General features: G+C 38.1%; 1 long non-coding RNA gene across 5 annotated transcripts; it reads left to right on the plus strand.

The window, feature by feature from the left end:
* Positions 1–48,439: 48,439 nt before the first annotated feature.
* LOC141579342 (uncharacterized) lies at positions 48,440–110,592 on the plus strand. 5 transcript variants are annotated; one of them, XR_012510527.1, is made up of 6 exons: positions 60,499–62,465; positions 62,748–62,824; positions 65,569–65,727; positions 90,420–90,476; positions 91,713–91,784; positions 103,352–110,592. It is a non-coding gene; the product is annotated as an uncharacterized LOC141579342 (long non-coding RNA). The 5 variants fall into 5 exon arrangements; XR_012510525.1 differs by having other exon boundaries at positions 60,499–62,824; XR_012510526.1 differs by lacking the exon at positions 65,569–65,727.
* Positions 110,593–144,179: the final 33,587 nt, after the last annotated feature.

Genomic DNA, 144,179 nt, shown 5'->3' on the forward strand with positions numbered 1-144,179 from the left:
GGAACCCTACTCCAAAATGACACCTGCACCCCAATGTTCATAGCACCACTATTTACAATAGCCAAGACATGGAAGCAGCCTAAATGTCCATCAACAGATGACTGGATAAAGATGTGGTATATTTATACCATGGAATACTATTCAGCCATAAAAACTGACAAAATAATGCCATTTGCAGCAACATGGATGCTCCTGGAGAATGTCATTCTAAGTGAAGTAAGCCAGAAAGAGAAAGAAAAATACCATATGAGATCGTTCATATGTGGAATCTAAAAAAAAAACAAAAACAAACAAAATAAAAACATAAATACAAACCAGAAACAGACTCATAGACAGAATACAAACTTGTGGTTGCCAAGGGGGCAGGGGGTGGGAAGGGATAGACTGGGATTTCAAAATGTAGGATAGATAAACAAGATTACACTGTATAGCACAGGGAAATATATACAAGATCTTATGGTAGCTCACAGAGAAAAAAATGTGACAATGAATATATATATGTTTATGTATAATTGAAAAATTGTGCTCTACACTGGAATTTGACACAACATTGTAAAATGATTATAAATCAATAAAAAATGTTTAAAAAGAAAAAAAGAAAAATGAAGCCCAGCTGTGGCCCAGAGACTCAGTTCAGTGTCTCTAATTATGGAGACGACAGCGGCAACACTGCTCTTCCCTTACAAAGCCAGACTGCACAAAAGGTACTCAGTTTTCCAAAACAACAACGAATGGTTCTATGCAAAATAGCAATATGGTGGTTAGCCTGTAAAGAAAAGTAAGGAAACAGTATGGGTTTACGACTGAGGGTGAGGGAGATGCAAACAACAGGGAAGGAGTCCACAGGCGGCTTCTCATGTACTGACAGTGTAACTTGCTTAGCCTGGAAGTTGATTCCTTAGGTCTTCATTTTGTTATTATTCTTCAAACCATAATACTCTTCCTCGTGTAGTATATACGGCTCACAATTTAATAAAAAGAGAACAAAAGTAGGAAAAAAGGCTAAGGTATTAAAGAATAACTGGCTAATAAACCCCATTTTAATACAGCAAGTTAGTGCTTTTTTAAAATGACTGAAAAGCTACAATGAATGGAAACCTGCAGCACTTTCATAATAAAGGGGCAAGGATGTCTGCAGCAGAGAGCTGGAAAAACAGTGATAAATATCATCAGTCAAAAAATAAAAAATAAAATGTAAAAAGAGTAGGCATCTTGACAAAGTATTTATGCAAGTTAATGTTATAGATATGACTGTTAATTGTTTAAATCAACACATAAAATTAATTTGAAAAGATATCCATTACTTAACGAAACAATTTGGTGTTGCACTGGGTACAATCTCAGTAATTCAAAAAATCAGGTTTTCCAAAACAAGTAATCTCAGAGGCATCATGATTACCAGGAATTATAGAGATGGAACACTGGACTAAAATTTATTTGTGTTATAGTGTGACAACGCAACATGAGATTGTAAAAAGCAAAGTATAAAACACCTACACTTTAATTAAGCTTTGGATTTCCACATATTCTTAATTAATCAAGAGCTGACAACAGGTCAATGGTGTTCATTTCCAAACTGATCTCTACCTATCCTTATGGTCACTGGGTCCCCCAACATGCAGGGTCAGAAATGTCTTTCAGAGGAGCCCAAAAGAGAGATCTGGGTTGGAGATAACCATGTGGAAGCCCTCAACAAACAAATAAAAGATAATGCCTACAAGTGAAACCCAGTACTGAACAGGCAGGTAGACGAAGAAGCAGGCAAAAGGCTGAGCCCCTGCGTCAGTGATGCTGGAGCAGAGCAAGGTGAGAAGAAGGTTTTAGAAGCCAAAAGAGGAAAGAGGTTCAAGAAAGGAAGAAGTAACAGCTATTAATTGTAGCTGGAACTTAGTACTGCTAGCCAGTAGTAAATTAAATCTTTTTTTCTCACATAAAATATGCCAGGCAGCATGTTAAGCACTTGACATGAAAAATTTCACTTAATTCTCCCAACAATGCTATGCAATGGGTGCTGTCATCACCCCATTTTTTAGACTCAAGAGACTCAGAAAAGTTAGTTAAGGAGCTCAAATCTAGAAAGCTGATCAATAAAGAAGGTGGTTCTAACACCAAAGTCCACCTACGTTTTCAGCTCTTGCAAAATCTAAAAAGAGACACAAGTTCAAACTATGAGGACATATTCATATACAGTTTATAGAGTATAAAATATTCTTTATAAAAGTTGACTTTTTCAAGGCAAGCCGTGAGTTTTCTCACCCCCAAACCTCACAAAGACAAGAAACAAGGCTTAATTTTACAAATAAGTCCAAAACAAGTTTCGAGAAAAATGGTTGAAAACTTCAAATTAAATGTAGGCCAATTTAGCCTTAGGGTTTTAAATGATCAACTTGGAGGGCCGGTTTCTTTAAATCAATTATGATCAATATAAACCAGATGGCTGGCCTGTCAAACTGGATAGAGCTGTCTGCATGATAAGGCCACTGCATCTGTCACTGGGAGATGGGAAAAAGTGTCACATCCAGAAACTCCCTAACCTCACAGCCCATATATCTGAGAAGAGTCCATCAAGGATTAAGATGTGCAGTGAGGGGATTAGACAGGGCTACAGCATTTGGCAGGGTTTGTCTGTCAAATTATTGTTTGCATTTTTATTTGGGGAGTAAAGAAAGGAAACAAAATCAAAAGCTCTCCACAGCCTAAATATCATCTAAGGGGTTTATCAAGGTATGTGATTTTATTCCTTCATCTTTAAACCACTCTTTACTCCATCTTACTACAAACAGTGCAATCTTAACGGGTGCCATACTTTGTCTGCTATCAGGAAGGATATTACCATAATTAAATGTTATTTCTGTGAGGATATGTGTGTTGCAGGTTGAGACAAGATCATATATAGTATTATATTGCAATTTGCAAAATCATCTCACTCCTACTGCTTCAGAAACTCACTCTGGAATAGCAATGACTGGAAAGCTGCAGCACTTTCATAATAAAGGGGCAATGATGTCTGCAGCAGAGAGCTCTGAAAAGAGTGATAAACATCATCTATCAAAAATAAAACGTAAAAAGAGTAGGTAGGTTGACATTCCCCACAAACACTATATTTACTCACACAAATCTGCAGCCGCAGCCCGTCATGTAAATTTCTATTTCACAATTTCCTCGCTGGGGATGCCTACCTTTGGGGAAAAACAATCTTAAAAAATAAAAGAGTAACACTGCACTCATGTAGAGGTAATGTCCTTGCAGGAGCATTTTTCAGGATCTCTCTCTTTAGTTAAGTCATAGATTAAAATAAAGCCTTAGGTAAGAAGCACTGTCTTGGCTGTTAATACACATTCTTAGCAAGAATTATTTCAACCCTCACTTATTTGTTGTGGACATTTTTCACTGGAAAAATGGCATGGCCGCCAACAATAACTATTTAATTATTTAATTATTCCATGCTGAGAACATAGAGGGATAGAAATACAGATATGGGGATTCAGATTGCTTGGCTGTTTCACAACCACAATTAAATCAGGTGACCTCTGAGGAGTCTGGTCATGCACTGCTATGGGAGGTAAAAGGGTTTTTATCTGGATTTTTATCTTCTAGCTTGTAGAAGAAATTAGCCAAATTTAGCTTGAATTTGTATAGCTTCGCTACACTAAATGGATTAACCAATGGCTCATTCTTTCTGCTTTCAGAATGTAACAAATGAACACAAATTGAGAAGCAAAATATTCACATTACAGACATTCTTCATAAAATGGACAAATTCAACGTATGAAAAGTCACTGTGTTGAAATTTACTGAGCATAAAATAATGTATTATATTTGACCTGAATCCTCACTGTTTTAAATTTTCACCTTCACCATGCAACCTGTTCCCATTAACTCATTTGATAGTGCAAAACATCATTTCCCCCCATGGATTACAAGTAGGAAGCAAAACAAGACAAAGTAGGTACAGACAACCTTTGCCTATAATGCTCAATATACAATATAAAAACTAGGATTTGATACCCTGACAAGTTACAGAAACTTACAAAGATGATATATGTATGTGCGTGTTTGGAAAAAAAACAGAATGGTTCTATTCAGAATCTTATAAATAAACTCTGGGACTTACAAACACAGCTATGACCATGGGGTCAAAACTGACAACAATAATATAACAACAAAACGGCTAGAATGTATACCACACGGCTCCATACCAGACACTATCCTTGAAGATTCAGATATGCTGCCTTGTTTGTTCCTGCAGCAGTCCCAGGAGGCAGGTAACACATTAGCCCCACTGTAATGAGAAGGAAGCAGGGCTGACAGGGAGGTTAAACCCACGCAGCTACTTCCTCTGTGCTAGGGCAGGAATTCAGTACCAAGCCAAGTGCCTCCAGAGTCAAGCTCTTCATCGCTATTCCCTGGGAAAAGTTTATCAACAACTTCATTTCACAGTTAAGATCTTATTTGATTTTCACAGTGACAGTCCACTGAGAAAACATGATAACTTTTTTTCTAATTATGAGCAAAATTTTCCTGGAATTTACACACAGACATTTTGAGAAGTGTATGTTAATAGACCCATACTAGTCAGAAACGGATGTTAACTCCGGAGACAGCAGCGTATCATCTCCTTGGCTTCGATATTTTAAAAGAGCATCCAGGCAATGAGAACAGCACGTGCAAAGGCACAGAGCTGTGGTGAGACACAGCCCCCGGGGAGACAAAGCTGGGGCTCGTGGGAAGACAGCAGTGCAGGGAGAAACACACAGGAACCAGAAGACAGGTAAAGGGCTGGTGGTCTTTGTGGCAAGCATGGCAGTATCAGTATTGTTTTAAAGGGAAGAATTTTGTCCATGTTGTGGGCAGCCTAAACAAAGGGAAAACATTTAGAGCTGTTACTTATCCCAGCTGATGGCAATAGGAAAGGAGAGAAGGGTCTCTTTGAGAGGACAGTTCTGAGGAAAACATAACGTTGTGATCAACAGGCTGTGGATACTAAGAAAAGCACTGATATTACTCTAAACTTCAAACTTGAGATACAGATGGTGGTGTCCTCATTAACCAAGGCAGGAAATGCCCCTGAGTAGCAGAAGTTTAGGGAGACAGAGGGAAGAGAGGGTTTTTTTAAATGTCTTTTTTACAAATTTAAAATCTAGGGAAGCTCCTTTTTCCCACCCAAAGAGTTCATAAATATAAACAGCAGAGCAAGTTATTTTAAAATATCACTGATGAATAGGTAAAACATGATATCCATAGACATTACTCCAACTTCTAACAGGCTGTGCAATCTTTAGACAGTCATATAACCAAGGTTAGTAAGTCTGTCTCACCATCCAGAATTTATGGGTTAATTCCTACACTTAACAAGGAAAGATAAAATGTATACAGTTCAACAGGGGAAAAAAAACTACTCCCAAATTATACTCCTGGATCTGTCCCCATGTTTTCCACTGGAGCTGATGTAGTTTCTCTGTCCCCCTGGCCCTTGGTGCTTTGGCCATATGTACTACTGTTACTCTCTACCTCTTTTTGCACAAATGTGTTTGAGTGATAGCAGGTTTCATGCTCTTACAAGAGGAAAGGTCACTGCTCAACATTAACTCATAAGAAATAATGATCTGGAACTTTAGCAAGTGATTAGGTTGTAGACCGAGAGATAAAGCAACACATGAAACCACAGGACCAAGAAGTGGCCACATGGGGAAAGGAGATGGCCCCACATCACTGCCTGCACATGATAAATGTTTACCAAATAAAGCATATGCAGTAATCTGAATTGGGCAGCATGATCTGTGAATGAGGTGATCCAAATAGGTGAACTTTACAAACATTTGCTCTTATTGTCAACATTAGGTTAAAATTTTAATGACTTCAGTAGTTTTGCCAATATATTATCTGTCTTCTTTAATAAAGCATATAAAACATAATCCTTTTCATAAATGTATAATTTCTAACATTTATTTTCTTACTATAACATAACGTTCTGATACCCTTACAAGTTATCATTGGCTCGGAGTTACTCAGCACCACCCTAAACATCCCCACACTATGATAATTCCTTCCCTCTCTTCCATATGTGATACCCCTGTCATTTCTCACAGCTCCATCTAGCACTATCCATCACCTCCGTCCAAACTCCTATCTTTAATCTGGACTGTAATTGAATAACATATAACAAGGCTTGTTAAAATCATATATAATGTAAAAGCAGTGATTCAAGATAGAAGAGAATAAAGGTCTTCCTTATGCAATAATAACTATTTTGAATGCTGAGAGAAGAAGGAGGTGTTTTCTTTCTCCCAGGTCTTTGGAATATATCTGACTCTAAGTAAATGGGATGAAATTTTACTAAAAACCTACCTTTTCAGAACTCACCTAAGTATGATACAGAAATGGGCTCTTCCAGTGAACAGTCTATACCAAAACTTACTCTTCGGTCTGCTCTGGCTGTATCAAACCATCAAAGCATCTGATGACTTATGAGATGCTTGAACTGATATTTCTGATTCAAACTGGAAGTTTGGATGAAGGATTTGTAATGGAACTTTGGTGCCAGTTCAGTCTGGTCATTCCATGTACAGACAGTTTCAGACTGATCTACTATAGCAAATCCAATGTTCCATAAATCACAGAGGCTACACCATAGCTGAGAAAGGATGATCAAATGTAGTATTTGCAAGCTAACACAAGAATAAGTCTCTTAACCTTGCAAGAGATAAACTGAAACTGAAAAGCCTGAACACTGCAAAAGCCCTGCCTCATGAAGATAGGATTCATAAAATTCTTCCTGTAATTCCCCTTTTCTTTAGTTCATTAAGTAATATCCTAGGAAAATCAAATTTCTTCATTAATTATAACTATTTTATCAGTGTGGGCACGTCCTTATAAATACATATTAATTAGAAATAAAGGAAACTATATTCTATAGTGAAAACAGCACACTACACCAGAAGTAATATTTTTAATTTTCTTTTTTGAGAACAAAAACCATAAGCATCATTAAAATCTGATCATTATAATAACACAATGGACTGAGCTCTAGACTTAAAGACTAAAAACTCAAGAGTTTTAGCTCTCAAGTAATGTCAAGGATGGATAAGTAGGTAGGTAGATGGACAGATATATATATTTAAATATTCTCTTGGAACACAGTATGCAAAAGCTACTAATTATCTGAATCTCAATTAAATTCCCAGTGTTTTCTTGGCTAATCTTTAAATATAAAAATTTTAGTCATTAGGCAACTAAAGGCCAAATTAAGTTCTATGTTCAATCAAGAAGAGCAAACTAAGCAGCTGCCTCTTTGTTCGCCATTACTGTCAATGAGTCGGGACTTTGTTTCATAATTACAGTCTTAATGGGATGTCAGGACATTATGTAACACACAGAACATCAGTCAACCAGAAAGTAACAGGGACTTGTTAAATGTGAACTGTTGAGACTCAGGATCAAGTGTGCCGTGTTAGAAGGAGGAGGGACACCGATGAAGAACTACTCACTGCACACCTGCTGTGCACCCTTCCTTTGGTAAGATCACCCAATTTCACAGACACATCTGTCAGACACCAGCTTTTTAATTAGAGATGTTACTCTTTAACTCACAAACCTGCCCACACGCATTATAAATTTTAGCACAGAAGGAAGTTTGAGATGAATGCAAAAGATTTTAGGAAATGTTCTAGATTTAAATAAGCAGTTATTACTATTTCTTCATGTTTTAAGTCCCTAAATAGCATGTATTAGAGGAAATCTGAGTTTTATCCTGCCAAATGTCCCAATCACATCTGGCTTTGAAAACAAAAGTAACACCATGAGTTGTATCCAGAAACCAACAGGAAGTCAGTGCAAACTGGAACTAAAGGTAATGTGTTTCATATAGATAGAGGATTTTAAATGCTTATAATATATTTCATAGGAGGAACTATATTCAGTGCATCAACTAAATGGTGGCCAATAAGAAACTTTCATCTACACTAATTACTATTTCTAATTTTTAAATTCTGTTCATTAGGAATCTTTAAATGGCTTCTTTATACTTTGATTATGTAATTGCTGGCATACGAGAGAAAGCATTTGGCTTGCAAACAATGTTGGATTTATTGCTTTGGTTCATTTAAAAAGCTGTAGCACTTGGGTTACTTTCAGTGGAGCAATGAGACAAGATCTAAAGTTCTGCTTCAGCTAAGAATGTATATCCTGCCTTAATTAGTACCTGCAAAAAGACTTCAGGAGACATAGCTATATGTTTATTTCTTTTTTCTAAGTAAATCTCACCAGGCAAAATTAGGTAATTCTATAGAAGACTGCTAACACAATGGCTCATGAATGGAGAAAAAAAAGAAAGGCTTTAATCTTTAATTCATCTTATAGACAACTCAATAACATTTTTCTGTAACATCTACCACAAAATTGCAACAGCTGCATTGTTCAAGCTCTAAGCCAGTAGCTCTCATATTCAGCTGCAAATTGCAGCCATGTGAGGACTTCCAAAAACCTGATGGCCCGGGTTCGACCCTCAGAGTCTCTGACGGGGATGTGCACTTGGTGCTCCATTTGTGGTGTTGTGATGTGGAGATACACTGACCCACCTCACAGCAGTCTCATCGTACGATGTCAACTTGAACAGAAGCCAAGGTGGGCCCCTTAGCAACCAAGGAGACCAGAACTTCCTGCTCATTTATGACTTACATACACCCATAAAATGGAGTTCCATGAGCATATGCTTGAACTTCTATGAGGCAATCCAAACAAGAAGTGGATACTTGCAAGGCTGAGAGCAAAAGTTCACAGAGCACAAGGCGTGGAGATGATAGACCTGTTGATGGTGGCTATTTGCAATCCGGGGCCCCAGGGTGAATGCTACACAGGAGTAAGTGCCAAACAGAAGCAAATTTGTCTGTGGGATCAAGGGATAGACAGGGAGAATCCACTACTCTCCTAGTCTTCTAGAGTTCTAAGAATGCCCCAAGATACGAGAAAGAATACACTTCCCCAAGGCCTAAAGGAAGCTTGCTGCTTCATGAAAATCTGGGAGACTGACCCAAAATTGCAGGGAACAAGAGTCCCTGCACATCCCGAGCTGTGAGGCAGGAGAAGGGGTGCCCAGAGAATGCCCCAATCAGGGAGGCAAGCTCGGCAGTGCCTGTCCTCACCAGCCACGCCAGGTAGTGGAGTGTCTGAGCAGGTAGGGCTTCATGCATGTGTTCACGCTGAATTGCTTTCCTGACAGAAAGTTAAAAGGAGGTGATTGGATAGCATCCTATACAGTAAATTCTTAACATAAAATAAAGTCTCTAAAGAAATACCAAAGAAAAGGAAAGACGATGTTTAAAATGATGTGTAGAACACATGAGTGACTGGCAATCACAAGCACTCCATACATACTGCTAAATTAATGAATAAATTTATTCTATGTCAGATATGATGCCTAGGCCAAATCCCATACATCCTCTCCAGGAGTAACAAAACGATCCTGAAAGAGCAATTAAAAAATGCAAGTTCTGGGAATTCATTTTTCTTTTGCTAACTGGTATTAGTGATAAGGACTATGAATTTTAAATATGCCTATCTCCTATAAAACAATTTAATAATCCATTATTCATACTAAATTACCTGGATGCAAAGTAAAGACCCTAAGAGCTATAAGATTAAACAGTTACAAGACACACTATACTAGTTGTAAAAATTAAGATGAATTTCTTTTCACTTAATTGATACCTATGCCTAAACATCAAGAAAAATAATTCCAGCTTGAAGGCAAGTGACAATATGTCACTTCTGTGCATTGTCTCAGCAAAAGCAAAAATAAACAAAGGACCAGTAAGCACAAGGGGGTAAAAAAGCTCATCCTGATAATTAGTTATCCAAACGTATTAGCTTTTGACTACTTTAGGTATAATTGGTAAAATGATTTCTTTATGACAGGACTCATTTAGTGACACCACAACTTCACATTAATGTAGCATTTTACAACTAACTTTAACTAGTAATTAGCTGGCATGAATCTTGCTGCATTATCATATATGCTTTGTGACCAGATTTTAATAGGACTATCTCATCTGCATTCACACAATGTTGTTAAACTAATTATTCTTATAAGATGCCTTAAGATAAATCTACTTTATTTTTCATACTAGAAGCTTTCCCTGGACTACAAATATGTGGGGGGAAATAACATTTCAATAAAAACAAACTAGGTAGCTAATCACATCTTGAGTTACATTTCAGTCGATATGCATCTTTTGTTTTTAATAATAATTAGTTTCTGGAAGCCAAGTGCTCACTGCTTGATGAATAATAAAGAAGACACAATGTTCAAAATCATAAGATTCCAAACTATAAACAAAGTAGCAAATATATATATATCTGACATACAGTAATAAAAAGAGAATTTTATAGTAATCATTTTTCAGTGGGGCAGCATTTATTAAAGTAAAAAAAAATCACACCAAACTTTCAGTGATAAACTCAATTATTTATAGTCAAAAGTTACTTCTAAAAGAAAATATTCCAAATGAAGTGTGTGGATTGCTTATGCTGTCTTACAGGTGATAAAAGCATTCCACTGTGTAGACAATTATACTCGTTTCCCACGGGACCACCACCCCGGAACTCCCTGTCCCACCCGGCCTTTAAATGTACTCTAAGAACCCTGATTTTGTTCTCTCTGGCTCAGTGTCTGTGTTCCTCCGGAGAGGCAGCTGCATCTCCAAACACGACGCACCCTCAAGCAGCAAGTTATAACTGCCCTTACTACCCACGGTGGTCTTAACCCCAGGGACTGCTTTAGGAATGAGCCTGTAATGCAATTCTCGTCATTGAAAGGGCTTGTTGGATCTACAAGAGGCTTCCGGGAAGGCCTTACACACACACACACACACACACACACACACACACACACACACACACAAAAGCACTAAATGGGGGAATTTACCCTTTATCTGGTCATTATCCATGAGAGTCATCCTGAAAACATGGGGAGAAGCAGCCTATGAGGACACGCCCAATCTGGGAGGGGAGAACAAAAAACAGAAGGAACGTAGGTTTTTTTTTTTTTAATGATGCTGTTGAAGTCCCCAGTTAACAATCCCTAGAAACTCCCTGCTTCAGGGCTTACCTGTAGCTGAAAGCACCTGAACTGATGACCACGGTAACAGACCTCAAAAATCACTTTGTGATCACAGAACACTTATGAAGTTCAATTACACATTATGCCACAAACTAAGGCTCAACTCGAAAGAACATAAATTATAGAGATCACATTCTCTTAACATAATGTAATAAAACCTGAAATTCATGACAAAAATATAATACAAAAAAAGTTAAATAAGGAAAAAAAATTTTAATTCCCCTCAAGTAATAAATCATTTTTCAAATAAATAAGAAGCTAAAGAAACAATTGCAAAATCTTTAGAAAATAATATAAGAACATCACATACCAAAGAAGAAAGAAAAGAAGAGATAGGAGAAAAAAGAAATATGACCAGAATATAACCAGATATATAGTAGAAGAAAAGAAAATAGCAATAAGCAAAATAAAGATAAAAATAGATGAATCTGGAAGAGACCTGGAAAACTAATCCAAGAGAGTCTCTTTGAAGCGGCCAGAGAGACCAGCCTCCAGCCAGCCTAATAAAGAACTAGAGAACACACAATATGCAACATAGGAGTAAGAAAAACGTGTCACTTCAGAAACAGACACTATAAAAATTGTAAAGAACATTACATTCAGGAAACAATACTAAGTCTGAATACCTTACTATTTTCTCATGATCATGCCCTTAAGAAGCCTTTCCTAACCAATAACCTGCCCTTGAAATTAAATGCTAAGGAGTAAGACTTTGTTGGGTAGGACTGAGCTTTGTAAGATACTATTACAATCTCTAAGTTGTTTATTTGGTTTTTTTTCTGTCTACCCTCCTGACCTAAGCCAGTTTTCACAGTATTGTTCTTGCTAAGAATGCATGCATTAATACAAATGTATATTAGAAAGATAAAGATTTTCAAGGCAGATTCAAGAGGGAGAATACCAGAAATGTTAAAAAAAAAAAAAACTGGGTAAAACTGTACAAATTTTCAACAAATTACTACCAAAAAGGTTAACAGACACAGATAATGTTACAGAAAGATAATATCTAAATTTCAGTCTTATAACCTTTATGCTGATCAGGAGTTGGCAAATTCTGGCCCACTACATGTTTTTGTAAATAAAGTTTTATTGGAACACAGCCACATTCTCACTTACATATCATCTAAGACTACTTTCACACTTCAAGTGCTGAGTTGAGTAGTTGTGACAAACCATCTGGCTACAAAGCCTAAAACATTTATTACCTGGCCCTTAACAAGACAAAATTCCCAAACCCTGTTCTAGACCATAAAAGATAGGTAATACAACATTTGCAAAGCACATATAACCTTTGTGCATTTAATACAATAGTTTTAATGTGTATATGAGATAAAAACAAGGAGAAATTAATAGAGAATAAGACAGTTACAAAATGCAGAGAATAATGTACATTCTTATCGAACACATGTGAATGTTCACAAAAATAACCAACCAAATATTAGTATAAAAGAATATATTCACATATGCAAAAAATAGAAATCACACATATCTTTTTAAATGAATGTAATGAGATAAAATTAAAACATGGTTACAAAAATACTATCTATCTACTGAACTTTAAAACCTTACTTACAAATGTGCTTGGGGTAAATTTTAAAAAATGAAAAGAAAAATTTCCATGCCCTTTATACATGAATAAAAATTAGAGTTTATAAAATAAAGACTGGGAAATAGCCAAAGCAGGGTCAGAAGAATACCATAATATAAAGTACATTTATTTAGAAAACACAAGAGATTTTAGGTTCTTATTCAGAAAACAAGAAAAAAAAACTCATAAATAAATCCAAAGAGGAAGGTAGAATAAATTACTGAAGATAAAGGATGAAATTAATTAGAAAACAAAAGAAAAATATCAGGACACTTGAAACCCAGGTTCTTTGGAATGATGAACAAAAATGGCAAAGTTTTAGCAAGCCTGACTAAGAAAAAAGAGAGAACATCCAAATAAGCCACACTAGGAATCCAAAAGGAAACAACTTCAGGGTAAAAGACATTTCTTTTTTAATTTCTCTCCATATAACTTTAATTTTAAAACCTAGACAGAATAGGTAAAATATCAGAAAAATACACTAAAACTTACATAAGAACAAAAAGAAAACATGAACACACCAATAATCATAGAAAAAACTAAAATGATAGTTAATGATTTAACTCTAAAAAATGAAAAAGCAGTAAGCTCAGATGGTTTTTGAAAAAATTTTCCAAATCTTATGCAATAAATTCCCATGTTATATAAAATATCTTAGGACAAAGAAAAAGATTTTATAAAAAGCTAACATATTTTAAGAGGCCAATATAATTGAATTCATAAACATGATAAATAAGAGAACAGAAACTTAAATGGAAATAGCATTTATGAACATAGATGCAACATTTTAAAATAAAGTATTATGTTAAATTACAAAAGTTAACCAAGGGTTGTGACCAAGTGGGATTTATCCAAGGTATATAAATATGTTTCAATAATAAAAAGGAAAAGAAAAAAAAAAAGTCCCAATGAATTTACTGTATTAAAGGAGAAAAAATCATACAATTATCAAATAGAGGCTGAAATATCATGTAATGATATTCAACTCCAATTCCTAACACAAATGCTTAGCAAATTTTAATAAAGGGTATATATCAGAAATTTAGAGAAAAATTTATATGTAATGGTAAAATATTAGAAATCTCCATTAAAAGGAAGAATAAAACAAGAAGCTCTATTCTACCTGCTAAAATCCCACATCCCAATATCCAATTTGGGTACCACAATATGATAAACAAAAATTTAGAACTATAAATATTGGAAAGGAAAAGATAAGATTATCATAATTCATAAACAGTATGATTATTCACTGAGAAAATCAGAGGTAATCAAAAGAAAAACAGTAAGAAATTCTGGCAAGTGGACTACATGCAAGGTCAACACAAAAATCAATAGCTTTCTTCCACCTCCAAAATAGCCAATTTAACAATCTAATAGAAAAAAGCAACATAAACACCAAAGTGGGTATAGAACTAAAAGAAATGTGCAAGATCTTTATGAAGACTACTATAAAACTTTACTAAAGAACATAAATGAAGCCTGAATAAATGAAAATACACACTCTGTCCAAGAATGGTGAGACTTAATACTGTGAAAGTGCCAGTTTTTAACAGATTTGTTGATAAATGTAATCCCCATCCCTATCAAAATTCAAACATGAATTTTCAGGAACTTGACAAGCTAATTCTAAAGCTTACATAAAATTTTAAAATACATGAAAAAATATTTTAAAGAACATTATTAAAAAGAACAATGTAGGAGTTTGAGCTATATGAAATAATACATAAATAAAATAGCATTATATTAATTAGTGTGACATTAATACAGGAAGAAACAAATCAATTAACAGAAGAGAATTAAAAAGACTCAAAATCATCAGCATCATCATTCCATCATCACCATCATCACAGCTAAGATTTCCTTGGCTCTTCTTATGTGCCAGGCATGGTTCTAAGTTTATTACATAGATTAGTTCATTTAATTCTTACAACAATTCTTGTGAGTGGGTATATTTTTATTATTCCCACTTTACAGCTGAGAAAACTTAGACTCAGAGAGGTTAAGTAACTTGTCTAAGGTCCCAAAGATAGTGCTTGGCAGATCAGGATTCAAATTCAGTATATCCAACCACAGTAACCACCGAATTAGTCTGGTATGGTGCCACATAATTTATGAAGGTTGAGGATTTAAAAGGTAGTTTCCAAGCAGTAGAAATGCTGAGGACCTTCCACGACCTCTCTAGATGGGCCCTTCTGCACACTGCTCTGTGCCCAAGAGGCTGACCTGCTGGAACTACAACTGTGGGCTCCTATGACTTCCAGTTGGTTTCAGTGAATTGGGGATGAGGGTAAAGAATTAGGTCAAGGTATTTGTTCTGACCCCTGAACCCTGTCTGTCCTCCACACACAGAACTGCCCCCTTTCTATAGTGTTCCCCAGAGCTCACCAAATCCCCTGCCAGAATGTCCCAGCCCCTGTCAGATGGCCCTCTGTGCTCAGCTCACTCATGTCTGCTTTCTACTTCCACTGACCTTATCCCTTAAGGCCTGGTGGCAGAAAAAGCAGTTGTTAGTTGCTCCAGGATATGGCAGAATTCCTTTTAGTTTCCCTAAACTGCCAAACATTTGTGAAAATTTTTTTAAACTCTTTAAAAACTATTCCAGTTTACTTGCACAATCCGTTTTCTGCCAGAATCCTGGCTGACACACTGAGAAAGAATCAGCTATCAAATCAGCTCTCCTTTGGGGGAAACAAATGGTTAAAGCCTACCTCATATCAGTCACAAAAGCTATTATAGACAAACTGAAGATCAACATGTTCAAAAGAAACTATATAAATATCAATAGAAGGTATAGGAAGATGTTTTATAAGCCTGGGAAAGAATTCCTTTTAAAAAAGACATAAAACTCAAAACACAAAAAAGAAAAAATGAATTGAATGACATCAAAATTTAAATTTCTGTGTGACCAAAAAAAAAAAAAAAAAGCAACCGATTTGGCATGCAAAACCTATAACAAAAGAAAGGACTAATAGTTAAGGCATGTAAAGAATGTCAAAATATCTACTAAAAAAGATAAGCCACACAGTAGCAGAGTGAAAGGACACAGTCTACTAGACACATTGTAAACCTATAGCAATAAAGGAGATGCTGGTATTTTAAAAAAACAGGGTTCCCTTCACAGTAACATGACAGACCAGACACCCTAAATAACGTACTTACTGACAACTATTAAAAATGTTACGTGAAATTTTTTTTGAAAGTATTCTAAAATGTATTTCTGATCAGGCAAGAAAGTAAGAAGCTGGCCGGGAAAAAACTAAAAGCTGGGCTCTGGGAGGGCAGGGAGTTCTCCCATCTCTCTGAACTCTTCTGATTTGATGGCTGCATGAGGCATCAGAGATGGCAACAAAGCCGATGGTCTCCACAAGCCAGGAACCTCAGAGAGGCTTCTGAATAAATTTAGAATCCGAAGTCTTCACCCCCAGTGTAAAGGTGAATGAGAAAGAAGCCCCTTGTAGGAGAGGAGGGCGAGATGCAAGTCTGGCTGACTGGGTTGGAAGGCAAACCCTCCTGGAGAGGTTCTAACCAGCAGGGGGCCTCACGCAGGTTTGCAGCCCAGATTACCGCTGCACTTGCAGGAAGCACACAGCCACCTCCAGCTAACAGTTTTTACATGTAGCCTTCAGGTGGCTGCACCCCCAGCAACTGGCAAAAGCAAATACAAACCCTCTCTGGAGGAAAATCAGCTTCAACACAGGATTGAAAGCATTCCTAAAGGCAGCAACAGAAAGCCAGGGGAAGGACCAGCAAGCACCTGACAGCAGATACAATGTGCACCATCAGTAAACAGAGAGCACAGAGAGACGCAGACCCTCACCAGCAGTGACCAGAGACGTGGAGATGGAGACAGCAAAGCAACGCCACCTCACCCCATTTACTGGCAAAATTTATAAACCTCATCATATCCGGCACTGGCACAGATGTGGGAAGACCAAACCCTCACATGTTGCTGACTCATCCATTATTCAACGAAGTATTTACTGAGCTCCTGTATGTACCTGGTGTTATTTTAGTGAAAACACAAAGTCTATTTTGAAGCTTACATTATAGTGACCAGAGCCAAACAATAAACAAATAATTATATACAAAGGGGAGAGGAAGGGGCAGAGAGTTAAGGGATAAAAAGAAATATAAATCACAGTAAGTACACAGAACAGAGGTCTGCAAACTTTTTCTGTAAAAGGCCAGACAGGAAATATTTCAGGCGGCTAGGGCCAAATGGCCTCAGTCCAGACTACTGGCACCCCTCGTCTGACTGCTCTTCACTTTCCTGCACCTCACGGACACTGTGTTTTCCACAGTGGGAAGGTCTGTGGCAACCCAGCATCGAGCACGCCTATCAGCACCAATTTCCCAACAGCATTTGCTCACTTTGTGTCTCTGTGTCACATTTTGGTAATTCTCACAATATTTCAAAGCATTCATTATTATTATATTGTTATCCTGATCTGTGGTCAGCGATCCTTGCTGTTACTCTTCCAATTGTTTTGGGGTGCCGTAACGGTGCTTGTATAAGGTGATGAAGTTAATCTACAAATGTGCATTGTGTTCTGACTGCTCCAGTCATTGGCGTTGCCCCATCTCGCTCCCTCTCCTCGAGCTTCCCTAGCCTCCAAGACAGGCAGTATTGAAATCAGGCTAACTGATAACCCTACGATGGCCTCTAAGCATTAAGATGAAAGAAGAGTGGCATGTCTTTCACTTTAAATCAAAAGCTAGAAATGATTAAACTTAGTGAGGAAGGCATGTCAAAAGCCAAGACAGAATGACAGTTGGCCTCTTTTACATCAAGTAGTTAGCCAAGTTATGAATATAAAGTAAAAGTTCTTAAAGAAAATTAAAAGTGCTACTCCAGCGAACACACAAATGATAAGAAAGCTACACAGTCTTATTGCTGACATGGAGAAAGTCTTAGTGTGTGGATAAAAGGTCAAACCAGCCACAACATTCCTTTAGGCCAAAACCTAATTCAGAGTGAGGCCCCAGCTCTTCAGTTCTATGAAGGCTGAGAGAGGTGAGGAAGCTGCAGAAGAGAACTCAGAAGCTGGCAGAGGCTTGTTCATGAGGAGAGAAGCCATCTTCATCACATTGAAGCACAGGTGCAGCAGCTGGTGCTGATGCAGAAGTGCAGCAAGTTCTCCAGAAGTTCAGCTCGATCATCCACAAAGGTGCCACATCAGACAACAGCGATTTTCAACGTAGGTGAAACAGCCTTACACTGAAAGAAGGTGCCATCCAGGACTTCCATAGCAAGAGAGGAGAAGCCAGTACCTGCCTTCAAAACTCCAAAGGACAGGCTGACTCTCTTGTTAGGGGCTAAAGCAGCTGGTGACTTTAAGTTGAAGCCAAAGCTCATTTACCATTCCAAAAATCCTAGGGCCCTTAAGAATGATGCTAGAGGGGAGGGTAGAGCTCAGTGGTAGAGTGCATGCTTAGCATGCATGAGGTCCTGGGTTCAATCCCCAGTCCCGTCATTAAAAAATAATAAATAAATAAATAAATAAATAAATAAATAAATAAATAAAACAAACAAACAAACATGATTATCTCCCCCCTAAAAAAAACAAAACAAACAAACAAGAATGATGCTAAATCTACTCTGTCTATGCTCTATGAGTGAAGCAACAAAGCCTGGACAACAGCACATCTGTTTACAACATGTTTACTGAATATTTTAAGTCCACTGTTGAGACCTACTGCTCAGAAAAAAAAGATTCCTTTCAAAATGTTACTGCTCACTGATGATGCTTCTGGTCACCCAAGAGCTCTGATAGAGATGGACAATGAGATTAATGTCATTGCATGCCTGATAATGCAACATCCATTTGGCAGGATTGTATTTAACTAAGGTATTAAACTAAAGGATTGTTTTCAACTAAAAACAGAGTTACCATATGATCCAGCAATCCTACTCATGGATATATATCTGGGGAGAATTCTAATTTGAAAAGACACATGCACCCCAATGTTCACAGCATTATTTACAATAGCCAAGACATGGAGGCAACTTAAACGTCCACTGACAGATGAATGGATAAAGGAGAAGTGGTGTATATATATAATAGAATACAACTCAGTCATAAAAAAGGATGAAATAACACCATTTGTAGCAGTATGGATGGACATAGAGATTATCATACTAAGTGAAGTAAGTCAGACAGAGAAAGACAAATATCATATAATACTACTTATATGTGGATTCTAAAAAAATGACACAAATGAACTAATTTACAAAATAGAAACAGACTCACAGACATAGAGAACAAACTAATGGCAAACTAATGGTTACCAAAGGGGAAAGGGGGAGAGAGATAAATCAGAAGTTTGGAATTAGCAGATACAAACTACTATATATGAACAAGGCCCTAGTGTAGCACAAGGAACTATATCCAGTAACTTATAATAACCTATAATGAAAAAGCATATGCATATAGCTAAATAATTATGCTGTATACCAGAAACTGACACAGCATTGTAAATCAACTACATTTCAATAAAAATTTAAAACAAAAATCATTCTGACTTGAAAGCCAAAGTCCTTCCACTATCCTTCATCACATATCCTGTGGTAGCTAGGAATATATACAAATTTGGGAAAACAGCCTAGGAAAAATAAATGAAGACACTACAATGGTCTAAAGTGATCACCTGGTTCCTATCACATACTCTAAACATTACCATATATATTAGCACCTTATTTGGGGAGCTAGGGCTCTGTTTAGGAAGAAGAAGCTAGAAGCAGAACTAAGGTAACTAGAAATATAAAATGAAAGAAAGTAATAATTCAAGATATATTAGCTGAATCTAGGGGGGAAATGTAGTAATGAATAAACACATGGAAGCACACAGTAGAATTCAAAAGGCTTTTGCAGAGTCGTTGAGGACTACCAACACCCCACTTCACCCTGGAGACCCATCTAGAGAAGGGTGGTCCTTAGGGTTTAAGAACTTCACAAAGCTATCCTTCAAACCAGCCTAGATGTGTGTTTATGCTGTCTAACTTCCAATAGTACATACAATACAAATCTACAAGGATTATTAAAGACATAAATTTATAAAGCATTTTTTAAATGCACAAGCCAAGTAATTATAATAAGTATTTAAACACAATTTCACTCCTCATTTTCTACATTTTCTAAATGATTCCCTGCTTTGGGGAAGGACCTGGGATGGAGCCAGCTTTCTGACGGGCAGTGGGGAAGGCCTGGAGTGGCACATTTGGAGTTAAGGTCTTGCTTCACTTACTTCAGCAGATTGTTTCACTGATTTGTAGATACGCTTTCTCAGCATAGATCAGCCAATCTTGGCCTACCTCACAGGTTTCTGAGATGCTCAAGTAAACTGGTGTACACGAATGTAAAGGTCGGCCATTTTCACCCATCAGTGACGCTCATGAGCTCCTCTTCCCTAAGTGTTGCCAACAACTCGAACGCGCACGTCAGCCCATGTCCTGATGCTGGCTCCATTAGCCAGCTGTGTAACTCAGGCACGTCACCGGCTTCAATTTCTTCCAATGTAAATTGAGTAATTTACGCTAAAATTCTAAACTGTTCCTTCAAAATATCCTTACAAATTAACTTTATCATGTACTGTTTTCTAACTTACCAACCTTGTCCCTGTAATTACATAGTAAATCTCTTCAGGCAGGAAAAAAATATTAATTTTAAAGCTAAAAATGGAATTTTGTAGATATCAAAAAACAAGAGACACAAAATAATATTTACAATCCTTTTTGCCAAGAAAAAGTAGTGGAGGGAAGTATGAGTTTACTAACCCAAAACACGATGGAGAAGGAGACGTGGACAAAGGACAGAAAAGCACTTGTGTTCGCTGGAAGCTGAAGTGCAAAAAGAAGGATATAAAGACCACAAAAGTGAAAAATGGAAAAATGTTCAAGACGACACGTATGCTTCAAGTAAAAGTGACTGTGGCTATGGATAATTTGAAGAGCTTGATTTTTTTTAAGAGAAAAAAAGCCTCTTCTGCAAGTCAAATACTTCAATATTTGTTTCAGCGAAACCTCATATTTCAATTGAAATTTAAAGTCCCAGAGAATGTTTCAAACTAGTATCATCAGGCAAGTCTCATGTTAAAAACAGAAAGCCAAATGGACTATAAAAAGTTGAACCATAATACAAAACTCATTTTGTTCTCGCCTAGTAAAAGTTGTATTTTATCTATTCCTTTGCAATGTTACTTGTCCTTCACTTGAACACAAACTACGTTGGCCTGTGTAAGTTGACAACATTTCTTATCTTGACTGACTTTAAACATCTCAGACAAACTGAAAACAAAGTGTAAGTAAGTAAAATTGAATTTCATCTGAATTAAAGAATCTAAACTGAGTGCTCATATTGCTGACTTTATTAATGACTCCTTAATTAGAAAGGTTCTAAGTTCCTATAGTTTGAGGATTAACACATATTAAAAATAATAGTGTGAAATAACCCAATTTACAATATCAGGAGATGATAATGATTCTTGCAGCAAGAAATAAGTTCTAATAAAAATAATCTAAATTCCCAATATCACATACTGACAATCACAGCTTTATATCACACTAAAATTGCATACTTATCTCCTCATTAGCAACTAATCTCACTTATTCTCCTTGCCAAACCAATTAGAAGAAAATTTTCAGACTCAAAGGAATTAACAGGACACTTGGACTTCTCTCAGTCTTCTCGTGACCCAAGTAATTAGCAAGCACTTGTATATGAAATCCAAATTGTTTTTCTAAACTAATTAATGAAATGAAGGACATCAAAATGTTATCAACTAATAGCAACTAAAGTCCCGTATACCAATAGTCCTCAAGCAAATGGAATAATTGCCAGATGTTGACAGGTTCTTCTTGGTCGACTCTGAGACTAATTTGGGGTGTAAATAAGGAGGAGGAAAGACAGGCAGCTGCTTATCAAACACAGCAAATTGTTTAGGTGATAAAGGAATAATTTATAGGCCATGCCTATAAACAGCTATTTAAGCAGCTTCTGGATTGTCCCAACTCTTTAGGCACATGATACAAGGTGAACAAATTATTCAGAAATTATTCAGAAAAGCAGAAATTTGCATTTATATGGTATTTTCTTCCAAGCCGCTCAAAATTGAAGAATATAAAGCTAAGCCACTTCTTAAAATTTCATAAAAAGCCTGAAATTTCTGAAAAGAATTTTGGAAAGCTTGATTCTCCTGTCAATTCCTTATTTTCTGTGTCCTTTCAACCATTTATTTCAGAAATCAGACTGTAACCCTTCATTAGATTTTCATATTGTTTCCTCTCCTTTCACATCCCCAGACTCAACATAAAGTGTCAACTGTACCCAGTTATCACCGTCTCCCCAAGATTTTATAAGTGACTGAATGAAAGCCTCAAAGCAGGCTTTCTGAGGACATATTTTATGTTATAAATTAACAGTTCATTAGCTGTCCCTAGCTCTAAATTTTTAAAAGGCTAAATTCATAGTAAATCAGAAATTAAATTTAGTTTGATTACAGATTTTATATTTCTTTACTAAAACTGAGGCCCTTCAAGAGATCTCCAAACAGCTGTGTGCAGTGTTCTCAGGACAGTTCTCTGGCTCTGAGGCCCACAGCACATCTGACCCTGTACCTGCTAGGTTTGCTCCTAGCAGCAGTGATCGCACAAACCCGGAGATGGCACTGCAGAAGCACTCTGTACATATTTGTTTAAAGGAGGGAGGAGGGTTGGCATGTAGATTTTTGAAATTTTTAAACTCTAGCTTCAGAAAAGCCTTCCAAAGATGTCAGGCACCAGCAAGGCCAAGGTCACGTGGATGTGAGCAGTGCGACATACGGCAGAATGACTGAAAGGCAGCTGCTTCCACCCATCAGTACAATTGTATGAACTTTGTGCCTGAAGTGAAATTAGAAATATTTCCTCACACCAAGTCAAAATCTCTGAAATCCCTAGCCAACGATTAAGCCATTGATCAGCACAGCTGTTTCCCTACGTCTTATTTCAGAGAAGCTTCACCTGATCTGGAATCTCAGGAAGCACCTTCAATTTCCCTGGGAAAATGCCTGACAGATTTCTTTTTAACCTCCCATTAGATAAAGCTCTCTGCAGATCAAAGGGGCCTCACTCAGGCAGATGTGTTTTGCTGTCAATGGCTAAAAGGGAAAAACAGACTTCAAGCAAAATTCTCAGAGAATCCTTAAATAATCAGGCACTAAATGGAGAATACAAAGTCTGCAGGGACATCAGCGGGAGAGGAGAAGCGCAGCACTCACACACATGCACACTCCCCCTGGGAAACGACCTAGATATCAGCCCTACCAGGAACACTAAACCACAGCTATGTGGGCAAGCTCTCTACAAACATTCTAAAACACTGAAGAAGCACACATAACCTAATGCTGTCTGCTTCAAGTCTTAATGTCCAAAGAATTTCTGATGGGATCACCTAACTGACACAAAATTCCAAATTTAAAATCAACCTGTACATAATCAAATGATCAGAAAAATCAATCTTTAAACCTAACAACACATTGTTAATACGTTTTTGATAACTCCATGTAATTAGAGAAAAGTCCAAAGTGTGTAAACAGCCCCCAGAATTCTGTAAACCAGTTTCTGCTTCTATCCTTCCAGAAAACGGATCATTGGGAATGAAAAAATCATATTTCACTAGCAGTAAAAGGAAATATACTCCTCTTGGACAACATGAATATCACACGAGGTAAGGATAAAAAATGTTAAACATATATATGAACTTGTTCACAACTTGAACAAATGATTCTCTGCTTTTATTTTCCCTTCAAAAATACTGAGATAACTATTCATTTCTTGGGTATATATATACCATTATAAATGGCTGCAGCAAAGAACTGCTTACAATCTTCATTAAAGAAACATAACAGCAATGACAATGTCACCTACATATGACAATCAGAAAGCTGGAAAGTCTAAAAATTACATAAAAGCAAGAGCTCTAATCAACTTGTGATGCAGTTTCAGATGTCTCTAAGTATCATTCCAGTAAATAAACTAATAAAGTCTAAGCTAACTAAGGAAAAGTAACTAAGGTTCCATTTGGAGAATAAATTTTAATTAAACACTGTCTAATTTAAGACATTTTACCATTAAGTGTTTCTTCAGTCACATCTCAATTTATAAATATAAAAAAGTAGAAAGAAATCACTAACAAAGAAATTGATTATAAGACAAATTCTTAAAGGTTTCAAAAAAATTTGTTTCTAAGGAATCTTGATTGCTGTGAAACATAAACTATGATTTACATTGTATTTTAGTAAGATAACAATTTTAAAAGAACTTACTACGATAAAGCATTACCTAAAAGCAAATAAACTCTCTTAAGTAAAGGAACATCTAAGCCCATTTCTCCAAAAGCCAGTTGTAGTGTTGTTTCACCACGTACAGTCTTTATATAAACCGAACGTATAATGGGCAACAACTCTCACATGCCCATGAGTGTGGCTCTTAAATTTATAAGTAAAAATATTTTCTTTTTTAAGGGAATATAAGTGGTGTTTAGCTTCAACTCAGATGTTGCTCAATATACAGAACTTTACTGTGTTTTTAATTATTAACAATTTTAAAAGCATTTTTCTACTGTAAAAGTAATATGTGCTTATTATAGAAAAATTTTACAGATTTTTTACTAATTTTTACTGACTTTATTAAAAATACACGCTCTTGGCAGGGAGGGTATAGCTCAGCAGTGGAGTGTATGCTTAGTATGCACGAGATCCTGGGTTCAATCTCCAGTGCCTCCATTAAGTAATAAATAACCCTAAGTAAATAAATAAATAAACCTAACTACACCACCACCATCCCCACCCTGCAAAAATAAATAAATAAATATATGCTCTCCATGAAGCAAAGTATAAAGAAGTAAAAAGTATCCCAAATTCTAGCACCCAGGTGTAACCACATTTATCAACATTTTATGTCTTTCCTTAAAGTCATATTTACTAACTACATATATGTTTTCACATCCTTGATCATGTAAGTACAGAGACAGGGGAAGACAGGGAACAACAAAGACAAAGATATTTAAAAGCATATTTATCGAGGGAACTAGAAAAAAGATACTAACAAAAAAGAATTTGATGGCACATAATGTTTACCGTGGATGATGTGTAAATATTTCCAACTTTAAAAACTCAATGCCTCCAGTCATTTCACATCGGTTTAAAGACACAGTAAATCAGTCAAAATCCTAACCTATGAAAGTTCCCTCTATGTTGTTCAATTCAACTGTGCTATGGAGATGGGGTGGGGCAATACTTTGTGTAATCCTCTTGACAGATTATCATAATCATTTGGATAGTTCTGCCATTACCAACAAATGCTACAACAGAAAGGAGCCAGTTATTATTTTACATGATAAGCAAGAATGACAAGAAATTTCATATGAACTGTAGACTGGAACATGGCTCAAAAAGCAAATATACTCATTCTGAGATAAGATCAGATGAAGAAGGGTACACCTGCCAGAGACAGCACATGGCTGAGCTCACAGCCCCGGCTACAGAATCCAACTGACAAGATAACCCAACTCAGTTCTTGAGGTTAGGACACCAACTCGATCAGAATCCTGTCTGTGAAAGAATAGTGTTCCCCTTGTCCTCCGGGTAAGCCCCTAGAATTTATCCAGTATCAGAGAGAAAGCACAATAATTTTACTCATAGTTGAATTTGCAAGTGTTATTAAAACGTTGGAAAAGTTATGGTAACCTCCAGAGAATGCCATCCATTGTCACAAGTGACAAACTTGACATGAGGGCCTCTGCTTCATCCCAGAAGCAGAACTGCATCACAAATCAAAAAGGGCACTACAGAGTTTGTCCTTAGAATTCTACTAACCACTGTGAAGTGGAGGCATGATTCCAGTTTGCCTTGGGGAGCTCTCCAGTTGTGCCTCACTTACAGCATTGTCTCCACCACACTCAAAATTTCTGACTTAGTTTCTGTAAGAGTTTGTGCCCTTCCTTTCAGAAGTCTTCCTCTACTGTACCTTCAGTTAGTAATATTGTTAGCCTTAGCGACACAAAGTACATTATTTTAAAAATACTCAAAACTATAGTTCAGTGTCAAATTCTAAAGGAAAAAAAATTGTATAAATGCATATTCTCTCCAGATAAGGATTAATTTAATATACAGTATAAAGTTACAACTTATTTTGTAAAAATATACCAAAAAACTGAACTGACAAATAAGTAAATTATAAAGCTGAGATACATTTCAGCCCAGGTACTTTATGTATACAGCCAAAGATGGGAAAATGGTCCTGACCTTATGGGTGCCTGGAGTGGGATAAAGGAAGAACTCTGGGGCCCATGTACCTGGAATGTGTCTAAGTTCAGGTTCCAAAGTCACCACTAAATCATTCTCCTCATATAGCCCATTATGGAGGAAACATGTTGAAGGCAACCAGAAACTAATGCAGAGAAATATATGGAAAGACCATCACTACAAGAACGATTAGCAGGGGTGGGAGGGGCACTTTTTTTTTTAATGAGCCCAGAAGGGCACCTCACAAGGCTAAGCCCTGTCCCATCATTTTTTCCCTTAAAGACAGAAAAAGTAATTTAAATCCACACAGAAAACTCACTTACTTTAGAAAACCAGAAATTACAAACACTTCTCTAATAATCATCATAATCATTTGATGATTTTTGGTACTCATCACAGGCTGGCACTAAACTATGTACTTTCATTTATATTACTATGTTATGTACAGTAAGTACCTCCAGTTAACAGATGAAGAAGAAAGACTTTTAGAAAAACTGACCTCTGTAAAATCTTGCTCACAGTCACATAACAAGCTTAAGCGTCAGGACGCAACCGCGGTCTATCTGACATCAGTCATTCATTTCATTCATTCACTCATTCAGAAATATGTTAGTCCCAACTATGTGATAAGCATTCTGCAGCACCAAGTTTAAAATGATGGGAAATAAAAAAAAGAGAGAGAGACATTAATCATATTATCACAGAATTAAAGTTATATGTATGTAAAGGACTGTGAGGGACAAGGGAAGCCTACAAGTCCTCACGTAGTCTCCATGGAAGTCAAAGGCAGCCTCCCTGAGGACAGGACACATGTGCGGACATCCAAAGGGTGACAGAGTTAGTAAGAAACAAGGGCAAAGCCCCACAGCAGGAGGGAGCAGGGCTTTCACTGTTTAGAGGAAAGGAAGGGGGAGGGCAGGGAGGCGGGGTCCGGACGACATAGTCCATGGTGAGGGGTTTGGTCTTTATCCAGTCGGCAATGGGAAGGCGCTGAAGGATAAGCGGATGGGGTGACATGATGTTATTTTTGTTTTTCAAAAATCCCTTTGGCAATGAGCAATGGACAGACTGGAAGGGGACCAGAATAGGTGAGACTAGATCAGTTAGAAAACTACTGCAGTTGTCCCAGAAAGAGACCATGACAGCGTGGATCAGGGTGGCAGCAGCAGAAACAGAGAGAAAGGAACACAGAGAAAGGAACACTTTAGGGAGATGTTTGGGAGGAAAAATAATGCTATGTGGGTATAATGTGAATGAGGCATCGAGGATGACACCTATGTTTACGGAGTGTTTGACTGGATAGTGGATTCAAAATCTGTATCATTGGAGTCCCAGAAGGAAAGGTGAAAGCTAGTGGGGCAAAAGGAATACCCAAAGAAATGATAGTAAAATATTTCCTAAATTTAGTGAAAAACAAAGTCTACAGATTCAAGAAGCTGAATGAATCCCAAACAGGATAAACCCAAATAAACCCATACCAAGGCAAATTAATGAAAACTTAAAAAAAAAAAAATTACTGAAATCAGTGAGAGAGAAATAGCTCTTTACTTACAGAGGAATAACAGTTCAATGACAGCAAATTTCTCAGCAGAAACCATGGAGGCCAGAAGGAAATGACACATTTCTTAACTGCTGAAAGAAAAAAACTGTCAACTATAACTTCTATATCAACAAAGTTATCCTTGAGAAATGGAGGAAAAAATTAAAACATTCTGAAACAAAGGAACAGAGAACAAAAGAATTCATGACCAGCAAACCTTTCATTAAAGAATGTCAATTGTTCCCCCAAACTGATTCACTGATCTAACACGATTTCTATCAAAATCCCAGCACAAACAGAGACATTGTCAACACAGACAAGAAGACTCAAAAATTTACATGAAAAGGCAAAGAACCTAGAATAGCTACAACAATTTAACACTGAGGAACAAAATGAACCACTTGACCCAATATTAAGGCCTACTGTGCAACTAGAATAATCAAGACTGTGTAGTATTGGCAGAGAAGCAGACACATATGTAGATGGAACAAAACAGAGAACTCAGAAATATATACATATAATTATCCACCCAACTTATTTTTGACCAAGTTACAAACACAACTCAATGAAAAAATAGCCTTTTCAACACATAGAGCTGGAGCAACTGGGCTACTATGGGGGGTGTGGGGGCTGGAAAAAGTCAACCTAAGTCTTACATTTTATGCAAAAAATTAATTCAAAATGAGTCACAAACTTAAATGTAAAGCTTAAAACTGTAAGTTTTAGATAAAAAACAGGAGAAAATCTTCTGGAACTAATGATAGGCAAAAAGTTCTTCGACTTGACTCTAAAATAACAACCCATAAAGGAAAAATTGGTAAGTTGGGCTTTATCAAAATTAAAAACTTTTGCTCTGTAAAGACCCTGTTAAGAAGATGAAAAGATAAGCTACAGGCTGGAAGAAGATATTTGCTACCCACATATCCAACCAAAAACAAGTATCTGAACATATAAAGAACTCTCGAAGCTCAACAGAAAAAAATCTAATCATCAAATGGGCAAACAACATGAACAGACATCAAAAGACATTCAACATCAACAATCGCGAGACCAAAGTGAAATCATACTGAGATATCACTACATACCTATCAGAATGTCTAAATTAAAAAGCAATTATACCAAACACTGGCAATGACACAGAGAATCTGTGCCATTCCTACATAGCAGGTGGCATACTAAAATGGTACAGCCACTCTGTGAAATAGTCTGACAGGTTCTTATAACTAAACATGCAATTACTATAAACTGAGAAACTGCACACCTATGATTTATCCAGAGAAATTAAAAATTATGTTCACACAAAGCCCTGCAAATAAATGCTCACAGTAGCTTTACTGGCAACAGCCAAAAACTACAAACAACCCAGACGCCCTCCAATGGGCCAATGGCTAACACACCCCAGCAGAGCTGTGTCATGGAATACTCCTCGGCAACAAAAAGGAATGAACCATCGATGAACACACAACTTAGCTGACTTCCAAGAGGATTATGCTAACTGAAAAAGAAAATCCTAAAAGATTACATAAACTTTTAAATGACAACCTACAGAAATGGAAAACAAATTTGTCATTGCCACGGATCAGGGACTGGGGATCAGACAGCTATGAGAGCACAATGCAGTGACCCCCTTTAGTACCAGAACTAGTCTGCATCTCAACTGGAGAAACACAAACCTACACCTGTGATAAAGTTGCACAGAATTAAATGCATGGATGCACACACACACACACACACATAAATGACTACAAGTAAATCTGGGGAAACTTGAGAAATCTAAATATATTTATTAACACCAATAAAAGTTCATGTTAAAGGGGAAGTTTAAAAGAAAAAAACAACAAAATGTAACAACAAAAGAAATGACAAAGATGAAAGTCTAGAAATTGAATGGTTTTTTATGACTTGGCTGTAGAATAAAACCTGACAAAGATCATCTCAGGTTTTTCTTGAAATCCAAAAGCATCATTCGTGCCAATAACTAATCACTGTGTATAAACAAAATCAGTAAAAGCTAAGTATGAGAGCCAGAGGAGATAATTTATTGCTACTTAATTAGTAGCTTCTTCCTTGCTATCTCCCTGAAACCCTCCCACATGACACAACTTCAGATAGTTGCCCCCATTCACCAACCTCTTCCCTCAGTTTTGTCTTAAAGATCCCCACCAACCTCTGTATGATTACTCCCTAATTTCCCCACACTGACCACTCTCTTGTGGATATGCCCATTTGTCAGTATCCTTCTGAACATATCATACCCAGGACTAAATGCTGATGTTATCTGACCAGCACAAAGTCTAGTTACTTTCCTGGAACTGAATATTATCCTTACATCCAACATCTTAAGATTATTAAACCTAAGTTCTAAATTACACTAATGCAGCTGGTATAAAACTAGAGAAAGAAAATCAACTAATTCACTGCTAAATTAAAATGTATAACCACTCTGTACCCAACATGTATATAAAAGAATATGCATTCTCAGTAACAGATTTAAATAAAAATGGAGTATTAAGCAATAATTTACTACACATTAAATTATAATGTCTGGTACTTGCTTCACAATGAATGGGCAGAAGGGAACAGGTGGGATGTAGAAGAAACAAGATTAACAATGAGCTAAAATTACTGAGGTGAAAAACTGGGTGACAGGTACATATTCCAATGCTGCATATGTTTACATTTTTTGTGATAAAAAGTTAAAGCAATAAAAAATAAATGAAAGATAAAATGGGAACAAAGAAACTATCAGTTTGCGTATTTTGACTTGCAATAATTTTAAAAGACCAACAAAGCAGCAGCTGGTGAGAAGTTGTGGAAATGAGGACTCAGTCAAAGTATAAATTAACACTACATTTCTCAAGGGCAGCCTGGCGATACGGAACAAAATGGACATAATCTGGGATGCAGCAATCCTCCTCCAAGGTATCTACTCTAACTAAGGTGATTATCAGACAAGCAGGAAAAGACATGTAAATAACCATATTCATCACGTCATGATTTAAGGTGGAGAAGAACTTGAACAACTTCAATGTCTATTAATCTGAGAGTTAAGGAAAATCTGACTCACAGTGGAAGAGGATCCATTAAAAATAACGGTCCATGTCTATATTTATAGATTTGAAAAGCAACAGATTGTTGAGGCTAAGATTAAAAATAGCATACAATTTGATCCCACTTCTACATATGTTAACAATGGTTAATCTGTTGGAAGGAATACTTCTGTTGATGTTTACTTTCTTTTCTTTCCCAATTTAATTTTTACATTCTTTGTAGTTTTCTACACTCAACCTTTTTTTTTTAAAGAACAAGTAGCATTTTTACAAATCCTAAGCCATAGGAGGAGGTTTAGGGGGTGGTGGCTAACCATCTTATTGGTGTTACATTAAGAGACATTTAACAAGTCATATATAAATACCTAAGTATATAATTGTCTTTTTCTTTGGTGGGCTTTTTCTCCCAAAGAGAATGTATATGGATACAACCAAGTGTGATGGTCTTTTTCAGGTCTCTCAAAGGGAATACATTTGACTCAGGCAGTCTAGTCATGATTTCTAAAAGCCTGCAACTTTTATTATAACCACCATCTATAAGCTCTTCCTGCTCACAAAAAAATCAGTTGAATGAAATTGCAGAATTTCAAGGGGTCTAAGGATTATGTAGTTTTTTTTTTAAGCACTGGTTCTAGTGCTTTCAAAGATATATAAAACTACTATTCAGATACTAATAATTTTACACAAAAAGCTGGTTTATTTTGTTGATTTGCACTTTAATACCTTAAGACAGTTCTATTATGGAAATAGTTACTGTTATATTCTTCCTTCTACAATTAAAATCATTATGATCGCCGGGAACCAGGATTACATAAAAACAGCTTCTCCACATGATTTAAATAAAAAGAATTTTAAGTGTAATGTCTGAATTCTCAAATTAAAATGTATCCAAATTTTTCTTCTTTTGAAGTTAGTATTCTTTGAATATTAATGAAAATAAAAAGTAAAATTACTTATGTCATGTATAAATATATGCAATAATCAGTGACATTAAGAGAAATACAAAGTAATAGGTTAAGATTACACATATAAAGGTTGTGATATTATATATAAGAATGGGACTGCTAAAATATAAGTAATAAGAAAAAATAAGCCATTGATCCTCAGATCGTGAATCTTTTGAGTATCAGTGCTTATGATATGGTCTTTTACTTAAAGTTGTCAAATTTCTACATTAGAATAACACATCAGAATCTGTGTTTCAAGACGGACCTGTGAGACTCAAGTATCACCAAAATGTGGTGAGGAAGACAAGAAGCTGTACTTCACAGTGGGTCTAGAGTTCTTTTTGTAATGGTGACAATAAATGCAATTCTAAGGACACATAATGAATAGGTATTCCATTAGCAAATTCTACCTCATTATATGGGGCTTGAATATAGTTTCCTAGAGCTTATTCTCTGTTAAAAGAGAAAAGTTCAACATGGAAAGCATGCTGTATGCTAAAACAGAAAAACTAAGCATGGAAAAAGGACTTCCTTTCGAATGTTGGACCACAAGAACTTTCAAATATATAGATTCTGCAATCTCGCCCTTTACTTTTTTGCTGTGCACAGGTTTAACAAAATTAAAGAGAAAAAACTAAAATCTCTGGTCTTAAAGATATAAAACCAACCACCACTTCAAACTGACCCCATTAGGATGACTTTCTTAAAGAACAGTTTTCCAGTTTCTGTTTTATTTTAACAGCAAAAGTTAAGAACCTACTCTTGTTTTGAGTGCAAAGCTCATTTTTATAACTAGAAGTTAGCTATACAGTGAGAGTTTATTTCCTGTTACTGAGCAGATAAGGAATCTAGCCTCACAACACCTTTGCTCACAAGGTCCCATCCTCTGTAAGAAACAAACTTTCAGGAGCTACTTCTTAACTACTCTTACCCCATGCTCCAAACAGGTTAAAGATCATCTTTTATACCTACTTCTTAAAATATTTTTTAAAAAGGACTAAGTAGACAAAAAGTTCATCAAATGAATGGGCAAACAAAGCACTGCTTTCAAAGGGCCATACAGTAGTCAGGCTTCTGGAATACTGGTATGTGTTCTAATGTTTTGATTTGGGTATCAATTACATGTGTGTGTTCCATTTGTGAAAATTTATCAAGTTATATAGTATTTGTATACATTTCTGTACATCTATTTCAATAAGAAGTGTACTTTTAAAAAACAACATTCTGCTTATAATAAAAAAAAAAGTCTACTAAATGGTTTCAAATGCTAAGATAAAGGACAGGAATGCCAAGAAAAATAATCTGAGCCTGAATCTGCAATGTGAGAAAGAGAAACATGAATCACATCTCCATAGAAAAATATATACTACACTTCACTATGGGGAACAACAGTCCATTTAAACTCATTTCTCTCAAGCTTATCTTCACATTATGAGATACATCACATGACTAAAATCCTCATCACATATGCAGCAATATGAGACCAAAGGGCTTGAACAAATGGAAATAGGTCATATAAACCCTGAAATTAAAAGGCAGGGAAAGATATTCTACTGGATAAAGCCAACATGGAAAAGAGGCCTCAGTCCTACAACAGCAAGGAACTGAACCTGATCAACAGTGAATGAACTTGGAAGTCGATTTTCCTCTAGATACTCCAGGTATATTATGAGCCACCGAAATGCTGGCCCACGTTAACCATATTTTTTCTTCCTATCTTTTACAGCAAGCTCTAAAAATTCAACAAGTACAGGCATAAAAGGTGATAAAGAAAAAATTACACAACGCATTCATTCATTTAACAGGTATTTACTGGGTTCCTATTATACAGTGGGCACTGTGCCAGGTGCAGGGACTAGAATAATGAATAAAATAATCCTATATTTTGAAGTTCTCAGACTGGTGAAAGAGACTGACATAGTAAAGTACAATGAGGAAGGTACAAAGATAGGGAGATGCACAGGATACTGTGGAAATCAAGACAATTCTTCACATGGTGGACACCAAAAACAGACAAGCTGCAAAGATGTGGTGATACCTGAGCTGAGATTCAAGGAATAAGCTCAAGTTTACCTGGCCAAAGATGGGATGAAAGAAGGGGGCTAGGGGCAGCTTTCAGAGCTAAAGGGACCTGCAAAACAGAGGCAAGGAGGTGAAAACAACATAGCGTGCTAGGGAGAAGGGAGCACAATTCAATATTCTGAGAATGCCAGGTGAAACCAAGAAGAGGTTACACAGCAGAGGAAACAAGGCTCAGATTATGAAGATCCCCAAAGGTCTCAGTAAGAGCCATTATAAGCAGAGATTCATGGTGAGACTTCTGTTTTGGAAGCTATGTGGAGGCTGGATTTGACCAAGAATTGGGGAGAAAAATCAGTTAGAATGATGAAGACAGATTTTAGAAATATTTAGAGAAGTAAAATCCAAAGGATTTCAAAACTAATTGGATGCAGCAGGGGAGGAGGAAGAGTCAGGAAGGAAGAGGCAGATTCAAGATGAATCTCAGGATTCTAGCTGAAGTGACTCAGTGGATGATGGTGACACCAAGAGATGGAAAATACTAGCTAAAACAGGCTAGGTTACAGAAGAATAAGAGAATAGGCTGGAAAGGTGTTTAGTTACGTCTAGAGGCAGGTGAAGAGCTTCTAATCCTAGGCTCAACTTGGTAAGCTTTGGAAAGCCAAATAAAATTTCTAAGACTAAGAAGTAATCCCCAAGGTATTCTTTGAAAAGGCTGTTAGTCATTAAATTAAAATTGCCCAGACAGTAGGTGGAGTCCACATTCAGGTTGAGGCAGTAGAAAAACAGGGAATGTATATGAAATATCTTCCTGTGGAAACAATAGTTTTATTTCTGTATATGGTGTGAGAAAATGTTCTAATCTCATTCTCTTACACGTAGCAATTCAGTTTTCCCAGCACCACTTATTGAAGAGACTTTTCTCCATTGTACATTTTTGCCTTCTTTGCCATAGATTAACCTGGCCATAAGTATGAGAGTTTATTTCTGAGCTCTCTATTCTGTTCTATTGAACTATGTGTCTGTTTTTGTGCCAGTGCCATGCTGTTTTGATTACTGTAGCTTTGCAGTATAGTCTGAAGTCAGGAAGCATGATACCTCCAGCTTTGTTCTTTTTCTCAAGACTGCTTAAGCTATTCGGGGTCTTTTGTTGGTCCATATAAATTTTAGGATTTGTTCTAGTTCTGTGAAAAAATGTCATGGGTATTTTGATAGGGATTGCATTAAATCTGTAGATGCTTTGAGTAATATGAATATTTTAAAAATATTAATTCTTCCAAGCCAATATCATTGGTATCTTTCTTTGTATCATCTTCAGTTTCCTTCATCAATGAGTTCTATTCTTCAGAATGTAGGACTTCCACCTTCTTGGTTAAGTTTACTCCTAGGTATTTTATTCCTTTTGATTCAATTTTAAATGGGATTGTTTTCTTGTGTTCTCTGATAAGTTCATTCTTAGTGTATATAAACAGCAACAGATTTCTGTATATAAACTTTGTATGCTATAACTTTACCAAATTCATTTATTAGTTTTAAGAGTTGTTTGGTTGAATATTTATGGTCTTCTACACACAGGATGTCATCTGCAAATAGTGACAGTTTTACCTCTTCCCTTCCATCTATTTGGCCATATTTTATTTTTCTTGTCTAATTGCTGTGGCTAGGACTTAAAATACTATGTTAAATAGAAGTGGCAAGAGTAGGCATCCTTGTCTTATTCCTGATTTTAGAGAAAATACCTTCAGCTTTTCCCCATTGAAAATATGAATGATGTTATCTGTGAGTTTGTCATAAAGGGCCTTTATTATGGTGAGATATGTTCCCTCTATACCACTATGATGAGAATGTTTCATCTTGAATGGATGTTAAATTTTGTCAAATGCTTTTCTACTAAGATGATATGTAATTTCTCTATCTATTAAGATGATATGTAATTTTTATCCTTCCTTTTGTTAATGTGGTATATCACATTGATTTGCAAATATTGAACTATCTTTGCAACCCTGGAACAATCCTACTTGATCATGGTGTGTGATCCTTTTTATATATTGTTAAATTCTGTTTGCTAACATTTTATTGAGGATGTTTGCATCTATATTCACAAACACTGGCCTGTAATTTTCTTTTGTATATTGTCTTTTGTCTAATTTTGGTATCATGGTAATGGTGGCCTCATAGAATCAATTTGGGAGTGTTCCACCCTCTTTAACTTTTTGGAATAGTTTGAGAGGGACAGATATTAGCTCCTCTTTATATGTTTGGTAGAATTCCCCTGTGAAGCCACCCAATCCTGGACTTTTGTTTGCTAGGATTTTTTTTTAAATTACAAATTCATTATCACTGCTTGTAATCAGTCTGTTCAGACTGTCTATTACTTCCTGATTCAGTCTTGAAAGACTATCTGTTTCTAGAAATTTATTCATTTCTTCTACGTTGTCCAATTTGTTGGCATATAATTGTTCATAGTATTCCGATTTTTTTGTATCACTGTGGTACCAGTTGTTACTTCTCTCAATTTTTTTTATTTTGCTTATAGGTAGGCAAAGTAAGATCTGAGTCACATTTTTAAAAGGAAGTCAGAAAAAGATGGAAAATACATTCATTTATGAATTTATTTCCAAAATACATGTTTACTATAGGTCAGAGATGGTACTAGATGATGCAATGTCAACTCTGGCTTGAGGGATTACTGTATTTGAGGTTCTGGTAGGATGAATCAGACCCAAACCTCAGATCAGAGGCTAGAATTTGGAGATACAGATGAAGTCATCTGTTTAGAAATGACAGCTGGCAAAGAGTAGATAAGATTATAAGGAAGAAAAGGCCAAAGATGAAACCCTGGGGGAACGTCTACACTTAGGAGATTAAGGAAAGGGAGGAAACAGCATAAAACTTTACACATTAATTCCCTCAAAATGATCAGCTATAATTGATTGAGCATGATGCAAGTTCAAAGTTCTGAGAAAGACACACTCTCCAGAATCAAGGAATCTATATAATACAATAAGAGTTTATGTGTACATAACTATAATACTAAATGGAACTTATAGGTATGCTATGAAAGTTGGGGCTACTATTCTAGATTGGGTAAATTAGGGAAGATTCCATCAAGGAGAATGTATCTGAGTTGATCCTTCAAAGAGGGAAAGCACAGACAAGAAGGTAATGTAATAAAAGGAAATGATAAGCAGTAACAATGGCAAACTTTTATAATATTTTAGTCAATTTTTGCTACTCTCATTTCATAAAGGAAAATAATAATCAAAAAGTTGAATGTAGGTAAGAGTATGTTATGGCAAAGAAGAGGGACACTATTCCTAAGTTTGGTGCAGATCCTCTTGATGTTTTCTATGATCAAGAATCAAAATCCAAAGTGGATATTCACTTAAATGTTTATATTTTAGTTGAAGAGGATATACCCATGTATACAAAACATAACAATGATCTCCTGTAAAACACTCAGAGGTACCTGTAACAGGGGCAGCCACTTATCTGGGTAAGCCATAACCCCAACACTCTACAGCAGTTCTCACAGGAATAAAGAAGTGATGAAATGTAATTGAAGCACTAAAGAAAAAACTCAGGTAAGTATAAGTCATTTTCGCTTTCAAAGATATCATATTTAAGACTCTGGGCCTTTGCTGCAGAAATCCCACTTTGAAAAATCTACCACACAGATACACCAGTACAAGTGTAAAATTACCCACATGTAAGATTATGCAATATGGACTATTTGGAATAGTAAAAGACTGGAAATGGGACCTAAGCAATCTGGACACGGGTTGACTAAACTATGGTATATCCATACAATGAGGTATTATGCAAAGACAGTGGGTAGCAGGGGAAGGAGAAAAGAGAGAATCCCTATGTACTAATATTGAGAGATTTCCAGATTACATTGTTAGGTCGAAAAAATTCAAGTTACAGAAAATATTGTAAGTAATATGCCATCTTTTATATATGACTGGGGTAAATAAAAATATGTGTGTATATTCACTTGTATTTGCAAAAAAAAACACAGGAAGTATAGGCAAGAAACCAACAACAGAAGGAGAGAAAATTACAAATCATATTAGTATTCAGAATATAAAAAGAATATAAAAAGAATTTTCACAATCCAACAAAAAGACAATACAATTCAAAGATGGACAAAGAACTTGAAACATTTCTCCAGAAATAATATACAAATGCCTAACGATCATATGACATGATGCTCAACATCATTAATCATTAGGGAAATGCAAATCAAAATGACCAAGACATACCACTCACACCTACTAGGATTACAAAGGAGAAAAAAAGCACTGGCAAGGATATGGAAACACTGGAATTCTCATACATTGCTGGTAGGACTAAAATGGTTCAGTCACTGTGGAAAACAATTTGACAATTTTTCAAAAAGTTAAACATATAATTATCACATAATCCAGCAATTCTGCCCCTAGAAATATACCCAAAAGAAATAAAACCAAGTACTCAAATGCACATACGTGCATTTCATGGCTGCATTATTCACAACAGCCAAAAGGTGGAAACAATGCAAATGCTCATCACTGGAAGAATGGATAAACAAATTGTGGCAGACACATACAATAGATTATTATTTAGCCATAAAAAGAAATGAAGTACTTATGCATGCAACAACATGGATCAACTCTGACAACACTGTTAAGTGAAATTAGCCAGACACAAAAATTCTCATACTGTATGATTCCATTCATATGAAATACCCAGAATACACACATGTATACAGACAGAATGTGGATTTGTGGTTGCCCAGGGGGAAGGGCCGGGGGTAGGGGGCTCCAGTAGCTACTGCTAATGGGTACAGGTTCCCTTTGGGTGATGAGAATGTTCTGGAACTAGACAGAGGTGGTGACTGAATAACACTGTGAATGTACCAAATGTCACTGAACGATTCACTTTTAAATGGTTAATTTTATATCATGTGAATATCACCTCAATTTTTAAAAGTATTTTTAAAGGAAATAAGCTAATAAAAATGGCTACCTGCGACAGGGGAGGGGGCAAACAGACTGAAGGGAAGTGTGTAAGTAAGACTTCTCTGTAGACACTCCTACATGGTTTGACCTTTGAATCTAATAAATATGTTCACAAAGCAGTCAAAAACAACTCCACATTAGTTTTATTAAATCTAAGCTTTAAAAAATAACTTCTCTTTTGTTACAACATGACTAGTGTTTCTTTGCAAAGTACTTTCTTTACAGTACCTTTAAGTGTGTTTTATTTTTTTTTTTTAAGAGTGTGGCTTTTTTGAGTTCTTACAACAGCATGACAGGTTCTGATACCCTCACCTGATTTACATTTTTGGGTTGAGACTCCAGAGCCAGGGGTAGCAGGACAGGCCAAACTCACTGCCCACAGCCTAACCAGCAGGACCCCATCATTGGCACTGCAACAAATCAACTCAAACTTAATGACCTAGGAAAACCACAGATGACTTTCTAATTCATTTTGACTTTGACTTTGAGGCTTCTAAGCAATCTGTCAAAAAAAAAATTCTATAGCATCATCTTTCTTCTGGATTTTTTAAGATTTTCAAATTTCAGAAAAAAATTATTTTCATGTATGATAAATACACTTAATAGTTTTCATTCCAAAAGCCTTTCTTTAGTAGATAAGCTCTGATAGATCTTCAAGTTTTAGCACAGTAAGATATCCCTATATCCTATTATGTTAGCAAAAGTTACATTTCAGAAGAAAAATACAGAACTTGTGATCCTCTCTGTCAAAGTCTACAGGCTACATTCACTTGTCCTCGAGTGCAGGGTTTATAAAGTAAGACTGTTTAGCTTTAGCCACACTGTTCCTTCGGTACCAAGGTACTAATTTCTCTAATCCTGAGATTTATCAAAACCATTATTTTAAACTTTTGTTTGTCAAGCATAACCCTATATATAAAGCCTGGTCTTATTCTATAAGCAGCAAAAGATATATGAAAGGTCTTACTTGATTTCTTAATAAAGATGAGTAGTTGAACAAGTTTCATACCTCAAGCAGGACTTATTCTGGGATAGCTGTAATTATTATTTAAAACAGAGAAATTGCTTAAAATACAGGATATTTTTACTAACATCTACAAAGGCCATGAACTGGCATCATAGATTTGGTTTGATTTCTGATGACTTATTTGTAAAGAATAAAAATTAGTCAAAATGCTTCCCCTATCTTTAAGGTTTTCATACACCAACCAAGAAAAAAAAATTAATGTTAAACAAGGCCAGTTTTTTTTTTTAGAAGGACCTCTGACACTGAAATACACAATTCCAAATGCTAAGCAGTAATTTACAGGAACATGTGTTCTTATTCTGTATAATATAAAAATCTATTTTTTTAACTTGTAGCTTTCTCCATAGTGTTCAAGGTATTGTATGTAAAGAAGAACAAGGGATAGAAAAAAAAAAAAACAACAACACTGTAACTGTAGAGGAGGGCAAAGATGTCTAGAAATTAGAATGTCTAACTCTTTCAGTACATAAATGCATGTGAGAGGGTTAGGGAGAGAGGGGAAATTGTGTATGAAGCAGAAGCATCTGGTGCTTCTTAAACCCACACATCAAAATAGAATAGGGCAAGGAGAAATAAATCTAGAAGAATCATTTCAAAAGGCAAAAGAATTATGATTCTGCCACACCATACCCTCCACCACTCCAGGGCAATTCTAAAATAAAATTCATTTTCTCACTTTCTCAGAAAGCTTTGGTACAGAGTTGACTCATCATCTCTTTAAATGTTCAAATTTTCAGAAAAGTAAATAAAAAAAGAAAGACTGCTAAGAATGGGTTAGATCTAGGCAAATGGAAGAGGATATCAGGTTTTTAACATAGAGGAACAGTAACAAAAGTTAAATCCTTGAAGAGAACATTTGAAATGTATTTCAAGTGCTACATGTCTAGGTATTCCCTTCAATGATTATAGTTCTACTTCAGAAAAGCTATTTGAGTTGGCAATAAACAGACCAAGGACATGCAGACCATCACCAGGTACCTTGGGAGTGGATAACAGATCCTTCTTCATCACCACAGCAGATGACAGAAACTCAAAAGGGATAAAAACATTAAGATTATCAAACAGTTCACATATGTATCATCCAAGTAGTGAAAACATATCAAGGCCAAGAGGCCAGAAAACACACTCCTGAAGAGAGGATAAAAGAAACCTCTAAAATGTAAGCCAGCTTGCTTAGGCCACACCAGCCAGTGGATACAGAGGAAATCACACTGATGTGAATTAATACCTTAAACTGGTCAGCTAAGTCCTCAGATGTTCTTCTGGGCACTCAATCACTTTAAAAGGCCGTACACAAGTGTTCCTGGGTGCACTAATCCTGACTTCTCCAAGCATGACAGTGGCAGACCCCTGGCAAGAGAGACTCATGCCTCCCCTGTGGAAAAGGGTGGGGGCTTCCTGCAGCCAGACTGTTTACACCCTGAAGCAGAACATTAAAATAGCTTAGTAATGTAGCTCATCTAGTTGATACACACCAAATTTTTTTTTTCCTTTTTAAAAACACATCACACTCTGTATTATTCCCTGTTAGGATCCATGGCCTCTGACTTACCCCTGAGAGTTTTAGTTAGCAGTGGGTCATTGTACCCACCCCCACCCATGCACACACACACACTCCCTGTCACGACTGGCCCTGGGGACCTGCCTCCTCACACTGCCTCCAGACAGGCCCACAGTTGAAGTGCTGCGGAGGCATCTCAGGCCCACATCTATTACTCTGCCAGCTGCCACCTGTGTCCATATCTCAGTTCTACCCCAGCTGAAATCCCAATCACAAAAAGATTCATCCTGTCTAGTGACCTCAATAAATCTGATTGCCAATATTAAATTCACTCCAGAGAAACCATCAAGAGAAATAATCCTTCTCTGTTGAGGTTTTATGCTAAACAACAATTGATGGCACCTAAAGCAACAGCAGGAAGGGTATGATAGGTCAGTAAAGTCATCAGCAAGCCAAGAAACCTCAAAAGTAAAAGAAATACATAACATTATTCATAGGGGAGAAGGTGGGGAGGGAAAAGGCAGAGAATATAAAAAACAGATTGGAAGAAAAGGACAATCAATGAAAGTCAAAAGGTCAAGAAACATGTAATGCCTTTTGTGTATTTTATTTTAGTTGAAGAAAGAGAAACACATTAGGGGTCATTTGATCTGAAAAATTAATGAGCACAATAATATTTATGATTTATTAAAGCGAGACACTGTGCTAAATGTTTTGCATATGTTAACTCTTCTAATCCTTATAAAAAACCTTGTGCAGAGATATTAACTTTTCATTGTATAAATGAGCAACTGAAACAGACAGGTTATGTAATTTGCCCAAGGTCACACAGCTTATAAATGGCAGAGCCAGTATTTGAACTCAGCTCTAAAAGTCATGACACCATCATGTTATAATGTCAATATACTACATCCAATGGCTGAAAAGCACATTTTCTATGTAGGTATTTTAAAATGAAATATATCTGTATTTGCTTATATGAAATGATCTCTAAGATACATTATTAAATGAAAAAAGACAACTATTCTGAGACCGGTCTCCCAAGTATGTAACAGTATGCTACTATTTGTATAAAGCCAGAGTGGGAGTAAAGACAGGCATATATCTCTACACATAAAATATCACTGAACAAATATTCAGACTGGGAACTGTAACAACCTCAAGCAGAGGAGACCAGAGGACTGAGGAACAGAAAAGTAGATCATTTTCACAACATATACTTTGGTAGGATACAACTTTTTAACCCATGTGTGCAATTTTTCATGAGGAATAAGCACTACAAAATAAAATATAACTGTAAAGTAAAAACCTGTCATGAAAGGATACATTAAGCCTCCTTGCTTACCAAAGATGAATAAAGTAGAAGCTTAAGAACCACAAAGGCACACTTATTTTAATACACCATCTTTTCTAGATGTCTCCACCTGTAAAAGGCACCTTTTGACACTGTTCACATCCTAAACATAGACCACATGTGCTGTCGCACAAAGAAAGGACAAATTCTGCTGAACATGGGAAGAGAGACTGCAGGTAGGTAACCCTAACGAGATAGGGAAGTACAATGGCCATTCAAAAACAGTAAGCCAAGAGAGACAGGAACAGGCAGGCATGAGCCCACTCCTGGCGGGCCCGGAGAAGCATGGCTGTAGAATGCAGCAAAGCCTTGGAAAGAGGGATAGAAGATACAGGCACATAAGCACCTAAAGCAAGGTAAGGGAATGGAATTCTCACTTTCCACTTAGTCTGGGAAGATGAAAACAAAATCAGAATAGGCAAAGACCAATTCCATTTACTGTAATTCCAAGAATAACACGTCCATTCAGAATCAATATATGTTCCTTTGCTTGTCTTGCAATATTTACCTTTAGAATCTGTACAATTTTTAACTTAAGAGCAATTCAACATTATTGACAGTGCTTAGTAAGCCCTCCCATTTAAAAGGTTTGAATATTGTTTGCTCAAAGAAAAGCAACTACAGCTAGCTTAAGCAAAAGGTGGCATACCAGAAAACAGACTTGAGGAAAAGCTGAACATGCAAACCTGGGGACAGACAAAAAGCAGAGCAGCTCTGAGGTGGCAAGATTTGAAGAACTCCATGAAAAAAAGTCAAGATGACACAACAGAGAAATGGCTCCTGGGCCCTTCTGTATACCAGGGCCATTCTCACAAAATGGTGCCTTTTATTGCCTACTACATTACTGCATTCATATGTAACACTCTTCTAATTTGCATTTATATTTAATATAAATTTATTGATAATCCATAATTTATGAAAAGATTTAAAATTTAAATCACTAATTTTCATTTACAAATGGCATGCTTCAAAGTTTTCATACAGAGTACCGTAGAAAACTTGAATTTATTAAATGTATTCAATATCAGAGTTGTTATTGGGAGAATTTGACACTAAAATCATAAAACAAAGATTAAATGGCACTAATCAAAAATCGATGGTACAAATGTGTTTATCAATCTATCTTTCAAAGGAGTTTTTGTTCTTACAATGAGCCTGTAATTTAAGATACGGCATGCCTTTTTCAAGTAGATGAACAAAATAAGACCCAAAAACAGTAATTTAAGTTTTCTCAAATAGGAGAAAAAAAAAACAAACAAACTCTCAGGTCTCCATTAATGCAACCTCAGCCTGAACCACTAAACCACGGTAAATAATTGCCTTCATAATTTTTAAACAGTTATAAATACTTATTGTTTGAAACTTAGAAAGGGCATAAAAAAAGAAAAATTTCCTATAACACAGATAAAAGCTCTTTAAGCAGGACAGTCTACTTCCATACTCACCATATATACTATAAAACAGTAATTTCTTACCCATTTCTGACTTAAAATTATACCCCTATTACTTTTTAAATCTATTACACTTTTCTGTAAGATTTTATATCATTTCTTATTTCAAATGCAATCTAAGCGCAGTATAGAAAATATGAAGTTAGAGAAAAATCAAAGAAAATAAAGTCACTAAGAGACAGCTGCTGCCAGTATCTTGGCACACTGCTTTGGCCCAGACCCTTTTCTACCCACATATGTATGATGACCCTAAGTCAGAAACTTCCCACCACGTGTGCTCATGTCACACACAAAGGGCAGCAAAGCCTAAGAACAGGGGATCTGGAATCAGCTAGCACTGCATTCAAAGCCCAGGTGCACCACTTAAGTGGGTGACCTTAACTTCTCTGCACCTCAGTTTCCTCATCTGTAAAATAGAGCTGCACAGAAACACAGTAACACACTGCCTGGTGCATGAGAAGCACTCAACAACGACAAGCTACTGCACTGTTACACATCATGTATAACCTCATTTTTTACCTAATATATTCTGAACATCTTTCCATGTCAATTAGATTCAGTTCTACAATATTTTTTTAATACCAACATAGTACAACAGTTTACTCATGTGCCACATCAGCCACTAGAAAAGATGTCAGGAAAATTCAGATCCTCACCATTTTGGTCAGGGTTGCCTGACACTATCACACATAGGGCAGAGGATTCCAACCAACCCAGATTGTCCCCGAAAAGAGGGGAATGAGAGTCAAAGCAGGTTAAGACTGCCAACATTTCCTCCACTAAGTGATCTGGAAGAAGTCACAGGGCAAAAGGGGTTTGGTTGTTTTGGGTTTTTAAAATATATTTTATTGCCAATAATATTTGTGATGAAATTCAGTTTATTGACCTCAAGAAAGAGCACGTTATAAAGCAAAAAAACTTGTGTTTAAAAAAAAACTCATAAGTTACCTCATTTTCAGCTATTAAAATACTAAACTATGAATTTTAAGTTGCTACAAAGGATCAATCTACATAGAAACATACTCCTATTTATGTTCCACACTTGTGATCCCACAGAGAACAGCAAAGTTAAAGATGTAGATGACCACTGGCTTTCTGACTATAATACAGTGATACTAGATTTAAGTAATTTTCAAAGGTCAGGAGTTGGCCAAAACCAACCAGCCAACCATATCAAGGTGACACAAAATGGCAAATGTCTACATTCTCGTCTGACATATATCCTCAATCATTGAGTGTCTTCATACCTGAACCATAGTCCTACCTCAATATGCATGCTTCACTTAAAATGTTGTTAAATGTACTTTACCCTTGTGCATTTGATCTAGCTCTCTGAGAGCTAAGACCCAAGTCCCATTTTTCCACAGCTAAGACCCCAATTTGGAATGTAAAGGAGATGATTTTGGAATGTGTTGTCTGAACATGAAGGTCTTGGTGTTTGGTCCTACCCAGTGAGAATCCTGTCATTACCTACACACTGAGTTCCTAACTCCTGATGCTCAGTCTCTTGCTACCTGAATCCTTCATATTCCCAAGTACTAAGCTGAATCTCCAGACTCGAACACGACCTGCTTGCTTGTATCCCCACTAAATTGCTATTTAAGCTGATCTCCTAGATTCTCTTCTGTCTTAGCACTTGCCTGTTTATACTTCACTCCTTTCTTCAGCTTTCAGTTTCTTTCTTCTTGAAGTACATCTTTTAGTAGTTCCTTCTGCAAATCTCTTCGAGTGATCAACTTCATCCTTATCTACAAAGCTTTCATTTCAATTTTACTCTTGAATATTGTTTCATATGGATATAGAATGCCAGGTTGGAGTTTGTTTCTCCTCCAAAGCACTCTGAAGATATATTCGATCATCTTCTGTTACCAAAATGTTTTCCAGTCTAGACAATGGCTTTCCTCAAGTCGCTTCTTTCTTGGTTCTTGTGTTTCATCTACAACATGTCTAGGTATGGATTTATCTTTATTTATCCTCCCCAGGGTTTGCTTTGCTTCTTAGACCTGAGAACTCAAGCCTTGCATTTATTATGGAAATCTCTCAGCCACTGTATCTTTGGATAGTATCTCTCTCACTCTATTTCCTCTTTCTGGAAGCTCACAGAAGGTAATATTGAACTTTCTCAAACTACAGTTCATGAGTTTTAACCACTCATTTTCCATCTCTTTATCCATCAGTACTGTATTCCAAGCAACTTCCTCAGAACTCCTCAATGACTAATAGTTTTCAATTATATCTAGTCAGCTGTTTAACCTGTCCATCAAGGTTGAGGTTTCTAGGAATTCTATTTGGCTCTTTTCCAAATCTCTGTGTTGCTTTTCCTAATCCGTGACATTCTTTTATTGCAGTCTTACCCTCTTTGTTTCTAGTAATTTCAACCCAATGGTTTCCATCCCGTGTCCCAGGAGCCCCACCTGGAGTACCAATTCTCCTATATACAACATCTGCCAAATCTCCTTTGGAGTGATTTGTTTCCTTGTGTGGCTGGCAATATTTAATTGCAGGGTTATATTTAGCATGAGTTGTCTCTTCAAGAGTCCTAGGTTGTTCACCTGCTCTGCAGGACAGTTTCACACTTAATTTCTGAGGGCTCCATTGGTCCCTGTAGTTCTGGACCAGATTTTGTGCTAACTTCTCAGTTTGAGGGTTAGCTGCCCTGTAAGCAATGTTAAATTTTAACCTATATTGTGAAGTACAGCTTTTCTCTTTTTTTATTCCTAATTATGTACAACTCCAGGAAGAGAGCATTTTTTTTGCACTTCCTCAGCCCAGTGCACAAGGTTTTTCTAGTCTTTGCACAGATAAGACACCCTTTGAGGTTTTACACAGTAGGACCTCAACTCCATCTTCCTTCTTTATGCAGACCTAAAGCCATGTTCCTTCATGAGACCTTCAGGACCAAGCTCTTGGGGCCTACGCCCAGTTCTGAAACCACCACAGGCCTTGAGCTCCCAATTATACTTTCACTTTGAATTCTCTCTTCACTTCTGGCACTTGGGACCTCCTGGTTTATCAGACTCAGGAATTTCTTTGCCCTTGCTAGATTTTTGTCCACAGTTTTGATGTGTCCACAGCAAGGGTAGAAGTAGAAGTCCTCTGTATCAGCTCTGGCAGCAGTGTTGCTAGAAGCCTCCAGTAGTCACAAAATATGAAACTGTGAAATGATCACTTCAGAGAATTGTGATGATTACTTACCATCTTGCCAGATGACAACAGCCTGTTTTTTTTCAGTCTTGAGAACAGTTTTCAAATTGGAAAAACTAAATACTCCCAAGGCATTTTAAGGTCATTTTGTCACTACACACTTCAAATGTCTTCATAGTTCTTTTCTTGCTTGAGAATTTTAACAGTATGAGAAAAACACACCTGTTGACTCCATTTTCTCCCTACCCATTCATTCTGTAATCAGCTTCAATCTGCTTTATAGTCCTACAACTTTAGTCCAATTATACTCAAGAAGATTAACATTTCCCACCTAATCAACAAATCCAGTGGCCTTTTCTTGGTCCTTGTATTAAATTCACTCCCACCAACCCAACCTCTTCCTTCTTCAATTCATGCCATGTTAATATTACTATACTGTAGTCATGACAACTGTTCACACTGTTTGCACTTCCCATTCCTTCCTACAGTGGCTCATTAATACCTAGTATTATGAGAAAAGGCAAAATGAATGAGGCATGATTCCTGTTCACAGAAGTGTAAAAAACAATACCACCACCTAGCACTTACTGGATGCATACCGTGTACTTGGTAAGGTACTGAACACCTTATCTGTGATCATGTCAATTGATCTTCACAGTAGCTGTGTGAAGTAGGTACAATTATGAAGTAGGTACAATTGTACAATTATACTTCAGGGATGAGAAATAACACTGAAAGGTTAAGTAGCCAACCCAAGGGAAGCATAGCAAGCTTTTATGAGTCAGCTTTATTTGATGCCAAGCCCATCCTCTTAAACAACATGCTATAGTGCCTATACAAATATTTAAACCAAAAGCCAAAAACTCTCCTCTGATTGCAAAACTCGTATCTAAACACCATCTTAACAGCTCTGCCTGGATGCCTCAAAGGTACCTCCCATTAATACATTCAAAACCAAAATCACAATCATACTGCCCAAACTGAGGTGGTCTAACCTCAGTGAATGACTGCCCTAATCAACCCATCATGCAAGTCAGAAACCTGGACATCGCCTTAGACATATTCTCACTCACCCTCAATATCCAACCGAGTTCTGTCCCTGTGTGCCTACTTCTGCCCTCTCTATCTCCAACACTACCACCCTGGCCCAAGCTACTTCTTCCTCTTACCCCAACTGCTGATACAGTCGAACTCATCTACAGTCATTCATTCTGGTTTCTTCCAAACTATTTGAAATTTTGCAACCAAAATGCATTTTTCTTCTCAAGATTATGCTTTTAAAATACAAACCTGACCATTCTACAAATTTCACAAGCAATAGGAATGCAAAGACTGGTGATAGCCGAGATTCAGACACAAAGAGAAAGGTGATCTCAGTGAGAATCAAGTAGGACATTAAAAAAAGAGAGAGAGAGAGAGAGAAAATCCATCCAGATGTAAAACAAAGAAGAAGAAGGAGGAGGAGGAAGAGGACCTGAGCATAGAAATGGAAGCAAACAGATGATGACAAAGAGGACAGCACCTTAGGGGTTCCCAATATTTGGCTCTCGTTATTCCTGACCTGGGGCTGACTCCTTAGTTTGCCGAGTTTCAAGGTATTATTCTTGTGTGATATCCCAAGATGTCGCCAATGAAATCCCCTTTTTCTTAAGCAGCTCAGGCTGAGTTTCTAGTTTGCAACCAAGAGAGTCTTATCTAAGAAAGAAAAAACCCTCAGAAGAGCCAAGACAACACACTTAGAAAAAGGGGACATGCCTACAAGGTGAAAAATAAAACAAATTCCTCATAAGGTAAAAACACCTTTGGCCAGAAACTATATAAATATGTTCAATGTTTGTAAACTCGTGTGTCTCCTCCTTTTAAAGGTGTTACATAAAATGCTGGAGGGAAAGAGCCATGTTTTCTTTTATGTTCTGCAAATCATCACAGCTATAGTAGAGCTAAATGCTAAATTTAAAAAAATTAGTAGTAAAAGCATGACTGTACAAAAACATAAATCACAAAGTTGCATCCTTGGAAACCCACTCCCTCTGGGAACAGTTTATTCATGCACTTGTGTAAATAAAGTGTCATTTTTCTAGTAATACTTTACCACTACTCTATTTCCTGGTTGTGATTTGCATTGTAAGGTATTATAAACTCATCCTGCTCATAGCTAAGAATTTTATATATTGCAGAAGTACTCTGAAAAGCACTATACCATGGAAGGGAAAAAAACAGCTATGGAAACTAGGGATTACATCGTATATAAACACCTTTTCTGTTGCCATCTGTGATGGATGGATGGATGGATTGAAGGGTGAGTGGGTGGATGGGTGGGTGGATGGGTGGTTCTAAAGACAGATAGACATTAAAAAAGGATTGGGAAAAATGCAGCAAAATGTTAATGCTGGTCATAGGTGAGTTTTTCATTAAAAATTCTAAGAATTCTAGGCTGAATATGTTTCACATTAAATTAAATAACAAGTAAACTAAACCAAGTTATGTTTTAATGTGGAGGTGGTATTAGCAGCCCTCGCCTCCGACATGAGGCATGAACAGCATTTGTCCAACTCACACTGGGAGACGCTGGGAATTTTCAGTCATGCTGCATCTTGCTACAGCTGCATCCTTTCTCTTTCCTCTACCTTCTTTTCCTCTCAAAAACCATCACAACTGAGTCAGCCTCCCGGACCAGTTGGCATCATTCTGGGACCAACAGTGGCACCAAAGAACATTTGGTGGAAGGACCAAGAATCACAAAATTTGAGAGCTGGAAGGGGCCTCAGAAACCATCTCATCCAAGACAGTTACTCTCCGTCATCAGCTGGAAGAGCAAGAAGTGAGCGACGGAACATCCCGCTTTACCATAATCAGCCATTAAGAGCCTCTCAACCATGAGGTTGTCTGAATCATTTTCAAAGCTGTTTGTGTTTTCAGGTGTACTGTTTCCATAAATCTGCTACCCTGTGTGGGAAGCAAGGATGGGGAGGACGTGGTTTAACAGCAACACACAAAAGAGAAGGCTCCTGGCTGCTCTCAGGCTGCCTGTGAACTCTGCAGGGGGTCAGCTCCATGTGCTGGTGGTCCTGGGCTGCTGTGGGGTCAACACAGTGTGCAGAGAACAGGACGAGCTGGCCTGCGCAGGGCCAGCCTGGCCATGGTTGAAGCAATGTGTTCAGTTCCTGGTGGTGCAGATGGAGCTGAGGCTGCTGTGAGCCACGTGGTACCTGGGGATGACCGGGTTGCACTCTCTGGGATCCAGTGGGTTGATGTCACAGTTCTCATAGTCAAAGGTTCTGTTCCATAAGTGCTTTGCCAGCTGAAATGTTATCTTCCATTGTGCGAGTGTGACTTCTCTTCTGTGCCAGACGTAAACTTCGCTCCCAAAATCAAACACCAGTACCTGGGAAAACGGCCCTGGAACACCTGTTAACATCCAGGACAGGCTTTAGTGGAATCAGAGTCCCTAGGGACAGGGAGTTGAGTGGGTGATGGCGCCAATCCTAAGGGAGCATTTAATACCAACACAGAAAGTTCTGGCTGCCCGGCACTGCCCACCAAGCCAGCCTCTGCCCTGTGGTGTGATTTCTGTCTTGTTGTCCTAAATGCCCAAGTTAATGTCGCCCCCTTTGAACACTCAAGCCACCTCAGAATTCAGACTCATAAGAGTTATTTAAGCACATCTTCCTCCTTCCCCTCCCTCCCATCCCGCCTTCCTTCTTTTCTCTCTCCCTCCCTCTCTCCTTTGTCATTCATTCACTTAGATTATAAGGCCACTTCATACGGCCTCAAGGACCGAGTGATGCCTTCTCTCTCCAATTCCAAGTCCATACTGGACACACTGAGTAGGCCACCTCTTCTCCAGCTGGCTGTGCCTGTCTTAGGTTGTCCTCCTCTGAGGATCTTACCCGTCATTGGCTAGCCAGCCATCCATGCTGGACACATTGAGTAGGCCATCTCTGGTCCAGCCAGCTGTGCCTGTCTTAGGTTGTCCTCCTCTGAGGATCTTACCTGTCATTGGCTAGCCAGCCATCCATGCTGGACACATTCAGCAGGCCATCTCTTGTCCAGCCGGCTGTGCCTGTCTTAGGTTGTCCTCCTCTGAGGATCTTACCCATCGTTGGCTATCCAGCTGTCCATGCAGGACACATTGAGTACACCATCTCTTGTCCAGCCAGCTGTGCCTGTCTTAGGTTGTCCTCCTCTGAGGATCTTACCCGTCATTGGCTATCCAGCCGTCCATACTGGACACATTGAGTAGGCCATCTCTTGTCCAGCTGGCTGTGCCTGTCTTAGGTTGTCCTCCTCTGAGGATCTTACCTGTCATTGGCTATGGGGACGTCCATACTGGACACACTGAGTAGGCCACCTCTTCTCCAGCTGGCTGTGCCTGTCTTAGGTTGTCCTCCTCTGAGGATCTTACCTGACATTGGCTATCCAGCCGTCCATGCTGGACACATTGAGTAGGCATCTCTTATCCAGCCAGCTACCTGACATATCCCACAGCTTGTTTATCAGTTCAGCCCATGGCTGCTTCTCTACAGCCTTCAGGCAGGGCCTACAGTTTCCTGATAGCCAGTTGTTCCCTAATATCAACAACCACCCATCACTTATACTTTTCTTGCCTTTTGCCTTTTGCATTTATACCTCAGGACACCGGCTCAACTCACCTTCCAGAAATTGAACTTGCCTGTCCTCCACTCTGATACCTCAAAGAGACCTCAGCTTTGTCTCAAGACTCAGCTGTCTCTACCATCTGACATCTCTTGATCTAGCCAGGGATAAAAATCCCAACTGTGACATTTAGAAATGGGATAAAGGTGGGAAGGATGATAAAGCTGGAGAAAGGAATTAACATTTGTTTTTCCCCCACTATGTGCCTGGCTCTGGGCCTGGCCCTGACACATCAGATCTTTCAATTCTACTTCTGAAGAACACCAGGGAGGCTGGAGATGATAATTCCACTATCTGTGACTTTGGGTTAGGAAATAACTCTCTCCATCCAGATCCCAAGTGTTTTCATTCATGAAAACTAATCCACTTCCTTGAATTACTGATTTTCAGTTGCAGGTCTGAGAATTGATGAATATCTGTAATGAAAATTTGACCCATCTACAACAAAATAAGAAAAATAAGGGCAACAAAATGCATTTATCCATAGGCTAAAATAGTCTATGTAAAGGGTTATCCTTTGTTCTGAGACCACAGTGGAACAATATGTTAAGATGGAGTAAAGTGATTCCTTACTGGAAAAATTGCATACAGCCAAAATTATCCTTCAAAATTTCTTATGAAGTTACAAAAATGTAGTCCAAGCCAATGACAGCCTAATTTTCCTACAGCATGGAATAGATTGCTAACCTTATGGTTGAGTGTATCTGATGAAATAATTGGGCTTCCTTTAAGTGTCATGATGTTTTTAAAAACAAACCTCTTAAAGACCTGAATGGCACATAGCTGAGGGCCATGGGACTGTAGACTCAGGGGAACAGAAGATTCACTGTACACCCAGGCCTGCTAGGAGAAGGGAAGATCCACACCTTCCATGCCTTCATCAGTCCAGAGTACATGCTCAGTAAGTGGAACCAAAACAGCTGACAGACTGTCCCACACTCTTTAAGGTGTGTACTTTTGAACGTATATGGTTGAAGAGAAGTCACAAAAGTTAAATGGCTGTATGACACTTTGTCCTTCCATTGTTGTCTTTTAGTTTTTGGTGGGGGAAAAAAAAAAACAAAAAAATCTTCCTTTCATGACATGAGGTTGAGATCAAATAAAACTTTTAGTAAAAAAGGAATTGGAAAAATAAAACATTGGCAGTCTTGTATCAGTCTCCAAACCCTTTTAAAGGATACTTGTTTGTGAAATTCAGATCTCTGAATCTGCAAGTTTTAAACTTAATATTAGAATAGTAAACAGCTGCCATAGGAAACAGAGGAGGGGAAAGTTGCAGCCAATATCCTAAGGTCAAACCTGGATTCCTAAAGAAACGATCCATCTAAAGACTTTTTTTTCAAAAGTGCTGAATTTAAACACCATTACTTTTAACCTATTTTTCTAACTTTCCATGGTTCCTTCTCATAGCATAGTTGAAAATTTAGCAAAAGAATACATTTACCATGTCAAAATCTAGTTCTCACCCCACTCAGATAAACCTACTGCACTCCACCTCAAACTCCACATCTAGCCCCTCAGCCAAAACCTCAGAGTCATTCTTGTATGTTCCTTCTCCTTCACCCACTTCCAATCCAACAGAGAATCTTGCCCATTCTCTCCTTAAACTGGATCCAGATTCCAACACCTGCTCACCATCTCCAACCCACCAGGGATTGTGCAGATTATCACAACAGCTTCCTCAATGGCCTTGCTGGTTCAACCCTTGTCTACTGTCAGCACAGCAGCCTCAGCACTTCTACTAATGCTTAAGTTAGATCAACATTTATCTGCTCAAAACCTAAAAGTGGCTCCACATCATTCAGAATCCCAAGTTCTTACTCTGGCCAACAAGAGGGACTTGACCCATGTATCTCACTTACTTCTCTGACCTCATCTCTTGCTGTTACTGTTTTATGAACTTGGGACAGTGTCTGGCAGAAGGCAGCTGTTAGACAATGGGTATTGGGCTCTGTTATCACTAGCGTTATTTCCATTACTGCTACTGCTACTCCCAGCACTGTTTTGTCACCCACCACTTGCTCCCCTCCAGCCACACCACCTTTCTTGCTGCCCCCAAACACACAAAGTGGAGTTCTGCCTTTACACTCTGCACTTACTCTTCCCCTTGACAAGAACACCCTTTACCCCAGATATCATCCAGACCTTTCCAGGCTATCTGCAGGACTTCCTCACTCACCACCTTCAGCTCAAATACTTACTCACTCAGTACGTCCTTCTCTGACCACTCTATTTTAAAATTGCAACTGCTCCCTCTAACCATGACACCCCATCCCCTTTCCTTGTTTAATTGTTTTCCTTACAGCAACTACCACCTTCTAGTATAATATATAATATCTATTTTTTGTTGTTTATACTTTGTCTCTATATATTTTAACATAAGTTCCAAGAGGGTAGTGATTTTGTACATTTTGTTTACTTCTGTATACTGGCTAGTAGATAATAAATATTTGTTGAACAAATAACATTCAATTATTATATTCAGATCATCAAAAACCACTAAGAATTTACTGAATTTAATATCCATTCATGATATTTTTAAAACTCCTTAGAAAACTAGAAATATTAGAGTATTCTCTCAATCAGACAAAGGTAGCTTTAAAAAAATTCTACAGGTAAGGTAACATTTAATAGTGAAATATTACATTCCTTCCCCCAATGCTAAGAATTTAACAAGGATATCCACTCTCACCATTTCTATTCAATATGGCAGTGGAGGTCTGAGCTAATGAAATAAGGCAAAAAGAAAAAAAGGCATTAATATAATCAAAGATGAAGTTAAACTGTTTTATTCAAAGATGATGACTGTCCGTGTAGAAAATCCAAAAGAATCTATAAAATGTTAGGACTAGTGAGTGAATTTAACAGTATCACAGGGTATAAAGTCAACACCCCAATATTCATTTTACTTTTAAAGACTAACAAACACTTGAAATATAAAATTTTAAAATATTTATATCCTCAAAAAATTAAACACAGGATTACCATATGATTCAGTAATTCCACCTCACATATGTAAACAAAAGGATTGGAAATAGAGACTTGAACAGGTATCTGTACACCAATCTTCATGGCAGCATTATTCATAATAAACAAAAGATGAAAATAATGTCCATCTATACATGACTGGATAAGCAAAATGTGGTATTATATATAGTAGAGTATTATTATACAGTCTGAGAAAGGAATGAAATTATGACACGTGCTACATCATGGACAGGTGTTAAAGGCACTGTGCTAAGTGAAATAAAGCAGAAGGAAAAATATTGTATGATTCCATGTATATGAGGTGCATAAAACAGTCAAATCATACAGACAGAAAGTAGAATGGTAGTTTCCAGGGCTAAGCAAGGGAATGGAGAACTATTATTTAATGGATACAGAGTTTAAATGTAGGATGATAAAAAAGTTCTGGAGCTGGAGAGCAGTGACGGTTGCACAACAATGTGGATGTACTTAATGCCACTGAACTATACATTCAAAAATGGTTAGAATGGTGTATTTTGCATTATATATAGTATCACAATAAAAATATAATTTATAAAATCATCAAATGCCTAGGAATAAAATTAATAAAAGATGTGCAAATCCTCCACCCTAAAAACTAAAAACATGGCTGAGAGAATTTTCTAAAGGCATGCATAAATGGAGAGAATTACATTTATGATTAGAAAGACTCTATTATTAAGATGTCAAGTCTGCCCAAGTTGATCTATAGATTCAATGCCATCTCCATCAAAACCCCTTGATATTTGCCTTTGAGTTTGCATTTTCCATGGAGCTGCTTTTTCAATAAACAGGCTGATTATAAAATTTACACAAAAAGCAAAAGATCTAAAAAGCCAAAACAATGTTGAAGAAGGAGGAAGAGGAGGAGGAGGAGGATGAAAAGGAGTAAGAAGATGAAAAAGGAGAAGAATTTACACTACCATGTTTTGAAACATACTCTAAAGCTATAGTAATTAAGAGCAAGTAGTACTGGCATAAGAATAGACAAGAAGGCCAATGGGGACAGAATAGAAAGTCCAAAAATACACCCAGACAATATGACCATCTGATTTTCAACAAAGACACCAATGAAATTCAGCAGGGGAAAGAAAACTCTTTTCCATATAGTATGGGAGCTACTGAGTGCCTTTATTACTCCACACTGTACACACTCCCCCAAAATTAATTCTCAATGGACATGGATCTAATACTTAAATGCGATGGCTAAAACAATAAAGCTTTTTGGAGGAAACCCTAGAATGATGTATTTGGGAACTGTGGCAAAGATTTCTTAGTTAAGATGCAAAAAGCACTAATTATAAAGTGGAAAAAATATGATAATAGACTTCATCAAAAGGCAAAACTTTTATTCATCAGAAACACCATTAAGAGAGTGAAAAGGCAATCTATCGACTAGTAGAAAACAATCATATTACATATATTTAACAAAGGATCTGTATTAAAAATACATAAAGAATTACTACAAATCAACAGTAAAAAGATAATCATAAAAAGAGAAGAATGAAAAATACTCAACATCATTAGTTATCAAGGGAAATAAATTAAACCACAGTGAGATATTAAGAGATCCTCCCAAAAGGACAAAATCTAAAAGACTGGTGATGCCAAGTGTTGGTGAGGACACAGGCAAGTGGGAACTTTGGTACACTACTTGTAAAATGGCATCCTGTGTTTGGAAAACTGGTTAGCAGTTGCTAACAAAACTGAACTTACACTTAAATTAAGCAGTCTCACTCATATGACAAAGAGAAGTTAGTCTATATGTCCACAAAAAAAGTGTACAGAAATGTTCACAGCAGCTTTATTCACAAACAAAAAATGGTAAGTGCACCAATGACCATCAACAGCAGAATGAATATGATACAAAGGAACAAGCTATTACTGCACACAGAAGAACCTCAAACACATTCTGCTAAATGAAAGAAGCCAGCATCAAAGGTTGCATATGTATGATTTATATGACATTCTGGGAAAGGTAGAACACTAGGGATGGAGAACAGATCACTGGTTGCCAGGATCTTTTGTGGGGAGGAGCATTTGGATTCTAACGGGAGATTTGGGGGCTGTATCCTGACCATGGTGGTGGTTACAGGAATCTATTATGTGTTAAAACTCACAGAAATGTATACGTAGAAAAACAATGAATTCAACTGTATGTAAATTTAAGACTATTTACATCTAGTGAAAGGAACCAGACACATTTCTATGCAAGAAAGCATAGTGTACAAGTCCTTTTACCTAATGCTGAAAAACAGACCAAACCTACCTATGGGGAAAGAACTCAAAAGAGTGGTTAAATTGGGGTCGTGATATGAATGAGAAAGGGAACTTTCCATGGTGAAGGAAAGGTTCTAAATTTTTACCTGTGTGGCAGTCACATGGCTATTGATGTCATTGAGCTTTATACTTAGATTTGTTCACATTACCCCAGGAAATTGTTGCAAAAATTTTTTCATCTTGACAGGCATGTGATTATGAAGAGAATGCTCAAAACTTCTTATTTTCCCACAACTGAATTTCAACTGATACACTTAAGTCCTTAAGTTTTTGAGCATTAAGCCTTCTTTCTGGCAGGAAATTAGGTACCTAAAGGAGCTGCTTAATTCTGTCGAATATTAAGTCAGAAGCCAAAGCCACAGGCTCCAGATCTCTAACTTCTTCACTTATTACTAAAAACAGCCTTAGGGGCCAGGGAGCCTGGACTTTCCCTGCACTTTATTGAGACTTTCCTCCATCTTAGCTGAATTAACTCAAAATCTATATGTGACTCAGTCAAACTGTTATGAATCCAATAAGAAGACGTTTCCATTCTGGGTTAGAGGCACAAGAAAAATGCTATAATATTTAAAAAAAAAAAACCCTCACATCTCCCATAAAAGGTGTATTAATTCCTCTTTGAGTTTTACCAAACAAAAGATGTTTAAATCTCGACTTAAAAGGACGTCAAAGCAACACTTCATTGTCAGTATGCAAAATCTAGAAAATAATGCAGCAAGAAAGCACTAGCCTTCGGATTAGCTATAATATAGACTACTTTCTTTCACCCTCTCAATTCATAGCCCCCATGGGAGTTTATTAATGTAAGGCTAAGTTCACGTTAATTAAGCTTAACTGCCCTTGACCACTTAAACAGCTAATCCATAAAAAACGCAGCTGCTTTTGGACAGATAGATTTATCTATCCGAAATCTATGTATTCATACATAGGTATCTCTATGTACTTGTGTATATAGAGATATGTAATTACTGAAAATTTTTTTCTTTATTTTAACATTTCCATTGCTTCAGCCAGACTGCATTAGCATCATGCACCATTCATGGATAAATGGTAAAGCACTGCCATTCACGTGTGCTGTCCTTCCCATGTGGAAGAAAACTGAAATAAAGCTGCAGCATCAACCATGTGAGTTTGAACCTCCCCTTGAGCAGTGGGTAGTTTTCACACATCTTCTGAAGCCAAGTCCCTGGACTCCCAAGCCTTAAACTGCTAAGCAAAGTCAAGTGGAGTGTCCGTGCCAACGATGAGAGAGCCTGACACAAAGAAGTATCAGCTGTTCATCACTGTTTCATGTCCACCTGGACCTCCCATTTAGCTTTATCATTTTTCCTGCAGCCACCTCAAGCCAACCACTCAGATCGAATCACTATGGCAACTCGTGAATGCCTTCCGCTCCATAAGATGACTGCTTCTCCCCAGGTGCTTTGTTTACCAGACTGTTTAACAAACAGCAGGCAACTGGGAATGAGCCTGGGAAGACGTGGCTGGGATGAGGGGCCTGCGGTGACCCCTTCGCACACCCACCCACGGTGGCATTGCACACTGCGGCCCCCAGGCACCTCACCTGAGGCCGTGGATGGGATGCTGAGGCCCTGGCAGTGCTCTGTGTGGCAACAATTCACTGTAAAGAGGCAGCACCGCGTTGATCCCCGAGGAAAGTAAGTGCTAAACGTTTGAGTCACAGTGAGGACAGGACCGCTTTGTTGAATAACCTTAGACTACTTGTCTGGGCTTCGACTCCCACAGTCCTGTGAAAATGTCCCAAAGATGCAAAGATAAGTCACCTTCAGGACATGTTCCCTTGTATGTGGGAGACAGTGAAAGTCTCCCTCCTTTTCATTCATGACAGCAGCCCTTTCAGGTCCTTAAACAAGGGAATGAGATTTTTTTTTAAGCCCAGTAGGAAAGGAAAGAGGAGAAGGAATTCTGATATAGTGCACATGACCTGGAACAGCAAGAGCAAAGCTGGGCAGATCGTGGTCCCTGGGGAGGCCATGGGCAGTACTCCCATGCCCCCCCAGTGGGAGAAGAGGGGACTGAGAGCTTCCATGGGCCCATAACCCCCTCACTTCACTACATGGAGTCAGTAATTGGGAGACGTTGCCCTTCTGTGGTCCCTAACTGGACACTGATGCTGTCACAGACACCATGGGGATCATCACAAAGTCCTGGGCAAGGGAACACTTAGGTCCCAGATCAGTGCCCATTTCACTTCCATCTTCCACAGAACACAAAGTGCTGAAGAAACCAAGCTGCTTCCACAGTATGTGTCTTCACGGATCAGATATTCCTTTTCCTCTAAAACAGTTAATCCCAAGCATCCCCACTCCCTCCTCTTCCTCCTGCAATGGGACGTGCCCGGGCTTGACAGAGAAAAAACACAGGATGTGGGCCATGCCATAAGAATCTCCACATCTCCTGCAGAAACACATCGACAGACTGTCCTGAGTTGGTGATGGGGATGCTGAATCTGGAAGCTAAATGGGATACCCTAGTCCAGGGCCTGTCCAGCCTCAGCAGAAGTCATCTCGCTTACATGACAGGGACAGACACACTAGTGCACACCCCTCGAGGGACCAGGCCATCTATCCCTGGTGTATGCTCAGCCATGAGGACAGGCTACTGGGCAGTTTTGGTTTGAAACCTAACGTGTCCTCCCCAGGCCTTGGGACCTTGGTGCTGGCCCCTTACCAGTCACCTCCCTGGGGAAGCAGAAAAAAGGCATCTGGGTGCAGAGTCTAGAGGAGCACACACCAGGGTCAAAAATAATTTCCTCAAAATGTACAGGGGCCCAGCTGGTCTCAATTAAAAATATATCTGGAAGCCAGAGATCTTGATCTCAAACAGATATAGGAGTATAAAAAGAGCTTTTAGCACATATGATCTAGTGTATACTAAGGAATAAATGCTTTTGTTAATACAAGTAACTGTTAAGGATATATACATATATAAAATATATACTATGTACATATATATACTAAAAAACTTTTTATGTAATAAAAATACATCATGTATCATGCAAATACATTGAAGCATGTATTACATATTTACTTTCATTTTGTGTCAATCATAAATTTCTAGGCTTAGCTTACCTGAAAAATGAGAAAAAAAAGTCATAAAACTCTAAAAAATAGAGTTACTAAAAGTAACTCAAACCTTGTGTTTATCCAATATAACCACACACACAAAAAAAATACAAATTTGCATTACACACTCATTTCCTCAAAAGAGCTTTAAAACCATCACAATAAAATGACAGGCAATCAAAATTCCTGTTGGTCTGCCTGGGCAGCATGGCAAAATCATGCAGGAGGATCTGTTGTAATATCATCTAACAAAATCAGGAAAAAGAGCAATAGAGCAGTCAAACAATAAATGCTGGAGGGGGTGTAGAGAAAAGGGAGCCCTCCTACACTGCTGGTGGGAACATAGTTTGGTGCAGCCACTATGGAAGACAGTATGGCAATTCCTTTAAAAACTAAAAACAGACTCACCACATGATCCAGCAATCCCACTCCTGGGCGCATATCTGAAGAAAACTCTAATTCGAAAAGATACAAGCACCCCAATGTTCACAGCAGCACTATTTACAACAGCCAAGACATGGAAGCAACCTAAATGTCCACTGACAGATGAATGAATAAAGATGATGTAGTTATATGTGTACACACACACACACACACACACACACACACACACACACACACACACACTGGAATACTACACAGCCATAAAAAAGAATGAAATAATGCCACTAGCAGCAACATGGTTGGACCTAGAGATGATCATACTAAGCGAAGTAAGTCAGAGAAAGACAAATATATCACTTATATGTGGACTCTAAATAAATGATACAAATGAACTTGTTTACAAAACAGAAACAGACTCACAGACATAGAAAACAAACTTATGGTTACCAAAGGGGAAGGGGTAGGGGAGGGATAAACTAGGAGTTTGGGATTAGCAGATACAAACTACTACATATAAAAGAGATAAACAACAAGGTCCTACTGTATAGCACAGGAAACTATATTCAATATCTTGTAATAACCTATAATGAAAAAATATGTATGTATAACTGAATCACTATGCTGCACATAGAAACTAACACAATATTGTAAATCAACTGTACTTCAATTTAAAACAAAAAAATTTTTTTAAAGCATTGGAACAGCAATTTGTAAAGATCCTATTCTTTCCACAGGTTTTCTTTCAAATTCTTTCGAATTCTCTTCAAGCTTGTACATCTGGACTAGCCTTTGCTAAACAGTAAATAAGCACTGCTTTGTAACAGTGGTGGGATATTCATAAGAAATAGGGATATTTTGGATCCATTTTTCCCTGTCCATACAATGTAGATTAGTTTCCATGACAACACCAGCTGCTCAGTCACAGCATCGCCCCCCACCTAAACTGCTATGACTCACAGTAAGCCACTGTCCAATTTGTCAATAGATGACCATTTTAAAGAAAAGGGGAATGATTCTGCTGTTTATTGTCTTAATATTTATATTTCTGGAGAAACAGGTATCTTCTATATTTTGTAGTTTAGCAACAGAGGGCAGTTGGGGTTTCTGAGCCCTGGAAGTCATTCCTGGTTTCTTGGCATTGTTGATTTGATAGAGCTGGCTTCTTGGGGGCCATTCCAACCCGGGTGACCTCCCAGCCCCCAGCTTCCTCAAGTACACGCAGACTTAGACATATTCATCACAGGGAGAACGTTCTTGAGGCTGCGTGGTAACTAAAGCTTCATTTGTTAAAGGTTAATCCAAGGCTGCAGCAAAAATACTCAATAAGGGGGTTATTAAATTTCTCATGAAATGTAACCAGGGAGCTTTGTTGTCTGGATGTCAGGTTAAAGCCACGACTGAGAAAAATGCTTCTGAAGACAAAAAAGCAGTGTTACAGCTATCCTCATATATCAACCTTGTCATTTGCACTTGAGAGTTCTTTAATCTTCATGACAAACATCAAGTGTTGAGTGTGCACTTTACAGCTTACACAGAGCCATAAGCTGGGGGAGCACATCCAGTGTTTCAGAAATGCCCTTGACCACAAAATCATTGGCTGCTGAGGTTTGACAGTGGACGACAGGCCATTATCCCTAAGTCAGACAAGACTCCCACTAGGGTCCCTTCCCTGCTAGTCCTGGGTCTTGCATCAGGAAGACACTGCACGCTCAAACACTTCAGAATAAACTCACAGGAATCTCAGGCAATCAAGGACCTCACAGCTCATCTGCCTGGACCAATCATTTTTATAAATAAGGACTCTGACACCCAGAAGAGGGAGATGAATTCTCTAAATAAGGCTGAGTTCAAATTGGAAACCAGGTTTTTGAATGTTGTCCTGCAGGGACAAGGAGGCACGTAGGCAGCAGGGGACGGGATGCAGCCTTGGGGCAGTGATGGCCTCCGACACATCCCACACATGGTGGCCTCAAGCATGAACACATCAGAGCAGAGCATTGGTCACGCTTCTGAGGCTGAACACACTGAGCAGGTAACATAAAGATCGGTCCCAAGGGGGACCACCAAGAAGAGGCAGCTGTGGCAGGGGTGGGCAACTGACTCTGATCTTTAGGAACAAGCCCAGTGCAGCGATGCCAAGAGAAGCCACAAATCCAGATTGTTTAATGTAAAATCTCCCAATTTCTTAAACTGGCACCCTATTCAAAATATTTTTTAGAAAACATGTCTGCAGATATGATCCAGCCCCCAAGCCTCCAGTTTTCAACTTCTATCCTAAAGCAGTTAATAATGGATCTTTCTTTTGTTTTTTCAGGCAACCATTCATACACTGCTGGGTTGCTCTATCCATTCAGTGACTCAGTGAGTGTCAACTGTATTCAGCTTGATAAGGTGTGTACAACACAAAGATTCAGATATCGGGAATATCAGGAAAACCAGAAGAATGGGCTCACCACATTGCTTATTTTGATAAAGAGGTGATCAGCCTTTTGGAAGGATTTACCCTGCAAGGAGAGAGTGCTGAGGAGTAAAGCTGTACCACAGCAGGAGAGTGGGAAGTTTGAGGACAGCACTGTTAGACTGTCCTGGCTGGAGTCCAGGGAAAATATGAAAAGGGTAAACAAATGCAGTCATAGTGGGAATGGAAAGGAGAGGAGATTCAAGAAATTGTTAAGACCTGGCTTCAATATGTGATGCTTCAGAGGGTGACACTGCCTTCACCACTAGCCTTCACAAGGCCGGCCTCTATCCTGAGGGCTGAGGCCAGAGTGAACCTTCTCCAGGGACCACACCCACTATGTCAGACACATTCATCCAGCAAACACTTCCTGAGCCCTTGATATATGCAAGACCCTCATCTTAGTTCGGGCTGCTATAACAAAGTACCACACGCTAGGTGAATTAAACAACAAACACTTCTTTCTCACAGTTCTGGAAGTTGGCAAGTCCAAGATCAAAGTGCCAGTAGACTCAGTGTCTGGTGAGGGCCCTTTTTCTGGTTCATAGATGGCTGTCTTCTCAGTAGAAGGAAAGGAAGAAAATGAAGGAAGGGAGGGAGGGAGAAAGGAAGGAAGGACTCTATAGGGCTTACCTCAACTCCCCAATAGGACATGGAAGCCTTCCATACACCCTCTCCCTTGGGCTTACTGGGGTCCCAGAGGCATATATATCAGGGATAGTGTCCTCACGGAGCAGCTGGACAGTGATGGCAGCCAGGTGAACAGTTACCAAGCACACCTGGGGAAGGTGGGACTATGTCCCTTCACATGAAGGATATGGAGACCAGACAGCCAACTTGCGAGGGTGATAAGGGCTGGTGGGTTCTCCTGACGGACACCCTGAGCAAGACAGATACTTGTGAAAATATTGTTTTCTAACTCATCAAAAAAAAAAAAAGATAAACAATTGCATTACACCTTTTAACGGAATCTAAAAGGGAAAAAAGTAAAGGGAAAAAAGTAAAGTGAAAATAAAACTCACAAATCCAGTGTTAATACCCTGCTCCACCAAGGATCTGAAGGTGAAGATGAGAACACCTCATTTTCCTTTAACAATCCTCTGACCCCCGGGTGTGCATTTATTACTTTATTTTTTCAATTTATTAAGCACCCACTATGTACAAGTCACAGTGCTTGGTGCCAGAAATGCCAATATGAAAAGACACAGTCTCTCCTCACCAGGGGTCTGTGTGCACACATAAATTGAAAATTTTTAGGTTTGCTGATGGGGAGCAGGGTGCACACAGGGAAAAAGTATCTATGTCTGCCTAAGAATTCAGGAAGATTCTCTACACAAAGATTCATTCTCCATCCCATTATTTTTGAGCAGAAATTGCTTTCTTTAGCTTAGGTTCAACCTATGTGGCTATCACATGTCCCCCTGGGTAATCTAAATTTGGCCACTATTAAAAATGAGCTGCCTTGAGTGCACAGAAATAGTCCATGTCCACCTCTTTTCTCTACTTCTTCTCCATCTCCACCCCATGCCCTTTAGTGAAACAAGTGTGAGCAGGGTCCATCCTACACACAAAGGAAACTAAAACCAGGTATCAAGTGTATTTCCCAGTTATCTCATTGCTTTGATTCATTCACACTTTAATTCCAAGTAAGTGACCAACCACTTTGATTTTCTCAAGACTGGGGGGTTTCCCAAGATTTAAGACATTCAGTTTTAAAACTGAGACAGTCCTAGGCAGAGGAAGACCTTGATCACACCAGGTCAGTTGGGCAGGTGTGGGTTCTGGCCATCTTGAGGCTCAGGCCAGCTTTTTGTAAGGAAGCTCCCCTGAACTCATGATTTCAACAGTCATCATCTCAAATCACTGCTTTATCAAGTCAGGTTCTCGGCAACAAGAGGACAAAATAGAGATCTTGTCTGAATTTCCTTGACCCCCTTGTACCATTTTTAATTATAGCCAAAGTGAAAAATAAATAAATCAATAAAACCCCTCCAAGCCAGGTTCCAACTTAATTCTAAACCTAACCAGACCTGACTAAATCTCTCAAAGGATAATAATTAAAATAGAGGAACGGACATATCCTTAGACCGGGGGTTGAAGGCAAGGAGAGCGAACATTCCCAGTTACTGCCTGGACAACCTCCACCAAAAGGGCCTTTGGGATATAATACAGTAGGTATCTTAAGACCAGACCAGGGGCCACCTCCTTTATGCAAAGTCCCTTGGGATTGTCTATTGTTTTAAATTAAATGTGAAATTACGCCCATGGATCCTACTGCTTTGATGTCTTAAAAGCCAACCATTAGAAAATACTGATTGCCTGGGTGGGAGTGAAAGGTCCTTTTACCAGAAGAAAAATAGCTCAATGCTGGGTGTGGGGTGTGACTCTTGCTTCCAGCCACTGGCCGCCCTTGTCTAGAACAGGTCTGTATCATCCAGTGAGCTGTCCCAGGAGGGAAGTCACATTTCCTCAGATTTCTTGAGGTTACTAAGGAGGTCCAAGTATAGAGCTCTCAGCAAATCTTCAGGACAGTCTCTGTCATTTCACATTCTCTGACTCTGAAACTCCTATGGAGAAAGACATTGCTGTGTGAGCAAAGGGGAGGGGAGAAAACTGAAGCCTGCTCACAAACCAGTTTATCTCATTACAGCGTCATTTCCCTTCTTGCTTCCCACAGCTAGGTGGTTACTGGAGACTGCAAGTCAGGGCAACTGGAGACACGAAAGCTTGCCACGAGGAGCATGGAAAACTCTAAACTTCAGAAGGGCACTAAAGGGGGATCATTTCAGCACAGAAGTAAAACAGGAGGAGGAGACCCAAGTCTTAGTGAGTCTATGTGAGTCTATGCCCGGACAGAAAGAGGAGCTGAGGTGAAAAGAGATCAGAGGTGGAAAGCAGACCCCACCTGCAACACACACAGACACACACACACACACCTGCATTCTGAATGCTCTGCTCAGAAACATCTAGATACCCATCACAGAAAAATATATTTGCATTGTTGAATAAGGGGAAAAGGTCACAGCTTGGTGGTCTTTCCAAGCCTTCTGCTCCCTGCAAAATGATAGCCACCCATAAGGCATGCGGTACAAACACGCTCCCTGCCAGGCAGCCCGCCATGAGGGGAGGGGCATTTGCAGAGAGAGGCCTCTCCTGGTGCAGGGACTAATTAGGTAACATGGTGCTCGACACTTCTGTGGTGTGGGTTGGCTTGTGTATGGATTTTCCATTTGATCTTTAATTTTTTTCTCTTCACGTTCTCCACCCTGCACTAAAATTAATCTCCAGAATAGCATTTATCTTTCCTATTGCTGCTTCACAGCCTGTCCCCATAGAGGATTTTCAGGAAGGAGTAGCTAGTACTTGTAAAAATATCCACTGACTTTTACAAGTGGAACATGACAAGAAAATCCTATTTTCTGTCCTCCTCCTTGTCCTTACCGGCTACCTGCTCAACTCGTAAACTGCGGGAAAGGATTTCATCCTTTTTCTCACTTTTTCTTTCTTCTACTTTTTTTTTCCTGTTTGGGGAAAATTTATTTCAAGAAGTTTTACTTTCAGGAACTGTAGCTGATTTCCAGAAACAGATGAGAAAACTCATTGCAAGACATCCCTGCCTGTCTTGTGTTAAGATATCACTATGTGTGTGTACATGTGTGTGTCAAAGAACTATTTCCCACCAAGTTTTTTTTAACTTTTTTTATAATTAAAAAAATAAAAAATTCATAATGGAGTATTTGGAAATATTAAAATAGAAAAACATTTTCACCAAGCTAAAAGCCAGAAGCCACCAAATATTAATATTTCTACATATTTTTCCATTATCCTACTTCCTGAGTTACTGTTTTCATATACTGTTTTAGATTTCTGTAGAGGTTCATCAACTCACTTCAAATATTTCTTTCCCTGAAAACCTTTTCTAAGCTTCTTCTAGCCCCAGGGTTGCCTTCTCCTCATGATCACACCTATCATATCAAACAATATTCTATGTGTACACATTTGTATCATTCACTAGACTAAGAGCATTCTGTCTGGCTCATCTTGGTTACTCCAGGATCTAGCACACAGCAATAATTTTAGCAATCAAAGCAAATATTTGTTCACACAGTATCTGTGTCACCGGCAGCTCCCGGAGACTGAGTATACACCAGTGAACCAAGGAAGTGGACATGAGGGGAGCTGGCCATGGGCTGGGTGTGATGCAAAAGGGTGAGGACCGGGCAAGGGGAGGGTTTGAAGAATGGCCAGAGCAGACCATGCAGGGCTGTGTGAACTGTATGATGGGGAACCACTGAAGGTTTCAGGCAGGCATCACAGTTTCCCTGGATGCTCTGTAGGCATAGATCAGAGCTGCTTTCCCCAAGTGGAAGTAGGGGACCACTCCCAGAGCCAAGTGTAGCCTGGACTATGGGGAGAGAAGAAGGGCTGGGGCTAAGTGGCCAGGCTCAAGATAAGCTTTGGAGATGGGCTAAATGGGAACATCTGACAATCTGACTCAGGGTAGGAAAAAAGAAGAGATGAGTAGGTTGTCCAGGTTTCTGGATGGAGCAACTGGGCAGGTGAAGATGTGTTTTACTGAGATGGGGAAGACAGGAAGCCATAGACTGAAGTGGCAAGAATGAAGAGTTCATTCCAGGACACATTAAATTTGAGATGCTTGTGAAACAGCGACATGGGAATGTGGAGTAGGCAGCTGAATGCAAGAGTCTGCAGTGCAGAAAAGTGGTCCGGGCTGAGGCTGTAAATTCAAGAACCACCAGCAAATAAATGTTATTTAAAGCTGTGGGTCAAGCTGAGACCACCCACTGAGAGTGGCAGGAAAGACAAGGGCACAGGAACAGGGCAGAGAGGGCTTGGTAGATGGCAAGGAATCAGGAGGCAGCCCTGGCAAGGTGGTGAGAGTTGCAGAGGGAGGAGCCCAATGAGGACAGAAACTCAGCCCTGGGTGTGCAAAGAGAAGGTCACTGCCTCCCTCGGGCAGGGCTACTGCATTCAAACAGCAGACGGGGATGCCTGACCGGTGTGCAGAAGAGCTGAGGCAGGAAGACACCTCCTGAAGAATGAAACAGATATGGAAGGGCAGCTGGAGATCCTTGAAAGGCCCAAGGAGAGCAAGAAGAATGTTTGCCGGCTGATGGGAGTCATCCAGAAGAAAGGGAGGGCTTGACGAGGTTGAAGATAGAGGGGAGGTTCAAGGCAGCGGTCCTTGAGAAGGTGTGGGGGAGTGTCCAGAGCATAAGCAGAGGGGTTCACCTTGAATGGGGAAGGGGCAGTTTGAGAACTGCACCTGGAGGAAAGGAAGAGGAGAAAGGAATGCTGGATGAGAGGTCTGGTAGAAAGTAGAGAGCATTCCCATTTCTCAGAGAAGTGAGAAGCGAGCCTGTCAGCTGAGTGTGAAGGGGGAACATCGGGCACGCATGTTCCAGGAGCACAAGGAGCAGCCTAACCCAGCTGTGGGGAGGCACAAAGTCTGAACTCAGTCAGGGGAAGAAGAGTGAAACCTGGCTGTGAAGAGCAGAGCAGGAAAGAAGCCAGCCAGGTATGGGAGGGCTGGGTGCTGAGAGTGTGCTGGCTGGCCTGAGTATGGATGGGGAAGTAGTTAGCAGCGGGGCTGGAGAGGTAAGGTGGGGCTCTGTATGCTCTGTAAAGAATTCTGACTTTATCCCGAAGGTGACAGGGAGATTCTGGAGCAGGTTAACAGGGAAGTGACATAATCAGACTAGAGTCCTAGAGAAGATTCTGGGTGGGCATGGATAGCAGCTTTTCTGGGGGTTGGGGGCCTAAGGAGGCAGTGGAAAAAGACCAGAGTGAAAGAGACAAGGCCAGGGGTGACATGATGATCAAGATGGGGGGTGATGCAGGCCTGGCATGAGCAGTGGTGGTGATGGACAGAAGTGGGCAGATTTAAGAAATACTTAAAAGGAGAGGCCAACAGACTTGGAATCAAAAATGTACCTACTTAAAATTTTCTTAAATAAGCATTATTTGATTTTAAAGTGCCAGATATGATCAAATTATTATTAAATTTAGTGTCCTCTCAAGTCTGACAGTAAAAGCAGGCATCTCTATAAACGGCCTGGCTGAGCTGTCTTCACGCTCCTCACCCTCCACTACCATGCACAGTGCAGGGTGCATAGCTTTGGTTACGTGATTTCTTCTAGCCAACTTAAGCTCCCCAGGGGGAGGGACGTGCCAGCTCCAGCCCACCCTTACAGGAGGCACTGACTGGTAGTGTTCACAATCCCTGGTGGCCGGCCAATCAGGCCACATGTGAGAGTAAATCTTCAGTGGTACCATATGTGTGGAGTGGTACACATCACCGCACACTATCATTCTGTATCACATGATCCTGTCTCCCCAGAAAGATGGGGAGAACAGGACTGATTATTTCAGTGTTATAAAGATACTGAAAGCTTAGAAAGGCAGAGTAAATTTCCTAATTTCCCAAATCCAGGGAAAAGGGACAGACCCAAAACAGGGCCCGGGGTCTTTTTGACTGGGGACCTCATTTAGCCTTATATGTTGCAAGGAGCCAGTTTTCATTTTAGAGCCCTAACCTTTTAATGTCTTCCCCTTACAGTGAAAATATCTGACTCTGTGAATTCTCAGCACATCTGTTCTTGCTTAAGAGCTCTCCAACCGTTCAGCTAGAAAGGCCTCCAGACCTCAGTGGCTCCTGGCCTTCACCCACACCATCAGAAAGCATTTATTCAGTGTCTTCCTATGCCTTTTACTATCTTCCAAAGGAAAGAATTTATTTTCAGCAGATGAACTGGCCATTTTCCCTGACTAACCCACTAGGTTGGGTAAATCAGGGGATTACTGTGTAATTTTCACAGAATAATTTTCATCCATGGCCTCCAAATCCAGCATCACTCATGCAAACAGCTCACCCAAGAAGAAATGACAAGTCCTCCTTTCAAGCTAGCATTAGGTTAATAGGATCATGGAAACACCAGGCCTCAAAGACCTTCTCTCTTATCTTGAGTCTCTCCTGCTTTCATTGGCAAATAATCATTTTGACATCCCTCTATTTCCTTGTTTCCCCTTCCTACTTCCTTTGTGAGAGTTGGAAGGGAAAGGTTGGAAGGAGTCAGATTTGAGAAGGCAAAGAGTCAAAGAAGTAAAAAGAAGCAGGGGGCCAAAAGATGGAGGCCTGGAAAAAGGGGGAATTTAACCCATTATATCAGCTGTGATAGCATTTACAACTGAGGAAGAATAACTCCATAGGCAAGAGCTTTTGAAATTAAATGTTCTGAAAACAGACTGGAGAAGATTGTTTTTTTTTTTTTTTAATTATGATATTTTTCAGAAAGAATGGCTTTAACAAGATGAAAATGGCAGCAATGGAGGTTCACAGATGGTGGGAGGTTCCACTCTAGAGAATCCTAGGGGGCAAAAGCAGGTAGATCAACAGAGGGAAGCCCCAGTCTGAGGTCACGTGTCACGGAGCACAGAGCAAGCTGGCCTGGAGGCCCAGGGCAGGAGAAGCCACGGCTATGAGCAGGACCACAAGAGGGACCAAGAGCAGGTGAGGCAGAGAGCAGGATCTTAATGCAAATTGTTCATCATCTCTTTTCATTGTTCAAATCATTTTAAATGTACCTCTTTTCACTCTAATTGACACATTGACTGTCCACTGTGGAGCGGGTGCCCCTGGGAAACACAGCTGTCACCCAGATTTGAGTGATCATTAAGTAGATCTCCCCATATCCACCCCATGATTTTGTTTTTGCACCATACTTATTTTCTTTATTAAACTTAAGAAAATTTTCAGCCTCACGGAACACAAGACCAAAATTCAAAGCAGCATAACTAATAAGGAAATATCTTAACTCAATAGCATGCTTCCCAGCATCTCCAGAACTGGTTCACTCAAAGATCACAGCAGCCTCAAGGACACAGCTCCCTGGGTCTCCCTCTCTGCCATCCATGTCATATTGGCTTCCCTCAGCCTAGGCTCCCTCACTATTCCAGGTGGCAGCCACAAAGGTCCTGGGGTCACCTGTTGACACAACCACCTCCAGTACCAGAGGTCTAGGTCTTCCTCTATGTCTCTTTTTAAGAACCATTCCCAAGAGCCCCCTATAGCAGTCAAGGTTTGGATAGGGAAGAGCTGGTACTCTCACAGAATTTAATTGAAGTGAATTTGACAGAGGGACCATTAAAAGACCTTGAGCAGAAATGTTAAGGGGACAGACCAATGAAAGACGGTGAAGTGCCAAGGATTAGTAACAGCAGAAAGCTATTACTACTTCTGGTCCTTAAGGGACAAGAGGAAATGAAATCAAGAGAGCTGTTGCAAAGGAAGAGGTTGTCACACAGGCCCTGTGCCTCAGAGGAATTAAGCTGCTGGCAGGATCACTGCCAGGAGGACAGGGGTCAGGAGGGAGAGTGGTAAATACTCTTAGCTCCTAGCAGTGCCCCCATTAGCCAAACTCAGTGGGAAGCCTGCAGGCAGGGAAGCCTTTGTGGGGCAATCCTTAGGGGCCAGAAAGTCCATGAAAAACAGAGAATGGTTCTGGATGGAGAGATGCAAGTGGAAAATGATCACACAGCCTTCAAGACCCCTCTTCATGTACATTGTTATCCAGAATAAGATCATATGCCTGTCCTTAAACCAATCACTCTCAAGGGCATGGACTCAGAACCCTAGACTGGTAAATATTTAACAATGACTCACATGGGAGAGCGGGAGACTCCCAAACAAAACTGGAGTTCTTCCAGTGAGGAAGGAGGACACAGTATCTGCTATAATAGGTATTCCTAGAAAAAATATAAGTTTCATGAACTTTTTTTTTTGACTACTCTAACCTGACCAAAAAAAAAAAAAAAAAAAAAAGGAACCATTATAAGCTAGTGTTCAAAATATTTTTTGTGTGTGGAAATTTACTAGTCCATGAAATCTAAAAGTTTTGGGACAGCTTCTACATACTTATTAAAACAAAAGACTATTTAGTGTCATTAGGATTTGGGGATTGAGGGTTAAAAGAGGTCTGCAGCCTAAAGGCTGGGTAATGCAGATCCAGCTTAGACCCTAGACGGTAAGGTTACCAACTGAAACAGCCCTCCATGGGATGAATGTTCTCCGGCACTTTGTCTGCTGGAGTTTTAAGTGGCTCACAGAGTGGTGATTCTTAAGAAGACTAACATTTCCTCTCCTGCTCTGAAATAGGCCACAACACACAAATCCAATCTAATCCTCACCCAATGCACTGATTATTACAATAGCCAAAAGGCAAAGAGAACAGTTTAGCATGGAATAAAACCACTCTGATTGCAACCTCCTTATTGAAAGGACAAACCAGGAAAGGAAGTGTGTGCACTGCAGTCACCCAGAAGCCAGACCTAGAAGGAACATCACCTGACAGTCTCAACAGTGACTTATCATTTCATCCAATGACAGCTGACAGAACAATGAAGACTTTTGCCTTCTCTACCCAAGGTGCAGATGGCACAGCTGTGAGCAAACACTGTGAATAAATTTCTGTGAAACTTCCAGCTGACTTTCAGACAGTTCTGATGTGAAGAATAAGAGAATGTTACACTGAACAAAATCCAAATAATTTAGAAGTAAACATTTATCGAATTTCTATAATGTATTAGTCTGTTTGGGCTGCTACAACAAAACTATCACAGACTGACTGGCTTATAATCAACATAAGTTTATTTCTCACAGTTCCAGAGGCTGGGAAGTCCAAGATCAAGGCACTGGCAGGTTCAGTGTCTGGTAAGAGTCTTCCTCCTGGTTCATAGATGGCCATCTTCTTGATGTGTCCTCATATCAAGGCAGAAGTGGGGAGGGAGTCTTCTGGGGCCTCTTTCATAAGGACAGTAATCCCATTCCTCACAACATTGCCTTCATGACCTAATCACCTTCTCTAGGCTCCATCTTAAAGTACCATCACATTGGGAGTTAAATTTTAGCACTAATTTTGGGGGAGGCAGTGCAAATATTCTGTCTGTGGCAGACAGCATCAGGAAACAGGAACAAAAAGACAATAAAGGATGCTAGAGGTCTGGGTTAGCAGGAAGATAAAGGAGCAGGTACCTACAAACAGCCTGGTATGAATGAGGTTCCCTTATAGATATTCTCATAGATCTGTTCTAGCTACAGGACAAAGGGTGGCTAACCCTTCAGGGCAAGAGAAGAATTAGCAAGTTTTGGACTCAGCACTCTGACTACTTGTAGTATAATTACTTGTTAACTTAAATAAACTCCTTAATTCTGACAGCAAATAACTATTTAATACTCACAAAAAAGCCAAATTATTCCCTCAACCTGCAAATGGAAGATGGTGATTTGGGGGCATATTCTCATTTATTCACACACACCTGGGATGGTAACAAAGACAGGGTAATCTGACTGAAGTTGTATGGAACAGCAGAAATTGGTGAACTTGCCAGTTGCTTCTCTCTCATGCAGGCATTATGCTCCCACCAGGTACGTGTCTTATTACACTTGCACAAATAAGGTCACGGATAAGAAAATGTTATGACAATGACCAAACAAAGAGAAATCACTTGAAGGCAGTTAGAATAGGCCTTTAGGAGGAAATAGGTCTTAAGAAGGAATCTGAAGATCAAGAGATATTGGTAAATCAAGGACAGCTGGCAAGCAGTCTGGTAATCTTTAGTATCAGAGAAGATGGGGAAGGGATGTTGAAGATGTTGGCCTGGGAGGAACAGAAGGTCTGAGAAAACTTGTTAATAAGGAGAAAAAAAGGGGAATGACAGCTAAAGATGCAATAAATCTCAAAGTCCATGTGCTATAGTCTGAACATCTATGTCCCCCTCAAATTCACATGTTGAAATCCTAATGCCCAGTGTGACAGTTTTCAGAGGTGGGGCCTTTGGGAGGTGATTAGGACATGAGGGTGGAGCCCTCATGAATGGGATTGGTGCCCTTATAGAAGAGACTCCAGAGAGCCCCCTTGCCCCTTCCACCATGTGAGGACACAACGAGGGGTCTGCAGCCCAGAAGAGGATCTTCACCCCACCATGCTGGCACCCTGATCTTGGATGTCCAGATGCCAGACTGTGAGAAATAAATTCCTGGTATTTATAAGCCACCGAGTTTGTGGAATTTTGTTACAGAAGCCTGAACATCCTAAGACACCACAGTTTGAAGATTTGAAGGAAAAAATGGGTGATGGGAAGCCAATGAAAGGATCTGAAATAAAAGATTAAGTTCTTTGTATAAAAGTTATTTGGGAAATAGAGTTCATCTAGTAAGTGTCTGAGTGAATAAACAGAAGGGCTATCCTCTCCTGCTCTTGTCTCGAGCACTGTAAGGAGCCACATGATGTCTTCTGGGAGCTACTCTCAAGGACTATGAATATAGGAAAAAATGATAGCAACTTGTAATGCCAATATCTAAATCCACTGAAGATTATACCCGTGGTGTCACAAACCGTAGTAGGAAATCAGAAAGGCAAGAGAGGGTCAAAGTGGAAGGCAGAGAGTTTATTCACCATCATCTTTAAGTCTGGGTGACAATCAAACATCCAAGAGGAAGTAGCTCAGCCACAGAAGGTACTTAATCTAAATGTGAGACCAGTTTGGTTTTGTTTCCTCTCAATTTAGCTGCTTCAAAAATATAAAAAGCAAATTCCATAATAAGCAAGAAAAGTCTGTGTGCAGTTCACAGAACACTAACCCAACTCTGGGTAAAGGAAGTGGAGGAGTGCTTACATTTCAAACAAAAATTTTGCATCTGCAATTAACTTAGATTTATATTCAATTTAGTTTTCCTGTTCAACTTCCAGAATATTTTAACTGTAAAAGCCCCTGAATAAAAAATAAATAAAAACTGGTAATGAGAAAATCTGGTACTACTTTGTGAATCAACTTTTTAAACGGGCAAAAACATTTCCATGTGTTAGCATGACTCTGCTAGCCATTTATGCATCCTACTGCTTCATCTATGGGTAAACAGACTACAGTGAGCTGACTAAAGCATTGTGTTGATGGGTCGGTCCCCAGGAAAGCAGACAGTGAGGCTGAGTTAGAAGGGCAAGAGATTGGGAGTTGGGGTGATGTCTGTGAAAAACATCCAAGGAGGAATGAAGATGGCCAGTGGTTCAGCTCTACCCTTTGTATCTGTCTGTGTCCTAATCTCCTTTTCTTATAAGGACACCAGTCATAATGGATTAAGCCCACCCTAATGACTTCATTTCAACTTAACTATCCTCCTTAAAGACCTCATCTCCAAATATAATCACATTTCAATGCACTGGGGGTTAGAACTTCAAAGTATGAAATTGGGGGGGGCACAATTCAGGCCACAGTAATAACTAAATGGGTTAATTAAGTAATTTCAGAGACACAAAAGAAGAATAAGCCCAATGAAGGAAACTATGATGGAAAATTAAGAAATCAGAGTAGAACTGAGAGACCATGGTCACAAAAGCCAAGAGAGAAGAAAGGTTGAAGAAGGAGGAAGTGTTACACAGTGCTGCAGAGAATTTATGTAAGATGAAGTGTCAGGTGCCCTTCCACCAGAGGAAGATGCTATTCCTAGAACTAGGATGTTGCCCTCTGCATCCTTGAGCTGTATAACTGTCAGATGACCTCGTCTGTGAAACACTAGCTAGGATGATCCTGTGCAACTGGAAATCATAACTGGGGAAAGAGAATACCTCAGTGTCTCAGAGTTCTGAAAATGTCTAATAAATTTCACTGAATAGAGGCAGGCTTAATCCTTTCCAGAGTATCTTTCAATCCACTTTTTAAATCCAAAAGACCTCACTCTTACTTAATATTTTGAGGTTAAGGGTTTACTCCAGTAGTAAAATATGCCAGATCAGATTCTGAGCTCAGGAACTCAGAGTGAAAACATTTCTTGAGAGATATTCTACTCACAACATTAGTTATGGCAAGACACAGTTTGCTATACAAAAGGAAGATGCTGTTAAGAAGCCAAGAATTATCATTGTGCCGTGTCTCCATTCCCTTTGTAGTCCTCAAAAACCTTGTGAAGTTGTGAGTCTATAGAAAGTAAACCATGTTCACTCAAGGGGGAATGTAAAAATAAAACCATTTTCCCTTATCCTGATGGGAAATGTGAATTTTAAAAATGTTCTAATGTTATTTCTGCAAGTCAGTATATAAGCATTACTGGAAAGTCCAATATTGCCTGAGTTTTATAGCTCCAAGCTTTTAGGAAGACATTTAGATCAGAAAACAGTTTTATCTAATCCTTTGAGTTAACACAGGTTTTGATAACATTGACTGAATGTATGGATTAGAAGTTAGAAGTATTGCTATTATTGATCCTTTTCTGATATATACTTTTCCTCAATAATTCATCAACTCCTGACAAAACAATTAAAACTGAGCATTTATGGAGAGCTCACCTTGTTGCAGACAGTGGGCTAAGTGCTTTATATTTGCATCCAGGCCCTTTCTACCTGCCTCTCAAGAAACCTCACCCTTCACCCCACATCCCAGTGACTAGAAAGCTCTCCCGTCTATCACACACCAGACCTGGAGATGATAGAGGGTCCCTCCTCAATCTCCTTCCACTTCCAGATCCTTCTCCCTCCCTTCTACTTTAAATCACATCATTGCCCCTCATTATTCCCCACCTTTTCCAGCAATATCAGTTCCTGGCTCATTGGTGCCCTCTCTACCATACCTCCTGCCTTCTCTTAGCATGTCCAATACAAGGGTAATAATCCTTCCTGTGCCCCACCCTTCCATTCCACTGAACTTCTACCCTCCCATCACCTTGACTTCCTTCTTCACATAACAGCCGCTGATTTCCACAGACACACCCACATCTCGTCATGACCAGTTATTATGGTGCTTTGCCCCTCCGGACTTCTAAGTACTGGAGAGTCCCCAGGCTCAGTAATCAGTCCTCTTTTTGTCTCTGTCTCTACTTGCTCCCTGGAGATCTCATCCAAGTTCATGGCCAGAAATACCATCCACACACCGATGATGCCCAATTGAGTATCTCCAGTCCTGTCCTCTATCCTGAACTCCAGAATTGGACATCCAGTAGTCTACTCATCTTTTTCCCTTGATTATATAATACATGTCTCAAACTCACACATCCACAACTGAGCTGGCTTCCCCCACCAAGCTTGCTCAGCCACAACATTTCCCATATTAGTGGACAGCAATTCCATCCTTCTGGCTACTCTAGTCTAAAACTGAAGTCTCCTTGGACTCACCCTTGACTCCTCTTTCTCTCACACCCTATATCCAATCTATCAGGAATTTCCATTGTCTCTTTCTTCAAAATATACCTGGAGTCATCAAGAAAGCAATGAAAACAGAAGTCTGCACTTGAAACATTATTACATAAATCTAAGATTAAAATATGTAATCTGTTCTGCCAACTGTTTCCATACTGAAATGGCTTGTGTATTTTTTCCTGCACGATCATCATCATCTTGTCAGGCCACTTCTCAAAACTGGAAACATCAGAAACTCAACGCTTAAGTTTTCAATCTAATTATCTGTCATTCACTCAGTTTTCAGTGTGGGCTACAGGCAGCAACACATGGCTATGAAGGATTATTCACTAGATTAAATACACTGTATAGTAAATAAACACTCAACACCTTTAGCAATAGGAACAAGAAAGTCATTTTAATCTCATTTTGGCCAATAGCTTCCTAACTGTCCTCTATTTTCCTCCCAGTGGTCCACAAGGACCAGACATTGGCAAAGCCCAGAGCAGGTCAGCAGCAGAGCCTAGAACCTGAACTTAGCACCCTTCCCAATGTGTGTCTATGCTGTGATGAGGGCAATAAATCAGGCACAACAAGAGACATCTTGGCCCTTGCTTAGTCCTGTGCCATGAAGACTGTAAAAGTCGGGCTTTCCATCCTATTCCTCAGACATTCTTTTTGTCATTTTATTCTACTTATTTATTAACAAATAACCAATTTGGGAACATTTCATGATCGTGGTTGAGAAAACTCTGGAGTGTTAAGGAATTGGCTGGGTGTGTTGATAACTTTTCACAGCATGTTTGGCCATACTGCATAATTTACTTCATAAACATCCCAATGTGAACTTAATTAAGTCTGGTGAGAAGCAACAACACTCTCAAGAAATAAGAGAACAGCAACCAACATGGTTCTTGGCTCTTGCAAAAATTAGATTTAGACTACTATAAATATACTCCACTGCACATACTGCCAAATACTATATTTCAGTGTTTGTTCATAAAACATAATTTGAAATACATGTCGGATGATAAACAGCCTTTTTGTAAAAGGAAGTTATTATCTGTGATAAAAGCAGTTGTTGACGTTAGAAATGTGGATGTGAGGATCCAGACGGGAAATTTAATAAAAAGAAAAGAAATGTGGCAGGGAAAAGGGGGGTTAACAATATGGCAAAGCAAAGACAGATCTGGCTGCAAATATCTGCCTACAGGCAAAACCTGGACTCCTACCTTTCAGATGTGCCATCAGGGCCACAAGAAGCAAAACATGGCCTCAGATTTAGAAAAGGAAAATAGACTATTCAATGTATCACTTCTTGCTTAGCAGGAATCCTGTGAGTAGACATAGGTACCTGTTAATTCTGAAGCACCACTTCTTTTGGTGTCTAATGTTAATTGCCTGTGGAGTTCCACTTTGCCAGACTTCCTCATCCCACATCCTCCAGCAGGCCCAACCCATAGTCTGATGAACTGGCTTTAATTATAATCCCCAAAGATTTGCAGATATGAGACCACACTGTAGGAACTGTATTTCAACATGTTTTCCTAGGCTCAGCTAATCTGTTAAATGTTAGCTTCTTTAAATAAAACCCACTGGAAAGTTCTCCCCTCTCCACATCCGTGCAGTTTCCTCTGGGAAGTGATTAGCACGGATCACCAGAATCCTGTGAGACTCCCAGCGTGTCTTCTGGATGCGCACCATAGCAAGCCATCACAGTGGATGCAGCCACTGGTGTTGATGCTATTTGGAGCTCATGTTTTTAGTACTTCCTGTAAGACAGTTGTGTTTTTCAGCTAGTGTTTCACCCCAGGCTGTCTGTAGCAGGGTTTTTTTCTTAATGTCCAAAAGAATTCCATGCCTACACAAGTAACTGAAAATTCATAGGTTTTCCAAAAGGGGTTTGTGGGGTACCAATTAAAATTTGTCACTGGACTCCAAGGGTTTACTTAAGTTTGGCTTTTAAGTTAGAGATTTGTTCTAAAACCCAGAAAGGATATACTAAAAGCATCAAAGGAGAGTCAAGTTTTCTGATGTATTTTTAGTACAGGTGCAACCCTTTCAAGATGGAAGCTTTTGATAGTTCTCCAAACTTCAGCATAATTTAGCAAACCACTCAACGATAATGCCCTTTCAGGTTTGAGAATTCCTATCACTCAAGACAACCCATAATCTTGAGTACCACAGAGCCCCTGTCTTTTCCTTCTCTTCCTAAGTAAATTGCTGGAAGATTCAAATTATAATAGAACTAATGCACATGAAAACTGTGGGTGGTGTGGAAACGTTTGGCCCTGCCTCAAACCCACAAAAACTCCAGAAGAAAGGCAGCACCCAAGGGTGTGCATATGACATCACAGAAAAGGACAGACCTTGAGATCCTGAATGATTTCCTATGTTTCCTGTGTGTTCCATAGCACAGAAATGTTTCTAGTAAGATGATTCTCAATAAGAATCAAACACTTCTTCAAGTCTTGCCATGAATGTATTTGAAAACAATAGCCACATGAATAGAAATCAGATCTGGAAAGATCTACGCAGGTTGATTTAAGGGCACCCAAGCTAGGGAGTTTAAGAAAGTTTAGACCTTTCAATATTTTCTAAGCAGTATTAGGCAGACCCAATTGCTAATTGAGACCCACAGCAGGGGGATGGAGGTCCTGCATTGAAACTCTCAGACTTAGGGGCCATTTTCAGCCTCTGGGTGAAAATCCAGAGCTGGATCTTTGGGTGGTAACTGCCTCCCAATCCTCTCTGCTGATGTGGGTTGGCAGCCCCACAGAGCAAGCACACATGGAGCCAGCTAGTTAAATTTTGGCCAAATAGTAACCTTAAAGAGGGCACTTTCAGGATCTGGGTATGAACATGTAATTATTTCTTTTAAAGATTTCAAACCTGCAGGATATTGAATAAACAGGTAGTTAAGAAGGTTGGGGAAAAGCCAATCTGAATGCAAACCTCAACTTCAGAGACACTCAATACATTCATTTGTGAGAATGCTGTGCTCGCTGTGATACAAAACAAGATGGTTATGTACAGAGACTACTAGTCTTTCATTTTAATTCTAATTATTTGCAACTTTTCTTATTGCAACAGGAATACATGAACGTAATATAAAATCTTAGGATATATATATGCAAAAAGGAGAAAATTGGTGTCATCTCTGATCTTAGCCCACAGAGGTAACCAATGTTAGAATTCTGGCGTATGTCACTCATTCCTTTACTCCTTTGTTACTCAGTTCTTTATTTAGCACCAATTAAGGGCCAGAACTACATATATCCTTTCTGTTCTTTATCTATAGATAAATATGCATATATTTAAAACATGGAAATATTTTCTACATAGAACTTTAAGCTGATATATACTAATATATTAAGAACATTTTATATCGCCTACTGTATACCATATTAATAGCTATATAATATTCCATTAAATGTATTCATGGACCATTATTTAAACAAACTATGATTGCTAAGCATATGCCTTTTATGTAATTAAAAGTACTGTGCTAAATGGAAGCTGTATACACATCTATGACAGTTTCATGATCATAAGTTCTTATAGGTAAGCTTACTATATCAAAGAACACGTTTTTTAAAGGATTTTCCAAACTTATTACCAAATTATCCAATACTTATATTTTATATTCCCACCAACAGTATGTGATTTCTGTTCCAAAAACTGATCCTTTTTTCAAATTTTATCAATTTGCTAGGTAAAAATGGCACATCATTTTGACCTGCAGTGTTTTCAGTTATTAGGGAAATTGAGCTTTTTCTCATTTGGCTAGCTTGTTCCTTCAATCAACAATAAAAGGCACTTATTGAGTACCTATAATATTACAGATCAGTTCTAGGCTCTGGGGAAGATTAGTGCTTTGCAAATCATGTGAAGAATAATGAAATACTAGGAGACATAACACAAAGCAAATAAGACTTAGAAGGGACGGTTATTTCAAGAGCTACAGTATGAAAAGGAAATTGGATCCGATGCATTTTTTTCTTCTTGTAATCTCTTTTTAAACTTTTTGTTTTGTACATATACTACATAAGACAAAATACATACAAGTTAACATTTTAAAGAACTATAATTTGAAAATAAATGAACCAAATGCCCACACACCTATCACCCAGCTTAAGAAACAAACACAGCTGACTACCCTGAAGCCCTCCTATGATGCCTCCACCTGCCCCTCCTTCCTTCCAAGAGGTTAGCTGCTGCATCTTATATAAGCCACTCCTTCATTTTCTTTCTAAATTTTCCCAGATGTGAGGGTATCCCTGAATAACATACTGTTGAGTTTTGCCTGGCTTTGAATTGTGTGTAAGTTCTTCCGCAAATTAGTATTTTGTTTGTTTTGTTCTATTTGGCTTTTGCATACACTGTGTTTTTACCTGATCTGTGTTGACTACAGGTTCATCATTTCCACTGATCTAAAGTCTTCCATTGCATAACGCACCCCAATATGCATATCCATCATGCTGTCAGTGGACACAGAGATTTAGGGCATTTTCTCTTCAGAGCTGCCACAAGCAATATGGCTGTGAATAATCCTCCAAGTGCCTCCCAATCAAACAGCGCAAGAGATCCCCTAGGATATTGCTTAGATCTGCCCACATGAAATGATCATTTTTGAACGTTAAAAGTGGTTGAGTGATTAGCTTGTAGGATATACATGTGTTAGACCTAACTCCTAATAGTTTCCTAAATTGGTTTCATCAACTCACTCAGGAACAGCAGTGTTTGAAAGCTCCTTTGGTTCCAAACGCTTGCTATCATGAGACACTTTAATTGGGGCCAGTGGAGGGTGTACAGTGACATCTCATTGCCGACTGTCCTGATAACTAGTGAGGCCAAACATTTTTCACGTGTTCAATAGTTCCTCATTCCTCTTCTGTGTCTTCCCTCTTCATAGTTTCTGTCTCTGTTTTAAGTGGGGTATTCATCATTTCCCTATTAATTTGTAAACATTTGTACGTATCTTCAGAATACTAATCCTTTGCCAGGTATGTGTTGAAATATCCCAGATTGTGACTTGCTTTTTCACTCTCTCACCGGTGCTTTTTGAAGGCCAGAGGGTCTTAATTGTACTGTGGTTTAATTTATCCACTTTTCCTTTATGGTTCCTGCCTTTTGTACTTGATTAAGAAATCCTGCTCTAGTCCCAAAGTCGTAAAGATATTCTTCTATGTTTTCTTCTAAGTATGTTAAAGTTTTGCCTTTCACATTTTGGATTTTAATCCACCTTGCCCTCTGGCTTCAGGATTGTCATTTGAATCTGGACTACGAGATAGCTTTTATGATTTTCCCATATACATAACAGACCCCAGCACCATTTGTCCAATAACCCATCATTTCCACGTGGACCTGCAATTGTGAGCTCTGCTATTTATGAGATTTCTGTTTTACAGGCATATTTCTGGGTTATCTATTCTATTCCTCTGGTCTCACTGTGCTAATTGTGTCTTAACTGCTAAAACTTTATAAAAAGACTTGTTATCTTATAGAGTTATATGTTCTGCCTGGATCTTCTTAAGACTGCCTTGGTTATTTTCATCAATTTACCCTTCTATTTAAATTTTAGAATCTGCTAGTCAAGTCCCACAAAAAATATCCTGTTGGAATTTTTATTAAATTGCTTTCAGTCTCTAATCAGAGATTGAGAATTGACAGAATTTGTGTCAATTGAGAATTTAATAATCAGTGGTAGAGAACTGACATGTTTATGATAAGTCTTCCTACCATGAATATGGTTTTTTCTCCATTTACTTAGTTTCCTTTATTGTGGTTGAATACAACTGTATGTGTCTACATTAAAGGACCTGCAGGGCATTTGTTAAACATGTGCTGGGCATTCTCCCTTTGCCCTCGAATGTACCCTTCACCATTCCCGTCATGCCCTGTGCCCAGGAGATGAACTCTGTAGATGCTACATCAGGAAGTCCCTGCATCCTGACTCCGAAGAGGGATGGAAATAAGCAATGGTCAGGAGATCACAGGAAGAGAGTAAGACTAGGCGTTGTCCTCCTGCCCCCTCTCTTCAGGCAACTGGTCAGCAGGGCTGTGCTCTTCTACTGAAACACTCACCTCCCACTTTCAGTAGTTGCCTAAAGCTGCAGCTCCCCCTCCAGATTCTGTTAGCCACTCTCCACGCTCACCCACCGAAGATCTGAGGGTCCCCTGGTGTTACTTACCCTGGGGGTTTGACCATCTTTGTTGGCATCCCTTCACCCAGCCTGCATCTTTCTAGTCATCAGACTCTACCTTGAGGATGCTACCTATTCCCTATGGAGACTGTGACTAGATACAACAGTGTATGTGTGTGTGTGTGTGTGTGTGTGTGTGTGTGTGTGTCTGTGATTTCTCATTATTTGCAGATTCTTTTGCTTTTTCTATATGGAAAATCACATTGTCTGCAAATAGTCATATTTTGTTTTTCCACTTGTTTTACTTCACTTGCTTGTACTCCAGAGCAATGTTAATTAGCAGTGCTAAGAGTAGCCACTCCTGTTTCATCCCTAATGTTAAAGGCACTGCTTTCCATAAATTTTCCACTAAACCTAGCTTGCTAAGGTTTTATCATGAATGGTTGATGAATTTCATCAAATGTTTATCTGAATCTTCTGTGATCACAAGGTTTTCCTCCTTTAAATGCTGATTTACATAACACATTTTATAATATTAAATCAATCACTCCAGAAATAAATGCTATTTGGTCATTGCTGGCTCTAGTTAGCAAATACTTTATTTCAGATTCTTGCCTTTAGATTCATGGATCAGACTGGTCTGAGGCTTTCCTTCCCACTAAATGTCCTTGTCCATGTCTGGAATCAAGACTATATTAGCTTCATGGGTGAGAAGTGTTCTCTCTTTTCCCATCCTTTTGTATTTTTCACATTCTTTAAAATGGAGATTTGGCAGATTAGACCCAAGGAAGACCTGGTGCACACCAGGCATGCACTCTTACCACTTCTTCAAAAGAGCTTGTGTGAACTTCGAACTGTCTGTACCTTGAATATATAGTAGAAACAACTTGTGAAAACATCTGGGACTGGTGTTTAGTGGAAAGATTTTTAACTACTGACTCAAATTCTTTACAATTATAGGATCTTCCAGGTGTTTATTACTTCTTAAATCAGCTTTAATAATTTAAACTTTTCTAGGAATTCTTCAGCTTCACAGGTGTTTTTAAATATTTGACATGAACTTGATCATAATACTCCTTTAAAACTTAATCTCTGCTCATCAGTATTTATGACCTTTATTCATCCTGATATTGTTTGTGATTTCTCTCTTTTTTGGATCTGTCAAAAGTTTGAGCAGATTTGCCTTTGATAATTTTGTGGGTTTGTTTTTTATTTTATTTGTTCCTACTCATTTCTTTACTTTCCTTCTACTGTTTTTGGGTTTATTCAGTTATTTCTTCTTTTCTAGCTTCTAAAGATGGACACACAGCTAATTTCTTGCCAGTCTTTCTTCTTTCCCAATATAAGCATTTAAAGCTACAAATGTCACTCTAAGATCTACTTTAGCCATGTCTACCAAGTTTTCATAGTCTTCCTATGTTCATTATCATTCAACTTCAACTATTTTGTTTCCATAATGATATTTTCTTTGAACCATAGGCCTTTTTTTTTTGTTGTTAACTTCCAAATAGATGTGGTTCCTTTTTAAGTTTATCTTTTTGCTGTTAATTTCAATTTTAGAGGGATTGCAGCTAGGGACTTTGAAATGTGTAAGCTTGATTTATGACCATTAAGTAATAAATTTTTTAACTGGTGCTTAAAAAACTGATTTCCAGTGGCTAGGTGCTATTCATACACATACACATCTGAACACATACAGACATGTGTACACATATATGTATGTATTTGTCTCAGTGGGTGAATGTAATTGTGCTATTCAAATCATCAATGTCCTTGATATTCTTACTGCATCTATCAATTGCTGAAGGTAAAACATTATCTTTACACTTTAAAACATTATCAAACATCTTCTTAAAGCAGTCAATTTTGGCTTCATATATGATTAGGTGCCTACAAATTTAGAATCAGAGCTCCCTGTTTCACTGAAACTTCCACCAGTATGTTGAAAGTCTCTAATAAATTATTTTTGCCCTTAAGGCTAGTTTGTCCTGATGTAGTCCCATCGACCTGACCACTGAGGACTCCAGCATACCGACCTAGTTAAGTAATAAAATGAACTCCAAGCCATTTATCAGGTAGACAGACTCTACAGCTTGATCACAATCTATCCACCATCTCTGAAGGGTGAAATGCCGCTTTTCTTTCAACTTTCCCCTTACCTCCACGCTCTATAATTTGCTTTTTTCTTTATCTCTCCATGACTTAAGTGCCTCTTAGATTAAGTCGTTCAGACACAGGCTAATCACTGGCCAGCTCAAGTGATTAAATAAATAAATAAACCTCTTGAAGCCACATGTAGTTCTATGATCTTAGTTGAAACACTACCAAAAAGCCTTTTTCACTCAACATATTTTCAGGCCAGCGAAAGACAAAGAAATGTAAAAACTTCTCCAAAATGTCAACAGGACAGATGACGTGGGTTCTTTCCATTCCGTAATCTTGAAAATCACACCTACCTGACCTTGAGGGGAAAACCTGTTCCCATGGACTTATAAACCCCCTGCAGTCTCTTCCTCGGGGTATGAAATGTGATGCTGCCAGGCCTCCAGGAAGAGTCCAAAAGAGAGAAAGATAACTGATCTCTGAACAGAAATGGACTTTCTGGCCACATGTGGCAAAACAGAAATTGGCCTTTTGGGGTTGAGGGTGAGGCTGACTCTTAGCTTGTGTTGCCCTCTCATAAGAGGGAGGAGGAGGAGAGGAAAAGGATGGAGAAGAAGAAGGACATTTGCTAAAGCAGAAAAATTTAAGTCAAATTCATCTCAACTCCTTTCAGAACATTTTTTTCAATGATTCCTGGTTTTCCCCACCATCCATCCCTCACCCAGATAAGCGTACAATAGCAGTCCTCGTTCTCGTCAGAGGTTCTCAGTATGTGCTTTTTCCTCCACAAAGAGGCCTCCTGCCCCTCCCTCTAAATTCTGCACTCAGGGTGACATCTATTTCTTTAATTGTCTTCATGGCACATCACTTCTAGAATTGTCCTATTTATTCTTTTGAAAAATTTGATTATTTGTCCCATCAGCAAGGAGACACTCCATGTGATTGGGGACCTCTTTGAGTCCCAGAGCCTGGCTTTTGTAGTCACTAAGTAAATTACTGTCCAAACAGCCAATGAATGGATGGATGAACCCATCCACCCAACCCAGCTGACTGCCTGAATGGACAGACACCCAGTCATAATAGCTTTTGGTGAATAAAGGAGCCACAGTGCCACTGTTGTTTTGTATTTTTCTTTTTCATTCTCAAACAAAACTATGAAGTTATAACCTAGAAAAACAGAACCAAAAGAATCTATCCCATCTATCTGTTCCATTAAAGGAGCATCCTCTCCCTCCCTTGAAAAATGGTGACTTTAAGGAGGAAACCTTAGCATTCTTGCTTAAGGAAAGCATTTGGATGGGTTGAAATTTGGGTGATGCTGACAGGGACTCCTCAGGAAAAAAAATTACACACTCTGCCTATGGTTTAAAATCAAAGCAAACTTAGAATCAAACATTTTCTTATTCTGTACAATGTGTGTTTAAGAAGATACAGCCAAAGAAATGGAATTGACATGAAGACATTTCATTTCTCTTGCATCAACTTAGCTTGCTGTCTGTGAATTTCAGATAAAACAGTCTGGGCTTTCAGATCTTGTGGCTTACGGGGAAGGGGGAATGGAAGTAGAGTCAAAAGCTAATGGTGGAGAGAAAGAGAAAACAGAGAATTGAGAGAGAAGGAAAGAGGAAGAAAGAGAAAGCTAGAAGTAGATGCAGAGACTCTGATGGAGCAATGGAGCGAGTATGCTAAGGAATGTGCTCCTGACCAGACTGGGGAGGAAAGGGGAAGACACCCGATACCTTCGAGGTTTGTCTGTCTCTCTTTTTAAGTCCTGGGAAGAACAGATAAGGAGGTAAGAGGGAAGCTGGAAGAGGAGAGGATGAAGGAAGTTGTAAAACATTTCAAATACATTAAGTGGAGGGAGGATTCCTGCGCTCTCGCTGAGGTTTCTTTCATTGACTGACACCAGCTCCAGCCAAAAGCTCCAGCTTAGCACTGCCCACATCCTTTCTCTGCCCTGTGGCAGCTCCCTGCATGTATCTCCCAGGCTCCATTGGCCTGAAAGCAGACACTTACCATATCCCACAGACCCCCACCCCTGGCCTTCTGCCTGGTGAGCCTTCTACCTCAACAGTATCAGGAGGCAGATGAAAATAACATTTGCTTCAGTAGAGAAAAGCAAAGGCTGCAAATTCACAAGGAGCTAGAGAAACCCTTCAAGGTCCACTGCCATTGTGGGCATTCAATAGCTCTTAACCTATTCCACAAACAGAGCGTGCATCTCAGTCCTGCTCTCCTTGAAGTAGGCTGAGTTGTATACTCATCTTTGAAGTCCCAGCCTCTCCACCCTGCTGGGCTCATGAGGAAAAGGGGAAATGCCTGACTCACACTGTATCCTCCAGAGCCTAATGAAACAGGATCTGGCCCATTGAAGGACTTAGAATGGAACTGAAACAGGGGCCAAACCAGAGGTCACACAGCTCATTAGTGGGAATACGTGGGTCCTCTGGGATCTCTCTCCAGTGCTCTTTCAACCTGACCCCACCCCGCTCCCTCAAACACTCAGCTGACTTTCCTTCTCTCACAAGGCAGAAGTGTTCGCTGGTGTGTCATCGATGACCATCCACATTTGAATGAATTCCTATTTTTCTGCATCCCTAGCTGTTCATCTCTGGTCTCTCTCTCCCAAATTCATACCTTGCAATGTCTACAAACTATTAGTGAGCTTATAAAACATTAAAAAAAAATCATCTCCTGACTTAGACTCTGATGTTGCAAGGATAATACACATAGATCATCCTGAGTGATGGGACCTGACTCGAAAAATACATCGGGATCTGAGGCCACTAGACAGCAGTCTCAGCAGCCAGACAGGTGTAAGAACTGCAGTACTGCCAAGCCTGAGACGTATGTCAGGCTTCAGGGACAGCTGAGACAGTGCTGGCTTGGTGCTGTTCAGAATGTCCTGAACTCTAGACCTATGCCACTTGATTTTCCCGGTCCTGGAGAAGTCTTTTCAAATCAGTTTGTCTCCCTCCAGTAAGGAGCGAACTTGTCGGGCAGAATTTTGTAGATGACAGGTCTCCCTCATTAGATCCTCTGGTTCGGTCACTGAATTGTGGACAACCCCTGGATACCTGGAGAGCAGCTGTGGCATTCTATATCCATCCATCCATCCATTTGTCCACCGATGATACATTCATCATCTACCTGTCCATCCTTCCTTCCTTCCCTCCATCCATTTATTGTTGGCTCTGCTTTCTTCTGTGTTGATGTTATTCTCAGGCAGATTCTACCCACGTGGCCAGAAAGCTGGCCACCAGCAATTCTGAAATTTTATCTATGAGACTACACCCTCTCAGCATCCAGATCAGTCTCTGAAAAAGGGTTCTGTCTGGCCTGACAGGTCACATGTCACCCTGAAGTGGGAGGTGTCACAGGTACTTAACTGACTCACCCAAATGGTACAGAATGCAAGAGTAGTTGAGTCCTAAAAGGGAGGAATAATCTGGATCAGACAGAAGAGCCAGAGCTATTCGCTGCACAGGTCTTCATTCTGACACAACGAAGTTTTCTCTGTGATTCGCAGTTGGCATCATAATGTGTCTGTACACAAACTGTCTCAAACTATGACAGATATTTCAATGTGTGCAAACAAAATTTCCCTATTACATACACACACTCCAGCAAGCGTTAACTCAAAATTTTATTTGAAGGGGTGTCGGAAAAGCATTTTCACAGGGATATAGATCAAGCATGACTTTACTGGAACTCAGATCAGATCCTTCTGGTTTTTAACACCTACATATAAACTGTAAGGGAAACACTCCTTGGGCTGGCAGAAGGCATGGGCATTGGTTTCTGTGCTGTCTTCCCAAGGGCCATTTTTTCAACACTACCCTCTTTCTTCTGCTTAGAATGTAGTAGCAGGATTTCCATGGAATGAATGGAACCCAAATGAATTTCCCAAAGGGGGAAAAATTAAAAAGCCTCCGGATTTTGACATAGTGTGGAGAGTAGAGGTCAGGAGAAAAAAAGGAGGGTCATTCAAACAGGGATACCCAAGAGGCCAACAAATGTGTCTCATTTTTTGAGCATTACACATTGTAAGGAGGGGGAGGTTTGTCAGACACTGATTTATGCACCAGACCACCTAATGTAACAACTTGTGACTTTGTTAGGAGAACGAAACCCAATGAGCCTGCTTCCAATCATGCAGGGACTAACTGTCCTGGTGTGAACTGCCCCAATCCTTTTCCCTGTTGACCACTTTGTACAATTATGTCATCCTGAGGGGAGCACAGAAGAGGAAAGAATGTAAGGTTTTAATATATCAGTTTGGGTAGCAAGGAAGAAAATCCACCAGCTAGAGCGGGAGTTACAGGCAGAGGATTTACAGCTATCCGCAGTGCCCTGATCCCTTCCTTGCACCAGAGGGGAGACTTCCTCACTCTTATTAGGAAGGAAAAAGGCCTTGGGGGGGGACCAGAGATTGTGATATTTAAAGGAAGGAAATCCTTCCATAAAAGAGGGCCAAGAAGGACTCCATTTACCCTGATGACTGGGAAATCCTGAGGCCCTTTACATTGCCTAAGTTGGGATAAAGAATCTTCTTCGTGAAAAATGCACTGTCTAATGATATGTTACCTTCTTAAAACAATGTTTAATTACTTAACTAAGAATGAATATATTCTTTTAAATGTTCCTACAGTCAGAATTACAGGCATACCTCACTTTATTGCACTTTGCTTTACTGCATTTCACAGATACTGCGATTTTTACTAATTGAAGGTTTGGGGCAACTTTGCATCAAGCAAGTCTATTGGCCTTTCGTTTCCAACAGCATTTACTCACTTCCTGCCTCTGTTGCACATTTTTAAATTTTTTTTCACTGTTATTACATGTGTTTGGTGATCTGTGATCAGTGATCTTTGATGTTACTACTAGGACTCACTGAGAGCTCAGATGATGGTTAGCATTTTTTTTTTTTTTTTGCAATAAAGCATTTTGTAATTAAGGTATATACATTGCTTTTTTAAAACATACCGCTATGGCACACTTAACAGACTACAGTTTAGTGTAAACATAACTTTTACAGCACTGGGAAACCAAAAATCCATGTGACTCACTTTATTGTGATATTTGCCTTATTGCAGTGGTCTGGAACCAAATCCACAACATCTCTGAGGTCTGCTTGAACACAGGATTAAACTGTATGTATTGTTCTGTCTGTAGTTTTTCACACAGAAATATACCTTATAAATCTGCCCTTGTGAGCACTGTAAGTCTGCTCTTCTTCTACTAGTCTTCTACCTTATTCTCTTTACTGCTGCACACTATTATGTAATAGTGGCTGTATCAGAAAGGAGCATAGTTTATTTCACTAACCATGTTACCTTCTATGTTTAAATGGCTTCTAATTTTTTGCCATTACAAATAATACTGCATTGATTGATGCTTCTCTGTACACATGAGGGAGGAATCCCCTTGGAAAGAAACGTAGAAGTGGAAGTGATGGTTCAAAGTATATCGACATTTTCACTGTTGATATATACTTCCAAATTGACCTCCAAAAGACTACTGCATTTTACGCTCCTTCAACATTGAAAGCAACACAATTTTTTTTTTAATTTCCAATCTAATGGGTAAAACATGATCTATCATCATTACTTTGATCTTTGTACTTTATTTACTGCTTAAGCACCTTTTCACATGTAAATTGTTCACTTTATTTAGACTGTTTATATTTTTGCCTGTCTTTCTACTTTTTCTTTCTCTTATTTATTTGTATGAGCTCTTTATATATTGTGAATTTTAATCTTTACCTACTAGTTAGCTTGCAAATATTTTACCCTAGACTGTTGCTCACATTTTATATATTTCACTGTATTAAAGCTTAAAATGTTTAATGTAGCTTTAAAAAAAAACTTTATCCTATATGGTTTCTGGGTTTTATATCTTCCTTAAAAGAGGCATTACCCACCTAAAAACTCACAAAAAAAACCAGTTTTGCTATTCTTCTAATACTTCACAGATTTTTCTCTAGATTTAGTTCTTTAATCCATATGAAGCATGTATTTATATTTACAGTGAGACTGAAATTTTCTTTTCTTCTCATTATCCTGACATTATTTATCAAGTAGGTCCTCAGTTACCCATAATTTGAAGTGTTTTCTTTGTTGTAAATACTAAATTCCTATGTAAACATACATGGATGTATTTATAGACTCTTTGTTCCACAGATTCATTTCTCTATTCTTGTGTTAAGAACACACTGTTCTAATTACTGTCATTTTAAAGTATGTTTTGACATAAAAAAGGATAAATCTCCTATCACTGTTAACCCTTTTTCAATGAACTTTTTTTGATCTGTGCATTTTCTAGTCTATATAAACTTGCAGATCAGCTTGTGAAGTTCCATTAAATATCCCCCTTGTAATTTTTCTTAGGATTGCATTGAATTAATGGATTATATGGCAAAGAACTGACACCTTCACAATTTTGAGTCTACTGCAAACCTGGTATGTGTCTGCTTATTCAGGTCTTCATTTGTCCTTCAATAAAATGTTATGAATTTCTTCAAATTAGGTTTATTTCTAGATTACTTTTACTACTGTAATTAAAATATTTTCATGACATTCTCTAATTGTTTATTGATAGCATGTTGGACTACTAATTTTTCATTTATTCATTCAGCAAGTACTTGTTAAATGGTCATTGTGTGGGGTACATGCAATCCTGTCTAATGTAGGTGTACAAATCATGGATTTTTGTACTGTTGAAAGATAAACTGAGGCATATTAAAATTGTCAAGAGTTTATTTAAACAAAAATCAATTCTAATCGGGCTGCCAACACAGCAAGGGTTAGAAGTGCTCCACCAATTAGAGGGAGTGGGGCCCTTTTACTCGGAAGATGTGGAAGCAAGGCAAGCAATTTATTTGTTTGGCTACAGTAGCGGAAACGTTCGCCTCATTTGGAAAGCCTATTGGCTGTTTGTGATTGGCTATTCTCAGGCTTCCCATTCTTAATTCTGGCATGAAAGGCTTAGGTCTCACTTTGCTCACTTAGGCTCCTGGCACAGGAGCCACCTCAGTCTCATGGCTCCTTGTTTAATTAAGGTAGCAGTACTGTTCATCTCCACATGAAAAGCTCCAGGAAGAAATATTAATGAATAAGTTTAATAACCAAGACAAATGGATACATAGGTCAGAAAGTTTAAAAGAAAAGGAAAATGTTTAGAAAACCTTCTTGAATATATTTTCAACCACATTTCTAGTGTCTTCTACACAAAGTCACATGGGGGAAATTTTTTCACTACTGAAAGCCTGTGTTTTCCCTGTGGTCATATGCTTTTTCCTCACAAAGAATCAAAAATAAGCAACTGCCATGTTTCTTCCCCCAACCCACATTTTCTCTGCATTTGTTGCCAGAAAGTTTAGCGTTAACTTGCTCAGTCAAGCACAGCGACTTCAATATTCTGATTCTTCTCTCCCCACCTACTGAGGCAGAGTTTGCTTTCTTTATGTTTTTAATTTGTATTGGCTATAAGCTACTTGATCTCCTAAGAAGCAAGGCACAGAAAGAAGAGGAGAAAATATTTCAAAGTCATCGAGGACACCAGTTGGTATAAAACAGGTTTGAAGGCGACCTTTCTTTTGAACTGCTGAGACCTCGAAGGACAAGGTCACTCAGCTCTGCCTCTTTCCCCAAGGTTACTTCTGCCTTTTCAGCCAGTAGCTAAATTGTCATCAAGGCACAAACGAGAGACAGGTCCTGAATCCTTTCATCACGTAGGCAGTTTTTTCTGGAGTTGTTTTTTTGTTTGTTTGTTTTTCTTGAGTGTTTGAAAGGAAGAAAAAAGTGAGGAGGAACCTTCTGTCAAAGACCCAAAACAGTTTTAAAGTTGCGTGCTCAAGGCAAACAGCTTCTCTGTTCTGCTTATATGTTTTGGCCCCACAATTTTGAGTGAGTCAGATGTCAAAAGACAATTCCGTTCTGGAGGAGGGGCCCCCATGGGTTGTTGCTCTAATTTAGCAGATCTTCAAACTGTGAGGCCCAGATGACACAAAATACCAAAAGAAGCTGGGATTTTAACCTAAACTACAGGTTTACATTTTTTTTCCATTTCTCTGCCTTTCCTTCCCTGTCTCCACCCCCACCATCCACTCCCACCATCCACACCCCACACCCTCCAACTAAGCTTTTCTATTGCAAATGACCAGGGATGGGATTTGAATAAAAGCCAAAGCTATTTCCTCTGCTCCTGGACCTGCAGATGACTGCACCCTAGTTTAGATATGCTGAACACTTATTACCAATTGTGAAATAAATAAGCTTATCTGATGCATGTAATTTGAGTAAAAGAAAATTGCAAAGTAATGGGTAAAAATAAAGAGGCTCATTGTGCCTCTGTGAAGGAAATTACCAGAACAACAACTGACCTTTAGATTTTTATATGGTTAAGCTTGAACAAGAGAACAATAACATAGGATTTACACCCTTCTTCCCCCATCCCTATGCCTCCATCCCCCTACCCCTCCCCAGCCAAAAGTGATCTGGACAACTTTTGCAACAGATTTTTGACCTTTGAATAATTCAGAACCTAGAGTCTACCAGAAACAGAGAAAGAAATGATTCTTTGACTAGAAAAATTTCTAAGAGTCAACTGACAAAATTTCAACCCAAGTAGCTGAAAGAGAACTCTTCCATCGGATTTACTGAACGTCATTCATTGTTACTTAAAACAGACTCTTGCTTTTCGTTCTGAATCTGGGTGAGAGTGCTTTTTCCTTTTTTCACAACTGATGACATTAGAAATGGCATGAGAAGGGAGAATATCCTCCTTGTCATTTTCATAATCCATGTTTAAACTCCCACCTTAATAAAGTCCTTTTTACCCCCCTCAGCATCTTTATTCTTTAATAGCATTTCAGCTGACTACAAAAGTAATGTATGTTGACACTGTAGATATTTTGGGAAACACTGAAAATCATAGGGAAGAACAATTTAAATCATGCATTTTTCCAGCACCCATCAATAACTACTATTAATATTTTAATGATGAGTCTTCTAGCCTGTACTTCTCAATGTACATAGTCATATTCTTCACAAAAATGAGAACATGCCACTTTTGCTTTGTCATAAACAGTTAAAAATCCTCACCATCTTGGTTGCAATGAGATCTCATCCCATGATGTACCATAATTTTTTCAACCTACCTCCTCTTATTTGGGTTTTTCTTGGTGGCTCTTTAAAGCATGGAGTTCACCGCTAAAGATGTGAATGATATAAAATGTATCTTAACTCGCCCCAAGTGACATTTCCATCTCTGAGACCAAGAATCCTCCTGGGGCACACACCTGTTGGAAAAAATGGACAGGAAAACATTTTACACACTGGGGAGCTGGGTAAACTAGACAGTAGTGTCATTACTAAAATGTCAACAGCTCATTGGCTAAATATACTGGGAAAAAACCTACCAAAGAGGAAAAAAATTATATATTCTCTATGAAAGTACTCTTTCTCCTTTTCTCTAAAAAAACACACAAAAAGTGCAAGGAAAGATCATTTGAACGTTTACATCCCTTTTTGATGAAATGAACTCCAACATCTGCATGTCCCACTCGAAGGTCACCTCCACCATAAAACTCCTACCCCAGCCATCTCTCCATCCTGTTCTGCCTTCATTGGATCTGCTTCTGTTCATGGCAGCCATCAGTTTCTGTAGCATTAGGGTGACTTTAAACAACCCCACTTTACCTCTCACCCATTTCCTTTCCACAAGGGTCTCTGTCTGATTCAACTTGGTAGTTCCATGCAGTAGGCACTCAATAAATACTTGCTAAATGATTCTTTCAAGGCGCCTCAGTGAGGGTCCTGGGTGCTTCTTCTGCATTTAGGTCTCTCACAGGCTGGAGGCCACAGTTTAAAAAAGCCAGGGCAAGGTCCGGGGAGCCAGAGAAGGCAGCTTTCAAGGTGAGTAATGAAAAGCGATGTTAATTACCAACATGGGCCATTTAGAAGGAAGAAAAATGCTATCTCTTATTAATTTTGCTGAAATGGACACACTCTTATCAGGGGCTAATGATTAACAAAGCCGCCCTTTTCTGAAGACAGAGGAGGAAAATCTCAGAAAAGAACCTGGGGGCCACAGTGCAGAAATGAACTTCCTGCCCCCACACGTCTGTGTCGACCTGAGATAACATGCCTTACTTTTGTTTGGGCTTTTTGTTCCTGTATAAAATTAGACAGAAAGCCATCAATGAGAGGTTAAAAGGTTCATTTGTACCAAGATGTTCAGTACAGGCTTGCTTATAGGGACCCTCAGTCACAAACAGTCTCCTGCTAAGGACCCAGGAATCGAGTTTACATTTTAGTGGTGGAAGAGGGGGTCGGAAAAGAAATCAGTTTGTGGAAAGGGAATTCCTTCTCCTGTTAGTGGGAAATACTAATTTAATCAAGAAGAAAGGGTTTGTGGACCTAGCGCTGTCCCAGGGATTTCAGCATCCCAGGTAATCCTGGGTGGACACATTCATAAATGCTTCTCAAATGCTCCCTTTGCTTTCAATCTGCATGCTGGCTTTGGCAGTTGTGAACTTCAAGTGGACCTATTTAAGCTGATCAGAGGAAACAGGCTGACAGTGAGCTGATCAGAAACTTCTTAGAGGACCTACTATAAAGAGGGAAAGGAGTTCTGAATTTTTTTCATCAGCTTTGTAGAGAGAGAGCAGGTAATGAAGAGAGGTCGGGGTGGGGGTCAGGGGAGGAAAGTGACCATTTTCAAACACGAAGGAAAACCACCTCCTCGCCAGACCTTTGCCAACCTTCCTGTTCTTGTCAAGCTCTGCTTTGAGGAAATGTTTGAAGATAACAGGAAAGGAAATAATGAAACGATACGGCCAGGCTGAGAGCGACTTACAGAGACAAGTGAAAGCTGTTTCCTTGACCTGGGCTTATCTCCAGCCTGCCAAAAAAGCACCATCTATCAGAGACCCATATATAGGCTAGGGACCTTGGAGTGAAATCCTTCTTTTAACAATAAAACAATGATATCTGAATTTGTTTAGAAAACAGCATTACAGCTGTAATTGGCAGCCTTTTCCACAACACACAGAAAGTGTGCTTTGGTCTCCAGGAATGGAGAGGTGGGGAGGGTGACTCCTTTCAAAAAGCTGAATGTTTATGAGGAGTGAGGACTTCCATTTGAGAAATATTATAAACATATTAATGTTCAGGGGAAACATTTCAAAACCTCAGGGGCATGGAAGGGGGCAGAAAAGGGGTTGCTGACAATGAGGTACATGCAGAAAAAGATTCCACTACAAATTCTAAATAAATAAGTTGCCACTTTGCCACCCACAGAGACTTTATCAGCAATAAAAAGTCCAGGTTAAGGATTTGTTTTCCAAACTGATAGCCTACAGTTGACCCAAAATCAAGCAGACAAGTGGGGGCTGGGGGAGACTGGGGCCCAATGGCAGAATCCTGAAAATCTGACCCTCTTTGAAATGCTCACAGAGCCTCTGGGCTGTCGCCTGTAAGGACAGAACAGCAGTTTAGATTCCAGACCTTAAACTGAAAATGAAGTTTACAAATTAGCTCTGAATAAATGTTATCCTTCCCGTGAAGAGCTGCAGCCCCAAGTGAAGCCAAATTCAAAAAAGACACAATTCAGCTCCTCTGTACACAGAACCAAATGAAGCTGCCCTAAAACTGGCATATTTCTCTCACTCTATCAAAATAGCATGGTGTTGTCATGCTTTTCATCGTCCCCCAAAACCAAACACCTATTCTTCCTGAAAACAGCTTGATATCTTCTAAGGGGGAAAAAGGAGAACTCAAAATATAAAGAAAAAAAAATTTGTTTAAACCAGCAAGTAATAAAAGTCAATCTTTTCTTTCCTGTTTACTCATCTCCCTGACTGTGTGTGCACGTGTGTTACAAAATCCCTCTGAAAATTGTACAAGAAGGAAAAACCGGCTCCAAAATAATTTATGTAGTCTTATTCTGAAGCTTTCTCATTTTTGTAAATTTCCCCTTTATTCTTCTCCAGTGAATGTACTGGAGTCGGGATTAACCAGGTTCTTGTCTTGGAGCCCTTTGAAAAATGTAAGTGCATTTGGCTGGAAGAGGAACAAAGAAACCCACTGAGTATCAGGGACCTGGGCCAATGGCTGTCCGTGCTGTTTGGGTCCATGGTGTCAGGACAACTGTAAGGCACTGGACTTGCTGGGGACCTGTTAAATCATTTAAGTAAGGCCCAGTCATCTGCTTCATTCAAGAGGAACTCAGGTGACCCGGGGATGCAGTCAGCATTGGGGACGCTGATCAGATGGTGTGAAGACCAGTTCCACAGAGCAAGCTCGCATGTCCCTCCTCCCACACCTAGAAGCTGCACCTCGTCCCAGCTCTCAGACACAGCAGAGGCCAGATATTCTGACAGGTTCACTGTTTCAGACCCCACCCCCACTTAAAATAGCTTAGCATCCTCTCCCACTTCCTTTGTTTCTCATAAATTGCTATAGATTGTCTTTGATCTCAGAGGAGAGCTCCCTATAAAAAGGAAGCAAAGTAATTGATGGGGAAAGACTTTACCCAAGAATCCAGTCTGATGGGTTAGAAGGACCCCTGCCAGAGATGAAAGATTTAGGTCAATGACCCTTGACTAGAGACAAGCAGAGGGAAAGGGGGAATCACTTTGAAATGACACCCGCAGCCCAACTTACCCTCTGGTTATGAAGACTGTTATTTGCCTGATGGTCAAGTTAGAGAAAACCCAAGTCAAAAAAGGTGATTTCTAATAATAAAAGATCTTAACTTTGTCAAGTCCTTCTACTTCTTCATTTTTATAACTACTTCCATAAGCAACTATACACTCACACAAGATCTGTTAACTATGCAAACTTGAAGACTGCTTCCATTTCCCAGCTTAAGAGAAACATAGGAAAATTTTCATGGGATTATGAAAATGACTTCTAAATACCAGTATGTTTTTGTTTTTTAATTTTCACTTTAACAAGTCAAATATCCGCCTGACATTTAAAAAGCTTTAAGTCTCTGGGCTACAATGGACCACGAGAGTGAGGCACATTTTCCAGTTTCTGTCTCTGGTCTGACCAACACCATCAGAGCCAATCTTAAAGACACTGCCGCTGAGGAAGTTTCACGGCTTCCCCTCGCACACCACGTCTGTCTTCCTACCCTCACTGTTAGTGGACATGCAGACTGGATACTTAATCACATATTTAGACTTCTGTGAAATTAGCTTCTGTTTTTTCTCCTTCAAGTGAAGCAGCTCTACTTCTTCTAAGCCCTCCCAGACATCTTGGGCTCCAGCCTCTTATCCCCACCCTGGTTCCCAACACCCTCCAGGTTCTGCCAGGCTCCTCCAGAAGGGCTCTGAAGGGACCAGGTTTGGAGGAACAAGGGCAAATGGTGTCATGCAGACTACAAATGCCTTGACAAATGCAAGGTGGACAAATCCAAGAAGGCAGGTTCCCTTGCTGCAAGCCCACCAGGGACACCTCAATGGAGGGGGCAGGTCCTGATCTGGGCTTCAAAGGGGAGGTCAGAATGGGGCAGAGGAGACACTGGCTTTGCATGAGAAGTGTTCCAGCTTTGCCACACAGCAACCCTAGCACAGAACTAATGCAGGGTGGAGCGGGAGTGTCACAGGGAGGAGTGAAACAATTAGAAGACTTTTCACTGGAGAGATGGGTCTGTCCTAGAGATAAAGCTGGAAGGAAAAGATGACCAAAAACCCAGTGAAGCCTGAATGCTAAGCTGAGGGCCCTGAAAATCATCAGAAAGGCAATTGAGAGGCCACTCTTGGATTTTAAAGCAGAGAGTGACATTGAAGACGTGTGAGCTAACAGCCGTGTGTCTGAAGACACTGATGGTGCACAGGGGTCAGTGAACACAGCAACCTGGGTTTGAGGCAAAGGGGCCTGCCACTGAGGTTTATTGATAAGCATGTTGCCCAAGACTGAGTCGAAAGTCTCACTGTCAAGCCAGATGAATTCTGTTCACTGCCTTTAACCTAGCAGGCCAACCTAGGTCTCCAGGAAGAGAGGAAGTTCACCTGACCAGGTCTTGTTTGTAAAGCCAGGTGAGTTGCAATCTGCAGTATTCTATCTCGACTCTTAGTGTATGTATGCATGAGGATCTGATGATCATTTCCCTCCTCTCGCTGCCAGGACCCAACAGAACTCCCTAAAAATATCAGAATAATGGAATCTTAGGACTCAACACAACGTTAGGAAGTGGATATTTCCTGTTACATACCAGCATGTCATTTTGCCCTGAGCGTCACCACATGCCCAGAACTGTGCTGGATTACAGTGGAAGCATTGCCCTACCAAAAACACCAGCTTAAAAACAAAAACCTCAACTACTTTATTTCACAGATGGACAAACTGGATGTAGAGACATTACATGACACGTCCACCATTGTACAGATATGATGGAGCCAGGTTAAATATGCAGGCAGATGGACATATACAAGGAGATTTCATTTTTATATATATAAAAGGGAAAGGCTGTATATTAATAACTTCCCTATATATTTGTGTGCATATGTATATATGTGTATGTATGCGTGTGCATATAAATATATATGTGAATATATGCAAAAGGCTCTCTGGCAGCTGAGACTATCAAAGAGTTAATAAGTATGCAACCTAACTTGGCATCCAGACAATGCAGATAAGTAAGCTTCCCTTTGATTCAGTTACTTACAGAAAAAAACTATTAATGATCTTTATCACTGGGCTCCCTGAGCAGACACAGCCTGGGAGCTGAAAGGAGCAGACTTTTAAGGAGCACTCTCATTTATTAACACACCATGCTGTCCCCCAAGTACAAGGAACTACATACAAAGCATTCCACTCTCAAAATACACTTCCCCATCCCAGGATGGTTTCACTTAAAACAGGCAAGAATTGGTTGCATTCAGCACCAAGGGACAGCCTTGCTGAGCTGGGCCTTGTGGTTTTATTCCAAAGTATAGCCTCCAAGCCTCTCCACTCACAGGATTCCTGTGGATTTGGCTTTATCTGGGGGCAAGGGACCAGGCCCTGACAATCTAACTCCCTTCCCCAGAATAATGAGAAGATTTGAAAAGCCATTTAGAAATAACTCAATCAACCAATTTTCCTCACTAGTGAGCCTTAGTGAAATTGCCTTAATTTCCCCCTGGGTCGGGGGGTGGTGTGTGGCTTATGGGGCTTCGGTGGCATCTGCATGGCAGGATGCTCTCGCAGAGGGCCTGCAGCTGACAGCTCAGGCGCTGGCCCTGGAGGTCTTAGCGAAAGTGGTTAGTTATGTTTTAGCTACGAGTCAGACCGAACCTAGAGGTGAGAAGACAATCAACAAAGCCACAAAGCTGAGACTCCTGAAATGGGAAACAGCTGTCTCTGAAGGAAACTTTGGCTGCCCCTCTGTACCACGGGCAGCTGAGGATTAGGACAAGGGAGACAGAGACCCACAAAGATGGAAAGACAGACTAAGTGCTGAAGAGGCTACAGGAGGAGGAGTACAAAGGTGGACTGAGAAAGAGTAAAGGAAGAAACAAAGAAGAAGGCAATTCTGGAGGAAAAAACGCTATCAAGTTTAGTTACAAAGGAACCTCTCTGGCCGTGCAAAAGAACGATCTGGAATTTGGTGACAGTGATCTCTTAAAGATAATAATTCTAGCCATACTCTAAAGAAATTCGGTCAGGTATGAAAAAGGGTCTTTGGCAGAACGAGGCCAGCTGGAGGAGTGTTCAGCTGAGATGCATGTGGTTTGGACGATTTGCAGCTGAAGTGAAAACTTAGGCTTTCAGGGTGTACTTACGAGAGGTGTTTTTTTTTTTTTTTAACCATCCCAAAATGAAGCTTAAAAGAGTAGAAAAACAATCACAAAAAAAAAAAAGAGGAGGGTTTAGGGAGTAAATTGGGAGAAAGAATATGATGGAAAACGCAAGTGAGATACAAAATTTTCCCCAGGGAAGCCCTGGTTTTCACTTTTAGTATTTAATAAATCTTTCTATATCAAAAGAGCTCTGAGTACAAAAAGTTTACAGAACCAGGAAGAGCTCAAGAGATGGAGAAAGTCATCTCCAGTGTAGTCCTAGTCTTTGAAGACAGGTTACTTCATGGGCACACAGGATAAGGCCCCAGTTTAACCTCCAATCCCAGAGGCAAACTAGGAGCCTGAGCTGGTGACACCCTCAAAAAGTGGCAAACGTTTCAGAATTATATGTGTTCATACACAGCCTTGACTGTTGCCCGTGATCTCCCAGGATGAGGGGGAACAGAATGCATCTGTCCTTTTGTGACAGAGGGTCACAGAAACAAGGAGCCAGGGGTGAGGAAGGAATGGAGGAAAATTGTATGTTTGGAGGCAGAAGATGGAGAGACAGCAATGATGAACATTAAAGAAAGAGGGGAGAAGAATACAGATCTAGAATTTCTAAATTACCCTTGGCTCAAAGGTCTGGTTTACCGCTGAAGCAGTATAATTATAAAGCTGGCTTAAAACAGACCTAGGATCTAGTTACTAATTTCTTACTAGCAATAGCATCAAAACCCTTTCTGCTGGTAGCTGGTCTCTTGACAAAAACCGTGCCTCTCACACACGATGTGACCTATAGGGAGAACTGGTTTTAATCACGTGGATCTATAAAATGGTATGCAATTGTGGTCTTCCTTCTCAGATGTCAATCTGAGCAGAGAAGAAAGTGAGGGTTGCAACTGTCAAAGTAACTTGGGGTTGGGGGGTACATTTGACATAAATGCTCCCTTGTCTTGCAGATGCGGTATACAGGCTAAGTTTGTCGGAAAATTTGGTGGGGACCATCTGGTGGATTTGAGAAAAATGACCAGAAACATTCCTGTTGGCTCATGTTTTTGAACCAGATTCTGCTTGGCCTCAAAAAGGAAATTCTGGCCTGGTTACAGCCTTAAATGGGTGCTCAAATCCCCTGAACATTTATTGCAGAAATGCTTTCATTCCTACCCCATCTTAGTTAGTAAGAACAGCAGGCATCTTAGGCACATAGGGCTTGACTCCCGTTTACCTTGGCAATTATATAGCCAGTGTTCAAAAGAAGACTTGTTTACTTCTAAGGTACAAAATTCCCATTTGTAAAAAATCTTTCTAGAATTATACATGGTAGGCATTTTTCTCCCTTTAACTATTGCTTGTGTTTCCTAGGAAAATGTCAAATTACAAATGTAGATTAAAAAAAAAAGGTAGCCTTTCAGAATCAGGATCCCAAGTTCTTTCCCAATATAACTAACTCATCAGTCAATGATTCCTCAGGATTAACAATCACTCCTTTTTAAATGCAAATCTCTGGCAGGAGGATTAAGTCATTGAGCCCCAGGAACTGGATGGAAGGGGGCTGGAGACAGTATGGGGGAGCTGGTGGAATAGTGGTCTGTAGACAGCACAAGGGGTTTGGGGAGACCAGGAGAAGAGGCATGCAGGAAAGACAGACTTTCATTCCACTTTTCCTAGGCCTCAAGTGATGCTGAGTTTTCTGCCAGAAATTGCAAATCAGCTTGTCTCACCTTTTTATTAGTGAGACAACTGTAGTAGTATTTCAGATTCCTGGAACAGAGATCAGAAAACAAAAAACCTCAGTGAGTGGTGGAGGCCTTGCCATGAAATACTATATAAATCAATATTATCCATTTGCTTTTTTTCAACAGATATATACCCACCATGTACCAGGAAATATCCTAGTTGTCAATGAGAAAAAAATGATTTTTACGCCATGCCAATCATACTATAATGTACACTAGTATAAGCAAAGTGTATAAAAGAGATCATGGAGAGATCATAATTCATAATTATGAGTTGAGCTGGGCCGTCAAGGTTTTGCTGAACTGATAAGCTGATTGTGGCAGAAAGTGTTGGCAGATCTGAAAATCCATGATCTGCTAGACTACATGTCCCAGCTTCCCTTGCACTTAAGGGTGGTCATGTGACTGAGTTCAAGCCAACTGAATGGGAGTAGAGGGCATGTGTACCATTTTCAATCCTGGCCATAAGCATCTCTTTCATGGACTCCCCAGTGTTCTTTTCTTCTTTTGTCAGGTAGGATGGAGATGATCCCCAGGGCTGTCTTGGAAGCTGTGTATCAAGGATGGCAGAACCTCAGCCCTTCTAGGTTCTGAAGGACTGACAGATGGAAGGCTGCTTCCCCAACATGTTCAACCCTACAGAGCTGTAGCAAAAGTAAACTTCTGTTACATCTGATCCAACACGCATTTGCCTGTCTGTCATGGCAGTTGGGCTCACTCAGCACTGAAGAGCTGACAGTCCAGCACGTGAGAAGCTGCACAGGGGCTAAGGGATCGGCATGTGCCAGGAAGCTCAGGAGAGGCAGTACATAAGGCTGGAAAGGTAACAGAGCACAATGACACACATGCTCAGTGCTGGCTTCTTCCCACAGGCCCGTGGTTCTCAACCAGGGGTGATCTGGCACAGCACTCCCATCTCCCAGGGAACATTTGTCAATGTCTGGAGCCACTTTTGGTTGTTACACCAAAGCAGGGGAGGAGTACCACTGACATCTGTAGGTAGAGGCCCAGGATGCTGCTAAACACACTACAGGGCACAGGACATCCCCCTACATTAAAGAATTATCTGGGCCAAATGTAAACAGTACTGTGATTGAGAAATCCAGCTACAGTAAATGGGGCACAAGCAACAATTCTTAAGAGGAGAGAATGACAATCATGTTTGTGTTTTGAAGAGAGAATTCTGATAACAATCTAGAAGATGATAAAAATCAGAGATGAGAAAAGCAATTTCATCCTTTGTCAAGTACTTACTATGTGTCAGGCACCAGGGATACAAAGATGAGTAATAGCCCAGCCAGTCCAATCATGATGACTCTTATGGGACCTGGGGAAACTTGACCCCTGGCCTCAGGGCTCTGCCTCCAGATGAGTGAAGTCAAAGAAAAATATATGCTATCACTTATATGTGGAATCTAAAATATGACAAGTGAACTTACTTATAAAACAGAAACAGGCTCACAGACATAGAAAACAAACTTATGGTTACCAAAGGCGAAAGGGGGAAGGGAGAAATAAATTAGGAGTTTGGGATTTGCAGATACAAACTACTATATATAAAATAGATAAGCAGCAAGGTCCACTGCAGAGCAAGGGTACTATATTCAAAATCTTATAATAAGCCATAGTGGAAAAGAATACAAAAAATATATATATATCCAAATCACTATGCTGTACACATGAAATTAACACAACACTGTAAATCAACTCTACTTCAATTAAAGAAAGAACCGTAAAAAAATAAAAATAAAAAAGGAATATTTGACAGAGATTTATGTTCCCTGCCAGGTCTGAAATATTTACTATCTGGTCCTTTTCAGAAAGTTTGTCATCCCTCATAACTTTGGCAAAGAGCAAAGCAGCCAATTATACAGCAGATCTTTCATGACCCTGCCCGGCTGCTCCTCAGCCCCCTCTGCCCCACTCTCCCGGCTCTGAGCCCCCCGGGACGGAACCATACCGGGCCCTGGTTCTCACGGTGCACTGTCCCCTCGTCCGTCCAGGAAGGCCAGCTCCTGGCGACGATCGCTGACTCAGGATTCCTCGGGAACTGCACTTCCTGAAACAGGGCACTTCGGCCGTCCCTCGCAAGTCATTCCTTTCTTTACACCCATCGGGCCATGAATTCACAGGAGTGGGTTTTCGCGGGGCTTCTGCGGGGCTTCCGCGGGACTGGCTCCTTCCCCTCGGCTCTCACCCCGCCCGCCTCTGGCCCGGGGCAGGCTGCCGCCTCACCGCAGCCCTCTCTGGCTTCCCTCTTTCTCCGACCACTTCCCCCACACGAGTCAGGAAGCGCTCCCTCTCCGCGCGGCGGGAACCGGGCCCTTGTTTGTTCACAGCGATGCCAGCAGCGCGCTGGCTACCGCCGCCAACGCTTCGTGGTGCCGTTCGCGGGGCCTGCCTTTTCGAACAGTACCTATGCCCTCGAAGACTCCAACACCAATTTTCTTGTAACTCCGCATGTATGGGGCCCCAGGAGCCACTCCACTTTTGCTAAAAGGCCTGGAGAACACACAGCCCGCACCGCTCTGCTTTCCCTTGGCAGCGTAGGTCCCTTCTGGAAGCCACTGGAACAAGGCGGGGCGGGGATGGGGCCCGCCCCCAGGAAGAGGGCGTGGCCACGACGCCTGCCCCAATGAAGGGGGCGTGGCCACAGCGCCCTCTCCAAGGACCCCGGGTCAGGCTGCCCTCCGCGCCGCCTGAAGAAACGCAGCCCCACGGCCCTGACGGCCTTCTTCTAGAAAAGAAGTTTGAATCCAATGATTTTTAAACCCTCGTAGCTCTGAAGTGATACTCCATGAGAAACAGATTTTATATTTTGGGGTTGTTGTTAACGGAGGTCCTGGGGATTGAACCCAGGACCTCGTGCATGCCAAGCATGTGCTCTGCCACTGAGCTCTACCCTCCCCGAGAAATCGGTTTTAAACTGCAATGCAAACTAGAAAAAAAAAGAGTCTTGCCTGTGTCTCCTCAAAGAATTTTAGAAATAGTGCTAGCTCAGCTCTCAGGAAATAGTTTTCTTTGCTTTCTCTCTCTTGGTTCGTGTGTTCTCTGCCGAGCATTCTTAAAAAACTGGACCTATTGCTCCAATAGAGTCTGGTACATGGTACACACTTGATAGTTTTTAAATTTATGAATGAAGATAGGTGCTGAAAAGGCAACAATCTTCACAGTTTTCTACTCTAAAAGGGTCTTGTTTTATATACTGAGCCCTCCCTCCAGATTTTGTAATCACACCCACTTTTAACAAACTTCTCGTCAGCTCACTAATCTTCCTTTGCCTTTCAGTTAGAAGCAGACATTACCCAACTAATCTCTAGGAAAGTAGTAACATAATTAAACTGAAAACCTAATGCAGTCACATTGTGCTTCATATGGTAGCAATTAATTACTCTCAGGAATAACTCTGGGCTCTTTTGTGTGATCTACTTAAAATAACGTTATTATGTGCTTTTAGGTTTGAAAGAGATGATATGAATGATCTTTAGTTACATATCTATAACTGAGGACTTATTATTAATGCCTGCACTGAATAACTTGAAAGAAAGATGACTATTCCAAGAAAGTCTGGTTGGCAAAAAATAGTTTAGAAAGCCTGACTATCTAGTACTGTGTCATGGGAAGTGGGAACAAGTAAATTGATTTCACTGGAAAACATTCCACATGTAACACATGGTACATTTCAAATGATGGTCAAGGCCATATATATTTTTATTACATTTTGCTTTCCTACCCATTATTTGACAGGACCTAAAAAATTAGCCAGCCATACATAATAAACTGTACTAGAAGCATGTTCGGTCTTTGCATAAGAATATATTTTAAGTTGTATATCTGCCAGTTGGTAAGAGCACATGCATTTTTGGATTTAAAATGTGATTTCACAATTTGTTTCCATTTGATGGCTAATTTGGGAAGATCTGCATGTGTGTTGGCCATTTAAAAATATTTTTGATACAGAGAATATTTTGGCAATTAATTTGTTTTTATTACTAACTTGTACTGCTAAGACTATTAACAGGGTTGCAACTGCCCATCTATCCTCATAGATAAATAGCTCTGAATTCTTTGTGCAGGGGCTGCTGAAGCTGGGCAACTGCCCCTTTGCCCACTCAGTGCCACCAAGAAACCTAGGGAAAGGATACAGAGGAAGTGTGCTCTCTGTATTCACATACATAATAAAGAGGTGGTACTGTATAGCAAGTGTTATTCTATCAGTCAATCTGCTTCAGCTGTCCTTTTTTTTATATTATGACAAAATAGAGGCAGCCTACCTGACTGTGTAGGGCTAGTTAGTGTGCAGAAAGCTAGAGCTTCCATTCAGGAATAAATTTTTAAAGCCTGATTAAAGCAGGAGATACCATCTTTTATCACCCCTCCCACCAAACTTCCAGATTTCCCAGGACACCAATTAAGAGGTGTATCATAGAGGTAAGAAAAGCTTCCATCATCACCTGTGTTTTTGGAAGGAGCAATAATAATACTGATGGAAGAAGCTGTGGTAGAAAAAAAGCCTTTTATACTTTACAAAGATTGTTATTATACATTATCTTATTGAAGAGAAAATTATTCTCATTGTACAGGTAAGTTACTGTGGCTTAGAGAAGTAAAGTAATATTTTCAAGATTACACATTTAGTAAATGGCAGACCTTTTGGCTATAAATCCTATGCTCTATAAACTAATCACTTTTAGATTAAAGAAGAAAAATAGACCTGTTAATGTATCATTTCAAGTTTCCAGTGATTATTTCTTTAAAGATGATTCTTAGAAAGAAGTCTGAATGCAGAGTACATTTTGATCCTTACAATTTATCCCAGTCATTTATACCCCACAGCTAATATTATACTCAACTGTGAAAAAAGAATTTCTGCTAAGATTAGGAGCAAGCCAAGGATGCACACTCTTCCCAATTGATGTATTGGAAGTACTAGCCGCAGAGATCAGACAAGAAAAAGAAATAAAAGGAATTCAAATTGGAAAGGAAAAAGTAAAACTATCACTGTTTGCAGATGGCATGATAACTACACACAGAAAATCCTACATATAACACCAAAAAAAAAAAAAAAAACTCATCAATGAATTCAGTAAGGTTACAGGATACAAAATTAATATATAGAGATCCATTACATTTCTATACCCTAACAACAAACTACCAGAAAGAGAAGTTAAGAAAACAATCTAATTTACAATCACATCATAAAGAATAAAATACGTGGGAATAAATGTAAATAAGGAGGTGAAAGATCTCTACTTGGAAAACTGAAAGGTACTGATGAAAGAAACTGAAGATGATGGAAACAGATGAAAAGATATACCATATTCATGGACTGGAAAAATTAATATTTTTAAATGACCATAATATGCAAGACAAAATACAGATTTAATGTAATAACTATAAAATTACAAGGGCATTATTCAGAATAAATATTTCTAAAATTTATATGGAAACAAGAGATCCACAATAGCCAAAACACTCTTGAGAAAGAAGAAGAAAGCTGAGGGTATCGTGCACCCTGATTTCAAACTACATCACAAAGCTATAGTTATCAAAACAGTATGGCACTGGCACAAAAACAGATGCAGATATCAATGGAACAGAACACAGAGCCCAGAAATAAGCTCACACTTACATGGGCAATAAATCTACAACAAAGGAGGCAAGAATATACAATGGGGAAAGGATAGCCTCTTCAATAAATGGTGCTGGGAACTTTGGGAAAACTGGACAGCTACATTCAAAAGAACCAAATTGGATTTCTCACACCATTAAGAAATATATATTAAAAATGGATCAAAAACTTAAATTTAAGACCTGAAACCATACAACTTCTAGAAGAAAACAGAGGTGGTGTGGCCTTTTACTTTGATCTTAGTAATATTTTTGGATATGTTTACTTAGGCAAGGGAAACAAAAGTAAAAATTAAAAAATGGGACTGCATCAAGGCTTCTGCACAGCAAAGGATATGATCAGCCACAAATTCCAGTTCCAGTTTCTTTAAAGTGGATTCTTAGAAAGAACTCTGAATGCAGACTATATTTTGTTTATTACCATTTATCCCAGTTACTTAATTTGGCAAATTTATTCTCATTGGCAGCCCTTTGGTTTCAGCATTTTGAACATGTTATCTATCTGCCTTTGTTCTCCACCAATGCTGATGGGAAACCACGTGTTTATCTTATTGAGCATTCCTTATATAAGATTAGTCGCTTCTATGTAGTTGCAGTCAAGGCTGTTTCTTGATTATTTCATGCAGAAATCTGAGTTTTGTCTATGTGGAGTTCACTGAACTTCTTGGATGTGTAGCCTAATACTTTTTATTACATTTGAGAAGTGTTCAGCCATTAGTTTTTGAAATAATTCTTCTTTCCTTAAAGTCTGGGTATCAGTAAGCACCCACAGTCTTTGCTGAGGGGCTCTATGTGGCTGTTGAGGCATACCCTCAACTCTGCCTTAGCCTTCCTCTCCTGCCTGTGCAGAGTCTTAAGGTCAGCCAGGGGTGAGAGCATAGGCCCTTCTTACATCATTCTCAGCACGCGCAGCACCAGGGATGAATGCACAGACATATGCATGTGCACACCACATTAGTTTCCCAGAAATCTGCAGGAGTTTTTCACACAGTCTGGACATCTCATTCCGCAGCTTTTCTTTGAAGCTTGTTGCTTAGCTTAAAGGTTTATTTGTTATCCAATGCTTCAAGCACCATTTAAAAAAGTTCTTTCTGACATACAACCTTGCATAGGTAAAGGGATTTTCACACTGGAAAATTCCTAGTTGATAACTTTTGAAAGAGTAATTGTTATGAAACCTTCATTTTGTTAATGGAAAAATATTTTACCTCATTAACCAAGTAAAAATGTATACTACATTTATTACAATGTCAAGGTGATTATAAGAACAAATATATTCCCCCTTGGGGAATCCAATGGAAAAGCAAGTGGTAGATAAATGTTTTTAGTTGATGACTGGAAGAGGGTAGGTATGCGGATAGTTAAAACATAGAATGTTAGGTCTGAGCATAAAATAGTGGATTGATGCATGACTGAAAGTTGCAATGTATATATATATATTAATTCATTACATAAATTAGGATAATTTATTACATATTATTTAGAAATTAGGATAAATATATCTATATATTATTATACAAATTAAGATAAACTTACAGAAATATACACATTAACATCTAATAGGCTAAAACAACAGCTTTCCCTTTATAAATGAAGAATACTGTTTTTACTTATGATTGTGACTGGACTTAACTGTCCTTTTAAACAGGAAGACCATTTATTAAAATGAGTTATTTATCGTTATAACAGGAAAAACCATATTCATCATACAGAACATACAAAACAACTGATTTTCAATGGTCAATTTAAAGTAAAATGTAACCTGAAAATGGCATTTGTCAATTTTTGTGTCTATTTCAAAGAAAAAATCGCTCATTTAGTAAAAACTTGAAATAACAGATATATATGTAATTTTAAATGTCTTAGCTTATAATAATATTTTTATATGTATTTGCTTCTTAGTTGATTGTGAAGAAAGAAAAGATAAGATTCTATATGTTGTCAAGTAATAGAAATCATACCAAAAAAAAAAAAAAAACAAACCCTTAAAATATTGAAACCAGTTGAGAAACTACAAGTATTCAACTGCAGGAAGTCATGATTTTATAACATTTTAATGTGATCTACACTTGGGAAACATAGTTAACCAAACCTTATTTCTGTACAAGATATATTCCATCATACAGTTGTAATACATTGTGGTGAAGGCTTACAGCTTCAGATTTTTCACCTGCAATGCCCCACTGGTATTTTGGCTTACTGAATTGCATAAAGACTGCCTTTCTGTTCGGAAGACCCTCTAAGTACAAACAAGAGTCTAAGTTCAGATTTTACTTTCCGTTGGTATTAGAATATGGTAATTTAAGAGTCCTGAGAAATACCTTTTTAGCCTTTAAAAGGAAATGTGAAACATTCTTTTATTAGGATCTATGTTTGCGTTGGTTTTTCAAAATCTTAACATATGACCCAGTTATCTTATTAATCAAGCTACAAATTTTCAGGCAAATGCAGGTGTGTAATATGATGTCTTTCAAGATAATATTTCCCATAAAGACAAATAATATATAAATATTAAGAACTTCTGAGTCAAAACATACAGCAGGGGCAACTGTTCTAATTTATGGTTTCTTTTAAAGAGACTACAAACCCTAATTCAATAGTGTGCTCTAGTCTCAGCTCTACCTAATCAAGTATTTTACTCATCTGTATGGAATAGTCAGATGTACACTGTACACTGTAAAGAACGCTAACTAGATATCAGGGGAGCTTAACTCTAATGTCAAATTAGTTGCACACTAGTTTTTAACCTTGAGTTGAAGTCAAAGACCCAATTAGTGCCTCACTCTTCTTATCTATAAAAAAAATAAGATGATGGAATATGACAACTCCAGCTCTTTAAAACTTTAAAGAGATAGAGATAGAGATATATATTATATATATAATATGTATACACACACACATATACATATTATACACACACACACACACACACATATCAGCTATGGAAGACAAGATAGTGTCTCTCTGTAAACAAAGTGGCAGGCATGTTTACCTCCATTTCAAAAGATTCAGTTTCCCCAAGTTTGTGGTTCCTTTCTTAGAATGTATCTCACTGTATGTTTAAGTGTCACCTGGGTCTCTTCCTGTTACTCAAAGGGAACTGAGGCTTGGGGAACTGGCACATGTGCAGACACTCTGCTGTCGGTAATATTCAGTCCTTCATCTCTGATCCAGCATGTCCGTATTTTCTACCAGCGTCCATGAGACTGTAGCAGGCTAAGTTGTTAACTTGCAAATGGGTAAACACTTCACAATTTTTGACACCTACACTTTATTTAGCATATATTTTACAATGTATAACATATGTACAACACATACATACATGTATAGGTAAAAGTGAGATTAATTAGCCCAGCAATTATACTTTATTTGTTCACCAAATATTTATTGTTTCTAGGATAAGGGCAAGCTCAGGATAAGGTGGTCAGCAAGGAAGACACACGTGGTTCATGACTTCATGGAACTGACAAATGACGAACACAGAGTGAAGGACCTGGCGTTGCCAAACACGATTTAAATTGTGTTAAAACAAGTTTTTTAACACAATAATTCTGCACATTTGTTGTAAATTTGAATCCATCTTTAGAGTCCAAATTAATGTGGTTTAACTATTTATAAGTGGGAGGATATATTTTCTCAAAGCGTAATAAATGTATATAAGGAGGTGAAAGAACTCTACTTGGAAAACGGTAAGTTACTGATGAAAGAAACTGAAGATGATGGAAACAGATGGAAAGATATACCATATTCATAGACTGGAAGAATTAATAGTTTTAAATGACCATAATATGCAAGGCAACTTACAGATGTAATGTAATATCTATCAAATTACCAAGGGTATTATTCAGAAAAAATAATCCTAAAATTTATATGGAAACACAGACCCTCATTAGCCAAAACAATCTTGAGAAAGAAGAAGAAAGCTGAGGGTATCATACACCCTGATTTCAAACTACATCACAAAGCTATAGTTATCAAAACAGTATGACACTGGCACAAAAACAGATACAGAGATCAATTGAACAGAACAGAGCGCCCAGAAATCAGTTCACACTTACATGGGCAATAAATCTACAAGAAAGGAGGGAAGAATATACAATGGGGAAATGATAGCCTCTTCAATAAATGGTGCTGGGAACTTTGAGAAAAATGTACAGCTACAAGCAAAAGAACAAAATTGGATTTTCTCACACCATTAAGAAATATATATTAAAAATGGATCAAAAACTTAAATGTAAGACCTGAAACCATACAACTTCAAGAAGAAAACAGAGGTGGTGTGGCCTTTTACTTTGATCTTAGTAATATTTTTGGATATGTTTACTTAGCCAAGGGAAACAAAAGTAAAATTTAAAAAATGGGACTGCATCAAGGCTTCTGCACAACTAAGGAAATGATCAGCCACAATTTCCAGTTACAGTTTCTTTAAAGTGGATTCTTAGAAAGAACTCTGACTGCAGACAATATTTTGATCCTTAAAATTTATCCCAGTTACATAATTTGGTAAATTATTTATCATTGGCAGCTCTTGTTTTCAGCACTTTGAATATGTTACTTATCTGCCTTTGGTCTCCACCACTGCTGATGAGAAACCACCTGTTAATATTATTGAGCATCCCATATATATGATGAGTCACTTCTCTCTAGTTGCAGTCAAGGCTGTTTCTTGACTATTTCATGCAGAAATCTGTGTTTTTTCTATGTGGATTTCACTGAACTTCTTGGATGTGTAGACTAATACTTTTATTAAATTTGAAAAGTATTCAGCCATTAGTTTCTCAAATTATTCTTCTTTCCGTAAAGATCAGGAATCTGTAAGCACCCATAGTCTTTGCTGAGGGGCTCTATGTGGCCTTGAAGCATACCCTCATCTCTGCCTTAGCCTTCCTCTCCTGCCAGTGCAGAGTCTTAAGGTCAGCCAGGGGAGAGAGCATAGGCCCTTCTTACATCATTTTCAGCACGAGCACAGCCAGGGATGAATGCACAGACCTATGCATGTGCATAGACCACTAGTTTTCCTGGAATCTGCTGGAGCTTTTCACACTGTCTTTGGACATCTCATTCCCCAGCTTTCCCTTTGAAGCTTGTTTCATTCATTAAGGATTTATTTGTTATCCAATGCTTCAAGCCTGATTTAAAAAATTCTTTCTGACATACATCCTTGGATTGGTAAAGGGATTTTCACACTGGCACACTCCTTGTTGATAACTTTTGAAAGAGTACTTGTTATGAAACCATCATTTTGTTAATAGGAATTTATTTAACCTCATAAACCAAGTAAAAATGTATCCTATATTTATCACTATGTCAAGATGATAAGAACAAATATATTCCCCCTTGGGGAATCCAATGGAAAAGCAAGATATAGATAAAGAGTTTTTAACTGATGAATGGAAGAGAGTTGGTATGTGTATAGTTTAAATAGAATGTGAGGTTGAGTATAAAATAGTGGATTGATGCATGACTGAAAGATGCAATGTATATATACATTATGTCATTACATAAATTAGGATAATTTATTACATATTATTTTTAAAATAAGATAAATGGATATCTATATATTATTATACAAATTAAGATATAATTACAGCAATATAAAAATTATAAACTAATATGCTAATTCACCAGCTTTGCCTTTATAAATGAAGAAGACTGTTTTTTACTTATGATTGTGAACGGACTTAAGTGTTATTTTAAACCTGAAGGACATTTATATCAATCAGTTATATATCATTATAACAGGAAAAACCATATTCATCATACACAACATACACAACAACTGATTTTCAATGGTAATTAAAATATATTCTTATAATGGCATTTGTCAGGTTTTTGTGTCTATTTCAAAGTAAAAATCGATCATTTAGTAATAACATGTAATAAAGATATGTATTTAATTTCAAATGTTTTAGCTTATAATACTATATTTATATGAATTTGCTTTTAGTTGATTTTGAAGAAGGAAAAGAAAAGCTTCTATACACCTTCAACTAATAGAAATGATACCAAAAAAAAAAAAAAAAAAAAACCTTAAAATATTGGAACCAGTTGAGAAACTACAAGTATTCAAATGCAGGAAATCATGATTTTATAACATTGTAATGTGATCTACTCTTGGGAAACAAAGTTAAACAAACCTTATTTTTGTACAGGAAATATTCCATCATACAGTTGTAATACATTGTGGTGAAGGCTTACAGCTTCAGGACTTTCACCTGCAATACCCCACTGGTATTTTGGCTTACTGCATTTCATCAAGACTTCCTTCCTGTCTGGAATACCCTCTAAGTACCAACAAGGCTCTGAGTCCAGATTTTATTTTCCCTTGGTATCAGATTATGGTAATTTAAGAGTCCTCAGAAATACTTTTTTAGCCTTAAAAGGTTAATGTGTAACATTCTTATTTTAGGATCATCTTTTGGATGTTTTTTCAAAAAACTTATCATATGACCCAGTTATCTTACAACTTTATCAAGCTACCGAGTTTCACGCAAATTTAGGTGTGTAATATGATGTCTTTGAAGATAATATTTCACATAAAGACAAATAATATAAATATATTAGGAACTTCTGAGTAAAAACAAAGTTACAGCAGGGGCAAATGTTCTATTTTATGGTTTCTTTTAATGAGACTACAAACATTAAATTCAATAGTGTGCTCTAGTCTCAGCTCTTAGTATACAAGTATTTTACTCATCTGTATGGAATAGTCACATGTACACGGTACACTGTAAAGTACGCTAACTAGGAATCAGGGGAGCTTAACTCTAATCTCAACTTAGTTGCACACAAGTTTTAACCTTTAGTTGCCATCAATTACCCAATAAGATCCTCTATCTTCTTACTTATAAAAAAATCAGATGATGGTATAAGACAACTCCAGTTCTTTCAAACTTTAAAGTGATAAAAATAGATATATATATTATATATATACTATATATACACACATACATATATATATATTCTATATACAAACACACAAACACACACACACACAAACATATCAGCTATGGAAGACGCAGATAGTGTCTCTCTACAAACAAAGGGGAAGCCATGATTATCTCCTTTTCAAAAGATTCAGGTTCCCCAATTTTGGGGTTGGTTTCTTAGAATGTAACTTATTGTATGTTTAAGTGTCACCTGGCTCTCTTCCTGTTACTCGAAGGGAACTGAGGCTTGGGGAACTGGCACATGTGCAGACACTGTGTTGTCAGTAATACTCTGTCCTTCATCTCTGATCCAGCATGTCCCTATTTTTTAACAGTGTCCATGAGACTGTGGCAGGATAAGTTGTTAACTTGCAAATGGGGTAAACAGTTCACATTTTTTGACACTTACACTTAATTTAGCATATATTTCTCTATGTATCCCATATATCCTGCACATACATAAATGTATTTCTAAAAGAGAGTTTAATTTGCATACCAATTATAATTTACTTGTTCACCAAATATTTATGGTTTCTAGGATAAAGGCAAGCTCAGTATACAGCGGTCAGCAAGGGAGACAAACGTGGTTCATGATTTCATGGAACTTACAAATGACAAATACAGTGTTAAGTACCTGACGTTGCCAGACACGATTTAAAGTGTGTTAAAACAATTTATTTCACACAATTACTCCGTACTTTTGTAGTAAATTTGAATCCATCTTTAGAGTCCAAATTAATGTGGTTTAACTTTTTATAAGTGGGAGGGTTTATTTTCTCAAAGCCTAATAAATGTAAATAAGGAGGTGAAAGTTCTTTACTTGGGAAACGGTAAGTTACTGATGGAAGAAACTGAAGATGATGGAAACAGATTTAAAGATATACCATGTTCATGGACTGGAAGTATTAATATTTTTAAATATTCATAATATGCAAGACAATGTACAGATTTAATATAATATCTATCAAATTAGCAAGGGCATTACTCAGAGCAGATAATTCTAAAATTCATATGGAAACAAATGGCACTCAATAGCCAAAAAAATCTTGAGATAGAAGAAGAAAGTTGAGGCTATAATGCACCCTGATTTCAAACTAAATCACAAAGCTATAGTTATCAAAACAGTATTGCACTGGCACAAAAACAGATGCAGAGATCAATGGAACAGAACACAGAGCCCAGAAAGAAGTTCACACTTACATGGGCAATAAATCTACAACAAAGGAAGCAAGAATATACAATGGGGAAATGATAGCCTCTTCAATCAATGGTGCTGGGAACGTTGAGAAAACTGGACATCTACATGCAAAACAACCAAATTGGATTTTCTCACTGCATTAAGAAAAATAAATTAAAAATTGATTAAAATCTTAAATGGAAACCTGAAAGCATACATCTTCTAGAAGAAAACAGAGGCGGTGTACTCTTTTAGTTTGATCTTAGTAATATTTTTGGACATGTTTACTTAGGCAAGGGAAACAAAAGTAAAAATTAAAAAATGGGACTGCATCAAGGCTTCTGCACAGCAAAGGATATGATCAGCCACAATTTCCAGTTCCAGTTTCTTTAAAGTGGATTCTTAGAAAGAACTCTGAATGCAGACTGTATTTTGATTATTACTGTTTAACCCAGTTACTTAATTTGGCAAATTTTTTCTCATTGGCAGATCTTTTGTTTCAGCATTTTGTACATGTTATCTATTTGCGTTTTGTCTCCACCAACGCTGATGGGAAACCACCTGTTTATCTTATTGATCATCCCTTATATATGATTAGTCACTTCCTTGTAGGTGCAGTCAAGGCTGTTTTGATTATTTCATGCAGAAATCAGAATTTTGTCTATGTGGAGTTTACTGAAATTCTTGGATGTGTAGTCTAATAATTTTTATTACATTTCAGAAGTGTTCAGCCATTAGCTTTTCAAATTATTCTGCTTTCCTTAAAGGCCTGGGATCAGTAAACACCCACAGTCTTTGCTGAGGGTCTCTATGTGGCCATTGAGGCATACCCACAACCCTGCCTTAGCCTTCCTCTCCTGCCTGTGCAGAGTCTTAAGGTCATCCAGGTGTGAGAGCATAGGCCTTTCTTACATCATTCTCAGCATGCGCAGCGCCAGGGATGAATGCAAAGACATATGCATGTGCATAGCCCAATAGTTTCCCAGAAACCTGCTGGAGTTTTTCACACAGTCTGTGGACATCTCATGTGCAGCTTTTCTTTGAAGCTTGTTGTTTAGCTTAAAGGTTTATTTGTTATCCAATACTTCAAGCACCATTTAAAAATAATTCTTTCTGACATAAACCCTTGCATAGGTAAAGGGATTTTCACACTGGAAAATTCCTACTTGAAAACGTTTGAAAGAGTGATTGTTATGAAACCTTCATTTTGTTAATGGAAAAATATTTTACCTCATTAACCAAGTAAAAATGTATACTTCATTTATTACAATGTCAAGGTTATGATAAGACCAAATATAATCCCCTTGGGGAATCCAATGGAAAAGCAAGTGGTATATAAATGTTTTTAATTGATGACTGGAAGAGGGTAGGTATGCGGATAGTTAAAACATAGAATGTGAGGTTTGAGCATAAAATAGTGGATTGAAGCATGACTGATAGATGCAATGTATATGTATATTAAATCATTATATACATTATGATAATTTATTACATATTATTTAGAAATTAGTATAAATGGATATCTATATATTATTATACAAATTAAGATATACTTACAGCAATATAAACATTAAAATCTAATAGGCTAAAACAACAGCTTTCCCTTTATAAATAAAGAATACTGTTTCTACTTATGATTGTGACTGGACTTTGTTTTCCTTTTAAACAAGAAGAACATTTATTACAATAAGTTATTTATCATTATAACTTGAAAAACCATATTCATCATACAGAACATACAGAACAACTGATTTTCAATAGTCAGTTTAAGTAAAATATAACCTGAAAATGGCATTTGTCAGTTTTTTGTGTCTATTTCAAAGTAAAAATCGATCATTTAGTAATAACATGAAATAGAGATATGTATGTATTTTCAAACGTTTTAGCTTATAATATTATTTTATATGTATTTGCTTTTCAGTTTATTTTGAAGAAAGAAAAGATAAGATTCTATACGTCGTCAAGTAATAGAAATCATACCAAAAAAAAAAAAATACCTTAAAATATTGAAACCAGTTGAGAAACTACAAGTATTCAAATGCAGGAAATCATGATTTTATAACATTTTAATGTGATCTACACTTGGGAAACAAAGTTAACAAAACCTTATTTCTGTACAGGAAATATTCCAGCATAGAGTTGTAATGCATTGTGGTGAAGGCTTACAGCTTCAGATTTTTCACCTGCAATACCCCACTGGTATTGTGGCTTGCTGAATTGCATCAAGACTGCCTTCCTTTCTGGAAGGCCCTCTAAGAACAAACAAGACCATAAGTGCCGATTTTTATTTTCCCTTGGTATCAGATTATGGTAATATAAGAGTCCTGAGAAATAATTTTTTAGCCTAAAAAAGGAAATGCGTAACACTCTTATATTAGGATCAAGTTTTGTTTGGTTTTTCAAAAATCTTAACATATGACCCAGTTATCTTATTAATTAATCAGACTACCAAGTTTCAGGCAAATGCACGTGTGTAATATGATGTCTTTGAAGATAATATTTCACATAAAGTCAAATAATATAAATATATTAAACACTTCTGGGTCAAAACAAACTTACAGCAGGGGCAAATGTTCTATCTTATGGTTTCTTTTAATAAGACAACAAACCCTAAATTCAATAGTGTGCTCAAGTCTCAGCTCTAACTACTCAAGTATTTTACTCATCTGCATGGAATAGTCAGATGTACACGGTAAACTGTGAAGAATGCTAACTAGGAATCAGGGGAGCTTAACTCTAATCTCAACTTAGTTGCCTGCTATTTTTTAAACTTGATTTGAACTCAATGATCAAATTAGAGCCTTACACTTCTTAAATATGAAAAAAATCAGATGATGGAATAAGACAACTCCAGCTCTTTGAAACTTTAAAGTGCTAAGGATAGATATATATATTATATATATAATATATATACACACACACATATGTATATTATATATATACACACACACACACATACACACACACATATCAGGTATGGAAGACACAGATAGTGTCTCTCTAGAAACAAAGAGGCAGGCATGTTTTACTCCTTTTCAAAAGATTCATGTTCCCCAAGTTTTGGGTTCCTTTCTTAGAATGTAACTCAGTGTGTGTTTAAGTGTCACCTGGCTGTCTTCCTGTTACCCAAAGGGAACTGAGGCTTGAGGAACTGGAGCTTGTGCAGAAACTCTGTTATCGGTAATACAGTGTCCTTCATCTGTGATCCAGCATGCCCCTATTTTCTTCCAGCGTCCATGAGACTGTGGCAGGCTATCATGTTAACTTGAAAATGGGATAAACACTTCTCAACTTTTGACTCGTCCACTTTATTTAGCATACATTTTTCTATGTATCACATATATGCTACACATACATAAATGTATATGTAAAAGTGAGTTTAATTAGCCTACCAATTATAATTTATTTGTTCACCAAATATTTATTGTTACTAGGATACGGGCAAGCTCAGGATACAGCGGTCAGCAAGGGAGACATACGTGGTTCATGACTTCATGGAACTGACAAATAATGAACACAGAGTTAAGTACCTGACATGGCCAGACACGATTTGAATTGTGTTAAACAATTTTTTTTCACACAATTACTCTGTACTTTTCTGTAAATTTGAATCCACCTTTAGAGTCCAAATTAATGTGGTTTAACTATTTATAATTGGGAGGATTTATTTTCTAAAAGCCTGATAAATGTAAATAAGGAGTTCAAAGATGTCTACTTTGAAAACGGTTAGGTAGTGATGAAAGAAATTGAAGATGATGGAAACAGATGAAAAGAAATACCATATTCATGGATTGGTAGGATTAATATTTTTAAATGACCATAATTTGAAAGACAACCTACAGATTTAATGTACTATCTACCAAATTACCAAGGGCATTATTCTGAACAAATATTTCTAAAATTTGTATGGAAACAAAAGACATTTATGGCAAAAACAATCTTGAGAAAGAAGAAGAAATATGAAGGTATCATGCACCCTGATTTCAAACTACACCTCAAAGCAATAGTTATCAAAACAGTATGATACTTTCTCAAAAACAGATGCAGAGATCAATCGAACAGAACAGAGAGCCCAGAAATAAGCTCACACTTACATCGGCAATAAATCTACAAGAAAGGAGGGAAGAATATACAGTGGGGAAAGGATAGCCTCTTCAATAAATGGTGCTGGGAACATTGGGAAAACTGGGCAGCTACACGAAAAAGAATGAAATTGGATTTTTTCACACCATTAAGAAATGTAAATTAAAAATTTTTCAAAAACTTAAATGTAACACCTGAAACCATACAAATTCAAGAAGAATATATAGGCGGTGTGCTCTTTTACATTGATCTTAGTAATATTTTTGAGATGTGTTTACTTAGGCAAGGGAAACAATAGTAAAAGTTAAAAAATGGGACTGAATCAAGGCTTCTGCAAAGCTAAGGAAATGATCAGCCACAATTTCCATTTCCAGTTTCTTTAAAGTGGATTCTTACAAAGAACTCTGAATGCAGAAAATACTTTGATTTTTACCATTTATCCCAGTTACTTAATTTGGCAATTTTTTTCTCGTTGGCAGCACTTTTCTTTCAGCACTTTGAAAATGTTATCCCTCTGCCTTTGGTATACACCACTGTTGATGAGAAACCACCTGTTAATCTTATTGAGCATCCCTGATATATGATGAGTCGCTTCTCTCTAGTTGCATTCAAGGCTGTTTCTTGATTATAGCATGCAGAAATCTGTGTTATGTCTATGTGGAGTACACTGAACTTCTTGGATGTGTAGACTAATATTTTTTATTACATTTGAGAAGTGTTCAGCCATTAGTTTTTCAAATAATTCTTCTTTCCATAAAGGCCTGGAATCAGTAAGCACACACAGTCTTTGCTGAGGGGCTCTATGTGGCCGTTGAGGCATACCCACAACCCTGAATTAGCCTTTCTCTCCTGCCTGTGCAGAGTTTTAAGGTCAGCCAGGGGTGAGAGCATAGGCCCCTCTTACATCATTCCTGGCACACACAGAGACAGGGATGAATGCACAGACCTATGCTTTTTCATAGCCTACTATTTTCCCAGGAATCTGCTGGAGCTTTTCACATTGTCTGCGGACTTCTCATTCCCCAGCTTTTCCTATTAAACTTGCTGCTTTGCTTAAAAGTATATTTCTTACCCAATACTTCAAGCACCATTTAAAAAAAATTATTTCTGATATACAGCCTTGGATTGGTAAAGCGATTTTCACACTGGAACATTACTAGTTGATAATTTTGAAAGAGTAATTGTTATGAAACCTTCATTTGGTTAATAGAAAGTTATTTTAAATCATTAACCAAGTAAAAATTTATACTAATTTTATCACAATGTCAAGGTGGTGATAGGAACAAATATACTCCCCCTTGGGTAATCCAATGGAAAAGCAAGAGGTATATAAAGAGTTTTTAACTGATGACCGGAGGAGAGTAGGTATGCGGATGGTTAAAACATAGAATGTGAAGTTTGAGCATAAAATAGTGGATTGATGCATGACTGAAAGATGTAATATATATACATTACATAATTACATAAATAAGGATAATTTATTATATATTATTAATAAAATAAGGATATATGTGTATCTATATATTATTATACATATTAAGATAAAATTACAGCAATATAAACGTTAAAACCTAACAAGCAAAACACCCGCTTTGCCTTTATAAATAAGTCTGTATTCTACATATGATTGTGACTGTACTTAACTGTCCTTTAAAGCATGAAGAAATTTTATTAAAATCAGATATTTATCATTATATAAGGAAAAAACAAATTCTTCATACAGAACATATAGAACAACTGGTTTTAAATGGTCAATTAAAACTAAAATGTATTCTGATAATGGCATTTGTCAGTTTTTTGTGTCTTCTTCAAAGTAAAAATCGATCATTTAGTAATAACATGAAATACAGATATGTATGTATTTTCAAATATTTTAGATTATAACACTCTTTTAAAAGTATTTGCATTTTAGATGATTTTGAAGAAGGAAAAGAAAAGGTTCTATACATCTTCAACTAACAGAAATAATACAAAAAAAAATTAAAATATTAGAACCAGTTGAGAAACTACAAATTTTCAAATACAGGAAATCATAATTTTATAATATCTTAATGTGATCTAATCTTGGGTAACACAGTTAACCAAACCTTATTTCTGTACAGGAAATATTCCAGCATACATTTGTAATACATTGTGGTGAAGGCTTACATCTGCAGATTTTTCACATGCAATGCCCCACTGTTACAGTGGCTTACTGCATTGCATCAAGACTGCCTTTCTGTTCAGAAGACCCTCAAAGTACAAACAAGACTCTAAGTTCAGATTTTATTTTCCATTGGTATTACAATATGGTAATTTAAGTGTCCTGAGAAATAATTTTTTAGCCTTTAAAAGGAAATGTATAACATTCTTTTATTAGGATCTATGTTTGGGTTGTTTTTTCAAAAAACCTAACATATGACACAGTTATCTTATCAATTTATCAAGCTACCAAGTTTCAGGCAAATGCAGGTTTGTAATATGATGTCTTTCAAGATACTATTTCCCATAAAGACAAATAATACATAAATATTAATAACTTCTGTGTCAAAGCATACTAACAGCAGGGGCAACTGTTCTAATTTATGGTTTCTTTTAAAGAGACTACAGAACCCTAATTCAATAGTGTGCTCTAGTCTCAGCAATACCTATTCAAGTATTTTACTCATCTGTATGGAATAGCCAGGTGTACACTGTACACTGTAAAGAATGCCAACTAGGAATCAGGGGAGCTTAACTCTAAATTCAAATTAGTTGCACACTAGTTTTAACCTTCTTTAGAAGTGAAAGACCAAATTTGAGCCTCAGTCTTCTTACATATAAAGAAAATCAGATGATGGAATAAGACAACTCCAGCTTTTTAAAACTTTAAAGTGATAAAGATAGATATATATATTATATATATATATTATATACACACACACACACACACACACATATATCATCTATGTAAGCCACAGATAGTGTCTCTCTACCAACAAAGTGGCAGGCATGTTTACGTCCTTTTCAAAAGATTCATGTTCCCCAAGTTTGAGGTTCCTTTCTTACAATGTATCTTACTCTGTTTTTAAGGGTCACCTGGCTCTCTTCCTGTTACTCGAAGGGAACTGAGGCTTGGGGAATTGGCACATGTGCAGACACTCTCTTGTCGGTAATACTCTGTCCTACATCTCTGATCCAGCATGCCCCTATTTTCTACCACTGTCCATGAGACTGTAGCAGGCTAACTTGTTAACTTGAAAATGGGGTAAACACTTCACAATTTTTGACACCTTCACTTTATTTAGCCTATATTTTACTATGTATCACATATACACAACACATACATACAGGTATATGTAACTGTGAGATTAATTAGACCATCAATTATACTTTCTTTGTTCACAAAATATTTATTGTTTCTAGGATAAGGGAAATCTCAGGATACAATGGTCAACAAGGGAGACACACGTGGTTCGTCACTTCATGGAACTGACAAATAACGAACACAGAGTTAAGTACAAGACTTTGCCAGACACGATTTAAATTGTGTTAAAATAATTTTTTAACACAATTACTCTGCACAATTCTAGTAAATATGAATCCATCTTTAGAGTCCAAATTAATGTGGTTTAACTATTTATAAGTGGGAGGATTTATTTTCTCAAAGCCTAATAAATGTAAATAAGGAGGTGAAAGCTCTCTAATTGGAAAACGGTAAGTTACTGATGAAAGAAACTGAAGATGATGGAAACAGATGAAAAGATATACCATATTCATGGACTGGAAGAATTAATATTTTTAAATGACCATAATATGCAAGACAACTTACACATGTAATGTAATATCTATCAAATTACCAACAGCAATATTCAGAACAAATGATTCTAAAATTTATATGGGAAAAAAAGACCCTCAATAGCCAAAACAATCTTGAGAAACAAGAAGAAAGCTGAGGGTATCATGCAACCTGATTTCAAACTAAATCACAAAGCTATAGTTAACAAAAGAGTATGGCACTGTCACAAAAACAGATGCAGAGATCAATGGAATAGAACACAGAGCCCAGAAATAAGTTCACACTTACATGGGGAATAAATCTACAACAAAGGAGGCAAGAATATGCAATGGGGAAATGATAGCCTCTTGAACAAATTGTGCCAGGAATTTTGAGAAAACTGGACAGCTACATGCAAAAGAACCAAATTGGATTTTCTCACTCCATTAAGAAAAATAAATTAAAAATGGATCAAAAACTTAAATGTAACACCTGAAACCATACATCTTCTAGAAGTAAACATAGGCGGTGTGCTCTTTTACATTGATCTTAGTAATATTTTTGAGATATGTTAACTTAGGCAAGGCAAACAAAAGAAAAATTAATAAATGGGACTGCATCAATGTTTCTACATTGCAAAGGAAATGATCAGCCACAATTTCCAGTTCTAGTTTCTTTAAAGTGGATTCTTAGAAAGAACTCTGAATGCAGACAATATTTTGATTCTTACCATTTACCAAGTTACTTAATTTGGCAATTACTTTCTCTTTGGCAGCCCATTCCTTTCAGCACTTTGAATATGTTATCTCTCTGCCTTTGGTCTCCACAAATGCTGATGAGAAACCACCTGTTAATCTTATTGAGCATCCCTTATATATGATGAGTCACTTCTCTCTCGTTTCATTCAAGACTTTTGCTTCACTATTTCATGCAGAAATCTGAGTTTTGCCTATGTGGAGTTCACTGAATTTCTTGGATGTGTAGACTAACATTTTTAGTAAATTTGAGAAGTGTTCAGCCAATAGTTTTTCAAATAATTCTTCTTTCCTTAAAGGCCTGGATTCAGTAAGCACCGAGGTTCTTTGCTGAGGGGCTCTATCTGGCCATTAAGGCATACCCTCAATTCGGCCTTAGCATTCCTCTCCTACCTGTGCAGAGTCTTTAGGTCAGCCAGTGGTGAGAGCATAAGCCTTTCTAACATCATTCTTAGCATATGCAGAGCCAGGGTTGAATGCACAGACCTATGCATTTGCATACACCACAAGCTCCCCAGGAATCGGCTGGAGATTTTCACACTGTCTGTGGACATCTCTTTACCCTGCTTTTCCTTTGAAGCTTGTTGTTTGCTTAAAAGTTTTATTGTTATCCAATGCTTCAAGCACCATTTAAAGAAAACAATTTCTGACATACACCCGTGCATAGGTAAAGGGCTTTTCACACAGGAACATTCTTATTTGAAAACTTTTGAAACTGTAATTGTTAAGAAATACTCATTTTAGTAATAGAAATTTATTTTACCTCATTAACCAGGTAAGAATGGTTATTTATCACAATGTCAAGGTGATGATAAGGACAAATATGTTCTCCCTTTGGGAATCCAATCGAAAAGCAAGTGATAGGTAAAAGTTTTTAATTGATGACTGGAAGAGAGTAGGTATGCAGATAGTTAGAAGATAGAATATGAGGACTGAGCATAAAATAGTGGATTGATACCTGACAGAAGGATGCAATGTGTATATATATTATATCATTACATAAATTATTATAATTTATTACAGATTATTATCAAAATTAGGATAAACGTGTATCTATATATTAATATACACATTAAGATAAAATTGCAGCAATATAAACATTAAAACCGTACATGCAAAAACACCAGCTTTGCCTTAATAAATAAAGAAAACTTTATTCTACTTTAGATTGTGACTAGACTTAAAAGTCCTTTTAAGCATGAAGAAAATTTATTACAATCAGATATTTATCATTATGACAGGAAGAAACAAATTCTTCATACAGAACATACAGAACAACTGATATTCAATAGTCAATTAAAAGTGAAATATTTTCTGATAATGGTATTTGTTAGCTTTTTGTGTCTACTTCAAAGTATAAATCGAGCATTTTGTAATACCGTGAAATACAGATATGTATGTAATTTCAAATATTTTAACTTATAGTACTATTTTATAGGTATTTGCTTTTTAGTTCATTTTGAAATAGGAAAAGAAAAGCTTGTATACATCTTCACCTAATTGTAATCATACAAAAAAAAAAAAAACCTTAAAATATTAGAACCATATAAGAAACTACAAAGCTTCAAATACAGGAAGTCAAGATTTTATAACATTTTAATGTGATCTACTCTTGGGAAACATAGTTAACCAAACCTTATTTCTGTACAGGAAATATTCCAGCATACACTTGTAATACATTACATTACATTGTAGTGAAGGCTTACATCTGCAGATTTTTCACCTGCAATGCCCCACTGTTGCTGAGGCTTACTAGATTGCATCAGGAATGCATTTCTTAGATAATGTGGAATATGGCGGAGTGGAATGAAACTCGCAGGTAACCCTCTCCCACAAATACTGCAAGACCCACATCTACAGACACACTCAGCCAATTCGAGCATCTGTGGAACTCCGACAGAACATTGCCCTCTTCAAAAGATGAAGACGCCAAAAATGTGGTAGGAGAAAAGGAAAAAAGAAAGAAGAAAAGGCAAAGCAGTGCGGGACGGGTCCTGTAGGGAGGGATTGACAAAGGAGGACTGGCGCTCGCTCGCTGGGTCTCCCCTCTCCAACTGAGAGGCCAGTGGGACGGAGGGGGAGTCTCCGTGGCTGGGATCTGTACAGAGCAGCCCTTGACTAACAGAACTAAGTTAAACTGGCACAGAGCGTAGCCCCAACACCCAGCATGAGATGCGGGCCGGCAGCAGTGGGCAAGGCCAGGCTGCACCAGCCGGGCGGAAGACCGGAGTGGCTGCACGGAGGCAGTCCTGGGGGAACGCAAGGGGCTGTGCGCTGTGGCTGTGGATGCACAGAGCAGAACAACTTTGGCCCTCCATAAAACAGCAAGGTTGATGTGGCCTCGGGGGAAGGGTGTACACACCCATCTCTAAAAACCTGCAGAAAGTTTTTGGGGGAAGAGAGGCGGGGCTCAGGCACAGCCGCCATATCCTCCGCGCTTAGCACTCAGGCGAGGATGGGGGCGAAACCTGCATCTGCACCGAAGTGCTTAGCAGCATCAAAGTCCAGACTGAGACTGGCCTGCAGCCCGGGGCAGATAGGATCCTTCCATCCTGGTCCCTCAAAGAACTTGCTCCACAAAGACAAACAAGGAGCTGGGTTTTGGATCGCAGCAGGGACAGGGCTGTTCCTCGGTCTTCCCCGAGACCACCCCGGAGCGCCCACCAGGGAGGAGCACGCAGCCGCACAGAAAGCGGAACTACCGGCGGTGCAGGTAGAGGGAGAGCGGCCCCCCCACCTTTTGGGCAGGAACACAGCCCCTGACCGAGGTGTTGGGAGGGGGCAAGACCCGCCCTCCTACCCGTCCAGGCTGCAACATCTGACTGTGGCATCCGGAGGGGCAGTGAACCGCCCGCCCACAGCAGAGAGCTGCACCTGACCCAGTGTTAGGAGGAGGCACGATCTGCTTGCCGAAAGGTGCTGGGAGCAGCACAGAAGAGGGCGCCAACGGAGGGCCTCTGAAAACAGCAAGCTGAGCTTCCAAAACAGGACGAAGACAGAAAGACTTCACATTAAAAGCACACAGACTCCAGGAGAACACAGAAACCCCCACTTTTTTTTTAAAATCTGTTTTTACATGTTCTATTTTCTATTACTCTCTTAATCTTTATTTCTGAATTCATTTCTATTTCTCTTGTGTTTTGATGTCCTGCTATTGATCAGACACAGGTTTCAAATACATCTATTCATCTCCCCCCCCCTTTTTTTGTAAAGGTTTTAAAAGGACGTCTCAACCCGATTAATACTCTGCTTCAACTCACTCTTCTATTATTCATTATACACTGTTTTCAAACCCTCTTTCTCCCCTCTTTTAAAATTCTTTCTCTCTCTCTCTTATTTTTTTTTCTTTTTTTCCTAAGTTCTATTCCTAAATAGGCATCAGATAGATAAAATCCTTAAGGACCAAAATAAACAAATGGTACTCCATAAACCACAGTGCCAAAGAGGTATGAGCAAGATGAAGAAGCAGAAAAACCTTTCCCAATTAAAAGAACAAGAGAAAACAACTGAAAGAAAGATCAACAAAATAGACATCGATAGCCTACTAGATCAAGATTTCAAAAAAGGAGTGATCGAATTGCTGAAGGAATTAAAAGAGATAGTGTCTAGAGATATAAAATATGTCAAAAATGAAATTGAAGCTATAAAGAAGAGCCAAGTAGAATGGGTAAACTCATTGACAGAGATGAGGAATGATCTAATAGCTGTGCAAAGCCGACTAGATAATGCAGAGGAACGAATTAGTGATCTAGAAGACAGGGCAATAGAAAGCACCCATTCAGAAGAACAACAAGAGAAGCAAATAAAAAATAATGAAAATAGCACAAGGAATCTATGGGATAATATAAAGCATCCCAATCTTCACATAATAGGGGTCCCAGAAGGAGAAGAAAGGTCAAAGGGGATTGAAAAGGTTTTTGAAGAAATCATGACTGAAAACTTCCCAAACTTAAAGAAGGAATCAGATATCCAAAAACAGGAAGTTCAGAGGGTCCCAAACAGGAAGAACCCAAATAGACCCACTCCAAGACATATCATAATCAAGATGGCCAGAGTCAAGGATAAGGAAATGACTCTAAAGGCAGCAAGAGAAAAGCAAAGAGTAAGTTACAAGGGAACCCCCATAATGCTCTCAGCTGATTTCTCTACACAAACACTACAGGACAGAAGGGAGTGGCAAGATATATTCAAAGCCCTGAATGAAAAAAAAGATGCAGCCTAGGATCCTTTATCCAGCAAGGCTATCCTTGAGGATAGAAGGAGAAATAAAGAGTTTCACAGACCAAAAAAAAAAGCTGCAGGAGTTTAGCAACTCTAAACCCATGCTAAAAGAAATATTGAAAGGGCTATTCTAAATAGAAAAGCAGCAGGATGCTACAGAAATGAGAAACACACAACTGGAAAGGTGATAACTCATGAATTACAAATAAAGTAAACATGAAATTATAAAAGAAGACATACAAATCACTGAGAGTGGGAGAGGGAGGCAGGGAAATATAGAATACTTTTTTCTTTCTTTTTTAAATTTTTTTAACAGTAGGATGGGTTTGAGATCATGTTACTATCAGTTTAATAAAAACAGTTATAGTAATGGGTTCATAGATTTACAAAAAAGGGTAACCACAAGCCAAAAATTTACAAAGGAGTCACAAAAAGTAAATAAAATCCATGATAATACAAAGGAAAATTACCAAGCCACAAAAGGAAGAAGAAAGGAACAAAGAGGATATACCAATTCAACTGCAAATATAAGTTCAAAATGGCAATAAACACACATCAATCATTAATTACTGTAAATGTTAATGGACTAAATGCTCCAGTCAAAAGACAGAGAGTGGCAGACTGAATAATAAAGCAAGAACCTTCAATATGCTGCATACAAGAGACCCACTTTAGGGAGAAGGACACATATAGATTGAGAGCGAAAGGATGGAAAAGGATATTCCATGCAAATGAAAAAGCCAAAAAAGCACGTGTTGCAGTACTGATTTCAGACAAAATAGACTTTAAAACAAAGGCCATAAAGAAAGATAAAGAAGGACATTTTATAATGATTAAAGGAGTGATACAAGATGAGGATATTACACTCATTAATATATATGCACCCAATATAGGAGCACCTAAGTACATACAAGAATTACTAACAGAGATGAAGGGGGACATTGATGGGAATACAATCATAGTTGGAGATTTTAACACTGCATTAACATCACTAGACAGATCTTCCAGACAGAAAATAAACAAGGCAACAGAGAAATTAAATACTACAATAGAAAAACTAGATTTGGTGGATATTTTCAGAGCATTACACCCCCCAAAAGTAGGATATACATTCTTTTCAAGTGCACATGGAACATTTTCCAGGATCGATCATGTACTTGGGCACAAAAGAAACCTCAACAATTTTAAGAAGATAGAAATTATCTCAAGCATCTTTACTGACCACAATGCCATGAAACTGGAAATCAACAACAGAGAAACAAAGGAGAAAAAAAGGAAAGCATGGAGATTAAACAATATGTTATTGAAAAAACAATGGATCAATGAGGAAATCAAAGCTGAAATTAAAAAAATACCTTGAGACAAATGATAATGAAAGCACAACCACTCAAAACCTATGGGACACAGCAAAGGCAGTGCTAAGAGGGAAGTTTATAGCGATACAGGCCTTCCTCAAAAAAGAAGAACAATCTCAAAGAAACAATTTAACCCACCACCTGAATGAATTAGAAAAAGAAGAATAAAAAGCCCCCAAAAGCAGCAGAAGGAAGGAAATAATAAAGAACAGAGAGGAATTAAATACAAAAGAGATTAACAAGACCATAGGAAAAATCAACCAAACCAAAAACTGGTTTTTTGAAAAAGTAAATAAAATTGACAAACCTCTGGCCAAACTCACAAAGAAGAAAACAGACAGAGCACAAATTAGCAAAATAAGAAAGGAAAACGGAGAAATTACAACAAACAAAATAGAAATACAGATTATCATACGAGAATATTATGAAAAAATATATGGAACCAAACTTAATAACCTAGAGGAGATGGACAAGTTTCTGGAAACATACTGTGCACCAAAACTGAATCAAGAAGAATCTGAACACTTGAACAATCCGATCACTAGAAAGGAAATGGAAATAGCAATCAAAAACCTCCCTACAAATAAAAGTCCAGGACTGGATGGCTTCACCGGGGAATTCTACCAAACATACAAAGAAGAACTCATACCAGTCCTTCTCAAACTCTTCCAATGATTGAAAAGGAGGGAATACTACCAAACTCATTCTATGAAGCCACCATCACCCTGATACCAAAACCAGGGAAAGACACTACAAAAAAAGAGGATTATAGGCCAATATCACTGATGAACATAGACGCCAAAATCCTCACCAAAATTTTAGCAAATAGAATCCAACAACACATAAAAAAGATTATACATCATGACCAAGTGGGGTTCATCCCAGGGACACAAGGCTGGTTCAACATACGCAAATCAATCAGTGTAATACATCACATCAACAAGAGAAAGGACAAAAACCACATGATCATCTCAATCGATGCAGAAAAAGCATTTGATAAAATTCAACACCCATTTATGACAAAAAGTCTCGCCAAAGTGGGTATAGAGGGAACATATCTCAACATAATAAAAGCTACATATGACAAACCTACAGCCAGCTTAGTACTCAATGGTGAAAAACTCAAAAGCTTCCCACTAAAATCTGGGACAAGGATGCCCACTATCACCACTCCTATTCATCATAGTCCTGGAAGTCCTAGCTACAGCAGTCAGGCAAGAGAAAGAAATAAAAGGGATCCAAATTGGAAAAGAAGAGGTAAAAGTGTCATTATATGCTGATGACATGTTACTATATATAGAAAACCCTAAAAGGTCCACACAAAAGCTACTAGAGCTGATGGAAGAATTCAGCAAGGTAGCAGGTTACAAAATTAACGTTGAAAAATCAGTTGCATTTCTTTACACTAACGATAAATCAACAGAAGAAGAAAGTAAAGAAACAATCCCCTTTAAATGGCACCCAAAGTAATAAAATAACGGAATAAATCTAACCAAGGAGGTGAAAGAATTTTACACAGAAAACTATAAACCATTGATGAAGGAAATTAAAGAAGACTTTAAAAAATGGAAAGATATTCCATGCTGTTGGATTGGAAGAATCAATATTGTTAAAATGGTCACACTGCCCAAGGCAATCTACAGATTTAATGCAATCCGTATCCAATTACCCAGGACATATTTCACAGAACTTGAAAAAATCATAATAAAATTCATATGGAACCATCAAAGACCTAGAATTGCCAAAGCATTACTGAAGGGAAAGAAAGAGGCTGGAGGAATAACTCTCCCAGGCTTCAGACAATACTATAGAGCTACAGTCATCAAGACAGCATGGTATTGGTACCAAAACAGACATATAGACCAATGGAACAGAATAGAGAGCCCAGAAATGAACCCACAAACTTTTGGTCAACTCATCTTTGACAAAGGAGGCAAGAATATACATTGGAAAAAAGGCAGTCTCTTCAGCAAATGGTGTTGGGAAAACTGCACAGCAACATGTAAAACAATGAAGCTAGAACACTCCCCTACACCATATACAAAAATCAACTCAAAATCGATTAAAGACTTAAACATCAGACAAGATACAATAAACCTCCTAGAGGAAAACATAGGCAAAATATTATCTGACATACATTTCAAAAATTTTCTCCTAGAAGTAATAAAACAAGAATAAACAAATGGGACCTAATGAAACTTACAAGCTTCTGCACAGCAAAGGAAACCAGAAAAAAAAACAAGAAGAAAACCTAAGGAATGGGAGAAAATTTTTGCAAGTGAAACCGACAAAGGCTTGATCTCCAGAATATATAAGCAGCTCATATGACTCAATAAGAAAAATAAACAACCCAATCCAAAACTGGGCAGAAGACCTAAGCAAGCAATTCTCCAAGGAAGACATACAAATGATCAAAAAGCACATGAAAAAATGCTCAGTATCACTAATTATCAGAGAAATGCAAATCAAAACTGCAATGAGGTATCACCTCACACCAGTCAGAATGGCTGTCATTCAAAAATCCACAAATGACAAATGCTGGAGAGGCTGTGGAGAAAGGGGAACCCTCCTACACTGCTGGTGGGAATGCAGTTTGGTGCAGCCACTATGGAAAACAGTGTGGAGATTCCTCAAAAGACTAGGAATAGACTTACCATATGACCCAGGAATCCCACTCCTGGGCTTTTATCTAGAAGGAAATCAAGTTCAGGATGACACTTGCACCCCAATGTTCATAGCAGCACTATTTACAAAAGCCAAAACATGGAAACAGCCTAAATGTCCATCAACAGGTGACTGGATAAAGAAGATGTGGTATATTTATACAACAGAATAGTACTCAGCCATAAAAACCGACAACATAATGCCATTTGCAGCAACATGGATGCTCCTGAAGAATGTCATTCTAAGTGAAATAAGCTAGAAAGAGAAAGAAAAATACCATATAAGATCGCTCATATGTGGAATCTAAAAAACAAAAACAAAAACAAACAAACAAACAAAAACAAAGCATAAATAAAGGACAGAAATAGACTCACAGACAGAGAATACAGACTTGTGGTTACCAGGGCGGTGGAGGGTGGGAAGGGATTGACTGGGATTTCAAAATTGAAGAACAGACTACAATGTATAGCATAGGGAAATATACACAAAATGTTATGATAACTCACAGAGAATAAAATGTGACAATGAGTGCGTATATGTCTATGAATAACTGAAAAATTGTGCTGAACACTGGAATTTGACACAGCATTGTAAAATGATTATAAATCCATAAAAAATGTTAAAATAAACAAAAAACAAAAAATGCTCCAGCAGATTCCTGGGGATCTAGTGGGTTATACAAATGCATAGGTCTGTGCATTCACCTCTGGCTCTGCGTGTGCTAAGAATGATGTAAGAAGGACTTATGCTCTCATCTCTGGCTGACCATAAGACTCTGCACAGGTAAGAGAGGAAGGCTAAGGCAAAATTGAGGGTATGCCTCAATGGCCACATTGAGCCCCTCAGCAATGAATGTGGGTGCTTTCTGATTCCAGGACTTTAAGGAAAGAAGAATTATTTGAAAAACTAATGGATGAACACTTCTCAAAATTACAAAAATTATTAGTCTACACATCCAAGAATTTCAGTGAACTCCACAAAGGCAACTAAAATTTCTGCGTTAAATACTCAAGAAACAGTCTTGACTGAAAGAAGAGAGAAGCGACTCATCATATATAAGAGATTTTCAATAAGATTAACAGGTGTTTTCTCATCAGCAGTGGTGGAGACCAAAGGCAGAGAGATAACATATTCAAAGAGCTGAAAGAATGGCCTACCAAAGAGAAAATATTTGCCAAATTAAGTAACATGGTAAATGGTAATAATCAAAATATTGTCTGCATTCAGATTTCTTTCTAAGAATCCAAGTTAAAAAAAATGGAACCGGAAATGTGTCTGATCATTTCCTTTGCAGTGCAGAAACATTGATGCAGCCCCATTATTTAATTTTTATTTCTGTTTGCCTTGCCTAAGTAAACATATCTCAAAAATATTACTAAGATCAATGTAAAAGAGCACACCGCCTATGTTTACTTCTAGAAGATGTATGTTTTCAGGTGTTACATTTAAGTGTTTGATCCATTTTTAATTTATATTTCTTAAAGGAGTGAGAAAATATAATTTGGTTCTTTGCATGTAGCTGTCCAGCTTTCTCAAAGTTCCCAGCACCATTGATTGAAGAGGCTATCACTTCCCCATTGTATATTCTTGCCTCCTTTTTCGTAGATTTATTGCCCATATAAGTTTGAATTAATTTCTGGGCTCTGTGTTCTGTTCCATTGATGTCTGCATCGGTTTTTGTGTCAGTGCCATACTGTTTTGATAACTATAGCTTTGGGATTCAGTTTGAAATCAGGGTGCATGATACCCTCAGTTTCTTCTTCTTTCTCAAGATAGTTTTGGCAATTGAGGGTCTTTTTTTCCCATATAAATTTTAGAATTATTTGTTCTGAGTATTGCTCTTGGTAATTTGATAGATATTACATTACATCAATAAGTTGTCTTGCATATTATGGTCATTTAAAAATATTAATTCTTCCAGTCCATGAATATGGTATATCTTCTCATCTGTTTCCATCATCTTCAGTTTCTTTCATCAGTAACTTACCGTTTACCAAGTAGAGATCTTTCACCTCCATATTTACATTTATTTGGCTTTGAGAAAATAAATCCTCCCACTTATAAATTCTTAAACCACATTAATTTGGACTCTAAAGATGTATTAAAATTTACTAGAATTGTGTTAAAAAAATTGTTTTAACACAATTTAAATCGTGTCTGGCAAAGTCATGTACTTAACTCTCTGTTCGTTGTCAGGTCCATGAAGTCACGAACCACATGTGTCTCCCTTGTTGACCGCTGTATCCTGAGATTGCCCGTAACCTAGAAACAATAAATATTTGGTGAACAAATAAAGTATAATTGATGGGCTAATTGATCTCACTTTTACATATACATGTATGTATGTGTTGTTTATATGTGATACATACTAAAATATATGCTAAATAAAGTGAAGGTGTCAAAAATTGTGAAGTGTTTACCCCATTTGTTAGTTAACAACTAAGCCTGCTACAGTCTCATGGACGCTGGTAGAAAATAGGGGCATGCTGTATCAGAGATGTAGGACAGAGTGTTACCGACAACAAATTTTCTGCACATGTGCCAATTCCCCAAACCTCATTTAACTTTGAGTAACAGGAAGAGAGCCAGCTGACCCTTAAAAACAGAGTGAGATACATTGTAAGAAAGGAACCCGAAACTTAGGGAATATGATTCTTTTGAAAAGGAGGTAAACATGCTTGCCACATCGTATGTAGATAGACAATATATGTGTCTTCCAAAGCAGTTATATGTTTGTGTGTGTGCTTCTGTGTGTATATATATATTCTATATATGTGTGAGTGTATATATATTATATATATAATATATATATAATATATATATATTTCATTTTAAAGTTTTAAAGAGCTGCAGTTGTCTTATTCCATAATCTGATTTTTTTTATAGGTAAGAAGATTGAGGCTAAAATTGGGTCTTTGACTTCAACTCAAGTTTAAATCTAGTGTGCAACTATTTTGACACTTGAGTTAAGCTCCCCAGATACCTAGTTAGCGTTCTCTACAGTGTACAGTGCACATCTGAATACTCCATACAGATGAGTAGAATACTTGAATAGGTAGAGCTGAGTCTAGAGCACACTACTGAATTTGGGTTTGTAGTCCCTTTAAAGAAACCATAAATTAGAACAGTTGCCCCTGCTGTAAGTATGCTTTGACTCAGAAGTTCTTAGTATTTATATATTATTTATCTTTAAGGGAAATAGTATCTTGAAAGACATCATATTACACACCTGGATTTGCCTGAACCTTGGTAGCTTGATAAATTGATAAGTTAACTGAGTTATATGTTAAGATTTTTGAAAAACCAACCCAAACGTAGATCCTAATAAAACAATGTTACATGTAACCTCTTAAATGCTATAAAAGTATTTCTCAGGACTCTTAAATTACCATATTCTAATACCAAGTGAAAATAAAATCTGAAATTATGGTCTTGTTTGTTCTTACAGGGTCTTACAAACTGAAAGGCATTCATGATGCAATGCAGTAAGCCACAGTAACAGTGGGGCATTGCAGGTGAAAAATCTGCAGATGTAAGCTTTCACCACAATGTATTACAATTGTATGCTGAATACTTCCTGTACAGAAATAAGGTTTGTTTAACTATGTTTCCCAAGTGTAGATCACATTAAAATGTTATAAAATCTTGATTTCCTGTATTTGAAGTTTTGTAGTTTCTCAACTGGTTCCAATATTTAAGGTTCTTTTTTTTTTTTTTTTGTATGATTACTATTAGGTGAAGATGTATAGAAGCTTTTCTCTTCCTAGTTCAATATAAGCTAAAAAGCAAATACCTATAACAATAGTATTATAAGTTAAAATATTTGAAATTACATACATAACTCTAGTTCATGCTATAACTAAATGTTCGATTTATCCTTTGAAGTAGGCACAAAAAGCTGACAAATACCATTACCAGAATATATTTCACTTTATTTGACTATTGAATATCAGCTGTTCTATATGTTATGTATGAAGAATTTATTTTTCCCTGTCATAATGATAAATATCTGATTGTATTGAATTTCCTTCATGCTTTATGGACAATTGAGTCCTGTCACAATCTTAAGTTGAAAAAGTTTTCTTTACATATTATACTAAAGCTCGTGTTTTTGCATGTATGTTTTAATGTTTATATTGCTGTAATTTTGTCTTAATGTGTATATTAATATGTAGATACACGTTTATCCTAATTTTGAAAATAATATGTAATAAATTATCCTAATTTATGTAATGATTAAATGTATACATACATTACATCTTTCTTTCAGGAATCAATCCACTATTTTATGCTCAATCCTCATATTCTATCTTCTAACTATCCGCAAACCTACTATCTTCCACTCATCAATTAAAAAGTTTTACCCATCTCTTGATTTTCCATTGGATTTCAAAAGGCGGAATCTATGTGTCCTTATCATCACCTTGACATTGTGATAAATGTAGTATACATTTTTACCTGGTTAATGAAGTAAAATAACTTTCTATTATAAAATGAATATTTCATAACAATTCCTGTTTCAAAAGTTTTCATATATGAATGTTCCTGTGTGAAGAACCCTACACATATCCACGGGTGTATGTCAGAAATTGTTTTCTTTAAATGGTGCTTGAACAATTGGATAACAAATAAACTTTTAAGCAAACAACAAGCTTCAAAGGAAAAGCAGGGTAAAGAGATGTCCACAGACAGTGTGAAAATCTCCAGCCGATTCCTGGGGAGCTTGTGGTATATGCAAATGCATAGGTCTGTGCATTCAACCCTGGCTCTGCATATGCTAAGAATGATGTTAGAAAGGCTCATGCTCTCACCACTGGCTGACCTTAAGACTCTGCACACGTAGGAGAGGAATGCTAAGGCCGAATTAAGGGTATGCCTTAACGGCCACATAGAGCCCCTCAGCAAAGAATCTGGGTGCTTAATGATTCCAGGCTTTTAAGGAAAGAAGAATTATTTGAAAAACTAACGGCTGAACACTTCTCAAATTTATTAAAAATATTAGTCTATACATCCAAGAAGTTCAGTGAACTCCACATAGGCAAAACTCATATTACTGCATGAAATAGTCAAGAAAAAGTCTTGAATGAAACTATAGAGGAGCGACTCAGCATATATAAGGGATGCTCAGTAAGATTAACAGGTGGTTTCTCATCAGCAGTGGTGGAGACCAAACGCAAAGAGATAACATTTTCAAAGTGCTGAAAGCAATGGGCTGCCAACGAGAAAAAATTTGCCAAATTATTTAACTTGGTAAATGGTAAGAATCAACATATTGTCTGCATTCAGAGTTCTTTCTAAAAATCCACTTTAAAGAAACTGGAACTGGAAATTGTGGCTGATCATTTCCTTTGCAGTGTAGAATCATTCGTGAAGTCCCATTTGTTAATTTTTACTTTTGTTTCAGTTGCCTAAGTTAACATACCTCAAAAATATTACTAAGATCAATGTAAAAGAGCACACCGCCTTTGTTTACTTCTAGAAGTTGTATGGTTTCAGCTCTTACATTTAAGTTTTTGATCCATTTTTAATTTATTTTTCTTCATGTAGTGAGAAAATACACTTTGATTCATTGCATGTAGATATCCAGCATTCTCAAAGTCCCCAGCACCATTTATTGAAGAGGCTATCCTTTCCCCATTGTATATTTTTGCCTCCTTTGTTTTAGATTTATTGCCCATGTAAGTGTGAACTTATTTCTGGACTCTGTGTCCTCTTCCATTGATCTCTGCATCTGTTTTTGTGCCACTGTGATACTGTTTTGATAACTATAGCTTTGTGATTTAGTTTGAAATCAGGGTGAACCATACCCTCAGCTTTCTTCTTGTCAAGATTGTTTTGGCTATTGAGGGACTTTTTATTCAATATAAATTTTAGAATTATTTGTTCTGAATCTTACTATTGGTATTTTGATAGATATTATATTAAATCTGTAGGTTGTCTTGCATATTATGGTCATTTAAAAATATTAATTCTTCCAGTCCGTGAATATGGTATATCTCTTCATCTGTTTCCATCACCTCCAGTTTCTTTCATCGGTAGCTTACCGTTTTCCAGTAGAGATCTTTCACCTCCTTATTTACATTAATTAGGCTTTGAGAAAATAAATCCTCCCACTTATAAATAGTTAAACCACATTAATTTGGACTCTAAAGATGGATTCAAATTTACTAGAAATGTGCGGAGTCATTGTGTTAAAAAATTGTTTTAACACAATTTAAATTTTGTCTGGCAACATCAGGTAATTAACTCTGTGTTCGATATTTGTCAGTTCCATTAAGTCAAGAACTACGTGTGTCTCCCTTGCTGACCACTGTATCCTGAGCTTGTCCTTATCCTAGAAACAATAAATATTTGGTCAGCAAACAAAGTATAACTGTTGGTCTTATTAATCTCACTTTTCCATATACATGTAAGTATGTGCTGTATATATGTGATACATAGTAAAATATATGCTAAATAAAGTGTAGGTGTCAAAAATTGTGAAGTGTTTACCCCATTTGCAAGTTATCAACTTAGCCTGCTACAGTCTCATGGACGCTGGTACAAAATAGGGGTAAGCTGGATCAGTGATGAAGGACACAGTATTACCAACAACAGAGTTTCTGCACATGTGCCAGTTCCCCATGCCTCAGTTCCCTGTGAGTAACAGGAAGAGAGCCAGCTGACCCTTAAACACACAGTGAGATACATTCTAAGAAAGGAACCCCAAACTTGGGGAACATGATTCTTTTGAAAAGGAGGTAAACATGCCTGCCACTTTGTTTGTAGAGAGACAATATCTGTGTGTTCCAAGCTGGTATATGTGTGTGTGGGTGTTTGTGTGTATATATAATATATATACATGTGTGTGTATATATATATGTAATATATATATCTATCTTTATCCCTTTAAAATTTTAAAGAGCTGGAGTTGTCTTATTCCATCATCTGATTTTTTTTATAGCTAAGAAGAGTGAGGCTCAAATTGCGTCTTTGACTTCAACTCAATATTAAAAACTAGTGTGCAAATAATTTGACATTAGAGTTAAGCTCCCCTGATACCTAGTTAGCATTTTTCACAGTGTACAGTGTACATCTGACTATTCCATACAGATGAGTAAAATACTTGAATAGGTAGAGCTGAGCGTAGAGCTGAGCATAGAGCACACTATCGAATTAGGGTTTGTAGTCTCTTTAAAAGAAACCATAAATTAGAAGAGTTGCCCTTGCTGTAAGTATTTTTTGACTCAGAGCTTCTTAATAGTTATATATTATTTGTCTTTATGGGAAATATTATCTTGATAGACATCATATTACACACCTGTATTTGCCTGAAAATTTTTAGCTTGTTAAATTGATAAGATAAGTGTGTCATATGTTAAGATTTTGAACAACCAACTCAAACATAGATCCTAATAAAAGAATGTTATAACTTTCCTTTTAAAGGCTAAAACAGTATTTCCTAGGACTCTTAAGTTACCATATTCTTATACCATGGGAAAATAAAATCTGAACTTAGAGTCTTGTTTGTACTTAGAGAGTCTTCCGAAGTGAAAGGCAGTCTTTATGCAAGGCAGTAAGCCACTGTAACAGTGGGGCATTTCAGGTAAAACATCTGTAGATGTAAGCGTTCACCACAATGTATTACAACTTTATGCTGGTATTATTCCTTATTATTCCTGTACAGAAATAAAGTTTGTTTAAATATGTTTCCAAAGGGTAGATCACATAAAACTGGGATAAAATCTTGATTTCCAGTTTTTGAAAATTTGTATAGTCTCAAATTGTTCTAATATTTTAAGTTTCTTTTTGATATGATTTCTTTTAGTTAAAGATGTATACAAGCTTTTCTATTACTTCTTCAAAATCAACAAAACAGCAAATACCTAAAAAAATAGTATTATAAGCTAAAATGTCTGAAATTACATACATGTCTGTATTTCATGTTATTACTAAATGTTTGATTTTTACTATGAAGTAGACAAAGAAATCTGACAAATTCCATTATCAGAATATATTTTAGTTTTAATTGACTATTGAAAATCAGTTGTTTGGTATGTTCTATATGAAGAATTTGTTTTTTCCTGTTATAATGATAAATAACTGATTGTAATAAATTTTCTTCATGCTTAAAAATACAGTTAAGTCCAGTCACAATCATATGTAGAATACAGTCTCCTTTATTTGTTGAGGAAAGCTGGTGTTTTGCATGTTCAGTTTTAATGTTTATATTGCTGTATTTTTCTCTTAAAGTGTATATTAATATATAAAAACCCATTTATCCTAATTTCGATAATAATATGTAACAAATTATCATATTTTATGTAATGATATAATGAATATATACAATGCAACTTTCTATCTTCTATCAATCCACTCTATTATGGTCAATCCTCACATTCTATGTTCTAACTCTCCGCATACCTACTCTCTTCCAGTCTTCAATTAAAAACTTTTTACCTATCTCTTGCTTTTCCATTGAATTCCCCAAGGGGGAATTTTTGATCTTATCATCACCTTGACATTGTGATAAATGTAGTATACATTTTTACTTGGATAATGTGGTAAAATAACTTTCTATTAAACAAATGAAGGTTTCATAACAATTACCCTTTCAAAATTTATCAGCTAATAATATTCCAGTGTGAAAAGCCCTTTACTTATCCATGGCTGTATTTCAGAAATTGATTTCTTTAAACGGTGCTTGAAGCATTGGATAACAAATAAACTTTTAAGCAAGTCAACAAGCTTCAAAGGAAAAGCAGGGTAATAAGATGTCCACAGTTATTGAGAAAAGCTTCAGCAGATTCCTGGGGATCTAGTGGGATATGCAAATGCATAGGTCAGTGCATTCAATGCTGGCTCTGCATGTGCTAAGAATGATGTAAGAAGGTCTTATGCTCTCACCGCTGGCTGACCTTAAGACACTGCACAGGTAGTAGAGGATGGCTAAGGCAGAATTGAGGGTAGGCATCCACGGCCACATAGAGCCCCTCAGCAAAGAATGAGGGTTCTTATTTATTCCAGGCCTTTAAGGAAAGAAGAATTATTTGAAAAACAATAGACTGAACACTTCCCAAATTTACTAAAAACTATGAGTCTACACATCCAAGAAATTCAGTGAACTCCACATAGGCAAAACTCAGATTTCTGTATGAAATAGTCAAGAAACAGTCTTGACTGGAACTAGAGAGAAGCGACTCATCATATATAAGTAATGCACAATAAGATTAACAGGTGGTTTCTCTTCAGCAGTGGTGGAGACCAAAGGCAGAGAGATAACATATTCAAAGTGCTGAAAGGAATGGGTTGCCAACGAGAAAAAATTTGCCAAATTAAGTAACTTGGTAAATGGTAAGAATCAAAATATTGTCTGCATTCAGAGTTCTTTCTAAGAATCCACTTTAAAAAAAATGGAAATGGAAATTGTGGTTGATCATTTCCCTTGCAGTGCAGAAATATTGTTGCAGTCCCATTTTGTAATTTTTACTTTTGTTTCCCTTGCCTAAGTAAACATATCTCAAAAATATGATCAATGTAAAAGAGCACACTGCCTATGTTTACTTCTAGAAGTTGTATGGTTTCAGGTCTTACATTTAAGTTTTTGATCCATTTTTAATTTATTTTTCTTAATGGAGTGAGAAAATATAATTTGATGCATTGCATGTAGCTGTCCAGCTTTCTTAACATTCCCAGCACAATTTATTGAAGAGGCTATCCTTTCCCCATTGTATATTTTTGCCTCCTTTCTTGTAGATTAATTGCCCATGTAAGTGTGAACTGATTTCTGGGCTCTCTGTTCTGTTCCATTGATCTCTGCATCTATTTTTTTGCAAGTCCCATACTGTTTTGATAAACATAGCTTTGTGATTTAGTTTGAAATCAGGGTACATGATACTTTCAGCTTTCTTCCTCATTCTCAACTTTGCTTTGGCTATTGAGGGTGTTTTGTTTCCATATATATTTTAGAATTATTTGTTCTGAATTTTTCTCTTGGTAATTTGATACATATTATATTAAATCTGTAGTTTGTCTTGCATAGTATGGTCATTTAAAAATATTAATTCTTCCAGTCCATGAATATGGTATATCTTTTCATCTGTTTCCATCATCTTCAGTTTCTTTCATCAGTAACTTACTGTTTTCCAAGTAGAGTTCTTTCACCTCCTTATTTACATTTATTAGGCTTTGAGAAAATAAATCCTCCCACTTATAATTTGTTAAACCACATTAATTTGGACTCTAAAGATGGCTTCAAATTTGCTAGAAATGTGCGGAGTTATTGTGTAAAAAAATTTTTTTAACACAATTTAAATCGTGTCTGGCAACGTCAGGTACTTAACTCTGTGTTCGTTATTTGTCAGTTCCATGAAGTCATGAACCACGTATGTCTCCCTTGCTGACCGCTGTATCCTGAGCTTCCCCTTATCCTAGAAACAATAAATAATTGGTGAACAAATATAGTATAATTACTGGGCTAATTAAACTCACTTTTACATATACATGTATGTATGTGTTGTATGTATGTGATACATAGTAAAATATATGCTAAATAATGTGTAGGTATCAAAAATTATGAAGTGTTTACCCCATTTGCAATTGACCAACTAAGCCTGCTACAGTCTCATGGACGCTGGTAGAAAATAGGGACATGCTGGATCAGAGATGTAGGACAGAGTGTTACCGACAACAAATTGTCTGCACATGTGCCAATTCCCCAAGCCTCAGTTCCCTAAGAGTAAGAGGAAGAGAGCCAGGTTACCCTTAATCACACAGTGAGAAACATTCTAAGAAAGGAACCCCAAACTTGGG

The sequence above is a fragment of the Camelus bactrianus genome, chromosome 12, assembly GCF_048773025.1.
Source record: "Camelus bactrianus isolate YW-2024 breed Bactrian camel chromosome 12, ASM4877302v1, whole genome shotgun sequence".
Taxonomy (NCBI): domain Eukaryota; kingdom Metazoa; phylum Chordata; class Mammalia; order Artiodactyla; family Camelidae; genus Camelus; species Camelus bactrianus.